Source organism: Ranitomeya imitator, chromosome 2 (assembly GCF_032444005.1).
Source record: "Ranitomeya imitator isolate aRanImi1 chromosome 2, aRanImi1.pri, whole genome shotgun sequence".
NCBI lineage: Eukaryota > Metazoa > Chordata > Amphibia > Anura > Dendrobatidae > Ranitomeya > Ranitomeya imitator.
In genome coordinates, this window is record NC_091283.1 from 827860326 (window position 1) to 828004504 (window position 144179).

The following is a 144179-nucleotide window of genomic DNA, read 5'->3' on the forward strand; positions in this document are numbered from 1 at the left end:
TCGGTTCATCGGTCCTTATAGGATCTTGGAAATTCTTAACCCTGTGTCGTTTCGTTTGGATCTCCCGGCATCGTTTGCTATTCATAATGTGTTCCATCGGTCGTTGTTGCGGAGGTATGAGGTACCTGTTGTTCCTTCGCTTGGGCCTCCTGCTCCGGTGCTGGTGGAGGGAGAATTGGAGTATGTTGTGGAGAAGATCTTGGATTCTCGTGTTTCCAGACGGAAACTCCAGTATTTGGTCAAGTGGAAGGGTTATGGTCAGGAGGATAATTCTTGGGTGGTTGCCTCTGATGTTCATGCTGATGATTTGGTCCGCGCTTTTCATAGGGCTCATCCTGGTCGCCCTGGTGGTTCTCGTGAGGGTTCGGTGACCCCTCCTCAAGGGGGGGTACTGTTGTGAGTTCTGTTTTTGGGCTCCCTCTGGTGGTTACTGATGGTACTGGGTGATTTGTGTTCTGCTGTCTCTGGTGTCCACCTGTTCTATTAGGATTTGGGAGTTTCCTATTTAACCGGGCTTTCTTGTCATTTCCCCGCCGGCTATCAAGGTTATCAGAGTGTTTTGTTACCTCAGCTTCTGGCTTCAGTAATCTTCAGGACAAGCTAAGTTTTTGATTTTTCTTGTTCCACGTTTTGCTTTATTTTTGTCTTGTCCAGCTTGCATGTAATTGTTTCTTTGCTGCTGGTTGCTCTAGTGGGCTGTAATTGCTCCTCATGTTCCATGAGTTGGAACATGAGTTCAAGTAATTACAGGATGGTTTTTTGAAGGGTTTTTTGCTGACTGCGCAGTTTACTTTTGTATCCTCTGCTATCTAGTTTTAGCGGGCCTCATTTTGCTGAATCTGTTTTCATACTGTGTATGTGCCTTCTTCTCATTTCACCGTCATTATATGTGGGGGGCTGCTATTTCTGTGGGGTATTTCTCTGGAGGCAAGAGAGGTCTGTGTTTCTTCTAATAGGGGAAGTTAGATCTTTGGCTGGTGCGAGACGTCTAGGATCAACGTAGGCACGTTCCCCGGCTATTGTTATTTGTGTGTTCAGGTTTAGGGTCGCGATCAGCTCAGGTTCCATCACCCTAGAGCTCGTTGGTGCTTGTCCTTTTGTGATTCTCTGCCATTGGAATCATGACACCGGAAGTTATGAAATAACAAAGTCAAAACGGGCAAAAAACAACGACCAACGAGCTTGTCTAGGATTCAACCGCTTGGCGGACTCGAGATAAGTCAAGTTCTTATGATCAGTCAAGACCACCACGCGATGCTTAGCTCCTTCAAGCCAATGACGCCACTCCTCGAATGCCCACTTCATGGCCAGCAACTCTCGATTGCCCACATCATAATTTCGCTCAGCAGGCGAAAACTTCCTGGAAAAGAAGGCACATGGTTTCATCACCGAGCAATCAGAACTTCTCTGCGACAAAACAGCCCCTGCTCCAATCTCAGAAGCATCAACCTCGACCTGGAACGGAAGCGAAACATCTGGCTGACACAACACAGGGGCAGAAGAAAAACGACGCTTCAACTCTTGAAAAGCTTCCACAGCAGCAGAAGACCAATTGACCACATCAGCACCTTTCTTGGTCAAATCGGTCAATGGTTTAGGAATACTAGAAAAATTGCAGATGAAGCGACGATAAAAATTAGCAAAGCCCAAGAACTTTTGAAGACTTTTCAGAGATGTCGGCTGAGTCCAATTATGGATGGCTTGGACCTTAACAGGGTCCATCTCGATAGTAGAAGGGGAAAAAATGAACCCCAAAAATGAAACCTTCTGAACACCAAAGAGACACTTTGATCCCTTTACAAACAAAGAATTAGCACGCAGGACCTGAAACACCGTTCTGACCTGCTTCACATGAGACTCCCAATCATCCGAGAAGATCAAAATGTCATCTAAGTACACAATCAGGAATTTATCCAGGTACTCTCGGAAGATGTCATGCATAAAGGACTGAAACACTGATGGAGCATTGGCAAGTCTGAATGGCATTACTAGATACTCAAAATGGCCCTCGGGCGTATTAAATGCAGTTTTCCACTCATCGCCTCGCTTAATACGCACAAGATTATACGCACCACGAAGATCTATCTTGGTGAACCAACTAGCCCCCTTAATCCGAGCAAACAAATCAGAAAACAATGTCAAGGGGTACTGAAATTTAACCGTGATCTTATTCAGAAGGCGGTAATCTATACAAGGTCTCAGTGAACCATCCTTCTTGGCTACAAAAAAGAACCCTGCTCCCAATGGCGACGATGACGGGCGAATATGCCCCTTCTCCAAATACTCCTTCACATAACTCCGCATAGCGGCGTGCTCAGGCACAGATAAATTAAACAGTCGACCTTTTGGGAATTTACTACCAGGAATCAAATCGATAGCACAATCACAATCCCTATGCGGAGGTAGGGTATCGGACTTGGGCTCATCAAATAGATCCCGGTAATCAGACAAAAACTCAGGAACCTCGGAAGGGGTGGATGACGAAATAGTCAGAAATGGGACATCACCATGTACCCCCTGACAACCCCAGCTGGACACAGACATGGATTTCCAATCTAATACTGGATTATGGACTTGTAGCCATGGCAACCCCAACACGACCACATCATGCAGATTATGCAACACCAGAAAGCGAATTACCTCCTGATGTGCAGGAGCCATGCACATGGTCAGCTGGGTCCAGTACTGAGGCTTATTCTTGGCCAAAGGCGTAGCATCAATTCCTCTCAATGGAATAGGACACTGCAAGGGCTCCAAGACAAAACCACAACGCCTAGCATACTCCAAGTCCATCAAATTTAAAGCAGCGCCTGAGTCCACAAATGCCATGACAGAATATGATGACAAAGAGCAGATCAAGGTAACGGACAGAAGAAATTTTGACTGAACCGTACCAATGGTGGCAGACCTAGCGAACCGCTTAGTGCGCTTAGGACAATCAGAGATAGTATGAGTGGAATCACCACAGTAGAAACACAGCCCATTCAGACGTCTGTGTTCTTGCCGTTCAACTCTGGTCAAAGTCCTATCACACTGCATAGGCTCAGGTCTAAGCTCAGGTACTACCGCCAAATGGTGCACAGATTTACGCTCGTGCAAGCGTCGACCGATCTGAATGGCCAAAGACATAGACTCATTCAGACCAGTAGGCATAGAAAATCCCGCCATGACATCCTTAAGGGCTTCAGAGAGACCTTTTCTGAAAATAGCTGCGAGCGCACCTTCATTCCACTGAGTGAGTACGGACCACTTTCTAAATTTCTGACAGTATACCTCTATTTCATCCTGAGGGTCGCCACGCAAAAAACAAATAACGATCCTAACTTGTTGACCTGGGTCACCAGAGGAACGAGGTTTCAAAGCCAGAAATAGTTTGCAATTATTTTTGAAACTCAGAAATTTGGTTCTATCTCCAAAAAACAAATCAGGAATAGGAATTCTCGGTTCTAACATAGAATTCTGAACCACAAAGTCTTGAATACTTTGTACTCTTGCTGTGAGCTGATCCACACATGATGACAGACCTTTAATGTCCATTGCTACACCTGTGTCCTGAACCACCCAAATGTCTAGGGGAAAAAAAAGGCAAAACACAGTGCAAAGGAAAAAAAATGGTCTCAGAACTTCTTTTTTCCCTCTATTGAGAATCATTAGTACTTTAGGCTTTCAGTACTGTTATGGCTGGTAGTTCAGTACCACAATGGATATAGAGGTCAGTGCACATACAGTGACCTGGCAATAACCCAAAAAATAAGAACGAGCTCTGAGACGTGGGAACTCTGTTGACCGCAATCCCTAATCCTCTCCAACACAACTAGAGGCAGCCGTGGATTGCGCCTAACGCTACCTATGCAACTCGGCACGGCCTGAGAAACTAGCTAGCCTGAAGATGGAAAATAAGCCTACCTTGCCTCAGAGAAATACCCCAAAGGAAAAGGCAGCCCCCACGTATAATGACTGTGAGTTAAGATGAAAAGACAAACGTAGAGATGAAATAGATTTAGCAAAGTGAGGCCCAACTTACTGAACAGAGCGAGGATAGAAAAGGCAACTTTGCGGTCAACACAAAACCCTACAAAATCCACGCAAAGGGGGCAAAAAGACCCTCCATACCGAACTAACGGCACGGAGGTACACCCTCTGCGTCCCAGAGCTTCCAGCTAGCAGAAAAAACAAATAGACAAGCTGGAATAGAAAAAACAGCAAACAAATAGCAAAGAGGAACTTAGCTATGCAGATAAGCAGGCCACAGGAACACTCCAGGAGGAAACAGGTCCAACACTAGAACATTGACTGGAAGCAAGGATCCAAGCACCAGGTGGAGTTAAATAGGGTAGCACCTAACGACTTCACCATATCACCTGAGGAAGGAAACTCAGAAGCCGCAGTACCACTTTTCTCCACCAACGGAAGATCACAGAGAGAATCAGCCGAAGTACCACTTGTGACCACAAGAGGGAGCTCTGCCACAGAATTCACAACAGATTATTATTAAACCTTTTCTCCTCTAGATGTAGATGATGCCTCCTTGTCCCCGTTGCTGGTCTAGGTGTATAAAGCTCATTAGAAAGATCTCTGTACTCTCCTCTCATATATAGATGGTTAACTACTTTCTTTAATATTTCAAGGCACCAAGAAAGTAATAGAGTTGGCTTATGGGAAGTCAAACAATAAAAGATGGGCCCTCAAAGCGTTTGTCCCAAGATCGCAACATTTTACTTATCCCCATCTTACTGAATATCCAAGCTATAGACGTAGCAATCGCAACTTGACCCCTGACTCATGGAAGGCATTGTTCTCAGCATAGTTAGGGTGTCTGGGGATGCCACTGCTGGGAACCCACCTATCCCACTGCTATGACACCAATGCACTAGAGAGACCCCTGCTTGAATTAAAGGGAATCTTATCACCAGGTTTTTGCTATGCAATTTGACATCAGCATGGTGCAGAGGCAGATATCCCGATTCCAGCTGTGTGTCATTTACTGTGCTGCTTGCTGTCATTTTCATACAATCACAGCCTCTTCTCCTGTAGATCTAGCAGATATTTTAATGCTGAGCTCTGTATAACCCCCCCAATCACTGATTGGCAGCTTTATGTGTGCAATGTGCATAGGCAGAAAGCTGCCAATCAGCAGCAGGGGTGGGGTTACACAGAGCAGTAGGACCAGGAGGCACGAGGCACCTAGTCCTGTAATGATAATCTATTGCTGATAAAACACTGATTTTATTGAAACAACAGCACACAATCTATTAAAGTTGCAATCTTAGGAAAACAATTGGAATACGTTGTGGTTCGCTCGATCTAAAGCCCCAGTACTAATAGGCTACTTTCACACTAGCGTCGGAATCTACCCGTCGCAATGCGTCGGGGAGAGATTCCGACGCTAGCGTTTAACGCATTGCACAATGGAGGCAGCGGATGCATTTCTCCGGCGCATCCACTGCCCCATTGTAAGGTCCGGGGAGGTGGGGGCGGAGTTCCGGCCGCGCATGCGCGGTCGGAAAAAGCGGTCCGTCAGGAGCAAAAAACGTTACATGTAGCGTGTTTTGCTCCCGACGGTCCGCAGAAGCACGACACATCCGTCGCACGACGGATGCGACGTGTGGCAATCCATCACAAATTCGTCGTCAATACAAGTCTATGGGGAAAAAACGCATCCTGCAAGCACTTTTGCAGGATGCGTTTTTTCTGCAAAACGACGCATTGTGATGGATTGCAGAAAACGCTAGTGTGAAAGTAGCCTAAGAAATGAAGCTAAAAACACTAGAGCCAGATGATCAGATTAAATCTTAGCAGCTTAAGAAAAGAAATGAGCACACACTCGAAAAAAAAAGTGCCGGTGACCTGACTCACTGCCCATAACCCGACATTAGTGACACATTTCCCGCTGACTTTACCCGACACCAGATTATTATTGATGGGCAAATAACAATCTCGATAATTCCAATCAGCCGACATTGTCAAAAAATGGACTTAAGGAATAAGAAGCGGGGGCAGGTAATTGGCTCACGCTGCTTTGTGCGTTTCCTTAGATTGTACTTGTTTTCAGATGTAGAGTAATCATTTATTAACCAAAATGAATTAAGTATGTATTAACCCCTTCCCTCAAGGGCATTTGTTTGTTTCTTTTGCTATTAACTTTTTTTTTTCCTCCCCTTCTTCCAAGAGTCTTAACTTCTTTTATCTTTACATCCCCATAGCCATATGAGGACTTTTTGATGACTAAGTCATCAGCACCTCGTGAATGCTACACAGGGGGGTGAGGAAAGCCGGTGCGAATGTGCACTGGCGGACGTTCCATATAGAAGCCGCTGCGTCCAATGGATATCCAGCCGGGATTGGCGCTTGCTCTGGTTGCTGCTCTTAGGCTACGTTCACATTTGCGTTGTTGGGCTCAGCGTCGGTGAAGCAACCAACAACGCATGTACACAACGCAGCATTTTGCGACGCATGCGTTGTCATAAGATCGTACAGAGCAGGAATTTCGGCGCAGGGAAAACGCTACAAGTAGCGTCCTCTGTGCCCTGTCTGTGCGTCAATATGACGGATGCGTCGTAAAACGCAATACAACACATACTGGCGCATGTCCATGCGCCCCCCATGTTAAAGATAGGGGCGCATGACGCATGCGTCGGTATGCGTCGACGACGCTGCGCCCATCAACGCAAATGTGAACGTAGCCTTAGAGACACATGTGTAATACAATGCTGCCCTCATTGTTACCGGATATGGAGAGTTTTAATTTTATATTTGTTGCGTAATATAATAGAAAAATAGTCTTAGAATAAGATAAATGTCTCGTGTTTTATAAGGTCAGGATGCTAGATTTTTGTTCTTTAGAGAAGCCACTTAATTTGGAAAAGGTCACAGATGGCTGACATGTCTTTGGTCCGGAAAATGTCACAAACACCATTTTCTCCAAGAGATGCACTGCTGCGACATTTCTAATGTGAATGGCAAATGTGGAATCAATATGTTACATAAAAATGATATATGTGATATACTGTATGTGCCATTAACTAGGCTGCATCACTGACAAAATGCTGATTGGATCCTTTATCATTTATCTATCTATTTATTACGTGAAAAAGTTAGGTGAAAAAGTGTTTGCCCCCTTCCTGATTTCCTACACTCTTGCATGTTTGTCACACTTAAATGTTTCTGATCACCAAATTTAAATATTAGACAAAGATAAAAACACAAATAAACACAAAATGCTGTTTTTAAATGAACGGAGAAAGAAATCCAAACCTACAGGGCCCTGTGTAAAAAAGTGATTGCCCCCCCTCCCAAAAAACATAAATTAACTGCGGTTTATCACATCTTTGGGAAGCTGAGTTCACATTCCCTAGCCACAGCCAGGCCTGATTACTGCCATAACTGTTCTCAATCAAGAAATCACTTGTATAGGACCTGCCTGACAAAGTGAAGCAGACCAAAAGATCCTAAAAAACTAGACATCATGCTGCAATCCAAAGAAATTATGGAACAAATGAGAAACAAAGTAATTGACATCTATCAGTCTGGAAAAAGGTTATAAAGGAATTTCTAAAACTTTGGGACTCTAGCAAACCACAATGAGAGCACAATGAGAGCCACTATCCACAAATGGCGAAAACATGGAACAGTAGTGAACCTTCCCAGGAGTGGCCGGCAGACAAAATTACTCCAAGAGCACAGCAACAAACTCATCCAAGAGGCCACAAAAGACCCCACAACAACATCCAAATAACTGCAGACCTCACTTGCCTCAGTTAAGGTCAGTGTTCATGACTCCACCATAAAAAAGAGATTGGTCAAAAATGGCCTGCATGGCAGAGTTCCAAGATGAAAACCACTGCTGAACAATAAGAACATAAAGGCTCATCTCAGTTTTACCAGAAACATCTTGATGATCCCCAAGACTTTTGGGAGAATACTCTGTGGCCTGACGAGACAAAAGTTGAACTTTTTGGAAGGTGAATGTCCCATAACATCTGTTGTAGAAGTAACATAGTATTTCAGAAAAGGAACATCATACCAACAGTAAATTATGGTGTGGTAGTGTGATGGTCTGGGGCTGTTTTACTGCTTCAGGACCTGGAAGATTTGAGTGGTAAATTAAACCTTGAGTTCTGCTGTCTGCCAAAAATCCTGAAAGAGAATGTCCGGCCATCTGTTCATGACCTCAAGCTGAAGAGCACTTGGGTTATGCAGCGGGACAATGATCCAAAACACACCAGCAAGTCCAGCTTTGAATGGCTTAAGAAACACAAAAAAAGACTTTGGAGTGGCCTAGTCAAAGTCCTGGCCTTAATCCAATTGAGATGCTGTGGCATGACCTTAAAAAGGTGGTTCATGCTCGGAAACCCTCCATTGTGGCTGAATTACAACAATTCTGCAAAGATGAGTGGCCAAAATACATCCAGAGCGTTGTAAAAGTCGCATTGCCAGTTATCGCAAATGCTTGATTGCAGTTGTTGCTGCTAAGGGTGGCCCAACCAGTTAGTAGTTTTAGGGGGCAATCATTTTTTCACACAGGGCCCTGTAGGTTTGGATTTTGCTTTGCCTTAATAATAAAGACCTTCATTTATAAACTGCATTTTGTGATTACTTGTGTTATCTTTGTATAATATTTACATTTGTTTGATGACCTGAAACATTTAAGTGCGACAAACATGCAAAACAAAAGGAAATCAGGAAGGGGGCGAACACTTTTTCACACAAATATATGCATTTATCCATCCATCTCTATCGATCTATATACAGCTCTGGCAAAAATTAAGAGACCACTGCAAAATGTTCAGTTTGTCTGATTTTTCTCTTTATAGGTATATTTTTGAGTAAAATGTAAATTGTTCTTTTAGCCTATAAACATGTTAGGGCATGTTAGGTTAGGCTATGGGTTGAACTAGATGGACTTATAGTCTTCCTTCAACCTTAATAACTATGTAACTATGTAACTTCTGACAATATGTCTCCGAATTTCCAAGCAATAAATTTTGTATTTTTTTTTACTGACAAAGAAAAATGGTCAAAATTAAAAAAAAAACAAAACCCAGTGCTTTCATACCTCAAATAATGAAAAGAAAAAAAGTTCATAATCATTTATAAACAACAATACTAATGTTTTAACTCAGGAAGAGTTCAGAAATCAATATTTTGTGGAATAACTGTGATTTTTAATCACAGCTTTCATGCGTCTTGGCAGCTTTCCACTAGTCTTTCACACTGCTTCTGGCGCACAAATGTAAGCCGTTCTTCTATATTTGATGGCTTGTGACTATCCATCATCCTCTTGATTACATTCCAGAGGTTTTCATTGGGGTTCAGGTCTGGAGATTGGACTGCCCATGACAGGGATTTGATGTGGTGGTCTCTTAATATTTGCCAGAGCTTTATCTACTCATCCATCTATTTCTATCTATAGAAAAAAAAAAATGACCAGCATCTCCTACGTGTGAACAGGTGCAAGCTGCGATAGCTGCATTATAAAGAAAAAGAAAACACAGCAGCACTCTATATGAGCCAAGATATATGCAAACACCGAAGACATTGAATCTAAACTATGTATTACTCAGTAAGATGTACTTACAAAAATGAAGGTTCTTAGTGCATAGATTGGCCAATTCATGTGCCCATCAACAACGGCAAGGTGTCCTCCCTCTGATGGGTCCTATTCTACTGTACATACCTCTTTTGAGCTATCAGCCTACAGTTAAATGGACAAACATATCGCTCTCTCTCTGCAGTGGTTATGTTAAGACTACACCGCTGCGGCCAATCACTGAGCTCAGTTGCTCATGTATGATTACCGCAATCCGGACCGAACTGTTTTACATATTTATATACATTTTGGACCATTGTTTTATATGTTTGTAGGGAGCTTGAGGCGTGGGCTTGTGTGTCTGTTATGTCCATACCCTGGTCTTACCAAGTACCTTGTCTTTTTTTTCAAGTCGGTCCGCACTGAATCCTGCCTGTAAAAGCATCCAAAAAACACTTAAAAGTAACGAACACATGCATTTTTATGTAACTACCTGCTGTGCATATGTTCAGGCTTTTGAGCATCTTTTAACCGCTGTAGGTTCCCGAAGATGCCAAGTTGATAAAAGGAGTGACCAGTCCATTCTTCAGGCATTACCGGTCCATTCTTCAGGCATTACCAATACATTCTTCAGGCATTACCGGTCCATTCTTCAGGCATTACCAATCCATTCTTCAGGCATTACGGGTCCATTCTTCAGGCATTACGGGTCCATTCTTCAGGCATCACCAGTCCATTCTTCAGGCATTACCAGTCCATTCTTCAGGCATTACCGGTCCATTCTTCAGGCATTACCGGTCCATTCTTCAGGCATTACAGGTCCATTCTTCAGGCATTACCGGTCCATTCTTCAGGCATTACAGGTCCATTCTTCAGGCATTACCGGTCCATTCTTCAGGCACTACCAATACATTCTGCAGGCATTACCGGTCCATTCTTCAGGCATTACCAATCCATTCTTCAAGCATTACCGGTCCATACTTCAGGCATTACCGGTACATTGTTCAGGCATTACCGGTCCATTCTTTGGGCATTACCAGTCTATTCTTTGGGCATTACCAGTCCATTCTTCAGGCATTACCAGTCCATTCTTCAGGCATTACCAGTCCATTCTTCAGACATTTTCTGCTCAGAAAACGCTCTATGCTTTACAATACAAGTCAATTGGAAATCTCAAAAGATGCTGCATGATGCCCGAGTGTTTTTTCAGCCTTTTGCCAGCATTTTCTGCTAGAAAACTCACCAGTGGTTTCTTCATTGTTAATTGGAGTTTAAAAAGTCCCAAAAATGCCAGTAAATAAAAAAAAGAAAACACTAAAATAAAAACCCACTGGTGATCAAAAAAGCACTCAGGAAGCAACCCAAAAAATGCTAGGAAGAATGCTTCACATAAAAAAAAATATGGCGATTTGTGAAGGGTCCTAATCTAGGAAAACTAGGCTGGTTAGCCCACCTGAAAGAGACATTGTGTGACGTTTTTCAATCTCTGGCGAACTTCGTGAGTTTTTCAAGTAAAAGACACTTTAGGAAACTATTTTTTTCTTTCTGAAAGCGTCTTTGAAAGCGTTTTTTTTTCCACCGGTCTTAAGCGTTGTTCCAATGGTTTTGGCCGTCAGTGGCTTTTTGATTGGTTTTCCCATGGATTTTGTGACGTCATTACCAATTTTGTTAGCAAAAACAATAATGAAACACTCTTCCAGATGTTCGGGCTTCTTTTGAGCCTTGCCTCTGACTTATCCTGTACAGTACACAGGGTTTTCTGAGCGGAAAATTGCAGGAAAATGATCAGGTCACTTCTTTTAGAAACCTTTGATTAACAGTGATTAACACACGTTCAAAAGCCTGAACATACGCACAAGCGTGCAGTTTTCACCTAGAAATGCATACATTTACTCTTTTGAATTCCTGACAGGTTTTTCAGATTTCCGCCTGAAAAAGTTATTGTGTGCACATAACGTAAAAGGAGTTTTTGGAGCAATTCCGCTCATTTCCAGGTGTAGCTCAGTAACTTAGTTTTGTCTGTAGAATGGAAGACTTATTAAGCTGGGAACAACTAAGGGAGAATGCTAAATATCTCAAAATAAGAAACCTAAATAACCTGCTGACCTCCGCTCAAATAAAAAAATACTTATTTTCTGCCTCTTCAACTGGAGCCTTATATCTATTTGTAACACTAATGCACAGTGCTCAATGATATCTTATGTCAAATACAACCTTTCACTATTGGTCACAAATGGAAACTTTGTATATAGTTTTGTGTCTGGATTACAGATACATTTTGTTCCGCAAGAGATGCAAAAACTCTCTTTTTGCTTTCCCTCGAAGCACCAAATGGTTAAGACATTATCACATCACAGGGTAATCAGCGGAGACAGAAACAGTAAGTGTTCATATGCTTTACATCACCTCCGCAGAGCTAATGAAGCATTATAAAGAGCATTTTAACATACATATAAGGAAGATCTCTGGAGATGCAGCCTTGAGATTGTTCATCAATTTTCGTTCTCAGGTCATCAGACAGTTCTCATCTCTTTCTGTTCTCCATTCTTAGTCTGACACACACAGACACACAATGCAAACATTGAGTCAACTTCTCCCCTTTTTATCTGGCTTCAGGTGTGGTGTTCATATTGCCCACACCTGTTACTTGCCACAAGTGAGTTTGAACGAGCATCACATTGATTGAAACAAAGTTGTTTACCCACAATTTTGGAAAGGTGCCAACAATTTTGTCCAGCCAATTTTTTGGCGTTTTGTGGGAAATTATGTGCAATTTGCCTTTTTTTCCCAGTTTTTTTTTGTGCTGTTCCAATACACACAAAGGAAATAAACATGTCTGCTTAGACTGGCTTTATACATCATTGAAGTGTGGTGTCATGAATCAGTAAGGGACTCATGGCAGCTCTGGGTCTGCGGAAATTTAAATGTTTTTTTCCTTTTGGTCCAGCAAGAGTCAATGCCAGTCTTTTGCTAGCAGTTTCTTTTAGGCTGGTCAGCTGATGTTGGTTGGTAACCACTCCCACCTCCTTTTAAATAGTCACATGACCCATCAGCTAGTTTTCTTCTATGCAGACCAGCTTGGTTTGTGGAGCTCGCCTATGACTGCGATATTGCTGCTGTGGGAGTCCTGTTTACCTGGTGCCATTTTCTCTGTGGAGCTTAGCAGAAGATTCTGAGCTGAGTAGTATCCTTTTTGTCTGTCCTTTATTTGTCTCTTTCCCTGTATATATCATCTGCAGTGGCGAGCATCCTTGCACTATCCAGGAATAGCAGAGGTGACAGGGACTAGGCAGATGACAGTGGCGGGGTGAAGGACCCGAATAGGGCGTTAGGGAAGCTTAGAGACAAGCACACCTTGGTGTCAGGAGGTGTCCCATCCCCCGCTTCCTACCGTTAGGACCTTTCTCTCCTTTTTCCATCCAGTCATATTTATATGCTGTGTCATCCACCAGAGTTACCCGTGTCTGAGTGTGACACATGGAGTATGCTCGGATTGCAGTGCTAGTTCTCTTCACCTTAGGTGACACATTAGTTGGGAAGAATATTGCAATTTGAGCACTATTTTTAATGGATGTGTAAAAGTAATATTACTACCAAATAAAAGTGAACAGAGTGCGAAGCCGGGCTGTGAAGTCGGAGTCCATTTTGGTGGAGATGGTATAAAATTGACATATTCCTAAAATATATAATACATTGGGTTCAGTGCAGGATGTGCTGTAAAGGTTTTCAGTAGAATATGGGAAAGTTAAGAAATGTTCTATAAATGTCTGTTCTGTTCCTGATCTAAGGATCTCGGCTTCTAGTTGAGATGAATCTGTGCTGCACTTTATGTACATGCTCAGTAGTGACCAGTGCTGTGGAGTCGGAGTAAGGGAAATTGAGGAGTCAGAGTCAGTGGTTTGGCTTACTGACTCCACAGCCCTGGTGCAATTTCACGTTTCAATGTATTTTTCCACCTGGATTTAGTAGATAATTGATGACTAATCATTCAGCCTAGATAGAAGTCATAGGACCCTTTCTGGAGATAGTGAAAGGTCCCACATCTATCAGACATTTATGGCATATTCAATGAAATTATATCAGACTGAGACTATATTCACACATCGCTTTTTTGCAGCGTCTTTTTTCTTCAGCCAAAACCTCCTCTCTTGGTTGTAAAAAAGCTACTTACAAAAATCAAGCTTTGCTGCGTTTTTGTTGCATTTCAGGTGAGGAATCTATGTGTCATTTGTCTACAGAACATGTTCAATAAAGCTAGTTACATTAATCAAAAAAGCAACAAAAATACAGGTTTGTGGCTTTTCCAGTGTTTTTGCTTTTTAGGGGTGAAAAAAATGCTGCAAAAACCGTAAAAGAATTGACATTCTGGGGTTGTCAAAAAAGCATCAGTTTTCCAATTCAGTCAGGAAAAAAAGTAATATTGTGCATGACATTTCTGAAATCTAGCTTTTGCTGGTACTAAAAATTGCAGTTTTTAATTTGCATAAAAAAGCATGATAAAAATCTGCTGCTTTGCAGCGTGGGAACGTGCCCCGCTGAATTTGGCAATCCAGTCTAGGAAAACTAGGCGACATGTCCTGTGGTCATCACTCAAATTTCTGAACCAAATTGGATTTTTTAATGCCTAATAGGATGGCCACTAAATAATACTACGTTGCCCATGCGGCTGCCATAGTAGACATGTCTGGCTGGTCATGGCTTCCCATGGCAAAATCAGTTGTTTGTCATGGATTTCAAGAGCTTGACCTTCGCCATCTGTGGTGCGGCAGCCCCCTTTAAAAATAACCATAACTAACTTAGGTCCCATTGATGATTTTGCTGCTTTTGTGTCGATTTTCCAAGGAGATTTGGATTCACATACTGTTCCATTAATGACCGCTTGCTTTTCTTCAGTAATGTCTGATTATGAGCGGTACATTCGAGCGTACGTCAATTTATCCAACTAATCAAGAATTTGCACTACAGAATAAATAAAGTCTTTCGGCGTAATCAGCCGCCATTCTTCCATAATGTCAGTGTAGAGCTTTACATGGAGCTGAAATGTATAATCATGTTTCATTCCGTCTAATTTTGCTTCTTTTTTTAATGATCCCTCTCAATTGTGTTGCCATTTAGCCTTGAAATCTCCGAACTTGTCCCAAGCTTTGGAAATGAACCGGTCGAATTCAGCCGCTTACAATGAATGCCTCAGCTATATCAACGTTGACAATGGATCTCTGTGGAATGAAAGTGATGGCTCCAACACCTCTCAGAGGTCTCTGCATCGACTCTTCATTGGTGCCCAAAAGCAGGAGCCCAATTATGTAGCCATTCCGGCTACTATATTTTACAATCTTCTCTTTCTTTTTGGTATCTTGGCCAATGGACTAAGTATCCTTACTTTAATGAGAAATGGTAGGATGAAGGTGAGCGCTGTCCGTTTCTATCTCTTGAGTTTGGCCTTGGCCGACATCTTACTTCTACTGACGATTCCAGTGACTTTGTACAGGTACTTCTGGCAATATTACCCATGGGCTCTATCCGACACAGTGTGTAAACTATATTTCATGATCAGACAGGTCTACTGTGCCATCACCAGTTGGACCATCATTGCCTTCACTTCCGAGAGATATTTTGCCATATGTCATCCCATGTGGTCAATCACCGGACTTCGAAAATCCCGCATGGCTTATTTATTGTCCTTCATTTGGATTCTGTCGTTCCTCAGCACTATACCTGTGGCTATTGTATATGGCGAGTCTGCAGCATGTATCCTGGACTATACCGCAACTTCTCAGGATAAAGTTGTTCTCGACTCCACAGTGTGTGAAATGCTGGAACCAAAGCCATACATCCTTTACAAAAGTATCATGCAAACCCGGAGCATTTTGTTCTTTGTGGTGCCCTTGGTGGCCATCATTATTTTTCATCTCTTAATCTTCCATCACTTCACTATAAACCACAGGCAGAGGGAAAAGATTGGCCTGACAAGAACACACTGGCAATTTTCTTCAAAGCATATGAACCAGCCTCATAGTCGCCCACTCTCAGAAAGGAAGGCGCGACAACTCATGGGTAGGTAACATGTATAAAGAAAAGTTGAATCCTCAGGGGTGTACATGCAGACCATGTGGCTCCTTTAGTGTTCTCAGAGCACTTCTTAGTTCGATCCTCTTTATAAAGGCTCATTCATACGTCGGTAGACCGATGGCCAGTCCGGGCATTGGGGTCCGAGATCACACCAAAATCCCCAGATATCTGAATGAGCCTTAACTGGGTGTTGAGATCCTGTGCAGGGCTCTGCTCTTTTTATTTGGTGATGGTTAAGAAATGGGTGCAAGGGCCATTGAAAAAGCGTGAAGGTGTAAAAAAATTGACAATGTCAAAAATGGGCACCATGATAAGGACAGTATTCAACAGTAATTTCCAGCGCCCGTTATTACACAATGGGGATTCCTATGTGTGTACAAGGATCTCTCTTAAATGGGTTTTCTGGGACTTTAACATTGATGGCCTATCCTTAGTATAGGTCATCAATGTCTGATTGTTGGGGGTGCAACAGCATGCAGCCCCGCCGATCAGCTGTTTCTGGTGTCGGACAGAACTGCCCACTTGTTGGGCTGCACCGCATAGCTATGTTCACTGTATGGTGGCCGCGGCCGGGTACTGCACATCTGCTGCCTATACAAATCAATAGGGGATGGATGTGCAGTACCCGACCGCAGCCACTATTCCGTCGATGGAGCTATGGAGCTCCGTAACTCCGCCAACTCCAAGAACAGCATATCGGCAGGGGAGACGGGTGTTGCATTCCCATAGGAGACCATCAATGTTAAAGCCCTGAACAACCCCTTTACCTCCGTCAATCGCACAGCATAAATCACACAATGCGTTAACGCTTCTTCACACATATATTCTTCTTATTCAAATGTGAGCCAAAAAACATGAATTTCTTCAATTAAGGCAAAACATAATACAATGCCATCAATGAAATATACGTGATAAAGAACTTTCTCAAACTTCACGATGCAGCATGATTCGCAATCTTAGCAGAGACCAAGCATGGAGTTGATTCAGCGTGCACAACCGCACCCCATTGTGACCAGCCTGATGAAGAGGTTTATCCTCAAAACGACACCATAGCGTGTGGTTGTGCATGGTGAGACAACTCCATGCCTGGTCTCTGCTAAGATCCTTGATCCAAGGATCCCTGACGTGGATTTTGATTGATCAGGGCTGGTGCGAGACATCTCTGTGTCACACCGTGATGATGCGAGCCTGACTAATGAAAAGCTACGCCAGTGATCCCGAAAGGTATGAGATTCATGAGCCTCCCATCAGGCGGCTAGAGACTACTGACCTGGCTGATGGACCAGGAATAGTTCCATTCATCTCTATTTTGGAGACCTTAAAACTGTGAAAAGTCCAGGACTGTCAAAATTCTCATGCTCTGGAACTTGCCATCCATTCTTACAGAGTGAGTAGTTCCCTGCTTATTAACATCCTGCCAGCACTTTAGGTGCTAGAACTTTCCCTGCTTTCTCAGAATGTATTGCACCTGCAATTGTTTATTAGTTTTCTTGCCCCAAAACATAAAAAACACCACTCTGTTATGCCTATATGCCCCCTTGGAAACCCCCCCCCCCCCCCCCATAAAACGTCCATATATCTGGAACAATATAGCAGTTTTAAAAAAGAAAACAACACTAAAAATAAACAAAAAACCACAAATGGATTACTCAGAGGAGCAGCAGGAAAAAAAGGAACAAAACTTTCCTTTAGAAACTTGCATGAAAACTTGTAATTGTGATGAAAGGTTGGACCCAAAAAATAAACTAAAAATCAACGTGTCATTAGATAATAAACTTTATAACCAATGTAACAAATAAATCCACTGTTTGCCACTTTCATGCAATTATGCATCCAATAATAATTTCTAGTAACAAATGCATGAGGAATCATCTCTAGCCGCTCAGACGTAGACCCGCAAGCCGGCTTGTGTCTCGGGGAATGTTCGCGACGTAGATACAAAACCTGTAGCCTCAAATATAGACAGAAAATTTGGGCCATTTGGGTCCAAAATTGATTCTTTTGAACCTGCGGCGCCACAATTTAGTAAGTTAGGAGGCAGAAATCCCTGGTGAGCACATTGCTTCCTCCGCCTCCGTTGTACAGGTATTAAAGAGACAATTAAAGGGAAATTGTGCTTTTAACGAAAATCTATAGAAAGGTATAGTTCTTATCTCCCACAAGATTATCATTTTTATGGTGCACATATCTTCTCAAATATTCTCATGCTTAGTGACTTGCCATTGGCTCTTTGTGGGTGGTACCTCTTCATTGGCATTCTGTCAGTACAATAAGTACAGGAACTTTTTTATTTCACTTCCCAGCATGCATTGCACCTGACATTGTCTAATGGCTTGCGAGGCTGTATCTAGTCCAAAAGTAACAGACAGCCTGTAAATAGCTATGCCCTTAAAGAATACCTTTCCTTTCACATAAAACCCATAGAGAAGCATGATCTTTCTGCCCTCATGGCCCACAATAAGTCCAGGAACTGTCCTGATTCTTGTTCCCTGTAACTTGTCATCCACTCTGCTTAATTTAGAGCATAGTTCTGCTTCTTCGGCGCTCTGTCAATAGTTGAAAAGCTGGAACTTTTACTTTTCCTTATTTATTTTGTAGCACATATATTACCTGCCATTGTCCAGTGGCTCAGGTGTCCTGCACTAAAAGCCGGCCTCTTTGTTAAAGGAGTTGTCTATCACTTAGATAACCCCTTATCAGTCACTATATTCCCCCATGTAAAATAAAAAAAGCCTTTACTCTATTCCTGATCTCCAAAGTTTCAGGTGACATTGTTATACGACCTGAGCCCTGGAGCCAATCACAGTCCACTTTACTCTCTGACATCCGGAGAAAGTCAGAACTGGGCAACCCCTTTAAATGGACAATCTCTTTAACCCCTTTCTGACCTCGGACAGGATAGTACGTCCGAGGTCAGAAGCCGCTCTTTGATGCGGGTTCCGGCGGTGAGCCGGAGCTCGTCACATGATAGGAGGTCGGCGATGCTTGTACATTGTAACCATAGGGGTCCTTGAGACCTCTATGGTTACTGATTGCCGGTAGCTGTGAGCGCCACCCTGTGGTCGGCGCTCACAGCACACCTGATTTTCTGCTACATAGCAGCGAACAGCAGATCGCTGCTATGTAGCAGAGCCGATCGTGCTGTGCCTGCTTCTAGCCTCCCATGGAGGCTATTGAAGCATGGCAAAAGTAAAAAATAAAGTTAAAAATAATGTGAAAAAAATAAAAAAAATATAAAAGTTTAAATCACCCCCCTTTCGCCCCAATCAAAATAAATCAATAAAAAAATCAAATCTACACATATTTGGTATCACCGCGTTCAGAATCGCCCGATCTATCAATTAAAAAAAGCATTAACCTGATCGCTAAACAGCGTAGCGAGAAAAAAATTCGAAACGCCAGAATTACGTTTTTTTGGTCGCCGCGACATTGCATTAAAATGCAATAACGGGCGATCAAAAGAACGTATCTGCATCAAAATGCTATCATTAAAAATGTCATCTCGGCACGCAAAAAATAAGCCCTCAACCGACCCCAGATCATGAAAAATGGAGACGCTGCGAGTATCGGAAAATGGCGCAATTGTTTTTTTTTTTTAGCAAAGTTTGGAATTTTTTTTTCACCACTTAGGTAAAAAATAACCTAGTCATGTTTGGTGTCTATGAACTCGTACTGACCTGGAGAATCATAATGGCAGGTCAGTTTTAGCATTTAGTGAACCTAGCAAAAAAGCCAAACAAAAAACAAGTGTGGGACTGCACTTTTTTTGCAATTTCACCACACTTGGAATTTTGTTTCCATTTTCTAGTACACGATATGCTAAAACCAATGATGTTGTTCAAAAGTACAACTCGTCCCGCAAAAAATAAGCCCTCACATGGCCAAATTGACGGAAAAATAAAAAAGTTATGGCTCTGGGAAGGAGGGGAGTGAAAAACGAACACGGAAAAACGAAAAATCCCAAGGTCATGAATGGGTTAAGACTCCGAGTTTGACAGACAGAGGAGAAGAGAGTCATAGACCTGTCCTCACAAAGACCCATCCCCATTCCTTGCAATCTATCTCAGACTCTCTGCTGATATAGAGGATTATACTTGACAACAGGCAGTGGATAGTAGTTGGACAAAAAAGAGGCATACAGTGGAAGGATTTTTCGAGGGAAAGATGTAAATTAGTTCTCATACTTTGTACTAATGAGGGCAAACTCCCCGAAACATTGTGTCTGCAAATTGAGATTCTTGCTTATTTATTGCAAAGCTCGTTAAAGAGTCAATATTGACTTCTAGGATTGCTGCTAGAGTTCAAGTCCTCCTCCTCCCTGAAGAGATACAGGAGCATGTATGGCTTATAAGCCTCCTCTCTCTGACATGGCAGGCTTGGCTTGTCACTTTCTGCAAGGAGAAACGTTATGGGAAAAACAAAATGTATATAAGAATTAAATTTATTTTCTAGATAAAGTGATTTGCAGATTATTTATCACGATATATCTATGAAATGACATCCAGTTGTCTGTTTAGAATTGAGAGCCCTCAGTGGTTGATACCTTTTAATGGCAAACTGAAAAGATGGTAACAAATTGCAAGCTTTCGAGACTACACAGGTCTCTTCATCAGGCAAAGACTAAAACAAATTCTGAAGAATCACATATTAATGCACAACATAGTGTAGAAAAAAAAAAAAGAGGGGAAAAAAACCATGGATAAGCCAGGTGACATGAAGCAGAATTACAATGGGTGATAAACAGTTACGTCTATAAATATTGGGCCAATTCTTAGATAAGGATTGTTTTATTGTCATGTGATTAGGGTCTCTGTTGTGGTGACCCCACATAAAACCTGTCCATTTATAATGACCACGGACAAGATAAAGATTCCCAACTCACATCAGGACTAGAAGATACCAGGTACTTTCAGCTGCGTCACTTCTAATGTGGTGTACCTAATTATTTGTACTAAATGTCCAACTGGGGGTCAGTATGTGGGGGAGACAGGGCAGAAACTTAGAACAAGGACGAACTCTCACCGCCATACAATAAGAGAAAAAAGAATGGATATACCTGTGGCAATACATTTCCGTCTCCCAAATCATAACATTATGGACATGAAAGTACTTGTACTAAAAGGTAACTTCAAATCGCAGAAAGATAGGAGAGTCTGGGAATATAAACTGATGACAACCTTTGACACTCTAACTGCAGGAATGAATGTGTCACACGGATTTATGTCTTTTTACATCAACTAAGGAACTTGCCGATCAGACCATGTGGGGTCACCACAACAGAGACCCTAATCACAGGACAATAAAACAATCCTTATCTAAGAATTGGCCCAATATTTATTGACGTAACTGTTTATCACCCATGGTAATTCTGCTTCATGTCACCTGGCTTATCCATGTTTTTTTCCCCTTTTTTTTTCTATACTATGTTGTGCATAAATATGTGATTCTTCAGAATTTGTTTTAAGGTACCTTCACACTGAACGATATCGCTAGCGATCCGTGACGTTGCAGCGTGCTGGCTAGCGATATCGTTCAGTTTGACACGCAGCAGCGATCAGGATCCTGCTGTGACATCGCTGGTCGGAGCTAGAAGGCCAGAACTTTATTTCGTTGCTGGACCTCCTGCAGACATCTTCACTGGTAACCAGGGTAAATATCGGGTTACTAAGCGCAGGGCCGCGCTTAGTAACCCGATGTTTACCCTGGTTTCCAGCGTAAAAGTAAAAAAAAAAAACACTACATACTTACCTTCCGCTGTCTGTCCCCCGGCGCTGTGCTTCTCTGCACTGTGAGCGCCGGCCAGCCGGAAAGCAGAGCACAGCGGTGACGCTCTGCTTTCCGGCCGCTGTGCTTACACAGTGCAGAGAAGCAGAACGCCGGGGACAGATGTTTACCCTGGTTACCAGGGGACCGGCATAGTTGATCGCTGGAGAGCTGTCTGTGTGACAGCTCTCCAGCGACCAAACAGCGACGCTGCAGCGATCGGGATCGTTGTCTGGATCGCTGCAGCGTCGCTCAGTGTGAAGGTACCTTCACACTAAACGACGCTGCAGCGATCCAGACAACGATCCGGATCGCTGCAGCGTCGCTGTTTGGTCGCTGGAGAGCTGTCACACAGACAGCTCTCCAGCGACCAACAATGCCGGTAACCAGGGTAAATATCGGGTTACTAAGCGCAGGGCCGCGCTTAGTAACCCGATGTTTACCCTGGTTACCAGCGTAAAAGTAAAAAAAACAAACGCTTCATACTTACCTTCGGCTGTCTATCCCCGGCGCTCTGCTTCTCTGTACTGGCTGTGAGCACAGTGGCCGGAAAGCAGAGCGGTGACGTCACCGCTCTGCTTTCCGGCCGCTGTGCTCACAGTGAGTGCAGGAAAGCACAGCGCCGAGGGACAGACAGCCGAAGGTAAGTATGAAGCGTTTGTTTTTTTTACTTTTAGGATGGTATCCAGGGTAAACATCGGGTTACTAAGCGCGGCCCTGCGCTTAGTAACCCGATGTTTACCCTGGTTACCAGCGAAGACATCGCTGAATCGGTGTCACACACGCCGATTCAGCAATGTCAGCGGGAGAGCCAGCGACCAAAGAAAGTGCTGGCCCTCTAGCCCCGACCAACGACATCACAGCAGGATTCTGATCGCTGCTGCGTGTCAAACTGAACGATATCGCTAGCCAGGATGCTGCAACGTCACGGATCGCTAGCGATATCGTTCAGTGTGAAGGTACCTTAAGTCTTTGCCTGATGAAGAGACGTATGTAGTCTTGAAAGCTTGCAATTTGTTACCATCTTTTCAGTTAGCCATTAAAAGGTATCAACCACTGAGGACTCTCAATTCTAAATATTTTTCTATCTACTGGCTAACACGGTACCAAGATATATTTCTTTCCTGTATCCAGTTGTCTGAAACTATTGCAACAAATTTAGAAAACTTTTCATTGATAGAACCCTGACACAAGCAGCTTCAATTTATTTCTAAAAATGTCAACTTTCCAAGCAAGAGATTTGTAGAACCTGAATATTCTGAATTGAATTCATCCTTTGCTGGCTCAAAACCTGGTGATACGTTATTTTGTTTAGTAAAACTACATCCGACTTAAATGGGTTTTTTCAATTTTATATGGAAGAGGTTACACTTTTACCCCAAAACAGCGCCACTCTTGTCTATTGGCAGTGTCTGGTATTGCATCTCAGCCTTACTTAAGTGAATGAGACACAGATAACCCATATATTCAATATACTGTACATATGATACAGCTGTTTAGAATATTTCTCTCTTTTTACAGGTGCAGTGGTGGCGGCTTTTTTCCTGTGCAATTTTCCGGACACGGCATCTTCCCTCATGCAGATCTATATAGATAACTGGAATACATATGTCCTCAAGGTGTACACCTTGCTGAAGACTTACCTCTCGCTGCCGCTTTGGTATCTCAACAGCGCTCTGGATCCGATCCTGTTTTGCATTTCATCGACATCTTTCCGCAGTGCGTGCAGGGAGACCTTAAAGTCACTTCTCCCATGGCTGGAGAAATCGGCGGATGGACCTCACCAGAACTTCCAAGCTTCTTCTGCCCGGTCTGGTGGCTCTTCCCTGGTGTCGGCACCCAGCACACGTTCAACGTGGACCCTAAATTCCAACGAAGGAGAACCGAAGGAATTTGTGGGACAGAGTCAAAGCAGTGACCCCAAACTTTTATTTTTCAGACACCTCGACGTGATGGAAACGGGAGACTTCTCGGTGCCTTAGGACTTCTAAATATCGAAAGGGGAAAATAAATGTGCAATTTGCATGATTGTCACATAATGAGCTGGAATGTAAGAAATTGTGGAAATGGCCTTCTTTTTTTATTTATACCTTTTTCCACAGTCTGGGTTTAATTACATAGTGGAAGAAAAGAAAGCTGGAGAAGAGAGATAATGGCCATATTTCCACCAGGATTATGTCAGACCGAATGACTGTCATTTTATTGAAATGGAATTTAAGGCTGCTCCGTGAATGCATTCTAATTGTGGACGAAACAAAGAACGTAATTAGTGCATCCAGCGTTGATTGCCTTTTTAGTTTTCCTCGACATATTAGTGGTTTCTCGTTGCCCGAAGTGACCTGGTCACACTCTTGTTGCTTATTGCCCATTCTGTGTTAGGAAATGTCATTTATAAGAGCTTCAATTGAAAGGGTCGGTCAATCTTACTATCTCGATGACTTGTCAATTAACATCCGATGGGTGGGGTGCAATCAGCTATTTTGTGAAAGCAGCCGGGCAGCAGCCTTTCCCTGGTGTTGCAGCTCATCTCCTATTGAAGTGAATGTACCAGAGATTGGCTACTACACAGTCAAGAGAGCTGTTTACATCCGTCCGCCACAGGAGCTGAAAACAGCTGCGGAAGGTATATTGACGATCAATTTAGGTGAAGTGTACCTCCCTGAGACTTGTGGGTTTGGCGGTCCGGTTCCTGCAAAAACTTGGGGATCAGTTCCTTTCTTTGATATTTAGTATGTCCTCCAATGAGCTGTCATAGAAAAACTAATACTACACTATCTGCTCTATGTGAGTCAAATTCGGCACTCCCCGAGTGTTTGTCACTTAAAGACTATGTTCACATGCAGCATTTTGTTTAATAATGCAAATTAAAAGCTGTGTTTTACAGTACAAGCAAAACTTATGAGACCTTCGAAACCCCATGCATACTCTTGCATTTTTTTCCTGACTGAATTTGAGAACTGCAGCGTTTTTTAAATCAAGCAAGTTAATTCTTTCAGCATTTCACCCATGGAAAGCAATGAGGAAGTTCCAAAATGCTACAAAAAAAGGCAACAAATTTTAGCAGTTAATTTTATTAAACTCTTCACCCTGGTTGATTTTCCGTTTTTGTTCCCCTTCTTCCCATAGCCATAACTTTTTGATTTTTTCGTCAGGATTGCCATGTGGGGGGCTTGTTATTTTGCGGGACGAGTTGCACTTTTGAATGACACCATTGATTTTAACATACAGGTCCTTCTCAAAAAATTAGCATATAGTGTTAAATTTCATTATTTACCATAATGTAATGATTACAATTAAACTTTCATATATTATAGATTCATTATCCACCAACTGAAATTTGTCAGGTCTTTTATTGTTTTAATACTGATGATTTTGGCATACAACTCCTGATAACCCAAAAAACCCGTCTCAATAAATTAGCATATTTCACCCATCCAATCAAATAAAAGTGTTTTTTAATAACAAACAAAAAAAACATCAAATAATAATGTTCAGTTATGCACTCAATACTTGGTCGGGAATCCTTTGGCAGAAATGACTGCTTCAATGCGGCGTGGCATGGAGGCAATCAGCCTGTGACACTGCTGAGATGTTATGGAGGCCCAGGATGCTTCAATAGCGGCCTTAAGCTCATCCAGAGTGTTGGGTCTTGCGTCTCTCAACTTTCTCTTCACAATATCCCACAGATTCTCTATGGGGTTCAGGTCAGGAGAGTTGGCAGGCCAATTGAGCACAGTAATACCATGGTCAGTAAACCATTTACCAGTGGTTTTGGCACTGTGAGCAGGTGCCAGGTCGTGCTGAAAAATGAAATCTTCATCTCCATAAAGCATTTCAGCCGATGGAAGCATGAAGTGCTCCAAAATCTCCTGATAGCTAGCTGCATTGACCCTGCCCTTGATGAAACACAGTGGACCAACACCAGCAGCTGACATGGCACCCCACACCATCACTGACTGTGGGTACTTGACACTGGACTTCAGGCATTTTGGCATTTCCTTCTCCCCAGTCTTCCTCCAGACTCTGGCACCTTGATTTCCGAATGACATGCAAAATTTGCTTTCATCAGAAAAAAGTACTTGGGACCACTTAGCAACAGTCCAGTGCTGCTTCTCTGTAGCCCAGGTCAGGCGCCTCTGCCGCTGTTTATGGTTCAAAAGTGGCTTTACCTGGGGAATGCGGCACCTGTAGCCCATTTCCTGCACACGCCTGTGCACGGTGGCTCTGGATGTTTCCACACCAGACTCAGTCCACTGCTTCCTCAGGTTCCCCAAGGTCTGGAATCGGTCCTTCTCCACAATCTTCCTCAGGGTCAGGTCTCCTCTTCTCGTTGTACAGCGTTTTCTGCCACATTGTTTCCTTCCAACAGACTTACCATTGAGGTGCCTTGATACAGCACTCTGGGAACAGCCTATTTGTTGAGAAATTTCTTTCTGGGTCTTACCCTCTTGCTTGAGGGTGTCAATGATGGCCTTCTTGACATCTGTCAGGTCGCTAGTCTTACCCATGATGGGGGTTTTGAGTAATGAACCAGGCAGGGAGTTTATAAAAGCCTCAGGTATCTTTTGCATGTGTTTAGAGTTAATTAGTTGATTCAGAAGATTAGGGTAATAGGTCGTTTAGAGAACTTTTTCTTGATATGCTAATTTATTGAGACAGGTTTTTTGGGTTATCAGGAGTTGTATGCCAAAATCATCAGTATTAAAACAATAAAAGACCTGACAAATTTCAGTTGGTGGATAATGAATCTATAATATATGAAAGTTTAATTGTAATCATTACATTATGGTAAATAATGAAATTTAACACTATATGCTAATTTTTTGAGAAGGACCTGTATAGCGTACTGGAAAAAGGGAACAAAAATTCCAAGTGTGGTGAAATTGCAAAAAAAAAGTGCAATTCCACAATTGTTTTTTTTTTTTTTTTTTACATTTACCATGTTCACTATATGATAAAACTGACCTGACAATATGAATCTCCAGGTCATTATGAGTACGCAGATACCAAACATGTGCAGATTCTTTTTTTTATTTAAAAAGTTAAAAACAAATCCAAAATTTGAAGAAAAAGTTTTTGCGTTTGTCACCATATTTCGAGACTCCTAGCGTCTCCATTTTTCGGGATCTAGGGCTGGGTGATGGCTTATTTTTTGAGCCCTGAGCTGACGTTTTTACTGATACAATTTTGGGTGTAGAGATACAATGTTTTGATCTCCTGTTATTGCATTTTATTGCAATGTTGTGGTGACAAAAAAAAAACCTAATACTGGTGTTTTGATTATTTTCGCGCTATGCCAGAGGCGTAGCTAGAGCTTTTGCCGCCCGGGGCTGTTCCCGAGTTAGGCGCCCCCCTCCCTCCCCCGGCTCAATACACACAAAGGTTACCAAAAATGGTTTTCCTGTTTTGTAGAACTTAAACTGGGCCTAATGGTGTCACCCCCACATGCCAAACCTGTGACTTAATACCACCACACCATGACCAGGCCACATAGTGACCGAATAATACTACATACAAGGGACAAATACCACAACACCATTTCCAGACCACATATTACCACCACATAGTGACTGAATACTACAATACTGATCAGTAATAAAAAAAAAAAAACACAATACTATCACCATAAGTGCCAGTATTCACAGGAGATCTGTACTTAGTATGCAGTGTCTGTGTAGAGGTAATACAGAGATCACTGGTGACATTATACACAGGACCTCTTTATAGTATACAGTGTATAGTGTCAGTGTATAGGTAACACTGACTCACCAGTGACGTCTCTAGGTGAAGTCCTTCATCTTTCATCCAGCACAGACCGCCATCATTCCTTCCAGCCAGGACTCGTTTCTGCAGGAAATAACACAGTTATCTCGAGCTCCGCTTGCAGAACACATTACTTAATTTTTCACAACTTCTACATTACATCACATGAAGAAAAAAAGGTGATATAGTGTCACTCTGCACAGTAACAGGACCGCCCCCCCATTTAAAACAGTATACTAAAAAAATAAAATAAATACATCACTGCAGTAATAATATCCCTTAATTAGCCCCTATGGTAACTCTATTCCCCAAACTGGCCCCGTTTATCTCATTCCTGGCTCCAGCCATATGTTCTCGCATCCTGCCCTCATGAGTATCAATTCTACACCATATGATCTGCCCATCCTGCCCCACCAGCCTCCATCGTATCCGTCCTGCCCCATGATCCAATCCTGCCCCGTGTCTCCAATCCTGCCCCGTGTCTCCAATCATGCCCCGTATCTACATTCTGCCCATGCCTCAAGTCCTGCCCCCAGTGTGTCCAGCAATCTGCCCCAGTGTGTCCAGCATATTACCCCCATGTTGTCCAGCAATCTGCCCCAGTGTGTCCAGCATATTACCCCCAGTGTCCAGCATTGCCCCAGTGTGTCCAGCATATTACCCCCAGTGTGTCCAGCAATCTGCCCCAGTATGTCCCGCACTGCCCCCAGTGTGTCCAGCAATCTGCCCCAGTGTCCAGCATTGCCCCAGTGTCCAGCAGTCTGCCCCAGTGTGTCCAGCATATTACCCCCAGTGTCCAGCATTGCCCCAGTGTGTCCAGCATATTACCCCCAGTGTGTCCAGCAATCTGCCCCAGTGTCCAGCATTGCCCCAGTGTGTCCAGAAGTCTGCTCCAGGGTCTCCAGCATTGCCTCAATGTGTCCAGAAATCTGCCCCAGGGTCTCCAGTATTGCCCCAGTGTGTCCAGCATTCTGCCCCATGGTCTCCAGTATTGCCCCAGTGTGTCCAGCAATCTGCCCCAGTGTGTCCAGCATATTACCCCCATGTTGTCCAGCAATCTGCCCCAGTGTGTCCAGCATATTACCCCCAGTGTCCAGCATTGCCCCAGTGTGTCCAGCATATTACCCCCAGTGTGTCCAGCAATCTGCCCCAGTATGTCCAGCACTGCCCCCAGTGTGTCCAGCAATCTGCCCCAGTGTCCAGCATTGCCCCAGTGTGTCCAGCAGTCTGCCCCAGTGTGTCCAGCATATTACCCCGTGTCCAGCATTGCCCCAGTGTGTCCAGCATATTACCCCCAGTGTGTCCAGCAATCTGCCCCAGTGTCCAGCATTGCCCCAGTGTGTCCAGAAGTCTGCTCCAGGGTCTCCAGCATTGCCTCAATGTGTCCAGAAATCTGCCCCAGGGTCTCCAGTATTGCCCCAGTGTGTCCAGCATTCTGCCCCATGGTCTCCTGTATTGCCTCAATGTGTCCAGAAATCTGCCCCAGGGTCTCCAGTATTGCCCCAGTGTGTCCAGCATTCTGCCCCATGGTCTCCTGTATTGCCTCAATGTGTCCAGAAATCTGCCCCAGGGTCTCCAGTATTGCCCCAGTGTGTCCAGCATTCTGCCCCATGGTCTCCAGTATTGCCCCAGTGTGTCCAGCATTCTGCCCCATGGTCTCCAGTATTGCCCCAGTGTGTCCAGAATTCTGCCCCATGGTCTCCAGTATTGCCCCAGTGTGTCCAGCAATCTGCCCCATGGTCTCCAGTATTGCCCCAGTGTGTCCAGCAATCTGCCCCATGGTCTCCAGTATTGCCCCAGTGTGTCCAGCAATCTGCCCCATGGTCTCCAGTATTGCCCCAGTGTGTCCAGCATTGCCCCCAGACAGAGTCAGACATAAAGAAAAAAAAAAAAAGTAAAATCCTCACCTCTCCCGTTCCTAGCGCAGGTCCGGTGCAGCCAGTCAGCGTCTCTCCGGCTCTGCGACGCTCAGGACAGAGAGGCTGAGCGGCGCGCACAGTAGTGACTTCATCGCGCCCTCTGCTCTGAGACGTCGCAGAGTCAGAGGACGCTGCAGCTGCCGGCGCCGCAGGAACCAGGAGAGGTGAGTATAGAGCGGGGGGCGGGGAGCGGGGGGCGGGGGCCCGAGGGTGGGGGGAGCCTGGTCGTGGCGGCCCGGAGATTTAAAGGAGCGTCTTTTTTTTTTTTTCTCTTTCTCCTCCTGCAGCGCTGGCCGCCCCCTGCATTGTGCCGCTCGGGGCGGACCGCCCCCCCCTTCCTACGCCACTGCGCTACGCTGTTTAGCAATCTGATTAAACTATTTAAAATTTTGATAGATCGCACATTTCTGAACCCAGCGATACCACATATGTGTATTTATTTAAGAATTTTATTTTCAATGGTGCAAAATGGGGGGGGGGGGGGGTGATTTGAACTTTTGTGTTGTTTTTTTACAAACCTTTATTTTATTTTATTTTTTTTTACATTTTACTGAATTTAATAGTCACCTTAGGAGACTTGAAACTCCGAAATCAGCCATCAAGTGCGGGGAAAAATGTGGACTCAGCGTGCGAGCCCTGCGTCAAAGGCAGGTACACGGCCCATAATGTAAATATATGTCATCAGTCGTGAAGGGTTAAACATGTACTGAAGACAAACGCTGCAAAAAAAAAAAAAATGCTGCAAAATCTGTTTTGAACAGAGGATGTTTAGTGCCAAGTGAGCAGGTATCGTCTGCAGAAAAAAAATGTGTGTGAACGTAGCCTTAGTGTAGATTTAACTTCAGGATTTCATAAGGATTCTAAGGACTCGATTTTGTAAAAAAAATATGTCCTGATATGGAAAACGGAAGTTTTTCTCATGACTGTATATATCAATAACATTGTATAAATTAATATAAACTATATATAATGAGCTGGACAATTCCTTAGGGACGGAGCCAATTTTGACCTTAATGACCGGGCCAAATTTCACAATTCTGACCACTGTCACTTTATTATGAGGTCATAGTTCTAGAACGCTTCAACGGATCCCGCTGATTCTGAGACTGTATTTTTCGTGACATATTGTACTTCATGTTAGTGGTAAAATTTCTTTGATATGACTTGCGTTTATGAAAAAAAATTTAATTTGGCGAAAATTTAGACATTTTTAAGCTTTTAAGGAGTCGTGTCACACAAAATAGTTAATAAATAACAGTACCCACATGTCAACTTTACATCGGCCCAATTTTGGAAACATAATGTTTCTTTTTTTTTTGTTAGGACGGTATAAGGGTTAAAATTTGACCAGCGATTTCTCATTTTTCCAACAAAATCATTTTTATAGGGACCCCCCTCATATTTGAAGTGAGTTTGGGGGGTCAATATGACAGAAAATACCCAAAAGTGACACTATTCCGAAAACTGCGTCCCTCATGGTGCTGAAAACCATATTCAAGAAGTTTATTAAACCTTCAGGTGCTTCACGAGAACTAATGCAATGTGGAAGGAAAAAAATGAACATTTTACTTTTTTCACAAAAATTTTTACTTTATATCCAAACTTTTTTTTTTATTTTCACAAGGGTAACAGGAGAAGAGGGATCACAAAATGTGAAGTGTGGCAACAACCAACGGTGCACATGCGGGTAGAGAGAATGTGGACAAATACTTCGCGGAATGTGAACACCAAGACGCCCTACACACCGTCAGCACAAAAAATTTGGAGTTTAAACTCACTAATCTTGCTGAACGTTGTCTGTTCTGGACTAGTAATTCCCCGAATTCCTTCATGGAATGTGGTAGAGTTAAGTACCACGAGGTCTTCGTGTTTACAAAGATCTTTCCAACTTTACAGACAACAACGAATTTTCTACAGAATGGGATAACATTTTGTTGCAAGGTTCCCGTGATTTACTCGGTTTGGTTCTGAAACAAAACGAAAAAGATTATGTGGAAACCGACAAAGATCTGGAGAAAGCAAAAAAAAAGAACTGCATTCTAGACTGGCTGATAATCAATGGGCAACCTTTAATAAAAAATTAGACAAGAAATTGGTTTTAACCCAATTAAACAAAGAAAACGAGATACATTTATAAGAGACAACGCTGATTTTGATTCCAACCTGATTTTTAACTGGAACAAGAACCAACCTAAACAGAAAAAGTCAGGGATGCCAGGCACAAAAGAAATTTCCACAATAAAAAACGAAAAAAAAAAAACGCCCACAAAAGGATTATTGGACAACAGACTCAGATTCCAGTGCGAACACAGTTGTACTCTTTGGAGGATAAACGGGAGAATGATGCAGGTCCGTCAGTTAACCCTTTAGGAGGAGAATCAGAAGGGGCGGTCGGAGGCGCAAGACAGCAACCGGACTGCAAAGGGAAACAAGTGTCATGGAGGCAATAATGGGGGAATCAGCCACGGACAATACCATTGTAAACCTCACAGACCACACACTAGATAAATATTGTAGCTCGCTCCTCTCTAAAGGTCTGGGGTTCTGTATTCCTAGCGAGTTCGATATTGTGGACTTCAAAATTGATTTATTCAAAGCAATTCATAAAATACATTTGCATAAGTCATTTCTTTCCTCCCATTCACATCCCTCACCTTCCCCGTCGGGAGAAATACCCTGTAAGATTGGATCTTTAGGTTTCATGGTTGAGGATGATAAGACCTTGAACTCAACCACAGGAGCGAGTGATGCCGCTCTCTTGTTGACTCTCAATGATGAAAATTACAATGCAAACTGCAAGACCTCTAATATTCACCTGAAACCTATTGTTGGTGGGTTGAAATCCAGATATATGCCACCCGCATCACCGGGAAATGTCATCGATATCTTTCATGATCAAGTAATTAAGGACATGGAAGAACTTGTATATCCAAAATCACCATCGAACCTTACAATGAGGGGAAAAAGGGTGTTAAAAATGATAAGAAGTTGGGATGATACGATAGTCAGACAAGCTGATAAAGGTGGAAATTTAGTACTACGCACAAGAGACTACTATCTAGAGAAGGCACATAGACAGCTTGCTGACACGGACACGTATACAATGCTTTCTTACGATCCCACAGACAAGTACCGTAAAGAATTACAGTCCTTCAAGAGACAATATGTAGATTTAGGCATTATCTGATACAAAAAGGCTAAAATAACTGTTTCCTGAAAACCCCCCAAAAACGCACTGGTACCTTATACCGAAACTCCACAAATCGAGAACAAATCCCCCTGGTCGCCCCATAGTTTCTGGGATAGGATCCCTTATAGAACCCATTTCCCAGTATATGGACTGGCTGCCTCGACCCTCTTCCTTGAGAGATTCTTATGGATAATCCGGGAGTTTGGCAAGAAGGCTTCTCACTAACTTCCATTGACGTGGAAAGCCTTTACACCAGAGTCCCCCAGGCACAGGGTGTAGAAGCGGTACGTTCTATGTTGTCAAGTACTGACAACACGGGGGCAATTTATTGATTTTGCTTGTGGAGCTCTAAATTTAGTTTTGAAACATAATGCCTTTTCGTTTTTAGACACTTGGTACCTCCAGAGAACAGGTACGGCCTTGGGCACGCCGGTTACATGCACATGTGCAAATCTGTTCCTTGTTGTGCTGGAGGAGGTTGTCATCTACACAGGGCGTAATCCTTTTTTGAAATATATCAGATTATATTTCCGCTATGTAGATGACATCCTAATAGTGTGGGCAGGCACTGAGGCTCAGGAATTTGTCCATTACCTGATTACCGAGAATACAATGAACATGTAGTTCACTTCCATCTTTGGTGGGTCGGATCTAGTCTTCCTGGATGTAAAGATTGGCATAGTTGATGGCAATATAAAAACAGAGGTTTACAATAAACCCACTGCCTCCATTCTTTCTTGAACTTTTCTAGTTCACATCCATCTCATACAAAAAAAGCTTCACCTTATAGTCTGAAAAAGACGGATAAATAGTGACCACACACTTTTTTTGGAGCAAGCCACTGACCTTAAAATGAAATTGACATCTAGACAGAGATGCAGATCTGGCAAAGGTAGCGTCCCGTAGACCTCTAAATGCCAATAAAAGAGGTACTAACCTGGAAGATTTTTGGGTACAAAATCGGCTAAAATCCACACCAAAAATTGGCTTGACAGTTACAAACCAAAAGGCCACTTTAAGCGTGGCCATTGCTCCTTCTGCCGCTTTCATCTCACTGATAAAATATTGAGAATTGGTCCCATTCCTCACTAAGGCTACGTTCACATTTGCATTGTTTGGCGCAGCGTCGTCGACGCAACGCACAACAAACGCATACACAACGCAGCGTTTTTTTGACGCATGCGTTGTCCTATACAATTGAAGATCCAAAATGCCCAAAAAAAATACATTTAGTCAAAAGACGCATGCGTCAAAAAACACGGCTCAACGCAGGCACCTGCGCCCTATGCGTTTTCATAGACACTAATGTGTTTTTCTGGCGCATTTATGACGCAGGTGCGTTGCATGCGTTTTTCTTCGGAAATGTGACGCATCAAAACTGCCACCTGTAGCGTCGTCCGCGTCCTGTCTGGTGCGCCAAAAAAACGCAAGCGTCATAAAACGCATGACAACGCATACAGCGCATGTCCATGCGCCCCCCATGTTAAAGATAGGGGCGCATGACGCATGCGTCGGTGTGCGTCGATGACGCTGCGCCCCACGGCGCAAATGTGAACGTAGCCTAAGTTCAGGATTTCATCTCGTGCAGGTCATGTTCTGTGGTATAGGTAATCTTTTCTCCCTGTAGTTTCTTTTATATTGGTAATACCATTCTCCCCCTTTTTGTCCATTTTCGGGAGCATTCCAGATCTATAATCACGGAAAAAGGTTCCAGGCGACTGATCGAACACATGCAGGAAAAACATGCAGGGAATCCAGACCTATTGACATGTGCAGGATTGGAACAAGTTCTTTTGCCTCCACAAGGAAGCGATCTCCGTAGGTTACTGCTGTAAAAGGAGTCCAGATGGAATCTGTGCACACGGGTGCAGGGTCCCTCTGGACTCAATGATAAGACTGACATTATGGTATTTTTGTAAAAGGACTATTGTATACATTCTTGTTTTATATTAGTCTGTGTGTTTTTGTATAATTTTATTTTTAATTTAGCTTTGTGGTTCATTTTCTGTTTGTTCTTCTGCTCTGTTGGAAGGAGTAACCTGTCGTTATAAACTCGTTTCTGTTAGAATCACCTGTGAGGTTTTCCTTTCACTACAATAGGATTCCTCGTCACTTCCTGCAAACATAGGACCCGTTGAAGCGCAGGGAGCGCAAAACGGCCGTCGTCCACAGAAGTTTTCCACTTCTCTCCGGCTGTAACAGTTTTAAATGGACTGAATAAAGGATTTGTTTAATTTTTTTTTTTAATTGTCTCTTTTTGGACACTCATAGACTTTCTATTCAGCTCATACACCGCTCTGTGCATGGACTCATAGACTTTCTATTCAGCTCATACACCGCTCTGTGCATGGACTCATAGACTTTCTATTCAGCTCATACACCGCTCTGTGCATGGACTTATAGACTTTCCATTCAGCTCATTCACCGCTCTGTGCATGGACTTATAGACTTTCTATTCAGCTCATACACCGCTCTGTGCATGGACTCATAGACTTTCTATTCAGCTCATACACCGCTCTGTGCATGGACTTATAGACTTTCTATTCAGCTCATACACCGCTCTGTGCATGGACTTATAGACTTTCCATTCAGCTCATACACCGCTCTGTGCATGGACTCATAGACTTTCTATTCAGCTCATACACCGCTCTGTGCATGGACTCATAGACTTTCTATTCAGCTCATACACCGCTCTGTGCATGGACTTATAGACTTTCTATTCAGCTCATACACCGCTCTGTGCATGGACTCATAGACTTTCTATTCAGCTCATACACCGCTCTGTGCATGGACTCATAGACTTTCTATTCAGCTCATTCACCGCTCTGTGCATGGACTCATAGACTTTCTATTCAGCTCATACACCGCTCTGTGCATGGACTTATAGACTTTCTATTCAGCTCATACACCGCTCTGTGCATGGACTTATAGACTTTCTATTCAGCTCATACACCGCTCTGTGCATGGACTCATAGACTTTCTATTCAGCTCATACACCGCTCTGTGCATGGACTCATAGACTTTCTATTCAGCTCATACACCGCTCTGTGCATGGACTTATAGACTTTCTATTCAGCTCATATACCGCTCTGTGCATGGACTCATAGACTTTCTATTCAGCTCATACACCGCTCTGTGCATGGACTCATAGACTGTCTATTCAGCTCATACACCGCTCTGTGCATGGACTCATAGACTTTCTATTCAGCTCATACACCGCTCTGTGCATGGACTCATAGACTTTCTATTCAGCTCATACACCGCTCTGTGCATGGACTTATAGACTTTCTATTCAGCTCATACACCGCTCTGTGCATGGACTCATAGACTTTCTATTCAGCTCATACACCGCTATGTGCATGGACTCATAGACTTTCTATTCAGCTCATACACCGCTCTGTGCATGGACTTATAGACTTTCTATTCAGCTCATACACCGCTCTGTGCATGGACTCATAGACTTTCTATTCAGCTCATACACCGCTCTGTGCATGGACTCATAGACTTTCTATTCAGCTCATACACCGCTCTGTGCATGGACTCATAGACTTTCTATTCAGCTCATACACCGCTCTGTGCATGGACTTATAGACTTTCCATTCAGCTCATACACCGCTCTGTGCATGGACTTATAGACTTTCTATTCAGCTCATACACCGCTCTGTGCATGGACTCATAGACTTTCTATTCAGCTCATACACCGCTCTGTGCATGGACTTATAGACTTTCTATTCAGCTCATACACCGCTCTGTGCATGGACTCATAGACTTTCTATTCAGCTCATACACCGCTCTGTGCATGGACTTATAGACTTTCTATTCAGCTCATACACCGCTCTGTGCATGGACTCATAGACTTTCTATTCAGCTCATACACCGCTCTGTGCATGGACTCATAGACTTTCTATTCAGCCTGTACACCGCTCTGTGCATGGACTCATAGACTTTCTATTCTGCCCATACATTGCTCTGTGCATGCTCTCATGCACAAGGTTAGTGCTTCTGCATGCTGAGCAGAATGTTACAAGGTAGATTTTTGAGCTATCAGTAGGAAGGGGGGTCTCAGGAACCGGAACCCACCCAAATCAGCAAATCAAGTAAAATAGGGTAATGATTTTGAAAATTGCATTTCGTACTATCACTCTACTGCAGGATAAAGAAGAGGTTACTCAGGAATTGAAAAGCGACTAGGAGCACTGGGACTACTGCAGCAGTGAAGGGACTATTTATCTGGGCAAAGTTTGGCTTAATTTAGGCACAGTGTGACACTCAGTATATATGTGCTATATAGCTCTATGTCAGTGGAGTATATGGATCTCAGTAAATAAGTATGGCACTATCTGGGAATGGTTTGGCACTAAGCTGGAAGTCTAAAGCACAAATGTCACTGGTTGCAAAGCCACAATAGTTGGCTACACTAAAGGTGTCACATAGGCCAAGTCTTAAGGAAGCCTCTATGGCACAGACGCTAAAGGAGGATTGAGATCATAGGCAGGTTGCATGAGATTAAAAAAAAAATGGTTGCATTTTTCCAAAAACGGTGCCCCTGTTGCTCACAGTCTGCATCTGGTAATGCAGTTATCGCCATTTTGCTGAATAAGGTTGATCTGCGCTGCCGCACTGCACTGACAAGAGTGGCGCTGTTTCTCATGGAGACCTTCTAATGTAGAGACCAATGGACTTACTTTAATGAATTCCAAGGGTTACAAATGTAAATATGATTTATATAAAAAGTCTGGATGTTTCCTACAAATGACTATTGTGATATGTTCTGTCTGACCTTTATATTTATAATGTGGTCTTCACGGCTGGCGATGAGCCCAGTATTATGAATTCAGCTCTGTAGTCCTATCATGTCATAGCATGCGAGTAATGGCAGCATGTATTGTTATGTGTGTAGAGTGGACATATCGGTATTTTCTGTGGATCAGAGCTATTTTAGTGAATGAAGGGGTCTGTGTGCGGAACAGACAGGACTTTAGTATTTCTCTGTTACTATTTTTATTGATATTTTTAAAGACTGATGATTGTATTTTTATATTTAATAAAAGAATAAAAACTAATATTTGTGCCTGTTCATTATGTGAAAAAAATGCAATTATACAGAATCTATAATGTGAAGCTTCTGGGCCCCAATGGTAAATCTGCAGTTGGGCCTCACTTTCTTATGTGACAGGGGGTCTTCTGAGCCACCTTAAATACATTGTACCACCGTTGCAAGCTATCGCCTATCTACAAGGGAGGAAATAACTACTGCTGGGACTCCCAATATTGGGACCTCCACTTATAGAAGGGGGCTCGGAAATGCCTGGTGAGGAAGGAGCACTGGCCGCGCATGCGCATCATCAGTCCAATCATTTCCTATGGGATGAAGATAGGTAGGTACTAGGCAGTCCTATGGACAATTGATGGCATGGTGGTGTGCAAGAGCAGCCACAACTCTAGTGGCTGGGCATACCTGAGCCCCATACTTAAGTTAGGACAAGCTGAAGGTATGCTCAGATTAGAGCTGCTCCACCTGACGCCCCGGCTGCCTACCTATGGATGTACTTCAAGGTCAAAGCGTGCCAGTGTTCTCAAAGGAGAGAAGGGAGTAAGCCGCTGCCACTAGACCCCCAACATGAACAACCATTTTTCCCTCTGACATACAGTACATTGGCCGGTCCCGCTAAAATTGGAGGGTTTGTCTGAAATTCATCTACTGTGTATGGCCACCAATGCTGCCGATAGTGAGTATTGGGGCATCTCCACTGTCCTTCAGATGATGTCGTGGGGCGAGAATAAGGATCTAGCATGTCAGATTTTGGACTGCTGATCCTTAGATGCCTATCATAAAGAGAACAACAGCGCTCAATAGAACAAGCGCTCTTGTGTACAGGATCCCATCGAGATAGTTGCCGACTGAACCATCGTTTGGCCAACAGCCGGGATTTTACATCAGACCACTACTATGTAGCTAGCCATGCACATGACACGGATAGGTTTTTAGTAGCTGCAGGAAAACAACGCCTGTTCTCTGGCGACTGGGCATCCCCCACCGCTTGCCAGAACCGCGGACGTGTGTGAGGAGTTGAATAAACAAAAAGTCCACCCTTTTCTGACAATCGGTGGGGTCCGAGTGGATAGTTTGTAACTTATGTAAATCAGAATACGCTTTTACACTTGATTTACATAAGGCCGGCGTCACATTTGCGAGTTTTACGGACGTAAGAGCGCAGAAACTACGTCCGTAAAACTCGCAAAACATACGGCACAATTATTCTCTATGCCCCTGCTCCTATCTGCCATATTAAACTGATCCGTATTATACGGCTTTCTACGGCCGTACAAAATCGCAGCATGCTGCGTTTGTCACCGTACTGCGCAAGAAATACGCCAATGAAAGTCTATGGAAGCGTGAAAAATACGGATTACACATGGACCAGCAGTGTGACTTGCGAGAAATACGCAGCGGTGTTAGAGAGAAAAGCCGGTAATTCACTGCGTTGTACAGTAAAATCACACTGACAGCTTACAGTAGAATAGGTAGAATTAATGTCTACACATAGAATAGGTATATATATATATATATATATATATGTCAGTAGACACATATATGTATATATATTAATATTTATTCCAGCGCTATACAGCTTGAAAGCCGGTAATTCAATTACCGACTTTTTCTTTCTCCTTCCTAAACCCGACATGATTTGAGACATGGTTTACATACAGTAAACCATGTCTTCTCTCCATTTTTTTTGCAGATTCCACACTACTAATGTCAGTAGTGTGTATCTGCAAAATTTGGCCGTTCTATCTACTAAATTAAAGGGTTAAATTGCGGAAAAAATTGGCGTGGGCTCCCGCGCAATTTTCTCCGCCAGAGTAGTAAAGCCAGTGACTGAGGGCAGATATTAATAGCCTGGAGAGGGTCCATGGTTATTGGCCCCCCCCTGGCTAAAAACATCTGCCCCCAGCCACCCCAGAACAGGCACATCTGGAAGATGCGCCTATTCTGGCACTTGGCCACTCTCTTCCCATTCCCGTGTAGCGGTGGGATATGGGGTAATGAAGGGTTAATGCCACCTTGCTATTGTAAGGTGACATTAAGCCTAATTAATAATGGAGAGGCGTCAATTATGACACCTATCCATTATTAATCCAATTGTAGTAAAGGGTTAAATAAAACACAAACACATTATTTAAAATTATTTTAATGAAATAAAAGCAATGGTTGTTGGAGTATTTTATTCTACGCCCAATCCAGTCACTGAAGACCCTCGTTCTGTAACAAAAAAACATAATAAACCAACAGTATCCTTACCCTCCGCAGATCTGTAACGTCCAACAATGTAAATCCATCTGAAGGGGTTAAAATAATTTGCATCCACGAGCTTTGCTAATGCAACGTTGCTCATGGCTGCAAAAACCCCGGAAAATGAAGGTAAAGTAGGTCAATGACCTATATTTACCTTCATTTGCGGTGAGGCGCCCTCTGCTGGATGTTTCTAGATCGTGGGAACTTTCCTAGAAAGCTCCCAGGCTCAAGTTCATAAGAGGCGCCCTCTGCTGGTTGTCCTCATATGAACTCGAGCCTGGGAGCTTTCTAGGAAAGTTCCCACGATCTAGAAACATCCAGCAGAGGGCGCCTCACCGCAAATGAAGGTAAATATAGGTCATTGACCTACTTTACCTTCATTTTCCTGGGTTTTTGCAGCCATGAGCATCATTGCATTAGCAAAGCTCGTGGATGCAAATTATTTTAACCCCTTCAGATGGATTTACATCGTTGGACGTTACAGATCTGCGGAGGGTAAGGATATTGTTGGTTTATTATGTTTTTTTTTGTTACAGAACGAGGGTCTTCAGTGACTGGATTGGGCGTAGAATAAAATACTCCAACAACCATTGTTTTTATTTCATTAAAATAATTTTAAATAATGTGTTTGTGTTTTATTTAACCCTTTACTACAATTGGATTAATAATGGATAGGTGTCATAATTGACGCCTCTCCATTATTAATTTGGCTTAATGTCACCTTACAATAGCAAGGTGGCATTAACCCTTCATTACCCCATATCCCACCGCTACACGGGAATGGGAAGAGAGTGGCCAAGTGCCAGAATAGGCGCATCTTCCAGATGTGCCTTTTCTGGGGTGGCTGGGGGCAGATGTTTTTAGCCGGGGGGGGCCAATAACCGTGGACCCTCTCCAGGCTATTAATATCTGCCCTCAGTCACTGGCTTTACTACTCTGGCAGAGAAAATTGCGCGCGGGAGCCCACGCCAATTTTTTCTGCAATTTAACCCTTTAATTTAGTAGATAGAACGGCCAAATTTTGCAGATACACACTACTGACATTAGTAGTGTGGAATCTGCAAAAAAAAAGGAGAGAAGACATGGTTTACTGTATGTAAACCATGTCTCAAATCATGTCGGGTTTAGGAAGGAGAAAGAAAAAGCCGGTAATTGAATTACCGGCTTTCAAGCTGTATAGCGCTGGAAGAAATATTAATATATATACATATATGTGTCTACTGACATATATATATATATATATATATATATATATAGACAGTATATATATATATATTTTTTTTTTTGGGACACATGGATCACTTCTATAGCGGTATGTTGGTTTGGTGTTGTGAATTCTGTGGCTGAGTTCACTTCTGTGGTCACAAGTGGTATTGCAGTCTCTGGGCTTCCTCCCTCAGGTGTTTTGGTGAGCTCGTTGGCTGCCTTGCTATTTAGCTCCACCTGAGTCTGTCTTCCTTGCTCCTTGTCAATGTTCCAGTGTTGGATCTGAGCTACTGCATCTTTCCTTGGGCCTGCTGCTCTGCTAGATAAGTGCTTCTAGTTTGTTTTTTGTTTTTTCTGTCCAGCTTGCTATTAACTTTTGCTGGAAGCTCTGAGAGGCAGAGGGGTGCACCGCCGTGCTGTTAGTTCGGCACGGTGGGTCTTTTTGCCCCTTTGCGTGGTTTTCGTTTTAGGGTTTTTTGTAGACTGCATAGTTCTCTTTGCTATCCTCGCTCTGTCTAGAATATCGGGCCTCACTTTGCTGAATCTATTTCATTCCTACGTTTGTCTTTTCATCTTGCTAACAGTCATTATATGTGGGGGGCTGCCTATTCCTTTGGGGTATTTCTCTGAGGTAAGTCAGGCTTGTATTTCTATCTTCAGGCTAGTCAGCTCCTCAGGCAGTGCCGAGTTGCATAGGTAGTGATAGGCGCAATCCACTGCTGCTTATAGTTGTGTGAGGATAGATCAGGTACTGCGGTCTACAGAGATTCCACGTCTCAGAGCTCGTCCTATTGTTTTTGGTTGTTGCCAGATCTCTGTATGTGCGCTGATTACTGCACGCTGTGTTGCCTGATTGCCAGCCATAACAGTACAAGGAGCCCGCCAATGATTCCCAATAGAGGGGAAAAAAGAAATCCTGACATCATTTTTTTTTCTTAGCTCTGTCTTCAGTCTTTTTTTTCCCCTAGACATTAGAGTGCTTCAGGACACAGCTGTGGACATGGATATTCAGGCTCTGTGCTCCTCAATGGATAATCTCGTTGTAAATGTACAAAAGATTCAAGATACTATTGATCAGAAATCGATGCTAGAACCAAGAATTCCGATTCCTGATTTGTTTTTTGGTGACAGAACTAAGTTCCTGAGCTTCAGAAATAATTGTAAGCTATTTTTGGCCTTGAAACCTCATTCTTCTGGTAATTCTATTCAACAGGTTTTGATTATTATTTCTTTTTTGCGCGGCGACCCACAGGACTGGGCGTTTTCTCTTGCACCAGGAGATTCTGCATTGAGTAATGTTGATGCATTTTTCCAGGCGCTGGGATTGCTTTACGATGAGCCTAATTCAGTGGATCAGGCTGAGAAAAATCTGCTGGCTTTATGCCGGGGTCAGGATGATGTAGAAGTATATTGTCAGAAATTTAGGAAGTGGTCAGTACTCACTCTGTGGAATGAATCTGCACTAGCGGCTTTGTTCAGAAAGGGTCTCTCTGAAGCTCTTAAGGATGTAATGGTGGGATTTCCTATGCCTGCTGGTTTGAATGAGTCTATGTCCTTGGCCATTCAGATCGGTCGTCGCTTGCGCGAGCGTAAATCTGTGCACCATCTGGCGGTATTGTCTGAGAGTAAACCTGAGCCTATGCAGTGCGACAGGACTATGACTAAAGTAGAACGGCAAGAACACAGACGTCTGAACAGACTGTGTTTCTATTGTGGTGATTCTACTCATGCTATTTCTAATTGTCCTAAACGCACTAGGCGGTTCGATAGCTCTGCCGTTATTGGTACTGTACAGTCCAAATTCCTTTTGTCCATTACCTTAATGTGCTCTTTGTCATCGTATTCTGTCATGGCGTTTGTGGATTCAGGCGCTGCCCTGAATCTGATGGATTTGGATTATGCTAAACGTTGTGGATTTTTCTTGGAGCCTTTGCGGTGTCCTATTCCGTTGAGAGGAATTGATGCTACACCTTTGGCCAAGAATAAGCCTCAGTACTGGGCCCAGCTGACCATGTGCATGGCTCCTGCACATCAGGAAGTTATTCGCTTTCTGGTACTGCATAATTTGCATGATGTGGTCGTGTTGGGGTTGCCATGGCTACAAACCCATAATCCAGTATTGGATTGGAACTCTATGTCGGTAACCAGCTGGGGTTGTCAGGGAGTACATGGTGATGTTCCATTTTTGTCTATTTCGTCATCCATTCCTTCTGACATCCCAGAGTTCTTGTCGGACTTTCAGGATGTATTTGAAGAGTCCAAGTCTGATGCCCTACCTCCGCATAGGAATTGTGATTGTGCTATCGATTTGATTCCTGGTAGTAAATTCCCTAAGGGTCGTTTATTTAATTTGTCCGTACCTGAACACACCGCTATGCGCAGTTATGTGAAGGAGTCCCTGGAGAAGGGACATATTCGCCCATCGTCGTCACCATTGGGAGCAGGGTTCTTTTTTGTAGCCAAGAAGGATGGTTCGCTAAGACCGTGTATTGATTACCGCCTTCTTAATAAGATCACTGTTAAGTTTCAGTATCCCTTGCCATTGATTTCTGACTTGTTTGCTCGGATTAAGGGGGCTAGTTGGTTTACTAAGATTGATCTTCGTGGTGCGTATAATCTGGTGAGAATCAGGCAGGGAGATGAATGGAAAACGGCATTTAATACGCCCGAGGGTCATTTTGAGTATCTGGTGATGCCGTTCGGACTTGCCAATGCTCCATCTGTTTTTCAGTCTTTTATGCATGACATTTTCCGTGAGTATCTGGATAAATTCTTGATTGTTTACTTGGATGACATTTTGATCTTCTCAGATGATTGGGAGTCTCATGTGAAGCAAGTCAGAATGGTTTTCCAGGTACTGCGTGCTAATTCCTTGTTCGTGAAGGGATCAAAGTGTCTCTTCGGTGTGCAGAAAGTTTCATTTTTGGGGTTCATCTTTTCCCCTTCTACTATCGAGATGGATCCGGTTAAGGTTCAGGCCATCCAGGACTGGACTCAGCCGACATCTCTAAAAAGTCTGCAGAAATTCCTGGGCTTTGCTAATTTTTATCGTCGCTTCATCTGTAATTTTTCTAGCATTGCCAGACCATTGACCGATTTGACCAAGAAGGGTGCTGATTTGGTTAATTGGTCTTCTGCTGCCGTGGAAGCTTTTCAGGAGTTGAAGCGTCGTTTTTGCTGTGCCCCTGTGTTGTGTCAACCTGATGTTTCTCTTCCGTTCCAGGTCGAGGTTGATGCTTCTGAGATTGGTGCAGGGGCGGTTTTGTCACAGAGAGGTTCTGGTTGCTCAGTGTTCAAACCATGTGCTTTCTTTTCCAGGAAATTTTCTGCTGCTGAGCGTAATTATGATGTGGGCAACCGAGAGTTGCTGGCCATGAAGTGGGCATTCGAGGAGTGGCGTCATTGGCTTGAGGGTGCTAAGCATCGCGTGGTGGTTTTGACTGATCATAAGAACCTTACTTATCTTGAGTCTGCCAAGCGCTTGAATCCTAGACAGGCCCGTTGGTCGTTATTTTTTGCTCGTTTTGATTTTGTGATTTCATACCTTCCGGGCTCTAAAAATGTGAAGGCGGATGCTCTGTCTAGGAGTTTTGTGCCCGACTCTCCGGGGTTATCTGAGCCGGCGAGTATCCTCAAGGAAGGAGTCATTGTGTCTGCCATCTCCCCTGATTTGCGGAGAGTGTTGCAGAAATTTCAGGCTAATAAACCTGATCGTTGTCCGGCCGAGAAACTGTTCGTCCCTGATAGGTGGACTAGTAAAGTTATCTCTGAACTTCATTGTTCGGTGCTGGCCGGTCATCCAGGAATCTTTGGTACCAGGGAGTTGGTTGCTAGATCCTTCTGGTGGCCATCTCTGTCACGGGATGTGCGTGCTTTTGTGCAGTCCTGTGGAATTTGTGCTAGGGCTAAGCCCTGCTGTTCACGTGCCAGTGGGTTGCTTTTGCCCTTGCCGGTCCCGAAGAGGCCTTGGACACATATTTCGATGGATTTCATTTCTGACCTTCCCGTTTCTCAAAAAATGTCGGTCATTTGGGTGGTCTGTGATCGCTTTTCTAAAATGGTCCATCTGGTGCCCTTGGTTAAATTGCCTTCCTCCTCTGATTTGGTGCCTTTGTTCTTCCAGCATGTGGTTCGTTTACATGGCATTCCTGAGAATATTGTTTCTGACAGAGGTTCCCAGTTTGTCTCGAGGTTCTGGCGAGCCTTTTGTGGTAGGATGGGCATTGACCTATCTTTCTCCTCGGCCTTCCATCCTCAGACTAATGGCCAGACCGAACGAACCAATCAGACCTTGGAAACATATCTGAGATGTTTTGTTTCCGCTGACCAGGATGATTGGGTGTCATTTTTGCCGTTGGCTGAGTTCGCCCTTAATAATCGGGCCAGCTCGGCTACCTTGGTCTCTCCATTTTTCTGCAATTCTGGGTTCCATCCTCGTTTCTCTTCAGGACAGGTTGAGTCTTCGGACTGTCCTGGTGTGGATTCTGTGGTGGACAGGTTGCAGCAGATCTGGACTCAGGTAGTGGACAATTTGACCTTGTCCCAGGAGAAGGCTCAGCTTTTCGCTAATCGCAGACGCCGTGTGGGACCCCGACTTCGTGTTGGGGATCTGGTTTGGTTATCTTCTCGTCATATTCCTATGAAGGTTTCCTCTCCTAAATTTAAACCTTGTTTTATTGGTCCGTATAGGATTTCTGAGATTCTCAATCCGGTGTCTTTTCGTCTGACCCTCCCAGACTCCTTTTCCATACATAATGTATTCCATAGGTCGTTGTTGAGGAGATACGTGGCACCTGTGGTTCCATCTGTGGAGCCTCCTGCCCCTGTTTTGGTGGAGGGGGAATTGGAGTATATTGTGGAGAAGATTTTGGATTCTCGTGTCTCTAGACGGAAACTCCAGTATCTGGTCAAATGGAAGGGTTATGCTCAGGAAGATAATTCCTGGGTTTTTGCCTCTGATGTCCATGCCCCAGATCTTGTTCGTGCCTTTCATGTGGCTCATCCTGGTCGGCCTGGGGGTTCTGGTGAGGGTTCGGTGACCCCTCCTCAAGGGGGGGGTACTGTTGTGAATTCTGTGGCTGAGTTCACTTCTGTGGTCACAAGTGGTATTGCAGTTTCTGGGCTTCCTCCCTCAGGTGTTTTGGTGAGCTCGTTGGCTGCCTTGCTATTTAGCTCCACCTGAGTCTGTCTTCCTTGCTCCTTGTCAATGTTCCAGTGTTGGATCTGAGCTACTGCATCTTTCCTTGGGCCTGCTGCTCTGCTAGATAAGTGCTTCTAGTTTGTTTTTTGTTTTTTCTGTCCAGCTTGCTATTAACTTTTGCTGGAAGCTCTGAGAGGCAGAGGGGTGCACCGCCATGCTGTTGGTTCGGCACGGTGAGTCTTTTTGCCCCTTTGCGTGGTTTTCGTTTTAGGGTTTTTTGTAGACTGCATAGTTCTCTTTGCTATCCTCGCTCTGTCTAGAATATCGGGCCTCACTTTGCTGAATCTATTTCATTCCTACGTTTGTCTTTTCATCTTGCTAACAGTCATTATATGTGGGGGGCTGCCTATTCCTTTGGGGTATTTCTCTGAGGTAAGTCAGGCTTGTATTTCTATCTTCAGGCTAGTCAGCTCCTCAGGCAGTGCCGAGTTGCATAGGTAGTGATAGGCGCAATCCACTGCTGCTTATAGTTGTGTGAGGATAGATCAGGTACTGCGGTCTACAGAGATTCCACGTCTCAGAGCTCGTCCTATTGTTTTTGGTTGTTGCCAGATCTCTGTATGTGCGCTGATTACTGCACGCTGTGTTGCCTGATTGCCAGCCATAACAGTTTGGCAAGCCTGCGAGAAAACCACGCAGTACGGATGCCATACGGATTACATACGGAGGATGCCATGCGCAAAAAACGCTGACACACCCTGCCTACGGAGGAGCTACGGACCACTATTTTCGGGACTTTTCAGCGTATTACGGCCGTAATATACGGACCGTATTGTTTTACGCTGTGTGTGACGCCGGCCTAAGTCTGAACAATTGCTGAAAATGTCTCCACAAGGTAAGAAAAGTAAGCAAAGCATCTAGGTGAGAGAACATATAAGACCCAAAAATGAAGGAGGCTGATAAACTTAAAGGGATTATCCACCTAGGAAAAGGTATTTTAAAACCACAATGTTATAAAATACCAATTGAAGTCCTTCTTACTCCATGTGTCCCCTGTCACTCCTATGGCGACTTTTTTTTTATCTCCCTGCCAGTCTCTACTTTGTGTAGACATGCAGTAGATATGTGACTGCTGTCGAGAATCAATTGCTGTGACCTGGCAAGTGATTGTCTGCAGCGCTTATATGTCTGGGTCAACAAGTCATTGTAGCATGGAGTGGAGTGTTGGTGGAGAATTAAAAAGCCGAAAATTCCAATTCTGCAGATCACTCGAAATTTTGTCAGAAAATTGGAATTGTATCAAATTGTTTCAATGTGGATTACGGTACGTTTATATAATTATCCTCCAGACCTTAGAGCATAATAAAAGTAAAATTAAGAAAATTCATACTCACTTTTCTATGGCCCTCACCTTGTTTGCACAGCTCCCCACTTGGTTGTTCCGGTCTTCAATCCCAGGCGGCAGGTATTTTTTATCTAGGGGTCTGCCGGGTTTTTAACGCCCTTCGGGCCCAGCGGTACAAGCGATGTAATGACCCCGCATCAAGCATAGACTGTTTAGATGATGGCCGTGGAGAGAGGAGTACTGGTTTTTTTTTAACCCCTTTCTGGTTCTTTTTGAACACAGCAAAATTGTGTCCAGCAGATGTTTGCTGCATCCGTGAGAATACAAAAAAGAAATGGATTCCAGTGAATCCATTTTTTTGTGAAACACAAGGAAGAATTTGATTTGCTCACCTCTACTAGGTGAGTTTGTCTTCGTTGATTATTTTGTATAATTCTAAGAGGTTTTCAGAATCATTTTCCTGCTGGACGATCCCGCAAATCTGTGCATGAATCATCCTCATGGTGGGTTGAGAAGCATTATAGGGGATTTGTGACGTTGTGTTCTGGTAATTACACTTTATTTCTTGCTTTTTAATCACTCTGACAAGCTAAACTTGATTTTAAGAACAGACAGAAATTATTGATTAGAAAGAGATGAGAAGTGAGGACACCTGTCTATGACAGCAGAATATACAGAGAAATCTGATCAGCAAGAAAATAAAGACATTTACAGGGAGAGTACAATTATATACCAGCCGCCAAAGAACCAACGGGTGAAGTGAAAGAGGGCGACAATGGCCCGTGTCATGGGTGAGATACAAGTATTTGATGTGTTGGAAGCCAGAAAAATGAGCAAGAGCAAAAGTGACTGACCACGACAAGTGGCAAATTGTGATGTCTAGAAGACCAGGTCAAAGAATAGCCAAAAGGGAAGATCTTGTGGGGTGTTCCCGGTAAACAACAGGTCTTGTGCGGTGTTCACGATGTATGTAAGGTCTTGTGGGATGTTCCCGGTATACAACAGGTCTTGTGGGCTGTTCCCGGTATACGGCAGGTCTTATGGGGTGTTCCTGATGTATGGCAGGTCTTGCGGGGTGTTCCCAGTATACTGTGGGTCATTCTCGGTATATGACAGGTCTTGTGGGGTGTTCCCTGTATACGGCAGGTCTTGTGGGTGTTCTCGGTATACAGCAGGTCTTGTGGGGTGTTCCCGGTATACAGCAGGTCTTGTGGGGTGTTCCCTGTATACGGCAGGTCTTGTGGGGTGTTCCCTGTATACAGCGGGTCTTGTGGGGTGTTCCCAGTATATGACAGGTCTAGTGGGGTGTTCCCTGTATACGGCAGGTCTTGTGGGGTGTTCCCTGTATACGGCAGGTCTTGTGGGGTGTTCCCTGTATACAGCGGGTCTTGTGGGGTGTTCCCAGTATATGACAGGTCTTGTGGGGTGTTCCCTGTATACAACAGGTCTTGTGGGCTGTTCCCGGTATACGGCAGGTCTTATGGGGTGTTCCTGATGTATGGCAGGTCTTGCGGGGTGTTCCCAGTATACTGTGGGTCATTCTCGGTATATGACAGGTCTTGTGGGGTGTTCCCTGTATACGGCAGGTCTTGTGGGTGTTCTCGGTATACAGCAGGTCTTGTGGGGTGTTCCCGGTATACAGCAGGTCTTGTGGGGTGTTCCCTGTATACGGCAGGTCTTGTGGGGTGTTCCCTGTATACAGCGGGTCTTGTGGGGTGTTCCCAGTATATGACAGGTCTAGTGGGGTGTTCCCTGTATACGGCAGGTCTTGTGGGGTGTTCCCTGTATACGGCAGGTCTTGTGGGGTGTTCCCTGTATACAGCGGGTCTTGTGGGGTGTTCCCAGTATATGACAGGTCTTGTGGGGTGTTCCCTGTATACAGCGGGTCTTGTGGGATGTTCCCAGTGTATGACAGGTCTTGTGGGGTGTTCCCGGGATACAGCAGGTCTTGTGGGGTGTTACCGGGATACGGCAGGTCTTGTGGGGTGTTCCCGGTATATGGTCAGTCTTGTGGAGTGATTCCGGTATATGGTCAGTCTTGTGGGGTGTTCCCGGGATACAGCAGGTGTTGTGGGGTGTTCCCGGTATATAGTCAGTCTTGTGGGGTGATTCCGGTATATGGTCAGTCCTGTGGGGTGATTCCGGTATATGGTCAGTCTTGTGTGGTGTTCCCGGTTTATGGTCAGTCTTGTGGGGTGTTCCCGGTATATGGTCAGTCTTGTGGGGTGATTCCGGTATATGGTCAGTCTTGTGGGGTGATTCCGGTATATGGTCAGTCTTGTGGGGTGTTCCCGGTATATGGTCAGTCTTGTGGGGTGATTCCGGTATATGGTCAGTCTTGTGGGGTGATTCCGGTATATGGTCAGTCTTGTGGGGTGTTCCCGGTATATGGTCAGTCTTGTGGGGTGTTCCCGGTTTATGGTCAGTCTTGTGGGGTGTTCCCGGTATATGGTCAGACTTGTGGGGTGTTTACGGTATATGGTCAGTCTTGTGGGGTGTTTCTGGTATATGGTCTGTCTTGTGGGGTGTTTCTGGTATATGGTCAGTCTTGTGGGGTGATTCCTGTATATGGTCAGTCTTGTGGGGTGTTCCGGGTATATGGTCAGTCTTGTGGGGTGATTCCGGTATATGGTCAGTCTTGTGGGGTGATTCCGGTATATGGTCAGTCTTGTGGGGTGTTCCGGGTATATGGTCAGTCTTGTGGGGTGATTCCTGTATATGGTCAGTCTTGTGGGGTGATTCCGGTATATGGTCAGTCTTGTGGGGTGTTCCCGGTATATGGTCAGTCTTGTGGGGTGTTCCCGGTATATGGTCAGTCTTGTGGGGTGTTTCTGGTATATGGTCAGTGTTGTGGGGTGATTCCTGTATATGGTCAGTCTTGTGGGGTGTTCCCGGTATATGGTCAGTGTTGTGGGGTGATTCCGGTATATGGTCAGTCTTGTGGGGTGTTCCCGGTATATGGTCAGTCTTGTGGGGTGTTCCCGGTATATGGTCAGTCTTGTGGGGTGTTCCCGGTATATGGTCAGTCTTGTGGGGTGTTCCCGGTATATGGTCAGTCTTGTGGGGTGTTCCCGGTATATGGTCAGTCTTGTGGGGTGATTCCGGTATATGGTCAGTCTTGTGGGATGTTCCCGGTATATGGTCAGTCTTGTGGGGTGTTCCCGTATATGGTCAGTCTTGTGGGGTGATTCCGGTATATGGTCAGTGTTGTGGGATGTTCCCGGTATATGGTCAGTCTTGTGGGATGTTCCCGGTATATGGTCAGTCTTGTGGGATGTTCCCGGTATATGGTCAGTCTTGTGGGATGTTCCCGGTATATGGTCAGTGTTGTGGGGTGTTCCCGGTATATGGTCAGTCTTGTGGGGTGATTCCGGTATATGGTCAGTCTTGTGGGGTGATTCCGGTATATGGTCAGTCTTGTGGGGTGATTCCGGTATATGGTCAGTCTTGTGGGGTGTTCCCGGTATATGGTCAGTCTTGTGGGGTGTTCCCGGTATATGGTCAGTCTTGTGGCATGTTCCCGGTATACGGCAGGTCTTGTAGGGTGATTCCGGTATATGGTCAGTCTTGTGGGGTGATTCCGGTATATGGTCAGTCTTGTGGGGTGATTCCGGTATATGGTCAGTCTTGTGGGGTGTTCCCGGTATATGGTCAGTCTTGTGGGGTGTTCCCGTATATGGTCAGTCTTGTGGGATGTTCCCGGTATATGGTCAGTCTTGTGGGGTGTTCCCGGTATATGGTCAGTCTTGTGGGGTGTTCCCGGTATATGGTCAGTCTTGTGCGGTGTTCCCGGTATATGGTCAGTCTTGTGGCATGTTCCCGGTATACGGCAGGTCTTGTGGGGTGATTCCGGTATATGGTCAGTCTTGTGGGGTGTTCCCGGTATATGGTCAGTCTTGTGGGGTGTTCCCGGTATATGGTCAGTCTTGTGGCATGTTCCCGGTATACGGCAGGTCTTGTAGGGTGATTCCGGTATATGGTCAGTCTTGTGGGGTGATTCCGGTATATGGTCAGTCTTGTGGGGTGTTCCCGGTATATGGTCAGTCTTGTGGGATGTTCCCGGTATATGGTCAGTCTTGTGGCATGTTCCCGGTATACAGCAGGTCTTGTGGGGTGATTCCGGTATATGGTCAGTCTTGTGGGGTGATTCCGGTATATGGTCAGTCTTGTAGGGTGATTCAGGTATATGGTCAGTCTTGTGGGGTGATTCCGGTATATGGTCAGTCTTGTGGGGTGATTCCGGTATATGGTCAGTCTTGTGGGGTGTTCCCGGTATATGGTCAGTCTTGTGGGGTGTTCCCGGTATATGGTCAGTCTTGTGGGATGTTCCCGGTATATGGTCAGTCTTGTGGCATGTTCCCGGTATACAGCAGGTCTTGTGGGGTGATTCCGGTATATGGTCAGTCTTGTGGGGTGATTCCGGTATATGGTCAGTCTTGTGGGGTGTTCCCGGTATATGGTCAGTCTTGTGGCATGTTCCCGGTATATGGTCAGTCTTGTGGCATGTTCCCGGTATACAGCAGGTCTTGTGGGGTGTTCCCGGTATATGGTCAGTCTTGTGGCATGTTCCCGGTATACGGCAGGTCTTGTGGGGTGATTCCGGTATATGGTCAGTCTTGGGGGGTGATTCCGGTATGTGGGCAATCTTGTGGGGTGTTCCCGGTATATGGTCAGTCTTGTGGCATGTTCCCGGTATACGGCAGGTCTTGTGGGGTGATTCCGGTATATGGTCAGTCTTGTGGGGTGTTCCCGGTATATGGTCAGTCTTGTGGGGTGTTCCCGGTATATGGTCAGTCTTGTGGGGTGTTCCCGGTATATGGTCAGTCTTGTGGGGGTGATCCCGGTATATGGTCAGTCTTGTGGGGTGTTCCCGGTATATGGTCAGTCTTGTGGGGGTGTTCCCGGTATATGGTCAGTCTTGTGGGGGTGATCCCGGTATATGATCAGTCTTGTGAGGTGTTCCGGGTATATGGTCAGTCTTGTGGGGGTGATCCCGGTATATGGTCAGTCTTGTGAGGTGTTCCGGGTATATGGTCAGTGTTGTGGGGTGTTCCGGGTATATGGTCAGTCTTGTGGGGGTGTTCCCGGTATATGGTCAGTCTTGTGGGGGTGATCCCGGTATATGATCAGTCTTGTGAGGTGTTCCGGGTATATGGTCAGTCTTGTGGGGGTGATCCCGGTATATGGTCAGTCTTGTGAGGTGTTCCGGGTATATGGTCAGTCTTGTGGGGGTGATCCCGGTATATGGTCAGTCTTGTGGGGGTGTTTCCGGTATATGGTCAGTCTTGTGGGGGTGATCCCGGTATATGGTCAGTCTTGTGGGGTGATTCCGGTATATGGTCAGTCTTGTGGGGTGATTCCGGTATGAGGCATCGCAGCTATAAATGAGGGTATACAGGGCACATAAAAATTATCATTATTACAGGCAGGAGATGTGTAGTAATGGACGTGTATACAGTGTACGGGGTTACTTCCCCCATATTACACAGAAAACGGGATATGCAGCAGTCTCCATGGTGTGTACACACGGCCGTGCAGCTTCCCTGCACCGGTCGGCGGTCACGGACTTTATTGCTTCCCTTCCCTCAGCCGCCGCTCTCCGACTGAGTCCGCACACACCGCAGCGGGCAGCTCAGCCTCTCGCGAGACTCCGTCAATCAATCCACCTCCGCTCTGAGGTGCTCCTACACAGCGCCTGCATGTCCCGCCCTCTAGCGCGAGAATATTCAAATTGACCAATCAGCAGTGAAGGGAAGAAGACGCTCAACCAATAGGGAAGTAAAGAGGCGTGTCCGAAAGGACGGCGGATGATTTGAAAACAAGATGGCAGCACACGAGGATGCGGGTGACAGAGAACCGGGAATAAGGCGGTGAGTGGCAGCATGCGTGCCGTGTGGTGATGAGATTTCCCGTCATGGAGTCATTTTATATGAAAAGTTACACAACCGGTCACTGTCGCCGTGCATAACGCGATGTGACACTGAAGAATAACGCCTATAGCAAACAACCAATCACAGCGCAGCTTTAATTTTTCTAAAGCAGAGTTGGAAATGAAAGCTGCTTTCTGATTGGTTGCGAATGGAAACAAGTGCAGTATTTTTCTTTATGGGATTTTTGTATTAATCTGTGAGGTGTCGTCCTGCGCGGTGATGTCACATGACTGCGCCATTCATTGCCTCAGACAGGACAGCGGGGGGTGCATAGGGGTCGCAGTCTGGATCATGTACCTGTTGTACTGCAGCTTGTTACCATGGCTACCGCATACCCTGTCATTCCGCCATGATTTCACAGAATGACAGGGTGGAAGAATAAAAATAAACAAAAACTGCACAAATCTGCTCCATCTGAATGACGCTGCAGCCGCAAGCATAGATTTTTACAATTCTTGCCCCCCTCCATTGATATATAGGGGTCCTCCTATGTCTGGTGTCTCATGTCCGCTCTTTATTTCCATTATTAGATCCCTTTGCAGAACATAAAATAGAACTAAAACACTCGCAGCGTCCTAAACTGTCCCCGGTTTGCAGCGTCCTAAACTGTCCCCGGTTTGCAGCGTCCTAAACTGTCCCCGGTTATCTGGTTATTGTGATGAATTAGAAATCCTGCGTCGCCTGACATCTTTCCCATCACAAAAAATGAATAGAAGTCAGAGCGGCCACTTTTTTTATTTTTTTTTTTTAAATACATTAAAGTCTATGGGATATTGCAAGTGGTTTGGGTATGAGGCTGATAACGTCACGGGTCCCCTCCAGTTTGTTTTAAACAAAACAAACAGCTTCACACACCCTCCCCGGGTCCAGCATGTAGTCTCTGCCAAGGGTAACTTCACACTAGGCTTATTTTTGTTTCTGCAGCAAAATCTGATCTCTTGGCAGGAAAGAAGTTGCAGAAAAAAGCAGGTTTTTGTGGCGTTCTAGATGCTTTGCTTTTTTTTTTTTTTGCAGCAGTTTTGCCATTTTAGACTTGTCTCATCTGCATGATGATAAAGTTTAGTATTAAGGGAAAAAAGTCCTATTCCAAAGAATGAGGTTTGGGCACTAAAAAAATGCTGCAAAAAATGATACCTGCGTTTTGGTGTGTGTTTTTTTTTTTTTTTCCCCTCACCATTTAAGTCAATGGGTAAAAAACGCTCCATGTCCGAAAAACCATGCAAAGCACAAAACGCTGATGACAAAAAAGTGCGTGTGTTAGATTTCTGAAATCTCATATGTTTTGCTGGAATTGTGTAAAAAAAAAAAAAAAAAAAAAAAAAAAAAAAAAAAAAAAAGCAGCTGAAAATTAGCATACAAAAGCACAGCAAAAAGACCTAGTGTGAACTTAGCATTGTTGTTGTCTGCATCATTGACCTCATGCTGGAAGAACTGCAGCCAGTAACTGAGCTAAGTGGCTATGCCCATGTTGACCGAATGAGCTGCTGGGCTCACAGATTGGCTTTAGACAAGAACACATCGGGAGCAGCATAGTTGCTAACTACCTGCCTGTTCTCCCCCGCGTAGATCTCTGCCAGCACAGATTGGTCACAGTCCGCTCCTACTGGAGATTCAGAAACTTCCGCTGCCCTCACGTCGACAGAGCTGCTGCTTCTCTTCCGGTTTGTTCTGTTGACAGATCATGACTGCCAATGTCATACTGACTGAAAACTGGCTCTCCTCTACCTAACTGCAGGGAGCCAGCTATCAATCGGTGTGACGTCAGCAGAGCAGCCCAGAAGAGGATGAAGAGATGTTATGTTGATGCGGAGCAGCTGAATCGCCGGCAGGAGTGGTCAGTGACCCGCTGCTTGATAACTGCTACATTTCAAAAACCTGACCTGCACATCCAAACATAGACTGAGTGTGAACAGGTGCTGAACCCAGAGTCGCCAACTCGTATATAGTTAAATAAATAGGGCAGCACACTGCAGCGCCAAAACATGCAAACTTGAAAAAACGAAATTTGAACTGCATTACTGCACTAGAAATATGAAAAATGAGAGCTTTTAGCGCACAAAAATGGCCAATTTTATGTGTACCTCGTAGCCACGTTAAGGCATCTCTCTTATACGAGGTTCTACGTTTGACCTACCTCACTGAGAATAAACGTCTCCATCTGAACGGGTACATGTGAAACCTCTTCTTGGACTCAAATTCTCTCTCTGTGGAGGGGTATTAGACCTACTATAATTAAAACACCTAATACCCCTCCACAGAGAGAGAGAATTTGAGTCCAAGAAGAGGTTTCACATGTACCCGTTCAGATGGAGACGTTTATTCTCAGTGAGGTAGGTCAAACGTAGGACCTCGTATAAGAGAGATGCCTTAACGTGGCTACGAGGTACACATAAAATTGGCCATTTTTGTGCGCTAAAAGCTCTCATTTTTCATATTTCTAGTGCAGTAATGCAGTTCAAATTTCGTTTTTTCAAGTTTGCATGTTTTGGCGCTGCAGTGTGCTGCCCTATTTATTTAATTTATTTAATGATAACTGCTACATGACCGGATTACACAGCTCTCCTATACTGCTTCCTATGCAATGTAGTGTGTGATACAATGTCCATCTGTCCCCCTAGGAACACGGTTTTTAAGTCACATCTAGATTTGAGCTTTAGCAGTTAGTAATGATTGCAGTAAATATACATATACCTGTACATGTGCTGTATTCACGATTTCCAGGCTGCAGAGCCTTTTAGGATACACTATACAGGTGACGGCACGCTGCTGCAATAACGCAGATCCGTACAGGATAAGTAATGTATGGCTCCACCAGCAGAATTGTGAGTGCAGCTCCGGAGTGGAATAGCAGGATAAGTAATGTAGCGTACAGTGGCATGTAAAAGTTTGGGCGCCCCTGGTGAAATTACTGTTATTGTGAGCAGTTAAGCAAGTGTAATATGAAATGATCTCTACAAAAACTAAAGTTACAGAACATATTTACTCTGTATAATTTATATATATATAATTTGTCTAAGGGGTACTTCCGTCTTTCTGTAGGCAACTTCCGTAACGGATATCCCGCGTCGCTGATTGGTCTCGTCAGCTGCCTGTCATGGCTGCCGCGACCAATCAGCGATGTCAAATAGCCCTTACACAGCCTGGAGAAGTGTTTGGGGTCATTGTCCTGTTGAAAAATGATGGTCCAACTAAGCGCAAATCAGATGGAATAGCATGCCGCTGCAAGATGCTGTGGTAGCCATGCTGGTTCAGTATGGTATGCCTTCAATTTTGAATAAATCCCCAACAGTGTCACCAGCAAAGCACCCCCACACATCACACCTCCTCCTCCATGCTTCACGGTGGGAACCAGGCATGTAGAGTCCATCCGTTCACCTTTTCTGCGTCGCACAAAGACACGGTGGTTGGAACCAAAGATCTAAAATTTGGACTCATCAGACCAAAGCACAGATTTCCACTGGTCTAATGTCCATTCCTTGTGTTCTTTAGCCCAAACAAGTCTCTTTTGCTTGTTGCCTGTCCTTAGCAGTGGTTTCCTAGCAGCTGTTTTACCATGAAGGCCTGCTGCACAAAATGTCTTCTTAAAGGGAACCTGTCACCCCGTTTTTTTCAGTAGGAGATAAAAATACCGTTAAATAGGGCCTGAACTGTGCTTTACAATAGGGTATTTTTTGTCCCCTGATTCCCTACCTATGCTGCCGAAATACCTTACAAAAGTGGCCTTTTTCGCCTGTCAATCAGGCTGGTCAGGTCAGATGGGTGTGGTCACAGCGCTGTTTCTCCCCCACATCTTGCTTATGTTCCCGTTGGTGGCGTAGTGCTTCTCGCATGCGCAAGTGCCGAATGCACTGCCCAGCTGTAGAAAAAGAGCGCGCTCGCCGCTATTCAGCGGTTTCTCGGTGGGCGCGGCCATCTTCCTGAGGCCGCGCGTGCGCAGATGTAGTCTCCTGCTTCCTGGGGCTTCAGGAAAATGGCCACGGGATGCCGCGCGTGCGCAGATGGAGATCGCGGCGGCCATTTTCCTGAAGCCAAGTTCGAATCTCTGAGGCTGGTAACTCAGATAAACTTATCCTCAGAAGCAGAGGTGACTCTTGGTCTTCCTTTCCTGGGGCGGTCCTCATGTGAGCCAGTTTCTTTGTAGCGCTTGATGGTTTTTGCCACTGCACTTGGGGACACTTTCAAAGTTTTCCCAATTTTTCGGACTGACTGACCTTAATTTCTTAAAGTAATGATATCCACTCGTTTTTCTTTACTTAGCTGCTTTTTTCTTGCCATAATACAAATACTAACAGTCTATTCAGTAGGACTATCAGCTGTGTATCCACCAGACTTCTGCTCAACACAACTGATGGTCCCAACCCCATTTATAAGGCAAGAAATCCCACTTATTAAACCTGACAGGGCACACCTGTGAAGTGAAAACCATTCCCAGTGACTACCTCTTGAAGCTCATCAAGAGAATGCCAAGAGTGGGCAAAAGCCGTCATCAAAGCAAAAGGTGGCTACTTTGAAGAACCTAGAATATAAGACATAATTTCAGTTGTTTCACACTTTTTTGTTAAGTATATAATTCCACATGTGTTAATTCATAGTTTTGTTGCCCTCAGTGTGAATGTACAATTTTCAGAGTCATGAAAATACAGAAAAATCTTTAAATGAGAAGGTGTGTCCAAAATTTTGGTCTGTACAGTGTGTGTATGTGTGTGTGTGTGTGTATATATATATATATATATATATATATATATATATATATATATATATATATATATATTCTCTTTCTAGCTAGCTATATCTAGCTCTGGGGTATAGTACAGGATGAAATTCGTGATTATTAGGAACACATTCTTCGCCTCTTATATGTTTGGTAAAACTGCTGCTATAGGACATTTTGATCCTCCTTGGTAAATGGTGAAGAAGCCCAATTATATGCTAAATGCTCCTCTATTTCCATAGCTATAGTACAACAGAAAATTATAATACTCTCCTCCTTAATTCCGTCCTAATATACTGCGCTCAGTACATGATGGATGTACAATGTGCTTTTGTGCAGAGCAGTATGCCAGGAATTTGTATGGGCTGCCTGGGCTCCCGTCTGTAGCGCACAGCCCCACTTACATCCATTTCCAGCCTTATTAATGCCGCTCCAGAAGGTTTCTGCAGTCTTGTAAGCTTCTTTTTTTTTTTTTTTCAATGTGTCTTTTCGTTAATTCCTAGACACTGGCGTATGCCGCCTGATCTAATCGCAGTGTTCGCTCTGTGCTAAATACGTGGCGTTTGCTTTCTGTGCACTTGCTGTGTTGTGATCTGTGTTTTTATATTCTTTGTAAAACACTTTAGAAATGACATGTAAAAGGTCAAGTTGTTTGTGTTGATCTTGTCTTGTGGCGTCTCCCCGTGTATTGTGCGGCGTAAACCCGGCGTAGCGCTTTATCATCCTCTTCAGTGGAGCGGTAGGAAGTCATGCCGCTTGTCACACAGGATCCGAGGCGTCTCGTATTGATGTCAGAACGTGCCTGTGATGGGGATTTAGAGACACTAATCACACGCTTTCATTTGTCATGTGTTTTTAGATTGTTGTTTTTCCTCTTCATTGCACCAAAATATAGAGTACAGCATCGCCCCAATGACTTACAGCATTATCGACTCGCTCAGTTTCAGGATATTTTTAAAGGTTTTTTTTTCCATGTTCTTTAATGGGTAAAATTGCTAAGTACTTGTACAAACATGCAAAGTTAAAGGTACGTTTTATTAAAAATCCTGAATGGAGTGATTTTGTTTTTGGGTCGTTGCCTGCAGTCTCGCGGTGGTGGCCCAAAATGCAGTGTTTACAAGCTCTTTCCAATAAAGATTGTAAGTGCTGCTGTGAAGCTGGACACAAGGAGTGGCGGGTGCACTTCTGCAGAAGGTGAGACGCTCCTTTTAAAGAGAATCTGTCATCACGATGTTATACCCCAAACTAACAGCTTGCATGTAAAGGTGCTTTAATGCTGATTAAATCCTTACCTTTCTTGTAGAAATCCATTTTGCCGTTCTATAGAAATCCATGGTTCAAATTGTATGCTAATGAGCTGCAAGTGCACTGGGTGTGGTCTGCACTTGCGCTTCCCCTGCCTTCTCTTCCTGTTGCCTGCCCCCTGCCTGCCTTCTATCTCTAACTGATGGGTGACTCGTGTTCCAGAGACCGGAATCAGGCAGTGGGTGGAGCATAGGGAGAGAAGGCAGGAGAGCTGCAAGTGCATGCTCCGCCCACTGCACTTGTAGCTCATTAGCATACCATTTCAACTGTGGATTTCTCTAAAGCAGCAAATTGGATTTCTATCAGAAAGGTAAGGGTTTACTCCGCATTAAAATACATATAAGCCGATAGTTTGGGGTATAACATCCTGATGACAGGTTCTCTTTCAGGACCAAGCTAAATTGTGGGTGGGGGATGGGAAGGAAGTTAAATTCAGGTTGATGTGACTTGTTGAGAATTTTTAGTTTGGGGTCAAATGCAGGAAAATTGGTATTATGAGTTGTACAGCTAATAGTTGCCATGATTTTCAAAGAGTATGTAATGTTTTTGGACCCATAGCAATAACAGAGCAGGTGCTCACCCTCCGGGTTATGCTCTCTGCCATTGCTCCGGTTTCTGTGCTTTGGCTGCAGCAGGGACATAACCACAGCAGCCAACACACACAGAGGCCAGAGCAGCGCTGAGAGCCAGATCCCGGGGGGCTCTGTTATTTTACACGTATCAAAGCATTTGGCAACTGCTACTGATAAAGTGGTAAACTGCTTTTAAAGGGAATCTTTTCACACCAAATCTAGTGTGTGCAAGAAAAAGTAGCAAATCTAGCATTCGTTCTCATCCAATTTATTATTTTTTTTTTTTTTTTCATCTGATTTCTGCTGTGGAGTTGTATTTCTCGGTGCCTCTGTTACGTTGCCGCTGCCTCTGTTTCTCTGCTCTGTGGCATCTGTCTCATAATGAACATGGCATACAGAAATGTTTAGTCCTATTGTGGGTAGAAGGTCGCTTTAACAAATATTTATCTGTCAGCAGGTTTAGCAATTAAATTGATTATATAAAAATTTTTATGTTTTTTTTTTTTTCCGTCCCTTTCAGTGAGGCGCTGTGCAACATAGTGATCTGTAATGATGCCTCCCTGCGGAGTCAGCCAGTTATCTACAACCCGGACTTCTTTGTGGAAAAGCTCCGACACGAGAATCCAGAAGTTTTCACCGAGCTGTTGGTCAGTAACATCACAAGGTTGATAGACCTGCCGGGGACGGAGTTCGCTGAGCTGATGGGAGAAGTGGATCCAAAACTCCCAGGACCGAACGGGGCAGCGGCTTCCTTCTTCAAGTCACTCAACTTCCTGAAGCGTAAAGGTCTGTACAAGTATATAGCCATGTTAATCAAATATATACGCAGTGGGGAAAATACCGTATTTTTCAGACTATAAGACGCACTTTCCCCCCCATAAAATTGTGAGGAAAATGGTGGTGGGGGGGGGGGGGGGTGTGTGCGTCTTAGAGTGCGAACACAGGCTTACCGGTTGGTTGCGGCAGTGGTGTGGCGGCAGCAATGCTAAGGCACGGTGGGCGGTACGGCGTGCACCTGAGCAGGGTCCCTTCCTCAGGTGTAATGACGCCGCGGCCCAGTGTCCACAGAGAGCAGAGCCGGGTGAATAACGGGTTTCTCGGTGGCGGCGGCGGCCATCTTCCTGAGGCCGCGCGTGCGTAGATTGAGTTTACTGCTTCCTGGGGCTTCAGGCTTCCTGGGGCTTCAGGAAAATGGCCGCCCGCGGGAGGCTGTGCGTGCGCAGATTGAGATCTCGGCGGCCATCATGTGTGCATCAAACCACAACAACGACGTCACATGCTGAGCATACAAATCATATGTGCCAGCCGGTCAGAGGTTTGCAGGGAGCTAAATAGCAGCCACCAGGCCATTGTCTTGCAAATCTTCGTGATGATCCCTACTTTTTAATTGCATTTTTGGGAAGTGTGGTGATCAAAATAAGTGTTTTTAATTATTTTTCTATTTGTTTACTGTACAGGTGGCTTAGTGGTTAGGGCTCTTGTTTTGCAGTGTTTGAAATCCTGAGTTCAAATCCCACCCAGGACAACATCTGCAAGGAGTTTGTATGTTCTTCCCGTGTTTGTGTGAATTTCCTCCAGGTTCTCGGATTTCCTTCTGCATTCCAAAGACATACTGATAGGGAATTAAATCTGTGAGCCCCAATGAGGACAGTGATGATGTATGTAAATTGTTGCAGAATATGATGGTGCTATACAAGCAAGTAATATAAATACCGGTGTATATTAGATCAGGCTTTTACTATTGCATTTAGGGGAAAGGAGGGTAAAACTAAAATATTAATATATTTTACTATTTTTGAACTTTATTTTTTTTATTTATAGAATCTATTGCAATCATTTGATCACTTATAATGCAATACTAAAGTTCTGCAGTGCATAGGAGAAATAATGATCTGCAGTGTCACTGTCATGAAGTCCAGTACAAGGAGGCTCCTGGCTGCTATCAACCTATTGGCACCACGCAATTGTTCATGAGCGCATGGTTATCACGACCATTTAAATGCCAATATCAGATTGACAATTTAGATGGCAGTGTCAAAGTGGTTGTCTGGTCCAAAATGATAGGTCTGCAGTCACTCTGTGTGTCGGCAGAGTGATGAATCCCCTAACAGCTGCGCTTAGTACAAGTGGAGCGAGGCTGTGCCCCGTCTAGTGACACGGCCGTCCAGTGCGTGCAGCCACGCTCAGTACAGGTGGAACTAGGGTGGATTTGATTTAAATCAGTGATTTAAATCAAAGTTTCTACCTAACTGAATTTGACTCCGCAGAGGTCCCAGCCTCTTCTTCACGGCAAAAATGTTACAACATGAACAGAGTTGAGAAAAAGACCTTAATCCTATTGTTCTACAAACCTATGAATACAGAATCAACCCCTTCAGTGCCAAGTCCAAGAAGTTAGACAATATGTTTCTGATTGTTTGGAGTGGAATAGATCTGCACAACACAAGAAGAATGTGAATCTAAGTGTGAGGAGGAGGAAGGGCAAGCAGACAAGAAAATGAAAGTGAAACTTTGAGCACAATACTGCAGCATAGCCACAGACAGACAAGTCTGGATCTGTTTGGGTGTACGATCTGAGGTTTATTACATTCTTTCCTTATAATGGCAGCAGGCCGTAAAAGAGACCCAGTTTGGAAATATTTTAATGAAGCTCCTTCGCCTATCGGTAAGGCAGGCATGCGTGCAAAATGCAAACGATGCAACAAAGAGATGCAAGGCCTGGTGGCGCGAATGAGGCAACATCATGAGAAGTGCGGTGATGAAGATGACTCAAGAGTCAAATTCAGTTTTGAGAACTGCGTAAGTAAAGCGAGCGTCTGTGATAATATAGGAGAGAAACTGCCCACTAATCCTACAGAAACCTCTGGAAGAGCATGGCATTGTGAATGTTACACATATACAGCCTTTATTCTACTGAGTTAAACAACTCTGCTTTATCTCATGTTGGAAGAACATTTGGATGGTAAAATATTTTCCTCAAAAAGCAGTTTAATGAAAAAAATCCGATTTAAATAAAAAAAAATCCCTTTTTTTTTTTTTTTTTTTTTTTTTTTTTTTTTAGATTTAAAAAAAAAAAAAAAACATTGATTTTTATCCACCCTGGGTGGAACTAGGCTGTGCCCACTGGTTGTTCTGCCCAGGTGTCCCAGCGCACAGTGTGTGTGTTGGAGGGATTTATAAGTCTGCAGTCGCATAGAGTGACTGCAGACTTTTTATTTTGGATCCGAGAACTTCTTTAAAGTACCCAGGGTGTATCGTGTGAATCGGGCAGCTAACACCTGTCATGTGTGGAGTGTCCAGCTCCTGGCCTTACTCAATGTACCCAGTGGAGGACAGAGATGTACATCCTTCATTAGGCCATATATATTTCATGAATTGCTGCCTTTACAGGGTTCTGCCAAATATCTGTGTACTGCAAAAAAAAAAAAAAAAGGCCCCGCACCCCTTTAGCATTAGAGGTTGTGCACCACTCAGAAAACCCCTCTTCTCAATCCCTATTTCCCTCCCAGTACAACAATAACACATACTCATCTCCAGTGTCGGTACTGGCTCTTTTGGGCTCATGTGACATTGGAGGCCAATCAGCGATGCTTTCACTCTCTCCTTCTTACGTTTTTGACTTTTACAGCAATAGCGGAGTTCGTGCATTCATTAATTAAAATAAAAATAATTAAAATAATTGTGCTGACAGTGTATGGGGCCTCCCTCGTTTCCTTCCCAAGCAAATATAGAGGAAAAGACAGATCGTGAAAATCTGTCTGCTCCTTTTTTCAGTGGATATAGGCCTCTCCCCTTTTCTATCAATATACATGTGCAAGTATCTAAAGTGTATGCCCAGCTTCACTCTGCGGACCGCTGATCCATGTTTTGTTATGGCGCCCCCTGCTGTTATTTTGATTCTCTCCACGTCCACCTTGTGCCCAGTGTCGGTGGTCACACATGCTCAGTATCGCCTGACCGGTCCTCTTGTACATCGGCGGTAAAGTGGCTCCTGCTATTGTGCGCTACGAGCCGCGGGGTATAATTATTTTTATTTTATTTTTTCCTGTCCTTTTATATTAAATGCGTCTCATATTTCGCTCCAGTTATTATAGAAACCCTAGAAGTATATAACAATCTGCTTACACTCAGGTTTCACTGCTGTGACAAAGAATGGCTTCTTATATTACAAAATGTTATATTAATTGGAGCTACATTAATACACCACACTCTCGAGTTAAAGGCACGCACATAAATTGCTCCCATGTAGGGAAATGCCTACTTCGCATCCGTGCAGGATTTAATCAAACACGACTTCCATTCACTGGAGATTCTGTTACAGCGTAGGATTGTCTCATCCGTAGAGTAAATGATGTAAAGGGCAAAATTAACATATCATTTTTCCACCATTACAATGTGTTCTGGCTCTCGTTCCTGCTGTCTACAACTCTGCATAGATTTCTTGTTTGTGATCTTAAAGATAGTCTGTCACCCCAAAAATCGTATATGAGCTAAGGCCACCGGCATCAGGAGCTTATCTACAGCATTCTGGAATGCTGTAGTAAGCCCCCGATGTATCCTGAAAGATGAGAAAAAGAGGTTAGAGTATACTCACCCAGGGGCGGTCCCGCTGCGGTCCGATCCGATGGGTGTCCGGGTCCGGCGTTGCCCATCTTCATGCGATGTCGTCTTCTTCTTGTCTTCCGGCTCCGGCGCAGGCGTACTTATCTGCCCTGTTGATGGCAGAGAAAAGTACTGCAGTGCATCGGCAAAGGTCAGAGAGGCTCGGCGCCTGCGCACTGCAGTACTTTGCCCTCAACAGGGCAGATAACGTACGCCTGCACAGGAGCCCAATGCCGGGGAGCGATCACAAGAAGATGGGAGGCGCCGGACCAGGACCTGCGACACCCATCGGACCGGACCGCCCCGCAGGTGAGTATAATAAAACTTATTTTTCTTATCTTTCAGGTCGGATCGGGGCTTATCTACAGCATTAGAGAATGATGTGTATAAGCCCTGAAAGGCGGTGGCCGTATCTTCTATAGGCGAAACCTGGTGATAGGTTCCCATTAAGTCTGGACTGAATGGCGGAGAGCTGCTGTATCCCTCACTGTCACAATGGTACTGGATTTAAGATGCACAACTTGTGTAAATTCTGGAAGCCTTATTTTTGGGGAGGTACGTTCTCTCCCTGTAAAGAATGCGGACACCTTTTGAGGACTTTTTTTTTTTTTTTTTTTTTTTTATTATTATTTTTTTTCCTGAAATGCATATATTATGGGCTAATAATAATAATTTTCATTACTGGGCTTAAATTAAAAAAAAAATAGTGCACTCAACCGGTAGCAATATAGAAAATAGCTTTATTGATAACACGAGAAAGTGCACATACATACGGTAATAAAAAACATTTAATAACACTTAAAACAAATACAAGGATTCAAAGTACCATTTTAGCAGCCAAAATATAGTCTATCAAGATAGAAATGCTACCTGATAATTCTTCACAATTAAATAACGTTAGAGAAAATTACCGATGAACACCCGAGCCTTACACTATGGCCGGTCCGAATAACTATAGCAATTGTTACCATCCACCTCTCGTGTCTCCCCTTTTCCCCATAGTTTGTAAGCTTGCGAGCAGGGCCCTCATTCCTCCTGGTATCTGTTTTGAACTGTATTTCTGTTATGCTGTAATGTCTATTGTCTGTACAAGTCCCCTCTATAATTTGTAAAGCGCTGCGGAATATGTTGGCGCTATATAAATAAAAATTATTATTATAATTACAAAAGAACAGCCCAAATAAAATAAAGGCTATATATAAATCAGTATCACAATCATAAATATAGTGATATTAGCTCACCCGGGTGTCTTTTGAGTAAAAAAGTGGAGACCACTTAAACCAAGAACCAAAACCAATCGCCAAACCAAAGGATGCACCAGGAAGACCAGACTGGATCAAGATATATTCTTTTATTATTTAATTATCAAGCAGCGATACAATATATAAAAAACTACCGTTAAAAAATATACGATAAAAATACAAAACAATCATACAAAAAAGTGTGCAGCACGGGACGGCATATAAAAATGAATATACGGATACCCAACCGCACAATAATAATAATTATTTATATATCCGTGCAAGGTAAGTATTACCCACAATCGGGGTATATTGGTTCCCTGAAAAATTGAGTGACACAATGTGGAAACAATAATAAAAAATAATAAAAACTCCAAAATTGATGTGCAATATATGCAAAAAAGTGCTGAAGTGTAAATTAATTCAAAGAACACAATTGTTTTAACCATCAGGGTTATTTCCAGACCCTGCACAGTGCTGATAGAGACAAAGTGCTAAGTGCTGAACTATAACAGATTTCAGGGAAAAATAGTGGACATTACCTTAATTAACAATTAAATAACGGATGTAGGCATACTATACCATAATTAAACCACCCATAAGCCATTGTTATATAGTTACTAGATGGTGGCCCGATTCTAACGCATCGGGTATTCTAGAATAGGTATGTAGTTTATGAAGTTTTCAGAATAATGCAATTTATACACAGGATTTGGCCGGCCGCGACCAATTAGCGAAGCGTGGTTCAAATTCTGCGCCAATTCGCGGGCGGACTGTCCCTGATTGTTCGCGGCCGGCCGCGAACAATCAGTGAAGCCAGGGCCGGCTCCAGATTTTTGAGGGCCCCGGGCGAAAGAGTCTCAGTGGGCCCCCCTCTTTAACACATACCACGATTCATGATGCACAGATACAGCAGAGAAATATAGCCCAGCCCACGTAGTATATAGCAATGTGGGCACCATATCTCTGTTTAAAAAAAAAAATAAAATAAAAGTTATATACTCCCCTTCCGTCGGCCCCCCGGATCCAGTCGAGACTTTTACCGATACTCCTTGCGACGCTCCAGTCCCAAGAATGCATTGCGGTCTCGCGAGATGACGTGCGGTTACCGCAGCTTCGCGTGGAGCGGGAAAGGCCTGGGCTGGATCCGGAAGGTGAGTATATAATAATAATTATTATTATTATTATTTTTTTTTTTTTTTTTTAATATTAGATTCCGAGCCAATCAGCGAAGCGGGATTTAAATCCCGCGGCAATGTCGCTGATTGTTTGCGACTGATCAGCGAAGCGGTGGGACCGGAGCATCGTGAGCTGTAGGGAAAAGCTGCTGCGGAGGCGACAGAAGGTGAGAATATCACGATTTTTTAAAAATTATTTTTAACATTATATCTTTTTTACTATTGATGCTTCATAGGCAGTATCAATAGTAAAAAGTTTATCACATAGGGTTAACGCTGCTATTAACGGACTGCTACAACGCTATGTGGGCGGCCCGGCGCTGACTGGGGGGGTAGTATAGAGGGGGCACTGACTGCAGGGGAGTAGGGAGCGGCTGGACTGTGCCCGTCGCTCCCAAGAGTGCATTGCGGTCTCGCGAGATGTTAACGTGTGGCCTGTGTGGCCTATTTATAATAAAAAAAAAAAAGGTTCCTCGCATCATGTTCTCATACACTTTATGCAGTATTAGCCCTCTGTGTCTGTACTGCTACATACTTAGGCAGTTAACTGGTTCATGCAGCTTTACATGAACACCTGAGCCTTACACTATAGCTGGTCCGAATAACTAAAGCAATTGTTATCATCCACCTCTCGTGTCTCCCCTTTTCCCCATAGTTTGTAAGCTTGCGAGCAGCAGGGCCCTCACTCCTCCTGGTATCTGTTTTGAACTGTATTTCTGTTATGCTGTAATGTCTATTGTCTGTACAAGTCCCCTCTATAATTTGTAAAGCGCTGCGGAATATGTTGGCGCTATATAAATAAAAATTATTATTATTATTATTAACGTAGCGGTCTCGCGAGACCGCAATGCATGGACCGGTCACCGGAGCATCGCGAGGATCGGGAAAGGCCTGGGCTGGATCCGGAAGGTGAGCATATAATTTTTTATTATTTTTAACATTAGATCTTTTTACTATTGATGCTGCATAGGCAGCATCAATAGTAAAAAGTTGGTTACACAGGGTTAATAGCAGCGTTAAGGGAGTGCGTCGGACCGCAGCATAACGCGGTCCGTTAACGCTGCCATTAACCCTGTGTGAGCGCTGACTGCGGGGAGTAAGGAGCGGCCATTTTGGTCGTGGCAAATCAGCGACTAGGGATTTCCGTTACAGACACAGACAGAAAGACGGAAGTGACCCTAGACAATTATATAGTAGATGAATATTATACAGGTGGGGATCTTTCATGCTGCCTTACATTGAAGATTGTGAGTTTATATTATCTTTTTATTCTTCTAACTATATCACCATAACCTCGGGTGACACTTGTTATATTGGCATTGCATGTATTCAGGATTGAGTCCATAATTATTTTGTACGTAGTCTATGATCCTGCTGATTTACACTATATTTAGTCTGCTTTACTCGTGTATAATCATAACTATATAATAACTGCTTATGGGTGGTTTAATTATAGAATAGTATGCCTTCATCCGTTATTTAATTATAAAGCATTATCAGGTAGCATTTCTATCTTGATAGACTATATGTTGGCTGCTATATGGTACTTTGAATCCTTGTATTCGTTTTAAGTGTTTTTAAATGTTCTTATTATGTATGTGCACTTTCTCTTATCAATAAAGCTATTTTCTATATTGCTATACCGGTTGAGTGCACTATTTTTGTACCTTTTTTTTTTTTTTTTTTCTTTCTTCCTTTTATACATTTACTGCTTTTGGGTACAACTGTACCACCCTGGTGATATTACATAAATTTAATTTAGCGGTGCCCGCTGCTATACTTTTCTGGACTTAAATAACAATGTCAGTGTTTAGCTTTTACAGGCTTTTTACCTGCACATCTTTGACTGTCTACAGAATGAGTTAAAGAGGACCTCTTCTTTTATTTATATATATATATACACACACACACATATTCATTCATTCATTCATTCATTCTTTTTTTTTTTCTTCTTTAGTTTTTACATTCTAAACTAGCCACATTATGATAGCGGCTGAAGAGGTTTTTAATTTTTCATCTCCTGTTCTACCCCCCCCTACATGAAGTTGGCTAATTATAAGCAGGAGCCATCATGCAGGGAAGAAATGAGCATGGCCTCCTCTCCTGACCAGGTGTAGAAATACAGCAGAGCTCAGCTATCATTACAAACACTTCCGGACATCATCTCACAGCAGTCGGTGTGGGGGGAGGGTGAGAGCTGATGGCAACATGAGATAAGATCTGAAAGTGTTTGGCTGCATAGTTATGCATCATTCCATTGTGTAGAATTATAACAAGCTGAGCTATGCATCATTACAAACACTTCCTGATTTCATCTCGCAGAGCTGTCAGATTTCACCCCCTCACACTGACTGCTGTGAGATGAGATCTGAAAGTGTTTGTAATGGTGCATAAGTCTGCTCTGTTCTATCTGTAGAAAGAGGAAGCAAGTGACTCAAAATGTGCGTTGGGGTAGTGAGATATTGTGGTGGACTTTGCTCTGGGTAATTACTTGTTCTGATATACGTTTCATTACTTTACATTGATACAAAGTTTCACCTATACGATTCACATTTGTGGGTGCTATTGTAAAGAGAATATGTTGTGTGGTTGTAGATTATCCTAGGAGCAACCACTTAGTAGCATGTGATTCATTATATACCTGATGCTTATAATAGTCATGATATTAGATTATAGATGTAAATAATAAGCTGATATAATTTACTAGATGGCCGGATTCTAACGAATCGGGTATTGTAGTATATTGCCCAGCCACGTAGTATATTGCCCAGAGCCACGTAGTATACAGCACAGACACGTAGTCAAGTAGTATATTGCCCAGCCACATAGTATGCACCATATCCCTGTTAAAAAAAAAAAAAAGAATTAAAATAAAAAATAGTTACATACTCACCTTCCGGATCGAAGCGGCCGGTTACCGATGCTCGTCGTGCACTCCGATCTGAAGAGTGCATTGCGGTCTCGTGAGATGATGTAGCGGTCTCGTGAGATGTCATCATCTCGTGAGACCACAATGCATGGAGCGGTCACCGGGGCGTCGTGAGGAGCATCAGTAACCGGTCGCTTCGATCTGGGGGCCAACCGAGGGTGAGTATGTAACAATTTTTTTTAATTATTTTTAACATTAGATATTTTTACTATTCATGCTGCATAGGCAGCATGAATAGTAAAAAGTTGGTCACACAGGGTTAATAGCCGTGTTAACCGAGTGCGTTGCACCGCGGTCAACGCTGCCATTAACCCTGTGTGACTGCTGACCGGAGGGGAGTATGCGGGAGACGGGCAGTGACTGCGGGGAGGAAGGAGCGGCCATTTTCTTCCTGTGCCCGTCGCTGACTGGTCGCGGTAAAACAGCCACGACCAATCAGCGACGTGGATTTCCATGACAGACAGAGGCCGCGACCAATGAATATCCGTGACAGACAGAAAGATGGAAGTGACCCTTAGACAATTATATAGTAGATAAGTGCTCTCTGATTTATGGGATGTGCACTCTGAATAACATTTGATATAGTTAATCCACGTGTAAGAAAAAGAAAAAATATATAATGGCCTTATGGAGTGAAAAAACAAATTTACGAACTCATGAGACAGGTAGATTGTCTTTTAAATACTCAATTTTACATATATACAGAAGTTATAAATTTATGTATTAAAAAAATAAGTTCTATGAAATTATAATGACATATAGGAGTTTATAAATGATGTACTGCGAAATGGCATTGCTCACCTGTCATTACTGTTTCACCAGTGATAAGTCTGAAAACCTCAATTTGTATTTTATAATCCATTGAAGTAAGTTTGCCAATTGTTTTTTGAGCTATTATGATTCCTTTTTCTCCTTTTTGTGGTTTTATGTGACAGCGTTTTTTCAGATCAGTGCACTCAATATGGAAGTCTGGCATTATTTAGAGACATTGGTGCCAATCCGCACATTCCTAAACCAAGAATCTGCAAAAACCCTAGTCCATGCCCTCATCATCTCCGGCCTTGACTACTGCAACCTCCTGCTCTGTGGCCTCCCCTCGAATACTCGCACCTCTCCAATCTATTCTAAACTCCGTTGCCCGACTAATCCACCTGTCCCCCCGCTATTCCCCGGCCTCTCCCCTCTGTCATTCCCTTCACTGGCTCCCCATTGCCCAGAGACTCCAGTACAAAACCCTAACCATGACGTACAAAGCCATCCACAACCTGTCTCCTCCATACATCTGTGACCTCGTCTCCCGATACTTACCTACACGCAACCTCCGATCCTCACAAGATCTCCTTCTCTACTCCCCTCTTATCTCCTCTTCCCACAATCGTATACAAGATTTCTCTCGCGTATCACCCCTACTCTGGAACCCTCTACCACAACACATCAGACTCTCGCCTACCATCGAAACCTTCAAAAAGAACCTGAAGACCCACCTCTTCCGACAAGCCTACAACCTGCAGTAACCACCGATCGACCAAACCGCTGCATGACCAGCTCTATCCTCACCTACTGCATCCTCACCCATCCCTTGTATTTTGTGAGCCCTCGCGGGCAGGGTCCTCTCTCCTCCTGTACCAGTTATGACTTGTATTGTTTAAGATTATTGTACTTGTTTTTATTATGTATACCCCTCCTCATTATGTATACCCCTCCTCATTATCATGGAACAAATGGCGCTATAATAATAATCCTAGACAAGCCCTTTTAATGCCTTCACGATATGCGCTGTACATGTACGGCGTATAGAAAATAGAGAGAAAGAACCGACCAAAATAGTCCCAGTATAAAAGATTGGTGATAACAAGAAATACTTTATTGAAATCGGGTAATAACAGGGGTGACAGAACAGTGATAAAAGCCATCTGTAAAAATGCATATAAAAAAAACAGGGAGGCGCACCTGAGATAGTAAGGCTTTTCTGGAAGCAGCCAGTAAGGCTGGCACAATAAAGTTATGGTCATCGTAGAGATAAGTGCAGCAAAGTGTATAACTAAATCAAAACAATATGTAAATTCTATAGAGATGAATATGGTGCAAGTGCCGTAAGTCAGTGTTTATTAAACAAACAACATAAAAGAGGTCCATATGTTATAGGTACATAGGTATTAAAATAAATATTTGTGAGACAGTGCTCATGTTGTAATGGACCTAATATAAGTCACCTAATAGTGAAAGCCATGGGGTAGTAAAATAATGTCAGCAGACTTACACCAGTAGAGGAGCGCCTTCATCCGAGTGGTGTCCACGCCGGCGTGCCTTTCGGCTTACACCTTCATCAGAGGCTGAGGCTTTTATCACTGTTCTGTCACCCCTGTTTATTACCTGATTTCAATAAAGTATTTCTCGTTATCACCATCCCATCTTTCGTACTGGGACTTTATTGGTTGTTTTTTTTTTTTTTCTTTATGTATTTTCACCGACTGTCCCCTTAACCTAATAACCATTCACAATATAGGTTATATTCAACACTGATGTATACCCTTTAATAGGCCTATTGTTTTTTTTCCCTTGTCTTATGCTCTCCTGTACGGCGTATGTCAGGTCTGAGCCCACATCTTTTCCGGTACATGTCGGCTGATTTCATCAGCTAACCTGTGCTTCTCAGCCGCGCGGGTGTAATCGCCATCCACCCACAGCTGTTACCATGTTAAATGCCATTGTCAGTCTGACAGAGGCATTTAACATGCTGACACCGGAAGCGCGTCACTAATCCAGTCTATCGGTGCCCGAATCACATGACCATGGGTCAACAATGGGTTGGCGTGACAGCGCGGGGTCTGCAGGAGAACCCGTGTGGTTGTCCTAGCCGGATAGCTATGAGGGCCCAGCGGTTGGCGCTCATGGCAAGTGATTGGGGGGGGCCAAGGAAAAATGAACTTTGCAAATTGGTAAATCTTACCCCTCAAATCTGTTCCTTTTGACATAAGGATTCACCGTGTAAAATATGTTGACATTAAATTTAGAATTACCACTCTCTCAAGGCATGTGAATTATTCTGTTTCTCACTTTCCCCAGTTTTGTACACACAATAACCACTCAGTTTGTCATATCTTTTAACTGGATATACTAAAATATAAAAACCTAAAAAGTTCTAATCACCCCTCTTTCGCCCCATTGAAAATTGAAGGGTTAAAAAAAAAAACAAACTCACATTTGGTATCGCCGCATGCAGAATCACCCGATCAATATATAAAAATGAGCAGATATAAGAAAGAAATGCGGCACTCACCATCTGTCTTCAGCTAAAAATTTCCTTTATTTAGCACTTAAGCCTTCACAAACATGATGCAGGAGTATACGGGGGAGTGACAGGGGAGGACGATGGCCGTTTCGCGCACAGGCACTTCTACGGGTCCATTGTAAAAGTAAAAAAAAAACACACCACATACTCACATTCTGATGCCTGTCACGTCCCCTGGCGTCCACAGGGTTAAAACTGCTTTCCGCAGGAGTGCTGCTAATGCACGTTCTGCTGCCGAGAAGCTTCCCTGCACTGACTGTCAGCAATGGTAACCAGGGTAAATATCAGGTTAGTAAGCGCGGCCCTGCACTTAGTAACCCGATGTTTACCCTGGTTACAGGTGAACACATCGCTAGATCGGCGTCACACACGCCGATCCAGCGATGACAGCGGGTGATCAGCGACCAAAAAAAGGTCCTGATCATTCCCCACGACCAACGATCTCCCAGCAGGGGCCTGATCGTTGGTCGCTTTCACACATAAAGATATCGTTAGCGGGATCGTTGCTACATCACAAAAAGCGTGACGTTGCATCGATATCGTTAACGAAATTGTTATGTGTGAAGGTACCTTAACTCGCCTTCTGATGATGGCTCCGTGCTCCCAGCTCCTCGATTGCACTTCCTGTTTCCCAGGTATCAGATCATGTGACCTGGGCATACAGTGATGACATCACTGTGCTGTGCCGATCACGTGATCAGATGTTGGCACACACTGGAAGAACCACGGGAGAATTGGGAGCACTGATGGGGGGGGGGGGGGGCATGTAGTGACTGGGGGGCTATGATGTTGTAGTCTGATTGCCGTATGTGGAGTCGGGAAGGAATGTTTTTCCCCAATGTGGAGCTTACTCTTTGCCACATGGTTTTTTTTTTTTTTGCCTTCCTCTGGATCAACATGTTAGGGCATGTTAGGTTAGGCGATGGGTTGAACTAGATGGACTTAGTCTTCCTTCAACCTTAATAACTATGTAACTATGTGTGTGCCTGCAGTGGGGCATATTCATGATGGGAGGGGGGGAGTGCAGGCACATGTAATATGCACTGCTCCCCTGTCAACCAACTCCGCAGGCTTCAGCACTTAGGTGATGGACAGCAGGTGCAGTGAATATTACATGAGGCTAATGAGCGGGAGCACAGGACCTCCTGCTATCTCTCCAGCCCCCTGACACCACTTCAGAGCTCCCCCCCCCCCCCCTCTACAGCACAGCGCACTGATTCGGATTATAAGATGCACCCCCCACTTTCTGGGGGAACAAAAGTGCGTCTTATAATCCGAAAAATACGGTATCTATTTTAGGAGTCGGATCATTTTATTCCGACTCCGCAGCCCAGCGCTGCAATCTGTGTCTGCCCCTATATTATGGCGCTCTCAGATGAGATGGCAAGACCTTCCGTCCATCAGGTTCAACCTTTCTCCAACTGTACATTTGGTCACTAATTTTATCTATAACCCACAATGTTACTGTATTGTTTTTTTTTTTTGTTTTTTTTGTTTTTTTTTTAAATATTTGTTTCTTCGTTTGTAAATTTGTAACAGATATTGTTTTGACGCATTTTTGCATTCACATCTTTAAAGTAGTAGCTGAAAACCAGCCCCCCCACTCCTTGTATCATACCTGCTGGATACTATAGAGTCTATCTAGTAATGTGCTCTCGCCCACTACTGCCTCATTATATCGGGGGGGGGGGGGCAGTAATAAATAGCTACATGTGTGACCCTCAGTGTGTATAATGGCCTGACCTGCCGACCCTTGTCCCTTCTAAGATGAGGTTTCCCTGACCCCCCTGCAGTTACAGTAATTCCTTTAGTAGATGGATCGTGTAAGAGTGTAAGAATGTTTCCAAAGAAAAGCTACTGTTCAGCTTAGGGCTGAGTAACTTTTTTTTTTTTTCCGCTACAGTAACAGTCTAACCTTACATATGCATGAGGTCGTAAGGATATCATGCGCGCAGAATATTAATTTAACACATGCCTGCACAGGAAAATGTGCGTCATGATTCATTTTCTACTCTGCACCCCCCTCGCCCCCCCCCCCCCATGTATATATTATATAAGTAAATGGTATTCACATTTACCTGTGCAGGCATGTGTTAAATTAAAAATATTTAATGACGCTCATGACATCCTTGCGACCTCGAGCTAACGGTGTGAGGCTACACTTTTAGGGTATGTGCACACGTTCAGGTTTTTTCCGCTATAAAAACGCCTACATATGCATCCTATCATTTAGAATGCATTCTGCAATTTTTGTGCACATGATGCATTTTTTTTTTCCGTGAAAAAAACGCATCGCGGTAAAAAAAAAAAGCAGCATGTTCATTAATTTTGCGGATTTTTTGCGTTTTTCCTGCTATTTAATGCATTGGGAAAAAACACATCAAAAACGCACGCGGATTTCTGGCAGAAATGACTGGTTTTTGTCAGGAAATTTCTGCAAGAAATCCTGACGTGTGCACATACCCTTACTGTAGCGGTATATAAGGTATATAAACTATATATGATTTATTTTATAGTACGAAGTGTTAACTTTTCTAAACACTTCGGGGCAGATTTCATCTACACTTGGGTTTTTGTAAGACAGTCCTGATGCAGAATCCACCGGAGTAAAGTGCACCAAATTAATTAACCCCTTCCCGTAAAATGACGTAACGGTAGGTCAGCATTGCAGATGATTTACTGTCAGTAGTGACAGGTGGTATGTGAGGAATCTGACAGTGAGATATAAGTTAATGATGAGTCCTTTTAATGCTCAAATCATCAACCATTAGAGGACAAATCACATTTTATTGGACAAACCTCCCAATGATAACCGGTTTCTTTTTCAAAACTGAAAAAAAAACCTCAATGTCCTGTTCCAAATTCTTCTGCACCACAGAGTTTCCAAACCTTTTTATAGGTTGTAAAGAACAACATTTGTTGAATTTGCAGCATTAAGAGATCACAATTATTGAAATAAAAACAGAATTGCAAATCGCGTTTAGACGGTGACACAAGGCTTGGGGTAGTTTCTGGATGGGTCCACCCGGTAGCTGACTTGTAACCTTTCCCTTTGCTCGGTGCAGAAGTGTGTTGGGTAAGAACGTTTCCATACAGGATGATGCCTCCTGTGCGCCTTATTTTCACCCACACAGGACAGAATAACCTAATGTGAAATGCCGCTTTTTCTAGTGTAATCCTTGGCTTGCTGTATACCTGTATTTGCGGCTGCTGCACATCAAAGGCGATGGCGGCTCTCGATCACCTTTCATGTTTAGAGTAAGTGCAGCCAAAAGTAATCCGCTTCTTTTTCTCCAGAGAAAGGCATAATTTTTGGAGCGCCATTGACAGAAGAAGGCATCGCACAAATTTATCAGCTTATAGAATATCTGCACAAAAGTAAGTGCCCTGTACTTTCTTTGTATCCGCAGACATTTTCAGTTTTTGTTGTTGTGTATATATATATATATATACACACACACACACACACACACACACACACACACACACACACACACACACACACACACACACACACGTTATACATATACAGTTAGGGCCAGAAATATTTGGACAGTGACACAAGTTTTGTTATTTTAGCTGTTTACAAAAACATGTTCAGAAATAAAATTGTATATGTAATATGGGCTGAAAGTGCACACTCCCAGCTGCAATATGATAGTTTCCACATCCAAATCGGAGAAAGGGTTTAGGAATCATAGCTCTGTAATGCATAGCGTCCTCTTTTTCAAGGGACCAAAAGTAATTGGACAATGGACTCTAAGGGCTGCAATTAACTCTGAAGGCGTCTCCCTCGTTAACCTGTAATCAATGAAGTAGTTAAAAGGTCAGGGGTGGATTCCAGGTGTGTGGTTTTTCATTTGGAAGCTGTTGCTGTGAGCAGACAACATGCGGTCAAAGGAACTCTCAATTGAGGTGAAGCAGAACATCCTGAGGCTGAAAAAAAAGAAAAAATCCATCAGAGAGATAGCAGACATGCTTGGAGTAGCAAAATCAACAGTTGGGTACATTCTGAGAAAGGAATTGACTGGTGAGCTTGGGAACTCAAAAAGGCCTGGGCGTCCACGGATGACAACAGTGGTGGATGATCGCCGCATACTTAATTTGGTGAAGAAGAACCCGTTCACAACATCAACTGAAGTCCAGAACACTCTCAGTGAAGTAGGTGTATCTGTCTCTAAGTCAACAGTAAAGAGAAGACTCCATGACAGTAAATACAAACGGTTCACATCTAGATGCAAACCATTCATCAATACCAAAAATAGACAGGCCAGAGTTAAATTTGCAGAAAAACACCTCAAGAAGCCAGCTCAGTTCTGGAAAAGTATTCTATGGACAGATGAGACAAAGATCAACCTGTACCAGAATGATGGGAAGAAAAAAGTTTGGAGAAGAAAGGGAACGGCACATGATCCAAGGCACACCACATCCTCTGTAAAACATGGTGGAGGCAACGTGATGGCATGGGCATGCATGGCTTTCAATGGCACTGGGTCACTTGTGTTTATTGATGACATAAGAGCAGACAAGAGTAGCCGGATGAATTCTGAAGTGGACCGGGATATACTTTCAGCCCAGATTCAGCCAAATGCTGCAAAGTTGATTGGACGGCGCTTCATAGTACAGATGGACAATGACCCCAAGCATACAGCCAAAGCTACCCAGGAGTTCATGAGTGCCAAAAAGTGGAACATTCTGCAATGGCCAAGTCAATCTCCAGATCTAAACCCAATTGAGCATGCATTTCACTTGCTCAAATCCAGACTTAAGACGGAAAGACCCACAAACAAGCAAGACCTGAAGGCTGCGGCTGTAAAGGCCTGGCAAAGCATTAAGAAGCAGGAAACCCAGCGTTTGGTGATGTCCATGGGTTCCAGACTTAAGGCAGTGATTGCCTCCAAAGGATTTGCAACAAAATATTGAAAATAAAAATATTTTGTTTGGGTTATGTTTTTGTCCAATTACTTTTGACCTCCTAAAATGTGGAGTGCTTGTAAAGAAAATGTAGGAATTGTACACATTTCTATCAGATATTTTTGTTCAACCCTTCAAATTAAACGTTACAATCTGCACTTGAATTCTGTTGTAGAGGTTTCATTTCAAATCCAATGTGGTGGCATGCAGAGCCCAACTCGCGAAAATTGTGTCACTGTCCAAATATTTCTGGCCCTAACTGTATATATTTTTTTTGTTGTTGTTGTCAACAATAACTCTGAGATACTATTTACTTTGCAAGGTGTAGCCGTGATCCTCGCTGTATAACATTGCTGGGGGTCCGCTATGTCCTGTCAATGCTTACTAACACTAATACCGATTCTGGACATCGTGACTCTGAAGAAAAACCCACGTAGTGACTGAGATGCGTCACTTTACTGGGGGCACACAAGGTCCCATCTGGTATCTACTATAAAATGGTTCTCTTGATGGTTTATATTCAGCACATGATTGGCTGCAGCGGTCACATGCTGTAGACCTGCCGTCACCACTTCAGCCATGTCCACCTAGAGAAAGCTAAAGAAAGTTGGGGATTATTGCTGTTTTTATTCTTTTGCAGCTTTCTACGTTATACACATTTATTTACTTTTTGTTTTCATGTATCATCGAAGATAAATTTGAATGTAATATTTTGGCCGGATGGTCCTTTTCTTTGAGTTTGTGTCACTTTTTTTCCCTTCCATTTACACACCTCCATAAGGCCGTGTTCGGATAGGGTTAAGCCGTAACCTAGTAATGAATATTTCGGCATAGTCTGACGCAAGTGATGTGCACATATCCTTAGGCTACGTGCCCACGATCAGCAATAGCAGCGATTTTTCTTCGCTGCCTCTAGCATTCTAATCGCAGCTAAATGTTCTTATTGAATGATGCGGATTTAATGTGCCTAATTGGCCGTGGGGGAAACTACGCAGCGGAGACTAGCGTCTCCACTGCCGAAATTAGCGTCCTGCGGCTTGTAATCCCGCACCGCGGGGGAGTTTTCGCAGGTATAAATAGAAGCACAGTGAGTGTGGGGTTTCTATAAATCCCATCACTAGGCTTGTAATGTAGAACGCAGCGTTTTGGACGCCGCGCAGATGGTATTCCTGATCCCTTCGGTGGACTCCTCATTACCTAAATTAGATGATTCTGAACCTAACCCTCCCTTCCACCTCACACAGGACAGATTCCCCTTTGAGAGGTTTGAAGCAAATGCAGCCGGCGAAATAAGTATTGAACACGTCACCAATTTTCTAAGTAAAAATATTTCTAAAGGTGCTATTGACATGAAATTCTCCCCAGATTTCTGTAGCAACCCATCCAATCCACACAGGCAAAGAAATCAAACCATCGATGTCCATAAACTAAGATATGTGTAATAATGAGAAATAACACAGAGAAAAAGTATTAAACATGTTGCTGAAATTTAATACTTCGTACAAAAGCTTTTGTTGGTGATGAAGCTTCAAGACGCCTACTTGGTGGAGAAACTAGTCGCAGGCATTGCTCAGGTGTAATTGTAGCCCATTCTTCCACACAAACACACTTCACGTCCTGAAGGTCCCGTGGGCTTCTTCTATGAACTCTGAGCTTTATTTCCTTGCATACATTATCTATTGGGTTCAGGTCCGTTGATCGGCTCGGCCATTCTAGCAGATTTTTCTTTATCTGAAACCAAAAGTTTCCTTGGCTGTGTGTTTGGGATCAATGTGTTGCTGAAATTTCCACCCTCATTTCATCTTCATCATCCTGGGAGATGGCAGAAGTTTTTTTATCGATAATGTCTCAGTACATTTGTCCTTTCATCCTTCCTTCAGTTATATAAAGTTTGCCAGCGCCGTATGCTGAAAAACTGCCTCACACCATGATGTTCCTACCTCCAAACTTCACTGATGGTGTGGTGTTTTGGGGGTGATATGCAGTGTCTTTTGGCCTCCAAACATGGTTTGCATTATGACATCTATAATAGAACGCTGGGAGCGTCACTCTGTCCGAAGCCTTTATAGACTGCGCAAGCGCCGGCGCAGTCTGGCCCCCACAGAGTGACGCTCCCAGGAGATCGCGGTATGCGTAAGCACTGAACGCATACCGCGATCTCCACCGGAGAGTCAGGGACCGTGGACGCGCCAGGAGGGAGGGTAAGTATAGTCACCTGTCTTCCGTTCCAGCGCTGCGTCCGGCTCCGGCTCCTCTGCTGTGACAGAGTCCAGTCACAGGCAGAGGAGCCGGAGTGTGTGTTCAAGAAAATGGCGCCGGAAAGCGCGGACTGCGCAGGTGCTGATTCCTGCTGCCGGAATCGGCGTCCGCGCTTTCTGGCGCCATTTTCTTGAAGACACACTCCAGCTCCACTGCAGGTGTGTGTTCAAGAAAATGGCGCCGGAGAGCGCGGACTGCGTAGGCGCCGATTCCTGCTGCCGGAATCGGCGCCTGCGCAGTCCGCGCTTTCCGGCGCCATTTTCTTGAACACACACCTGCAGTGGAGCCGGACGATAGGTGAGTATGGTATTTTTTGTTTTTTATATGGCAGCAGCATACGGGGGCATATAATACAATAGTGGCGCAGGATGGCAGCAGCGCATGACAGAACGGGCGCAGGATGGCAGCAGCGCATGACACAACGGGCGCAGGATGGCAGCAGCACATGACAGAACGGGCGCAGGATGGCAGCTGCGCATGACAGAATGGGGGCGCAGGATGGGAGCAGCACATGACAGAACGGGCGCAGGATGGGAGCAGCACATGACAGAACGGGCGCAGGATGGCAGCAGCACATGACAGAACGGGGGCGCAGGATGGGAGCAGCACATGACAGAACGGGCGCAGGATGGCAGCAGCACATGACAGAACGGGCGCAGGATGGCAGCAGCACATGATAGAGACCATATACCAATATAAATGCTCGCCACCCGGGCGTAGAACGGGTTCAATAGCTAGTACAATATATCTGTACATACTTTATGTTTTTTTTTTTTTTTTTTTTTAAAGGGAACCTGTCACCCCCAAAATCAAAGGTGAGCTAAGCCCACTGGCATCAGGGGCTTATCTACAGCATTCTGTAATGCATTCTGGAATGCTGTAAATAAGCCCCCGATGTATCCTGAAAGATGAGAAAAAGAGGTTAGATTATACTCACCCAGGGGCGGTCCTGGTTCTGTTCCGGTCCGATGGGTGTCGCGGTCCGGGGCCTCCCATCTTCATACAATGACATCCTCTTCTTGTCTTCATGCTGCGGGTCCGGCGCAGGCATACTTTGTCTGCCCTGTTGGGCAGAACAAAGTACTGCAATGTGCAGGTGCCGGGCCTCTCTCATCTTTCCTGGCGCTTTTTATTTTTTCCTTTCTTTCTACTCTGAAACGCTGTGGTGTTTCACAGGAAAAATGTAGTTTAATAGCCACTGAGACAGTGCTGCATGGGAGGCCGGTCGGGCAGGCGAGTCCCTGGTGGCTTCTTCCCGCCCGCTACCAGTGGCTGACTGACAGGTCTCTCCCTATAGGCACATGTAGGGATTAACCTGTCAATTCAGAGCAGTAGGTGGGAAAAAGCCCCCAGGAACCTGCCTATACGACTAGTTCCTGTGCGGCTCGTTCCCCAGCAGCTAATAAACTATTGTATTTTTTTTGTTCTCTGAAACACCTCAGCATTTTAGAGTTGAACATGCCTGGCTGATATCATGTAGTCACTGTCTGATACATGCTGCTCCTGGATCAGCTGTGACATCATCTATTGTGAATAGTGGATCCTGTTATACTACTACTGTATATGGAGTTATCAGTCACTGTACAGTCATGGCCAAAAGTTTTGAGAATGACACAAATTATATTTTCACATGATCTGCTGGCCTCTGGTTTTTATTAGTGTTTGTCTGATGTTTATATCACATACAGAAATATAATTGCAATCATATTATGAGTACCAATAGGTTATATTGACAGTTAGAATGAGTTAATGCAGCAAGTCAATATTTGCAGTGTTGACCCTTCTTCTTCAAGACCTCTGCAATTCACCCTGGCATGCTCTCAATCAACTTCTGGACCAAATCCTGACTAATAGCAGTCCATTCTTGCATAATCAATGCTTGCATTTTGCCAGAATTTGTTGGTTTTTGTTTGTCCACCCGTCTCTTGATGATTGACCACAAGTTCTCAATGGGATTAAGATCTGGGGAGTTTCCAGGCCATGGACCCAAAATCTGTTTTGTTCCATGAGCCATTTAGTTATCACCTTTGCTTTATGTCAAGGTGCTCCATCATGCTGGAAAAGGCATTGTTGGGCGCCAAACTGCTCTTGGACGGTTGGGAGAAGTTGCTCTTGGAGGACATTCTGGTACCATTCTTTATTCATGGCTGTTTTTAGGCAAGACTGTGAGTGAGCCGATTCCCTTGGCTGAGAAGCAACCCCACACATGAATGGTTTCATGATGCTTTACAGTTGGCATGAGACAAGACTGGTGGTACCGCTCACCTCTTCTTCTCCGAATAAGCTGTTTTCCAGATGTCCCAAACAATCGAAAAGGGGATTCATCAGAGAAAATGACTTTGCCCCAGTCCTCAGCAGTCCACTCCCTGTACCTTTTGCAGAATATCAGTCGGTCCCTGATGTTTTTTCTGGAGAGAAGTGGCTTCTTTGCTGCCCTCCTTGAAACCAGGCCTTGTTCAAAGAGTCTCCACCTCACAGTGCATGCAGAAGCACTCACACCAGCCTGCTGCCATTCCTGAGCAAGCTCGGCACTGCTGGTAGTCCGATCCCGCAGCTGAAACCGTTTTAAGATACGGTCCTGGCGCTTGCTGGTCTTTCTTGGGCGCCCTGGAGCCTTTTTGACAACAATGGAAGGTCTCTCCTTGAAGTTCTTGATGATGCAATAGATTGTTGACTGAGGTGCAATCTTTGTAGCTGCGATACTCTTCCCTGTTAGGCCATTTTTGTGCAGTGCAATGATGGCTGCACGTGTTTCTTTAGAGATAACCATGGTTAACTGAAGAGAAACAATGATACCAAGAACCAGCCTCCTTTTAAAGTGTCAAGTGATGTCATTCTTACTTTATCATGACTGATCGCCAGCCCTGTCCTCATCAACACCCACACCTGTGTTAATGGATCAATCACTAAAACCATGTTAGCTGCTCCTTTTAAGGCAGGACTGCAATGATGTTGAAATGTGTTTTGGGGGTTAAAGTTCATTTTCTGGGCAAATATTGACTTTGCAAGTACAGTAATTGCTGTTAAGCTGATCACTCTTTGACATTCAGGAGTATATGCAAATTGCCATTACAAAAATGAAGCAGTAAACTTTGGAAAAATTACTATTTGTCTCATTCTCAATAGTTTTGGCCATGACTGTACAGGAGGAGGAGGTGAGCTGTGACATCATCACCTATTGTGAATGGTGGATCCTGTGTTACCTACTGCATATAGAGGTGTGATCAGTCATTGTACAGGAGGAGGTGAGCTGTGACATCACCTATTGTGAATGGTGGATCCTGTGTTATATACTGCATATAGAGGTGTGTGTGTTATGAACTGGTGGTCTAGGAGCAGCATGAGACGGACTCTGGAGAAGGTGGTCCCTGTACTGACCGCAAACCCTGAACCTAGCAGCGCAACTAGAAGTAGCCGTGGGGGGTACCTAACACTCCCTAGACCCCTCGGCACAGCCTCAGAACTAACTTCCCCTAAAGACAGAAACAGGAAACCTATCTTGCCTCAGAGAAAATCCCCAAAGGATAGATCGCCCCCCGCAAATATTGACGGTGAGAGGAGAGGGAAATAACATACGCAGACATGAAATCAGAATTTAGCATAGGAGGCCATACTAGCTAAAAAAGAATAGAACAGAGTACAATGCGGTCAGTAAAAAACACTAGAAAATATCCACCACAGAAAATACAAGTCACCACATTTGACTAAAGACATGGAGGGTATATCTGCATCTCCAGAGACACAGCTTGGCTGCAAAAAAACCTTCACAGACAAAGCTGGAGAAGACAAAAACATGAATATGCACAGAACTATAAGGTCCACAGCAGGTGAACAGCAAAAACAAAAGCCAGGACTTATCTTTGTAGAAAAGCACAGCAAACTGGAGAGACCAGCAGGGAAGTGAATCCTCCAAAAACAATGGACAACTGGCAGGGACTAAAGAGTCCTGCAAGGCTATATACCCCAGTCAGTTTTGCAATTAGTACATACACCTGTCCAATCCTGCAGTCCAGGCACAACTGCATTACCCTCTACAACCACCGGAGGGAGCCCAAAAGCTGGATTCACAACAGTACCCCCCCCCTTTGAGGAGGGGTCACCGAACCCTCACCAGAGCCCCCAGGCCGATCAGGATGAGCCCGGTGAAAGGTACGAACCAAATCAGCGGCATGGACATCAGAGGCAGAAACCCAAGAATTATCCTCCTGGCCATAACCCTTCCATTTGACAAGGTACTGAAGCTTCCGCCTCGAAAAACGAGAATCCAAAATCTTCTCAACCACATATTCCAACTCCCCATCGACCAACACAGGGGCCAGAGGATCAACAGAGGGAACAACGGGCTCCACATATTTCCACAACAAAGATCTATGGAAGACATTATGAATAGCAAAAGAGGCCGGAAGCGCCAGGCGAAAGGACACTGGATTAATAATCTCAGAAATCCTATAAAGACCAATAAATCGAGGCTTAAACTTAGGGGAAGAAACCTTCATAGGAACATGACAGGAAGATAACCAAACCAGATCCCCAACCCGAAGCCGGGAACCAACACGCCAACGACGGTTAGCAAAACGTTGAGCCTCCTCCTGAGACAACACCAAATTGTCCACCACATGAGCCCAAATCTGCTGCAACCTGTCGACCACAGAATCCACACCAGGAAGGTCAGAAGGCTCAACCTGCCCAGAAGAAAAACGAGGATGAAAACCAAAATTACAAAAAAAAGGCAAAACCAAAGTAGCCGAACTAGCCCGATTATTAACGGCAAACTCTGCCAATGGCAGGAAAGCCACCCAATCATCCTGATCAGCAGACACAAAGCATCTCAAATAGGTCTCCAAGGTCTGATTAGTTCGCTCAGTCTGGCCATTTGTTTGAGGATGAAATGCAGAAGAAAAAGACAAATCGATGCCCAGCTTGGCACAAAAGGCCCGCCAAAACCTAGAAACAAACTGGGAACCTCTGTCGGACACAATATTCTCCGGAATACCATGCAAACGGACCACATGCTGAAAAAACAACGGAACCAAATCAGAAGAAGGCAATTTAGCCAAAGGCACCAAATGAACCATCTTAGAAAATCGGTCACAGACAACCCAGATAACCGACATTCTTTGGGAAACAGGAAGATCGGAAATAAAATCCATAGAAATGTGTCCAGGGCCTCTCGGGGACCGGTAATGGCAAAAGCAACCCACTAGCGCGGGAACAGCAAGGCTTAGCCCGCTGTTGTGAATTCTGTGGCCAAGCTCCCTCCTGTGGTCGAGAGTGGTACTTCGGCTGGTTCTGTCTATGAGCTTCCTTTGGTGGATGAGAGTGGTACTGCGGCTTCTGAGTTTCCTTCCTCAGGTGATGAGGTTAAGTCGTTAGGTGCTGCTCTATTTAACTCCACCTGGTGCTTTGATCCTGGCCTCCAGTCTATGTTCTAGTATTGGTCTTGCTTCCTCCTGGATCGTTCCTGTGGCCTGTCTATCCTGCATAAGCTAAGTTTTGCTTGTGTTATTTTTGTTTGCAATTTTTTCTGTCCAGCTTGCTATACTGGTTTTTCTTGCTTGCTGGAAGCTCTGAGACGCAGAGGGAGCGCCTCCGTACCGTTAGTCGGTGCGGAGGGTCTTTTTGCCCCTCTGCGTGGTTGTTTGTAGGTTTTTGTGTTGACCGCAAAGCTATCTTTCCTATCCTCCGCCTATTCAGTAAGTCGGGCCTCACTTTGCTAAATCTATTTCATCTGTTTGTATTTTCATCTTTACTCAGTCATTATATGTGGGGGGCTGCCTTTTCCTTTGGGGAAAGGTAGGCTTATTTTTCTATCTTCAGGGCTAGTTAGTTTCTCAGGCTGTGCCGAGTTGCATAGGGAGCGTTGGGCGCAATCCACGGCTACTTCTAGTGTGGTGTGATAGGATTAGGGATTGCGGTCAGCAGAGTTTCCACGTCTCAGAGCTCGTCCTATGTTTTTGGTAATTGTCAGGTCACTTTGTGTACTCTGAACTTCAATGTCCATTGTGGTTCTGAATTACCTGTTCATAACAGCCCGCGCACAAATCCCACAGGACTGCACAAAAGAACGCACATCCCGCGACAAAGAAGGCCACCAAAAGGACCTACCAACCAAATCTCTGGTACCAAAAATCCCAGGATGGCCAGCCAACACAGAACAATGAACCTCAGAAATCACTTTACTAGTCCATCTATCAGGAACAAACAGTTTCCCCACTGGACAGCGGTCAGGTTTATTAGCCTGAAATTCCTGAAGAACCCGTCGTAAATCAGGGGAGATGGCAGAAAGAATCACCCCTTCCTTCAGAATGCCGACCGGCTCAAGAACCCCAGGGGAATCAGGAAAAAAACTCCTAGAGAGGGCATCCACCTTAACATTCTTAGTATCAGGAATGTACGAGACCACAAAATCAAAATGGGAGAAAAACAGGGACCATCGAGCCTGTCTAGGATTCAGCCGTTTGGCAGACTCGAGGTAAATCAGATTCTTATGATCGGTCAGGACCACAATACGGTGCTTGGCCCCCTCAAGCCAGTGTCGCCACTCCTCTAATGCCCACTTCATAGCCAACAACTCCCGATTGCCGACATCATAATTGCGTTCCGCAGGCGAAAACTTCCGAGAAAAGAAGGCACACGGTTTCATCAAGGAACCATCAGAATTCCTCTGAGACAAAACGGCCCCTGCCCCAATCTCAGACGCGTCAACCTCAACCTGAAATGGAAGAGAAACATCTGGTTGACGCAACACAGGGGCAGAAGTAAATCGGAGTTTAAGCTCCTGAAAGGCAGAAACAGCCGCGGAGGACCAATTCGTCACATCAGCGCCTTTCTTTTTCAAATCAGTCAGAGGTTTAACCACACTGGAGAAGTTGGCAATGAAACAACGATAAAAAATTAGCAAAGCCCAAGAATTTCTGAAGGCTCTTCACAGATGTGGGCTGAATCCAATCATGAATGGCCTGAACCTTAACCGGATCCATTTCTATAGACGAGGGAGAAAAAATGAAACCCAAAAAAGAAACCTTCTGCACTCCAAAGAGGCACTTCGACCCCTTCACAAACAAAGCATTATTACGGAGGATCTGAAATACCATCCTGACCTGTTTCACATGAGACTCCCAATCATTGGAAAAAATCAAAATATCATCCAAACATACCACCATGAATTTATCAAGATAACTCCGAAAGATATCATGCATGAAGGATTGGAACACAGATGGGGCATTAGAGTCCGAATGGCATCACAAGGTATTCAAAATGGCCTTCGGGCGTATTAAATGCAGTTTTCCATTCGTCACCCTGCTTAATACGAATAAGATTATATGCCCCTCGAAGGTCAATCTTAGTAAACCAGCTAGCCCCCTTAATCCTAGCAAACAAATCAGTAAGCAAAGGGTATTGAAATTTGACCGTGTTCTTATTCAAGAGGCGATAATCCATACACGGTCTCAAGGAGCCATCCTTCTTGGCAACAAAAAAGAACCCCGCTCCCAACGGTGAAGAAGATGGCCAAATATGCCCCTTCTCCAAAGACTCCTTAATATAGCTCCGCATGGCGGCATGTTCTGGCACAGACAGATTGAAAAGTCGGCCCTTAGGGAACTTACAACCTGGAATCAAGTCAATAGCACAATCACAGTCCCTATGCGGTGGAAGGGAACTGGATTTGGGCTCATCGAATACATCCTGGAAGACTGACAAAAACTCAGGAATTTCAGAAGAGGGGGAAGAGGAAATTGACATCAAAGGAACATTATCATGAACACCCTGACAACCCCAACTAGTCACAGACATGGATTTCCAATCTAACACCGGATTATGTAGCTGTAACCATGGAAAACCCAGCACAATATCATCATGCAAATTATGCAACACCAGAAAACGACAATCTTCCTGATGGGCTGGCGCCATGCGCATGGTCAGCTGTGTCCAAAACTGAGGTTTATTTTTAGCCAAGGGCGTAGCATCAATGCCCCTCGAAGGAATAGGGTTCTGCAAAGGCTGCAAGGGGAAACCACAACGTCTGGCAAATTCTAAGTCCATTAAGTTCAGAGCGGTGCCTGAATCCACAAATGCCATGACAGAAAATAATGAGCAGATCAAGGTCACAGATAACAGAAATTTAGGTTGTATAGTACTGATGGCAACAGAACTAGCGATTCTCTTTGTACGCTTAGGGCAATCAGAAATAACATGAGCAGAATCGCCGCAGTAAAAACACAACCTATTCTGACGCCTGAATGTTTGACATTCAGCTCTAGACAAAATCCTATCACACTGCATAGGCTCAGGGCTCTGCTCAGAGGACAACGCCACAGTGTGCACAACGCCACAGGCGTGGGGAACCCCACCATAACATCTTTAACGGATTCAGAAAGATCCTTTCTGAAAATTGCCGCCAAGGCATCCTCATTCCTTTTAGTCAGTACAGACCATTTTCTAAATTTCTGGCAATACGATTCTGCCGCTTCTTGACCTTGACACAGGGCCAACAAGATTTTCTCAGCCCGATCCACAAAATTAGGCTCATCATACAACAATCCCAATGCTTGAAAGAAAGAATCAACATTAAGCAAAGCAGGATTGCCAGTTTCCAGGGAAAATGCCCAATCCTGTGGGTCACCACGCAGCAGAGATGATGATTTTAACCTGCTGAATAGGATCACCAGAGGACCGGGGTCTTAATGCAAAAAACAGTTTACAGTTATTTTTGAAACTCAAAAATTTGGATCTGTCACCAAAGAATAAATCAGGAGTGGGAATCTTAGGTTCTAAGGCCGGAGTCTGAACAATATAATCTGAAATACTCTGTACCCTAGCAGCAAGCTGATCCACCCGAGAAACTAACTCCTGAACATTCATGTTAATACTAGATTCTGTAGCCACCCAGAGGTTGAGGGAGGATAACACAAAACAGGCTAAGGAAAAAAAAAATGGCTCAAAAGCTTCCCTCCCTTCTTCTGAGATGCAATTAACTCATTGTCGGCCAGTTGTACTGTTATGAACTGGTGGCCTAGGAGCAGCATGAGACTGACTCTGGAGAAGGTGGTCCCTGTACTGACCGCAAACCCTGAACTAGCAGCGCAACTAGAAGTAGCCGTGGGGGGTACCTAACACTCCCTAGACCCCTCGGCACAGCCTCAGAACTCACTTCCCCTAAAGACAGAAACAGGAAACCTATCTTGCCTCAGAGAAAATCCCCAAAGGATAGATAGCCCCCCACAAATATTGACGGTGAGAGGAGAGGGAAATGACATACGCAGACATGAAATCAGAATTTAGCATAGGAGGCCATACTAGCTAAAAAGGAAGAATAGAACAGAGTACTATGCAGTCAGTAAAAAACACTAGAAAATATCCACCACAGAAAATACAAGTCACCACATTTGACTAAAGACATGGAGGGTATATCTGCATCTCCAGAGACACAGCTTGGCTGCAAAAAAACCTTCACAGACAAAGCTGGAGAAGACAAAAACATGAATATGCACAGAACTATAAGGTCCACAGCAGGTGAACAGCAAAAACAAAAGCCAGGACTTATCTTTGTAGAAAAGCACAGCAAACTGGAGAGACCAGCAGGGAAGTGAATCCTCCAAAAACAATGGACAACTGGCAGGGACTAAAGAGTCCTGCAAGGCTATATACCCCAGTCAGTTTTGCAATTAGTAGATACACCTGTCCAATCCTGCAGTCCAGGCACAACTGCATTACCCTCTACAACCACCGGAGGGAGCCCAAAAGCTGAATTCACAACAGGTGTGATCAGTCATTGTACAGGAGGATGAGGTGAGCTGTGACATCACCTATTGTGAATGGTGGATCCTGTGTTATCTACTGTATATAGAGGGGTTATTTTAATTCTATCTAATTTTGCTAAAAAAAAATCTTCTGTAGTAGACATGAAATGTGAGTAGTATTCAGCCTAGAAAGGTAGAAAGATATTTTTTTGAATAATAGTTAATTTCTTTCTGGCACACTCCCTCTTGCTTACTCTGGACCTGTTCTTTGCTCCCTATCTTGTCTCTTGACCTCTTTATCTCACTTTTCCACTACTGTAACAAATGGGACATGGAGGAGAAAACAAGGTCTCCCATCCTTATAACTTGCACTTCCCTTTGCATTAGTTACATTTTTGCATTCTCTTCTCTCCTATGATTCTAATGATTCAGACCATAAGGCCCGCAGTGCCACAGGGGCTTTGGGCCACATCCCGGCCGTCTGAGTGAAGCCTCGCTCCGCTTGTTGACTCCTTTTCCCAGTACAGCATTTTCTTTGAGCTTCTTCTCGTTAACCTCTGCCTCCTCAGATCTCCGCACTGAAGGGTTGTTTCGTATCCCTGGGAACAGCAATCGTCTGCAGATTCTTAAAGACTCTCTCAATAGTGGAGTTGACGTTGATGTGGATTCTGGAGCGTTTCACCCTAATGATGTCGCCACGTTATTAAAAATGTTCCTGGGTGAATTACCCGAACCCCTGCTGACACACCGGCATTACCACGCTCATCTCAAGATCGCAGGTAAGCTGAGCTGTCGGAACAGGACCTGCAAGTGTGGCGAGAACTGACAATGTGGGCTGGGATTTTTTTTTTTTTTTTTTTTTTTTTTAATTTTTTAGTAGAAAATTGCAATAAAATGTTTCACGTAATAAAAGGAGACGTCTGAGCAGAGAGAGCCATGGAGGGAGGCTCTTAACAAAGGAGAGCTGTCATCTATCCTCATCCGGCTGGTTTAGTAGTTACTTGTCTCGTATTCCCCATTACATATCCATTCCGGATCGTCTTTTCTTACAACAATGTCCTGCCATTCTTCTTATTCCTCCTGGAAATGTATGAATAAATTAGCTGCTGGGAATTACTACTTAAATTGTGAAAAAGGTTGTTTCCCTACGGTCTGGTACTGATCGCTCAGTGTTAGACTGCCTAGGGACACATGCCCAACTGGGAACACCCAGATGTCAGTCTATGCATATATTTCCTAGAGGAACAGTGGAGAGACGTTACCGCAGAGCTTTGTTAAAAAGGCGTTAGTATTGAGTTCATTGGAAATGTATTTAAAACAAACAAAACAGTAAAAAAGGTAATGAGTCTCGTTTGTGGAAAAAAAAATAATAATCCCAAAACCCTTTCATTAAAAACTGGGCTGTAATGATGTCCAAAAAGCACATCACATAGTTAGATCATACCTGCTCGTTTAGTTATAGGGCTGTGCTTCATTTTCTGTTTAGTCACAGGCTTCTCTGCCCATTCAATTTGATTGATTTTTCCCTTCTTGCACCGATGTCGTTGGAATCCCGCACTTTTTCTAATTGTACTGCCATCAATTTGAGCCTTTAACATGCCATCTGAGGCCTTTGGCGTCTGAGTTGTAGCTCTTGGGTTTGAGCTTGAAGTGAATTTGCTCGGACGTCCACTCTTGGGAAGATTGTGAACTTGAATGTTTTAATTTTTCTCACTGTAAAATGATGGACTCCAAATTGTTTGGAAATTGACCTATAATCCTTTACAGATTGATGAGCACAGAGCAATGCTTCTCTAAGGTCATTACTGATGTCTTTCCTCCTTCACATTGTGATTATCAGATGCCTGAATACTCCAGACCAGCAAACTACCAAAACTTCTGCTCTAGCGGCGGTCACGCTTGCTGCTGATCTATTAATGATGGGCATTTGATTAGCATCATATGGCTGCTACTTACTATTTCCTAGGGAAGCCATAAAAATATGCTTTGTGCTATTCATCTGACTTTGTACTTACCTAATCTTAAGACCTTTCTAATGACCAGAAATTATGTCCTGGTACATAAAAACCATAAAATTCAAAGAGGGCGCACATAGTTGTTCTCGTGACTGTAGCTACAGTTGTGCTGAAAAGTTTACATACCCCGGCAGAATTTGTTTTCTTGGCCTTTTTTCAGAGAATATGAATGATACCACCAAAGCTTTGTCTTCATTCATGGTTAGTGGTTGGGTGAAGCCATTTATTGTCAAAGTACTGTGGTTTCTCTCTTTAAATCATAATGACAACCCAAAAGTTCACATACCCTGGTGATTTTGGCCTGGTAACATGCGCAGAAGTTGACACAAATGGGTTTGAATGGCTACTAAAGGTAACATCCTCACCTGTGACCTGTTTGCTTGTAATCCTTGTGTACACATAAAAGCCGAGTGAGTTTCTGGGAACTAGACAGACTCTTGCATCTTTCATCCAGCCACTGACGTTTCTGGATTGAGAGTCATGGGGAAAGCAAAAGACTTGTCAACGGATCTATGGGAAAAGGTAGTTGAACTGTATAAAACAGGAAAGGGATACAAAAAGATATCCAAGGAATTGATAATGCCAGTCAGCAGAGTTCAAACTGTGATTAACAAATGGAAAATCAGGGGCTCTGTAAAAACAAAGCCAAGGTCAGGGAGACCAACAAAAATGTCGTCCACAACTGCCAGGAAAGTTGTTCGGGATGCAAAGAAAAACCCACAAATAACATCAGCTGGACTCTCTGAAAACTAGCGGTGTGGCTGTTTCAAGATGCACAATAAGGAGGCACTTGAAGAAAATGGGCTGCATGGTCGAGTGACAAGAAGGCCATTACTGCGCAAATGCCACAAAGTATCTCACCTGCAATAAGCAAAACAGCCCAGAGACCACCTCAGAAATTCTGCAACAACGTAATTTGGAATGATGAGACCAAATTTGAACTTTGTGGCCACAACCATAAACGTTACATTTGGAGAAAGGTCAACAAGGCCTATGATGAAAGGAACACCATTCCTACTGTAAAGCACAGCAGTGGATCGCTGGTATTTTGGGGATGTGTGAGCTACAAAGGCACAGGAAACTTGGTCAAAGTTGAAGGAAAGATGAATGGAGCACATTATCAGCAAATACTGAAGGCAAATTTGTACTTATCAGCCCGGAAGCTGCACATGGGACGTACTTGGACGTTCCTACAATACAACGATCCAAAACACAAGTCGACCTGTCATTGGCTACAGCAGAACAAAGTGAAGGTTCTGGAGTGGCCATCTAGGTCTCCTGACCTCAATATAATTGAGCCACTCTGGGGAGATCTCAAGCGCACAGTTCATGATAGACAGCCCGGGAATTTACAGGAACCTGGAGGCTTTCTGCCAAGAAGAGTGGACAGCTTCACCATCTGAGAAAATAAAGAACCTCATCCACAACTACCACAAAAAACTTCAAGCTGTCATTGATGTTAGAGGGGGCAATACACGGTATTAATAAATAAATAATAATAAATAAACGGTATTGGAATGGCGCTATAACAATTAATAATAATAATAATATTAAGAAATGGGGTATGTGAACATTTGATCATGGTCATTTGGATGTTTTGGATTCTCATTATGGTTTAACCCCTTAATGACAGCCAATACGTCTTTTAACTGACCTGAGATATAAGAGAATAGCCTCCCCATACAGATGACAATCCAGCATCTGTCGGCTGTACACTATAGCTGACAACTTGCTGTATCAGCCATGATCAGTATTTGCACCGTCCAAATCTGTTTAACCCCTTAGATGCTGCTGTCAATAGTGACTACATCATTATAAATGGTTAACAGAGTGTGGGGGCTTCTTCTTTATCCCAATTGGTGCCCTCAGATCATGATTTTGTTGTCCTGATGTTTGTGATGGCAATTCATGACCAAATAGCGGCCTTAGGCCATGTTCACACAGTGCGTTTTTTACTGCGGAACCGCAGCGGTTTTGCCGCTGCTGTTCCGCAGCTGTTTTCCATGCAGGGTACATAACAATGTAACCCTATGGAAAACAGTCACTGCTGTGCACATGATCCGGAATTTCGTTTAAAAAGCCGCGCAGAATAGCTGCGGCAAAAAAGAAGGAGCATGTCACTACTTTTTCCTGAACCGCAGCGGTTCTGCACCCATAGACCTCCATTGTGAGGTCAAAACCGCAGTAAAACCCGCAGATCAAAAATATATCTGCGGGTTTTACTGCGATTTGATGTGCAGAACCGCTGCAGCAGGAAGTGCGGGGGAGCGGGCGGAAGTGCGTGGGCGGAGTGTGGCTGCCCCCCCCATGCTCCGATGCCCCCCCCCCCCCCAGTGCTCCGATGCCCCCCCCGTGCCCTAATCTCCCCCCCTTATACTTACCCGGTGTCCGTCCGGCCGTCTTCTTCCTGGGCGCCGCCATCTTGCAAAATGGCGGGCGCATGCGCAGTGCGCCCGCCGAATCTGCCGGCCGGCAGATTCGCTCCAAAGTGCATTTTGATCACTGAGATAGGTTATATCTCAGTGATCAAAATAAAAAAATAGTAAATGACACCCCCCCACTTTGTCACCCCCATTGGTAGGGACAATAAAAAAATTAAGAATTTTTTTTTTTTCACTAAGGTTAGAATAGGGGTAGGGGTAGGGTTAGGGGTAGGGTTAGGGTTAGAAAACTGCATAAAAAAAAAAGGATCAAAAAACGCATCAAAAAACGCATCAAAAAAGGACCTGCGTTTTCTGCCAAGAGCTGCAGTTTTTTAAAAAAACAGTCCTGAAAAAAAAAAGGATGGAAATCCTGAACGTGTGAACATACCCTTAGAGTCTGTCGACTATAGTAATCTGTTTAGAAGTTAGCAACATTTAGGTGGTAAAAATACACATTTTGATTTCTGTCATACCACTTTGCATCAATTCCTGTAAAGCACCCGAAGGGTTAATAAACTACCTGACAGCAGTTTTCAATATGTTTAGGGGTGCTGTTTTTAAAATGGAATCACGTTTGGGGGTTTCCCAATATATGGGGCCCCTAAAGTTACTTCAAACATGGATAAGTCCCTAAAAAAATAAATGTGGTACATTTCTTTGAAAAAATGAAAAATATCTGCTACATTTTTAAACCTCCTAAAATGCTAACAAAATAAAATAACATTTTACAAATGGTGCTGATGTAAAGCAGACATATGGGAAATGTTATTTATTAATGGTTTGCTGTTGTATGACTATCTGGATTAAAGGGATAATCATTCAAATTTAGAAAATTGCTAATTTTTTAACATTTTTCTCAAATTTTTGATATTTTTTATAAATAAACACAAAAAATGTTGAACTAAATTTACCATTATCATAAAGTATAATGTGTCACGAAAAAACAATCTCAAAATCACTGGGATTTGTTGAAGCGTTGCAGAGTTATTACCACATAAAGTGACACTGGTCAGATTTCAAAAATTTGGCTCGGTCACTAAGGGGTTAAAAAGAGCAAACACGGTAGTTTGACAATAAATGGCTTCACCCAACCACTAACCATGAGTGGAGAAAACATTTTGGTGTTATCATTCATATTCTCTGAAAAAGGGCCAAGAAAGCAAAAATTCTTCTGGGGTATGTAACCCTTTAAGCACAACTGTATGTTTATGGCCCCCTTCAAACAGGGTATTCTGGTTGTGAAACTTTTTAAGAACTAACCAACGTTTTACTAAACTTTTCCCGGATTAATCAATCTTGATTTAAAAAAAAAAAAAAAAGTACTGGAATACCCCATAGGTTTTTGCACTTCATTAACCTTTTTCACTTGCTTCCCACTACTCATGTGCTGAATTCCAATGATTGTAGCTTTGTGACCTAAGTCAGTGTGGTTGACAGGCGCTATCACGTATGGGAGATGCTCTGCGACCTTGACTGCCTACAGTTTCCTGTCACTTAATAACTGGGCAGACCACGTCCCGTTGTGCGTGGGCTGGAGCCGGTGGACGGAATAGACTGAGGATTTCATCTTTAACTTGTTTGTTTTTCCTTCGCAGACCTAATGCTCTTTGATGACAAGGGTAACCGGACGGGGAAACCTGATAAGGAGCGGCAGATCGAGGTCCTGCAACTCTTGTTTTTGCTTCTCCCATCCCCCAACAGGAATCTACTTAAACTCCTATTGGATCTCCTGTACCAAACGGCCAAAAAACAGGACCACAACAAGATGTCTGCCCACAACCTGGCGCTGATGTTTGCACCACACATCTTATGGCCCAAGAATGTAAGTCCGAACTGGTAGGAGGATATTTCACCAATTCATCTCAATCAGGATGATCGAATAGTCATACTGACTTTTAGGGTGACGTTTGTAATTTGCGCCTCAAGAGGGTCCCCACATTGCAATAATTGGGCATGAGTTACTCAAATCGGCTTTGCCTAGTGCCTTCGTGGGGCACAGTGATATGCAACGCCTGGGTTTGCATCTGACTGGATGGTAATTGAGCTTTTTTCGTTAAAGGATATATCCGGGACCTAAAATGTGTCTAAGCACTAATAGGCAGGCAGCTGCCACATACCTGCCTGTTGTGCCCGGCGCACTTTTCCACTCATACTGGTGATTTAGCTGCCTCTGCTGACATCACCTCGACAGTCGCAGATTCTTCTCTGCTCTGTTGGCAGGGCGGGCCTTCCGACTTCATTATGATTGACAGCTGGATTCCCACTGCCTAACTGGGGGAGCCGACTGTCAATCAGAATGACGTCTGACATAAGGGCAGAAAATAAGCCACCGCTCTGTTGACGTGACAGCAGCATAGGCAGCTGAATCGCCGACAGGAGCGGCCTGTGACCTCTGTGCCAGGGAAAACCTGCACGGGCACAGCAGGTAGGTAGTAACTACCTGCTTGTTGGTGCTTAGGCACATTATTTGTTTTCCACAATATTCCGGATATCCCCTTTAGGACATGCGTCTTTGTGCTAAGCCACACCCATTTGTCACATGAGCCATGCAAATTTCTGTAAATCTTCAATGTCTCAATCAGAAAATGCACAACCTACGTTCTCTTCAGTGTAAGTTTTTGTAAGTCAGAATATTTTTATATTTTTCTGAATATTTTATCCTTTGTTTCCTATTTGTATCTTAGGTCACTGCAAATGACTTACAAGAACACATAATAAAGCTAACCAACGGAGTCACCTTCATGATTAAGCATTCGCAAAAGCTTTTTAAGGTAAGTGTGCGCTGTATACACCTTACCCAAAAGTAAGTAAGGGCGTCCTACTCTCCATCAGTACTGGCCTGTCCATAGATTCAATTTTTTTTTTTTGCTTCTGTGAAACAACTACTCTGCGCCCTGCATATTGGAATTAGTAAGTATGGCCTCTCCTCTGTGGTGTCTAAAAATGTCTTTAAGGCTATGTGCACACATTCAGGAATGTCTGCAGAATTTTCCTGAACAAAATCCGCGGTTTTTGCACATTTTTTTTTTTTTTTCTCTTGCGGATTTTTCGCTTTTTTTTTTTCCCAGAGCTTCCCAATGCAATAATATAGCGGCAAAATTAATGAACATGCTGTGTTTTTTACCGCAATGCGTTTTTTTCGCAGGGGGGAAAAAAGCAGCATGTGCACAAAAATTGCGGAATGCACTGAAATGATCGGATGCTTAATGTAAGCTTTTTTTTTTTTTTCACAGAAAACGGCCAAGAAAAAACGTGAAAAATCCTGAACATGTGCACATAGCCTAAGAAAGATTGTAAAAAAAACAAACATTATTATAAGTATGGTATTGTCATGTCTGATCTATCAAAGTGTATACTCCTGATAGGTGAACACCATAAAGAGAAGAAAAAATCCAAACACCAGAATTGCAGTTTTCAGCTCCCTTTAAAAAAAAAAATAAATAAAATAAAAAGGGAAATTCGTTAAGAAATCAAAATGTAGTATTTAGTCCAAATTGAAGCAATAAAAACGTGAGCTTGTTATTGAAACTGCAGTCCCTAAATGTGTCCATCAATGGATAAATATTTGAGCCGCAGATAATGGCAACACAAACCAAACTTATTTATTTGTTTACAAATTTATAATTCTATTATTATTATTTATTTATTTATTTTTAAACCACTGACGTTTGCTAACAGTGTAGTTTTACTGACCTGTGCAAACATGTTGCCAGCTCATTTTTTCCACACAATGAACACTGTAAAATTAAAGCCCAAAAAAAGTATGGCAGACTTTTTTTTTTTAAATTGCCATTTAACCGTAAACAAACGGTGAAATTCAGAACTCCAAACACGCGCCCGCCGTGATGGGTTTTTTTTTTTATTTTTTTTTTTTATAAAGTCGTGGCTCTTGGGAAAGGGGAAAAAATGTAAGCACTAAAAAAAAAAAAAAAAAAAAAAACCTCCAGAAAATCGTCAATTATAAAGGGGTCATGTAATGGGGCATTTTCCGATCATACAGTTGGACAGCGACCTGTCGGCCATTCTGGATCCTGGGGAAGCTTCATCACAGCCCTAATGCTTTGTTACATTTGCAGATTATACAGGTCTCCTAAATTTCCTCGGCAGCGATGTAATGAATAGCGACTAATTTTTGCGGGTTTTTTTTTTTTAACCTTTCCCTGTGTGGCCCATTTGCCATTCATCATTTCTGAATTGTGCGCACTTCTGTGACTCCCAGGTGGTCACTTTCCAGCCATGGTCTATTAATACATTAGTTATCTAGATGGATGTTTGCAGCTCTCGGGCACCGTGAAACATTTGCATCAGTGATCAGCGCTAGTCAGACGAGAAATAAGCGAAGGTTGCCCTTAATTATGTGTAGGTGGGAGCCCAATATACCAGGATCGACACTCGTCCGTCTGCAGCTCTCATAATTGGGCTGAATGATGGATGTTTAGCATGTCACCTATACAAACATGGGCCGGTGTTTGCTGTCGTTTTTTTTTTTTTTCCCATCAATTGAGACTTTTATTAATGTCCCAAATTTTAGTTTGTATCTCAAACTCCTTCCTCCCCAACCCCCACATCAATTGAGTACAGATATGTCAAACACTGTGTGGTCTTTAATAGGCCCCTGGGTGTCATGACATCCAATCGATCCCACTCAATGTCACGGTAAGACACCCCCTCTTTCACATTTTAGTGGCCAATACAGAGTACGGCATCCGTGTGGTTGTGCAGAGCAATTTACTGCTATGTAACAGTAACCATATCAGTTGCCCAAATTCAGTCTGGAGCAGTTTATTTATAATCCTAAAAGGAATGGGAAACCCTATGATCGGTGTTGCGTACAGTCGAGAGAAAATAAGTATTTGATGCACTATGCAAGTTTTCCCACCTGCAAAGAATGGAGAGGTCTGTAATTTTTATCGTAGGTACAGTTCACCTGTGAGAGACGGAATCTAACAATAAAGCCCCTCACAGGTGAACTGTACCTACGATTAAAATTACAGACCTCTCCATTCTTTGGAGGTGGGAAAACTTGCATAATTGGCAGTGTATCAAATACTTAATGTACAGTATCAAATACCCGTAATGTATCTCTAGAGCCAAACATGCAAATTGCCAAACAAACATTTGGCTTTTTTTCCGTGTACACCATCACTGCCCAAATCAATATTGTCCTCCCTGCAGTCACGCTGTGAAGAGGAAAGATGGCCGTGGGATTCCCTTTCTTGTGATCTATGGGGGACCTCTTGGGCTAGGTGGGCAAAGATTTAGCAGCATGGAGGGAGGGCACTGAGGAGATACTAATCATATTTTAGAAAACTTGATAATTTTGTTTATTTTTACGGTTTTACATTGCTTTAAAAAAAAAAAAAAAAAAAAATTTGAATGTACACCAGCAATTTGTATATCCTGGCATAACGAGACACTCTAGAAAAATGTTAATTAATATTACATGGAACCCAAATGAAGTCTCAGCTGCTGCTTCTTATTAGTCATTAACGGAAGTGTAATATTTGCATATCCATTAACCCCCCTCACTTGATTTATGTGACAGACGGACTGATTCAATAAGTTTCCATGCCAACATGCGCCATCGCACCAATATGGAAAACGTACGTGGACGCCGATCCAATTAATTAGTTGTAATCCGTTATGGTAAAAATGTGTCACTGAAACCTGTGAGTCCCGTGCGGCAGCAGATTATACTAATTACTAAACCACGGGGTAAATAGCGAGTGATTGGGAATCGCAGGGCATATATCAGTCAGGAGGCGGCGGTAATAGACTGTCGTGCGCGGCTCGGAGTATGGTATATGACACTAGACCGGCTTATAGCAGAAGGCCAATATACAGGTCGGCGGATAATCACCACCGCTACCAATTACATAGGTCTGGCATTATATCGGGGTGTTTTGTTGTTGTTTTTTTTCTTCCCTATTTGCACTTCTTTATAGCACCTGAAAACTTAAATTGCAGTAAAAAAAGAAATGATTGAAAAAAAGAACAAAATATATATATATATATATATATATATATATATATATATATATATATATATATATATATATATATATATATATATATATATATATATATTTTCTTACCATTTTTAAAAATATAATTTATTTTTTTTTCACTACCGATATGTGGCCTTGTTGTCTCTCCTTACGTCTGTTTTGTAAAGGCTTGAATTCCCCCTGAAATGACTGCGTTGTAGCATTTGTTGTGCTGTCCCTCTATTACCCCCCTGGGAACGTGTAATACACAGCCAGCTAGTGTCATTTCTCAGGTTAATAAGGTTTATTGATCTGCGTTGGGTTACACTCGTCTGTCAGTGTTCCACGTCACACAGGCCTTGGATTAGGGATCTCCATTCCGCTATTCTTCTATTGTACCTCCTGGAAATGTATAAATAAACCAGAGCCCATAGCCATCCATGAAGCTGTAGAGTATAGGTCCGGTGTCCACTGCCGGCCCGGAGGTCAGACACGCGAATTCATCCTTGGTGTGTAAGGAAGCCGTGCATTCACAATAACAGCTATCCCCTTTATTCATACATTTCCGGGAGATAGAACGTCACATTCTGCTGATCCTTAATCCAATGCTGCTTTATCCCCCCCAGGGATTGGGGTATTTCAAAGGGAAAAAAAAACTCCAAGTAAATGTGGCGCTAAGCACCTACGGATTTTTTGAATGCATCCAGTTCAAGTGAAAAATGTTAAAAAATTCATTTATTTTCTCAAAATAAAAAAATAAAATATATTTGTAAAAAAATTTTTAAAAAACAGTACAACGCGTTTCGGCTGCTATTTTCACAGTGCAGCCTTCATCAGGTAGCAAAAAAACAAAAAGAACAAACAATACAATAAGCACTATAAAATGATGTTACAACCACCAAGTTCTCTTATTTATGAGGGTTCCTAGAAGGGATTAGCAGGGTGGGACCGGGGATCAGGTTCTCCTTTCCTGATGTCTAACTACATGGTAGCCTCTAAAGAGACACATTTTTCTTGTATATATATATATAAGCAGTTTAGTACTTCTATTCTATCCAAAATGAGCTTTTAAATACATGGTGTTACACTGTTACGAACAAACACAACATTAAAAATATAGGTATATACACAATCATAAATATGATTCATTCCAATACCTCATCAATACCATTACTATCAATTCATCCCATAAAATACATTTAAAAAAAAAAAAAAGAGAGAAAAAAAAAAAGGGAAATTTTTTTGTTGTTGTTGTATTGACCCACGTGCGAACGACTGGGCTATTTATGACAAACCCTTACACATTCTCTACTACATCATTAAGTCCATTTGGATAAAGGCTTTGTAACCTTGTTTATAAAACCATGATATTCCTTATTAAAATTGTAAGATCATTAACCTTGGAGCAAGGAGTATTCAATCTAATACCACTGGGGAAACAATTAAGATTAAGCAGAGACTCACATGTAGAACGGATTTTGTCATCTACGTAGTGACTTGCAAATGCGGGCTCCAATACGTGGGACGAACTTCCCAGGAATTAAGTGCCCGGATGAATAATCACCGCTATAATGCAAAGAACGGGCAGATTAAACATAGCCTGTCCCGTCACCTCCTGCTGAAGCACAATAAATGCTTCTGCATTACGGTCACACCGCTGGAGCATATACCAAAAGGGGCTAATAACAGGAACAAATTATTAAACCGCAAGGAGTCATATTGGATATATAGGTTACAAAGCCTTTATCCAAATGGACTTAATGATGTAGTAGAGAATGTGTAAGGGTTTGTCATAAATAGCCCAGTCGTTCGCGCATGGGTCAATACAACAACAACAAAAACATCTCCCCCTTTTTTTTTTTTCTTCTCTTTTTTTTCTCTTGTATTTTATGGGATGAATTGATAGTAATGGTATTGATGAGGTATTGGAATGAATCATATTTATGATTGTGTATATACCTATATTTTTAATGTTGTGTTTGTTCATAACAGTGTAACACCATGTATTTAAAAGCTCATTTTGGATAGAATAGAAGTACTAAACTGTGTGTGTATATATATATATATATATATATATATATATATATATATATATATATATATATATATATATATATATATATATATATATATATATATATATATATATATATATATATATATATATATATATATATATATATATATATATATAAAAATGTGTCTCTTTAGAGGCTACCATGTAGTTAGTCATCAGGAAAGGAGAACCTGATCCCCGGTCCCACCCTGCTAATCCCTTCTAGGAACCCTCATAAATAAGAGAACTTGGTGGTTGTAACATCATTTTATAGTGCTTATTGTATTGTTTGTTCTTTTTGTTTTTTTGCTACCTGATGAAGGCTGCACTGTGAAAATAGCAGCCGAAACGCGTTGTACTGTTTTTTAAATTTTTTTTACAAATTATATTTTATTTTTTTATTTTGAGAAAATAAATGAATTTTTTAACATTTTTCACTTGAACTGGATGCATTCAAAAAAATCCGTAGGTGCTTAGCGCCACATTTACTTGGAGTTTTATTTTCCCTTTGAAATCGCCGCCTATGTGGATCTGAAGCAGGATCAACACATAGTTCTCCAAAGTGAGCTGCACACCTTATTGGATTATATATACAACATACGAAGAAGAGTTGCCTAAAGAATTGATTCCTTGAGAATCTCAACGTGCATTTCTTACCGATAGAAGGTGAGCATAACTACAAATAAAAGAAATGTTTTTAACTTGTTGGTAAAAACGTATTACGCTCAGAGGAAGCGCCGCACTTGTCTCTTTTTTTTTTTTTTTTCCCCTCTTTCCCTAAACCAGGGTATTTCTAAAGATAGGGATTGGGGTATGTCATACACGGGAGAAGTGGGAGGTGGCCCTTTAATAATGGTCCTGGGTTGTCGGCTCCTCGCCTTTATAGATGATTATCGCAGATACTGTAGCCGCTAATACAGCGGAGCGCTAATTGTATATTAGCAGGTCATAATGCAGCCGCTGTCGTCCCACTCCTATTTTATATGTGAATACATTTGCCTAATGCAGGCTAATTACATATGTGCAGAAATGAAAATGGATTGCAATGAAATGTTTCACCATCTGTGCTGAAGATGTTTCTCAACGCGTTTTTTTTCTTTTTCTTTTTTTTCCCCTTGCTTTCTTATAGGCACCTGCTTATATACGGGAGTATGCCCGGCTGCACTTCAGCGGAAGCAAAACCCCTGCCTCCAAGGTAATAATGTAACTCACATAGTGGTTAATACACAAGGCGTTGGTCAGGGACTATCGCTGGACTAGAAATCTAAAGCGGGTCTCGCCAGTCTTCACAACACAAACTGCATACATTCCTAAATGGACCGGACGTTTCCTCAGTGTCCCTCCTCCCTGCTGAGGTCTCACACTGCTCAGTACAAGGTGCAGCAGTCAGACTGATTAGCCCTGGACTCATGAGCTCTCCCTCGTTAGCTGGCCTCCTAAAATGCTTATTTTAATACCAAGATTCTAATAGCATTTGAACTTGGAATTTCACAGTAAGTACATCGGTCACATCAAGTCTAAGCGCACAACACTGTATAGCCCAGTTTAAAATGCTTTTTTTTTTTGGGGGGGGGGGGAGGGCGGCAGACCCCTTTCATTATCCTATGTTTGCTCTCGTGTGTAATATATGCTTATGCTGAGAATTGGCTGAGTGTGTGCGACATATACAAGCATCAATCAGGCAAATCAGCAGCTGGATCCAGCCCAAGACATCCATATGTCGCATCTTCAGCACCTATATAATATTCTCTCAAGGCTGATTAGGTTCAGGAACAAAGTGAGAAAATGAAAATCTCACAGCAGGGACGGCCATAATTAATATTCGTGCACACAGCAGGACGTAGCGTTCAGGGCTGAGACTGGAATCTCGATTCTGGACTCCTATTCTCCTGTGGCCGGAGCAGCCATGAATGAATACAATTGGCATAACCCTTTAAGTTGTGTCTGCCTGCAGCTGCCACTAGGGGCAGCGTGCTGCGTTATTGTAGACACTAAATGCAGTGTGCTCCCCCTAGTGGTAGCCCGAAATCCCTTGCACAGACAAACTGAGCTCCTATGGTGCAAAAAGGGTCTATTAATGTATTTACTTATTTTTAAAGTATTTTCCACCAATCTGGAGATGTTAAGGAAAGTTCACTCCCCCCCCCCCCCCCCCCGTCTTGTTCCTGTAGGATGACTTGGAGCTTTTATCCTCTCAAACCCACAACGAATTTAAGTTTCTAAAAAGCCAGAAAAGAAGTCTGCTAGGATCGTCACCCTCATCCTCCACATCTCAACAGGAGCTGACGCAGCGCCGCACCGAGGAAGCATTAAGAGAGTTGTTTCAACATGTCCACCATATGCCGGATTCTGCCAAGAAGAAGAAACTCATCCGACAGGTATGGCCGTGTGTAGTCATTCTGCGACATCCCTGATATATTAGTATGTGATCCGTGACAGCAGCCACCAGCCGTCACTCACCGCATAGCCTACCGAGATGCAGCACAACAGCCCTCTTGTGCCCACGGCTGAAATGGCTGCAGTGCCACCTTGCTACTCACGGATGGCTGCAGCGCCCTCTTGTGCCCACGGCTGAAATGGCTGCAGTGCCACCTTGCTGCCCACAGATGGCTGCAGTGCCCTCTTGTGCCCACGGCTGAAATGGCTGCAGTGCCACCTTGCTGCCCACAGATGGCTGCAGCGCCCTCTTGTGCCCACGGCTGAAATGGCTGCAGTGCCACCTTGCTGCCCACAGATGGCTGCAGCGCCCTCTTGTGCCCACGGCTGAAATGGCTGCAGTGCCTCCTTGCTACCCACAGATGGCTGCAGCGCCCTCTTGTGCCCACGGCTGAAATGGCTGCAGTGCCACCTTGCTGCCCACAGATGGCTGCAGCGCCCTCTTGTGCCCACGGCTGAAATGGCTGCAGTGCCACCTTGCTGCCCACAGATGGCTGCAGCGCCCTCTTGTGCCCACGGCTGAAATGGCTGCAGTGCCACCTTGCTACTCACAGATGGCTGCAGCGCCCTCTTGTGCCCACGGCTGAAATGGCTGCAGTGCCACCTTGCTGGCCACAGATGGCTGCAGCGCCCTCTTGTGCCCACGGCTGAAATGGCTGCAGTGCCACGTTGCTACCCACGGATGGCTGCAGCACCCTCTTGTGCCCACGGCTGAAATGGCTGCAGTGCCTCCTTGCTACCCACAAATGGCTGCAGTGCCCTCTTGTGTCCACGGCTGAAATGGCTGCAGTGCCACCTTGCTGCCCACAGATGGCTGCAGCGCCCTCTTGTGCCCACGGCTGAAATGGCTGCAGTGCCATCTTGCTGCCCACAGATGGCTGCAGTGCCCTCTTGTGCCCACGGCTGCAATGGATGCAGTAATTCCTAACGCCTTAACTATCAAGTTGGCGGCTGTTACCCATGTGATCGCCACCACCGCTGCCTCTTCTCTTGCGCAGGCGCTGAAGCTGTACCCCTCCATCTGCACATGTCCTGAACAGTTTGAACACCTTCGCAGAGGATGAAGCAGCCGTGGTGGTGGTCACATCAGTGAAGCGTGCGACTGCTGCCATCTTAATAGCTCTCCAGGTGGCATCTGCCATGCCCAGTAATTACGTACCATACCCACAGACAGCAAGGAATGAGTCCTATTGCTTTCAATGCCCGTACATGCCTACTTACCGCACCTCACAAATTACATAAGACCGCAGCGAAACCCTTGGTTATCCACTATATCAGGCAAACTACAGGACTAGGTCAGGACGCAGGGCAAAGGACGACCGGATAATTCCCTAAGGAATGCCTTAGCTGAGGTTGGCACTCTAAAGCATGACGCTCACCGTCATCTAACCCTAGAGAAGAGGAACATGGGGAGCCTTAAATGTAGCTACATGCATAGATCTAGGGGGATGTTTTGCTTGAATTGTGACAATTTTTATTGGGGGAATTTCTTTTGTAGACTTTAAAATTGTTACAGATCAAGATGAGCAGAATGGAAATGTCTGTCTTCAGTTATATGGCGCCCCCTGCTGGATATATACACTGTAGGCTCTTGCCGTATATGCGCAGTACTGTAATAAGCCCCACGGCATGAACTGCAGCAATAAGTCGGCCTTCAGGTTTTGGCTTCTTCATAACATTCCAAATTTCACTTCTTTCTTTTTTTTTTTTTTTTCTCCCCCCTCTTCCTTTGCCTACTTACTGGTATGACGGCTTGTTGTTTTCTGTGGGACGAGTTGTAATTTTGAATACCACTATTCACTTTACCATACAATGGACTGGAAAGTGAAGTAAAAAAAAAAAATAGCAAATTTTTGCTGAAATGGTAGAAAAAAAGTCTGCCGTTGCATTAGCTTGGTGTTTTGTGCTGTAAAAATGACCCAGTAAGTTGATTCTCCATGTCGGGCTTCTATTATTTTGTTATATATAGTGTTTGTTGAAAAATATATAGTTAAGTTGATGATAATACAATTATATATTTTATTAGATCCTTATTAGTTTTAATTTTTTTTTTTCTGCACATTTTTATTTGCCTTGATCACTTGTACAATACACTACAATACTTTCTCCACCTCCTCGGGATCTGATCTGTGACTGTCAGCGTCTAGATCTTTCACCAGCAGCAACTTCTTATTTAACCCCTTGAAGTTTGCCGCCTTTACATCATCTACATTGCTCTGATAGTCGCTCACTCATAAACCCTAAACTAACATTATTTTACTTCTAAATTGAACGCAGCAATTACTTTTTTTTTTTCTTGTGTTTTACATGCAGGGATTCTCCTTTTTGGTAAAATATTTAGAATTGAGTCCTCCTTTTTGGTAATAAATCCTGCAGACACATGCCGATGAAATACTTTCGCCAAAATCTCCTGCGCGTTTATACGTTTAGTAACCAGTGTTACTTTTCTAACATGAATGTTCTACTGTAGTTCAACAAGCATAACCAAGGAACGCCTGACCAGAGCAGCGGAAAGAAGCATGTCCGCTCCCGGTCCTTCAGCGGGATGATTAAGGTAACTTATTAGAGAGGAGTTTATATCTCCCTGCGGTTATTGCACAGAGTGGGGGAGAAGCAAAGTTACTGGCTCGTGCCCGGTTGCATGTCGCTGGGCCCCTGGCTCGTGCCCGGTTGCATGTCGCTGGGCCCCTGGCTCGTGCCCGGTTGCATGTCGCTGGGCCCCTGGCTCGTGCCCGGTTGCATGTCGCTGGGCCCCTGGCTCGTGCCCGGTTGCATGTCGCTGGGCCCCTGGCTCGTGCCCGGTTGCATGTCGCTGGGCCCCTGGCTCGTGCCCGGTTGCATGTCGCTGGGCCCCTGGCTCGTGCCCGGTTGCATGTCGCTGGGCCCCTGGCTCGTGCCCGGTTGCATGTCGCTGGGCCCCTGGCTCGTACCCGGTTGCATGTCGCTGGGCCCCTGGCTCGTGCCCGGTTGCATGTCGCTGGGCCCCGCTCTGAAGACTGTTTAGTTACAGCTCCCCCTAATGTCAGATTAAATGTAGTACATTGTGCATCCAATTATAGCAAGAAAATACAGCGAGAGGGTTAACAATGTGCCAAACTTTAGTAACTTTTATTTTGAGGTGCAATTATTAATAAAATCTCGTAGATTCCAATAGTCCTGTCTGAGCTAATAAAGAAAATCAAACACAATGGGCCCTGTTTACCAATGTGGATATGCAAAAAAAAAGTCTGACTTAGAAATAACCCTGCAAATGTATCTGCTTATTGACACTCGCAAGTTAAATTGCATAAATCTGACTTCATAGTATTTTAATATTACAATCTTATCTTTTTTTTTAATCACATTTTAGCGTAAAGTCTTGGGCGGACAGGTGGTATCTGAGAAGAAGCGGACAACGCCAATGACGACGCCACTGACAACGCAAGGATTAAAGCATGTAAAGGAGAATAGTTCATATGTAAGCAACAAAAATAATAATCCTCTTTACATATGCAGATAATTTAGCGGACGTTACTCCTAAGTACGTTGGCCTTCGGTTCAAGGGTGGTCTGTTTCAGACGAGAAGTCTGAAGTCACTATATGCTGAATCATGACTGCGTGCAATGCACACGCCGACATGGTTGTCTAAAGACGCATGGCCAGGTGCAGATGCAGTATACATGCTTGACGGGCACAAGGGGGCATTCTTTGCGTCTGGAGGAGAGAAGGTTTTTCCACCAACATAGAAGAGGATTCTTTACTGTTAGGGCAGTGAGAATCTGGAATTGCTTGCCTGAGGAGGTGGTGATGGCGAACTCAGTCGAGGGGTTCAAGAGAGGCCTGGATGTCTTCCTGGAGCAGAACAATATTGTATCATACAATTATTAGGTTCTGTAGAAGGACGTAGATCTGGGGATTTATTATGATGGAATATAGGCTGAACTGGATGGACAAATGTCTTTTTTTCGGCCTTACTAACTATGTTACTATGATTAAACGATTTTCCTTTTCTCCAGATGCCACAGGACTCTCCTGCCGTTTACTTTACAAAAGCCAAATTAAAGCTGTCTGAGGCATCACATAGCAATAAACAGGTGTGTAATGGGTCTTGGTTTCCCTTTACAGTAAGTTCGATGAAGGCTCGATCGCTCTGTTTTCCTAGGTTCCTATAGTTACTATGGCCCTGAGCCCCAATGTGCTACATCCAAGGGTTCTTGAGGAACTTGGGTTACTTATTGCTGTTCCCCCTATATATAATCTATAGACTGTCCTGTTTGGAGGGATGGGCACAAAGGTAATGTGATGCTCATTTTAATTAAATGGGCGTTTCCATCCCCAACATCCTATGCCAATATTAACTAGGTGCGACAATAATGTTGGCAAATACCTCCTATTAGAAATGTAGTATAGTTCTTCTGATTTGCTATGTCATAGTAGCTTTGGTATCCATGGTTATGACCATGTTAGTTGTTAGTGGTTGTAACCATGGATACCTAAGCTACTGCAATACCCTGGACATGGGGGGAAAATCAGAAGAACTATGCTACATTATTTAAGAATACAATTAACCATTTATTATATCTTCCTACGTTCTTTCTTTACAGGCATCTACAAAGTTAAAACCGCCCCATCTCCGGCATACTCAAGAAACTGCCATTTAAAGAATCTGACGACTTCTTATTTTAGAAATATTAACTTTTTTTCTTTTTTATCAACCTGTGGACAACTGTTACAAAGCTGTGACATAACTATTGAGCAGACCCATCTCTTTTATATGTGGCATTTTATTGTTACGGTCTGTGGCTTTTTTATTTTTGTTTTTAAATTTTTTTTATTAATGCAGAAAGGTCTTTAACGAGCAAGCTGCTCTTTGCATACGAAGACTTTTGTGATCCGCGTGTATTGTGGTTATTTATACAATGTCCCCGGTGTAAACTGTTAGGAAGGGTCGTTCTTCTGTTACTGTTCACTACATGTATACATATATCGTCTGGTTACATGAGATTAGAAAAGCACGACTGCCATCTCCCTGAAACCGCACCTCTCTGCTCCCTCGGCTGGCTCTGATACTGCAGCTCGGCTCTTTTTTTTTTTTTTTTTTTTTTTTCCCCGGTGCTGTTATGCCAGATTCAGCCCATACACAAGGGTGGCGCTCTTTCCGAAACACAGCAACCATGTTGTTTCCAACAGTCTCCGACTCCCAAGATTTGCAGATTCTCTACATAGTGTGTATAGATGATGACAATGCTGCTTCCCTTTTTTTTATTTATTTATTTTTTATTTTATTGTATTTTTCAGTTTTTGTAAAGCCGCAGGAAGTGCATACATTGCCGATCATTGCTTTTTAAATAACGTAAAGAGCGAAGGTTTCCTTCATCTGGACGGTAGGGATGTATATAATGACTTGTCAGTGAGGAGGTGACAGGATGGCATCAGATGGCGAACGCCAAATAATGGGAGATTATACGGACACTGTGTGAACCCCGATATGTATGGAGAATGGAAGGTCGGCATTATTGGAGGCAATTTTAAGTGTTTTTTTTTTTTTTTTTTTAAGTTTGTTTTTTAAAGATATATTTTCTTTTTATTAATTGGTCTTAAACATGAAGCCGGAAAGCATAACCAGTGGACTCATAATTGGGTCACAACTGCATTAAAGTAATGTAATTTTTAGATCCAGCTAATTCTTGCTGCCAGGATCCAATAAACGCCCCCTTAAATCTACGGTCCCAGTTTGCCCTAGCAGTGTCTGTATCCGTATTTTGCTACGTGCTTTGTACACAGAATTATGACTAAGGGGATATGTATATATAAAAAATATACATAATTGTGTAATATGTATTATAATCTCTATATCTATCTCCCATTAAAATATATACGGTATTTATTTTAGCGGAGTACATTCATAAACAAAAATATATATTTATTTTTTTCAATATACATATCCCCTTAGTCAAAATGATGTGCACAATGCATGTAGTAAAATACTAATAATACTCAAGTTTGGGCCGGCTCACACTGCGTCCTCTATATGGACCACAAGTCAATGCAAAAGGTTCTCATTGGATGTAGTGCTTGTTTAAAGGGGTCGTTCCACAAATCTTTGACCCCCATCTGTCAGGTTATTGGGGGGTCTTCTCTCCTCATGTTACATGGGGCGGTGGGTGGTCACACGTGTACGTTACTATTCCATGGATCGGTGCAGCGCATCTTATAGACTTCGAGCACAAGATGTAGTGTTAGTGCGTGACCCCTGCGCCGTTCTGCTGACGGTGGGATCCCCAGCATATTGTCTGTCCACCGGCCCCTTATTCGGCTTTTTATGCTGCATTTGTGTTAGAAAAATGGACCAATATAAATGTAATAACAATAACTTAACCCAAAAGTGGATATTCGCTTTTCACACCCGGTTCCTGATTCTCCTTTTGCACGAGAAGTGATCCCGGGTTTTTCGCTAAAAATAAGTTTGCCAAAAAAATCTGCAAAGCTTTCTCCCAAAAGTGCGATTGTATATATGTATGACTGTAGTGTTCTCCGTCAGGGACGCTCCCCGACTTACAAGTGTCTAACGATTTACAGTAAGTAGTTATTGAACATGTTTTATATCTTAAATTTAATATTTTTACGTTCTTTATCTTAAGCTTAAGTAGCGCGTTTACACGGAAATAATACATTTCTTAGCCCACTCAAACTCCTAATAAACAGTCATCCGCTTGAATCCCATCTCAATACTTTATACTTTAGAGACTAGGGCGACCTGCGGTACTCGGTCACGCTGCATTTGGGCAACTTGTCCGCGGCTTGCAGTCACATGACTATTTAGCGTTGCCAGATCGGTCCCATGCAACTTGCACAGAAGCCACCAAAAGGGAGTCCCTGTGACCTTCATGTGGCCCTGACATAAAGCGGGAACAAGTGGGAACGCTGCTGAGGGCCCCGGATTACATTTGTTCCATATGTCTGATATATATTTAATATATACAAGTGTGCGGTTATGAGACCAACCTGTACCCAAAACGTCGTCTAATATAAAGGTGGACGGGTGCTCTCCTCTCTGCGCCACTAATGTAGACGAGGCCCTATAAGAACACAACCCTTAGATCAGTATTTGATCTACTGTTCCCTAAAATCCCTCCCAATTTAATATTTTTTTAAATACTTAAAAGCAGATTATATGAGAATATCCACCAGCTCTGCTCTGCACATGAGGCTATGTCTTCATGTCATGTGCTCGGCCGTCTGAATCCACGTTTTTGTCTGTGACTTTGCACCGGACAATGTCGGCTCGTTGCTGAACAAGCGGCTATTTGTGGTCAGCGGTGATTGAATGGCTCTCCATAAATACCAGAGAAGCTTTGTCCGCTCCATGTAAATATCGGCCATGTTTGCCTTCCTATACAAGGCAGAACATCTTTCTTTAAGGTTTGCTCTTCCCAAGGGATTTTATTTATTTTAGTGTTTTGGGGTTTTTTTGCCGCTGGACACAAGTCTGGGAATCTGCCTGTGCGGTGTTCTCATCTGTAGCTTCGTGCAGTCCTGGGCTTTATTTTATATACTTGGCTCACCATATTAGTATATAGACTAGCAACTCCCCAGATTGTGTAAAACCAGCACTTCCACCATGAAAGTCATTTTCTGTCTTTAGAAGCCGCCGTGCTCTCCTGATGAGTGACAGTTCCAATTCCTGGTTGACGTGCGCTTTCTGGCGCTGCAATATGAGCCGGCTTTGCCTCTGCAGCATCGGTAGAACCACAGCGGCAGTGAATCCGGCCAGACCTGGAGCTAATGGCGCGATCCGGTCCACTATTGCTCAGCGCCTGCAATGTCTGTAGCAAAGAGCTTGTAAATGCTGCACTCTTTGCCAACTAGTAGCATTAATAATTCCAAGTATTTTTAATAAGAGGTAACTTGGAAAGCTTCTATTTTTTTTTTTTTTTTTAACAAGCATTTTGCAATTTTACCCACTAGCTGGAAAGCCTCAAGTTGGAGGTCACCAGTATTGGCAGACTACTGCAGGGTCAGATTGGGTAATATTTATAAAATTCCCTTTTGAGCTCTAATCTATAACCTTTTGTCCTTTTTTTTTTTTTTTTTTTTGTGTCTTTGTTCTCTTGAACCTTTTACATAATTGGAGGTTTGGTGTACGACCCAACATATTCCTATATTGTGTAAAGATATGAAGGCAGTGTCTGTCTTCAGCCATTGATTTATTAGGAACCTAATAGTCTTTTACCTCTCCCATTTCTATATATTTTGATATGATCGGTGATAACCCGCTGATCGCTAGAGGTTGTCACCGGGTCCCACTTCTAGATGGCCGGGGGCTAAACTCCGCTGCCTCCAGCAGTCAGATGGTCGACATCTGCTCCAAAAATACAAGAATATGCACAATATATGTAGAAGGGCAAGTCGGCGCAAAAGGGTATCTATATAATAGAGGGAGAGAGGGGTCTCCGCAAACCCCCTCGCTGCCCCCAACTCCATGGGAACTTGCTAATGACCCATGTGAAGGTGTCAGTGGGCTCGTATGGCGGTATAGATGGCGGCTTATTCTAGCTCTTTGCCATTAATGAATATTGAGACAACGCTTTTAAAGAAAAAAAAAAGTTGGCGTAGAAATGTCTCCTGCGGTAAAACCATATACTGTGTAATATCCGTCCCATATAACCCACGATCCAATGCGAAATGCATTTCCACAGTCTCCTCTTACTACGGTAGTGTACAGATACATTACAGGTTTTCCACTGACGCTTGTAATAACCTATTGTTAAAAAAAAAAAAAGGAAAAAGAAGTGACATGTTGAAATGAAAAAAATAAAAATGTGAATTTCCACGCTTTAATTTTACAATTTCCATTTTATTGTACAGCTATATTTCAGAAGTAATGTTGGTTTGTGTGCAGCTACCCCTCCTTCACTCCAAGTCTAAAACCGTATGTATGTTCTTGGTAAATAATCTACTGACCTGGCACCAAATCCTGTGATCTAAGGGGCGATGCCACTTGTGCAGCCATAATTTTACTGCGCTCCAATGTGATTTTACTCGAGTGCAAGCACCGTGCTCCCTAGTATTTTCTCCGTAGAAACCCTTTCCATTACCACTAACCTCTTTCTTGGGCTCCTTTCACACGGCGGTTTTGTCCACGTTCGTTGATCTCGTCAAAACGGGATTCGAATGTATGCACCGACGGGGCCTTAGACTATAATGGTGCCGACAGCCAACGTGCGCTCCGACGTGCGTCGCCGACTGGTGGAGGACGCTCAGACATAGTAGACTACAACTGGACGTCCGCCTCCAGTAAGCCATGATGGGACCAACGAACGTGGACAAAATGCTGCGTGAAAAGCCCACCCCACCTCGTGTATAAACCTGTCGAATGTGATGGTTACGCAGCTATACGGTGCTGTATACAGCCGTTTTATTTCTGTACTTGTGTGTATTAATATTTATGTCAGTCTTGTTTTTTGTATTTTAATATAAAGGTTTACAAATAAATATTTTTTTTTCCCCGTATATTTGTGTTTGTGTGATTTGTTATAAAATGTTGTCTCTTTCCCACGTGCAGGTGGATGTACCTGTCAACAGCGTCTCTGCGCTAGAAGAATAGACTTCGCTCATCCCTCTGGTTTTAAAGGGGGTATCCACTCTTTGACAACTTAATAGTTGACCTAGGGAGGTGTGGGGGGGGGGGGGGGGACACCTCCTGGATGAGCCCTGCTTCTCTGTGCTCAATGCTGCGCCCCTCCCCCCCTCCGTTTTCCTAGCATCAACATCTGGCAAGGGCGCTGCAGCCAATCGGCAGGACGCAGCGCTGCATACAGGGGGAATATTGATCATATATAATTTGTGTGTGTATACAGTGGGGGAAAATAAGTATTTGATACACTGCCGATTTCTCCCCCTTCTCTAGTATTTCTGCTGCAGACCCTGTTTCCGCTTAGATCTACTGTCTATGAAGAGCACTGATGTAAAAGGCATCAGGTCTGCTGTGAGCCAGCGCGTTTGCATAGGTATAGGTACACGATACCACTGCTCTGGAAATATCAATGCTTTCTTCAAGCAGATGCAAGTCTGAGTAAAGTTTATCAGCATTTGCCGTAATTTATGGGTTTTTACTGCTTATTTCTTATGACTGCACTCCCAAGCATCATCACTGTAACTGCAGGTCTGTGTCCATATGTTACAGCATGCACCGCGTGAAGGGTTAACGTCCGCCCTACACAGGCCGGGTACAGAGAAGATGGTCCTGGGAAACCATCAATTCTTCAGGGATAAAGAGCAGAACGCGGAACCAGCAGCTATACTCGGTCCATATGATACCACCTGTAACATTGTTTCCCTCCTCCAGATACATTTGTTTGGTCACATGTGCAACTCCCAATCACTAAAAGTAAGCTCGCTCCCATCAGGAAAGGTGCGCCTCAGAAATAACATGATTGACACAGTGACACTTAAAAAGCTGTCCATTCTGTCACCCTCCGCAATGCAGCTGGGAGCCTGCACACCTACAGTGGGTACGGAAAGTTTTCAGACCCCTTTTAAATTTGTCACTCTTTGTTTCATTGCAGCCATTTGGTAAACTCAAACGAGTTCATTTTTCTTTTCTCATTAAGAAAGTCTTAATTTTGTTTTTCTTAAGCCATTCAGATGTGGACTTACTGTTGTGTTTGGATCATAGTCCTGCACCAGAACCCACGTGCGCTTCAGCTTAAAGGGAACCTGTCACCTGAATTTGGCGGGACTGGTTTTGGGTCATTTGAGCGGAGTTTTTGGGTGTTTGATTCACCCTTTCCTTACCCGCTGGCTGCAATATTGGATTGAAATTAATTCTCTGTCCTATGTAGTACATGCCTGCGCAAGGCAAGATTGCCTTGCGCAGGTGTGTACTACGGAAGACAGAGAATGAACTTCAATCCAATATTGCGGCCAGCATGCAGCCAGCGGGTAAGGAAAGGGTGAATCAAACACCCGAAAACTCCGCCCATATGACCCAAAACCAGTCCCGCCAAATTCAGGTGACAGGTTCCCTTTAAGGTCACAAACAGATGGCCGGACGTTTTCCTCCAGGATTTTTTGGTAGACAACACCCCCATAGCCATCGATAAAGTATAATGCACCCTCATAGTTATCATGTACAAGTACGGCCACTGAGTATTTATTGATTTAAAAAAAAAAAAAAAATCACCTTCCCTTTGCTCCCCTGCCACGTGCTCTTGTGAAGTGGGAGCGCGTCATCACTGCCATACACCCCATCACGTGCACACCGATGTTAGCTGCTGTCATCTCGATGATGGGCAGCGTGTATTGTCACGCACGTACCCGATGAGTCTATGCGTCACAATACACTTCAACTGGATGTGCGACCGCGCTCGTTACGCCCGTTTGCTCAGCTCCATTTATTACACTTTAAAGTGCAGTTATACGGCCGTATAAATCAGACTGGTCGGCCTCTCTCCCAACCCGAGTGCAATACCTGCATAGAAATACATGAACCTGTCATGCTTGGGTCAGGAGAGCTGCCAGCCAGTGCACTGTGTTCCCATCTTATACGGCCGTCTGAGCGCACTCTTAGGTGAGAGACAGACTTTCGTATAACTTGTGCAATTGATCTGATCACACTGCACCTCTCCAGACCTGAGCATGAGGGCGGGATGTATTTCTATGCAGCTGTTAAGCTCGGGAGAGCCGCCAGCCAGTCTGTGCACCGTGTTCCCATCTCAGTCTGACTTATACGGCCGTCTGAGCGCACTCTTAGGTGAGAGACAGACTTCTGTATAACTTGTGCGATTGATCTGATCACACTGCACCTTTCCTGACCTGTTCATGACAGCGATATGTATGTCTATGCAGCTGTCAAGCTCAGGAGAGCCGCCAGCCAGTCTGTGCACCGTGTTCCCATCTCAGTCTGACTTATACGGCCGTCTGAGTGCACTCTTAGGTGAGAGACAGACTTCCGTATAACTTGTGCGATTGATCTGATCACACTGCACCTTTCCTGACCTGTTCATGACAGCGATATGTATGTCTATGCAGCTGTCAAGCTCAGGAGAGCCGACAGCCAGTACCAGGTTTACGAGAACCTCGCATGAGTTATACGGCACTCTGTCTCTGCCATTATACTCAGTTGCTTGCACCTTTTCCCCACCATTTAGGTTTATTTGCAAAATGCAAAACAAAATGTATCCGGAGTTGCAGCTCCTCAATGGTCCTCTGCGCTTATTATTCATTCACGGTGTTATAAAATTTGGGTAAAAAATATTTCAACATTTATCAAAGCCGCGACATAACTGTTCAGATTGCTAGGAGTTTCTAAAATATTTTTCTCCCAGACACCTGCTCATGGCTGGACACACACAGCCGGGTTAAGACTCTCTCAAGAGTTGAGTGTGGTCCAGAAACCTGAATGGGTCTGGTGCGATCAGTCAGTAGAGGTTACTGACAGCCGGCAAATACTCGCTAACCCATGGTGACATGGGAACAATTTACATTGATTGATGCAGAGACGGCAGTAAATGTTTGGTCGGTTGCTACGTGGCGTCTGGACTGATTGCACTTTTGTTAGTATCTCGGGGCCTCTAGATTTCCTCTCTGACACCTGTCGCACCAAAGGCCAAAATGTCCAGTCGAAAAAATACATTCTTATAGATGATCTTCAAAGAGTAGCAGAACTTCTAAAACTTTTTAAAACAAAAACCAAGTTTTGTTCTGTTGGAATCCAATAGCTGACACCCCCATAATCACTAACAAAGTGCTCACACTCATGCACAGAATCAGTCATGGAGGAAACGAGGACTCTGCTTTATGCTTCCGCCCCTCCATTGTAATGATGGTGGGCGACCTCCAACAATAAAAACATAATGACTTGTCTCTTAAAATATTACAAAAACATTTTTAAAGACACATCTGTTATTGGCAGTCCAACATTTCACCTAAAATTAAATCATTGTCAAACTTTTTCTACTGGGTCCCGATAGTCAAAACTTCATAAGCTTGGACCTGTCTCTATTTCCACCTTCTGGAGAAGGACTATATTGCAGGGAGTGAAACCAAAAAAGGAAAAATGCAACATACTGTGAAGCCGATCGGTAGCAGAAATCCATCTCAATTGCTAAAACAATTTTTATTCATTTTTGTTTTGCGGTATTTGTTGCTGTTTTTGATGCTAAATTCTTTAAAATTGCATGAATTTTTCGTAAAGTCAAAATTAGTTTTTATTTTTGTCATTAAACTTTTTTTTATAAGCTGTAGAGCAAAAAGTCAAATTTCTTGCAAAATAGTGCAAAAAAATATTTGGCAAACATTAAAAATCACTATAAAGATGGTGGGTGTGGAGTAAATTTGTGTCAAACTTTTCCAATTGGCTAACAAAAAAAAAAATCTGTGTAATGCTTAATTTGCTCAGTTGGGAAGGTGAACACTTTTTGGGTTACTTTGCAGTTTCCATTTAAGTCCTTGGGATCCAAAACCGCAGTGATCACCTTTATTACTAAGGTCAGGGTTGGCAAAGACCCACCAGTAACATTGATTCTTGGAGCTGACTGTTTAGCTACATGCAAAAATATCTTCCTCACCCTAGTTCATAAGTTTATTTTTGCTTCTATATAGTATTAGTTTGGCTAGATTGTTTAATGTACAAACGTTTTCTGCAAATTGTGAATCAAATGTAATGGCACTACTCATTAGCAGTCCTTCACAGGGGCGTCCTACCAGAGGATTCTCCTGTGGGCCAGTCCGGGCCTGACTAAGGTTTACATTCCCGTAAAGTAAGTGTATTCACGGTGTCATACACATCATGTAGCTCTAAAAAGAAACAAACAAAAAGCCAGATTTCTCCTTCGCCACATTGGGGGGCACAGCACATGGTCCTGTGTCCCCCAATGAGTGGCTCGGAGAAAAAGATTTTACGGTGAGTACACAAAAATCCCTATTTCTCCATTTTTGCCTCCCAAAAACAGGAATGAAAAAAAAAATATATGTCAAAAAGTCCTAGAAATGGAACCGATGAAAGCTACAAGACAAAGCACAAAAAAATGAGTTCCGTAAAGTTGCTGCAAAAATGAAAAAGATAAAGGAACATGACAATAGAAAAGTTTATTTCGTGCAAAAAATAACAAAAGTATGAGATGAAAAAAAACCCGAAAAAGTCTCTGAATCTTTAATGTGGGGTAAATTGGGTAATATAAAAAAGTTGGCACAAAATTAGCCTTGTCATGCACCTGTATTTAATAAAGAAAAATGTCCCATCTCCGTCCTAATGAGACAGATCCAGCATTTGGCGGTGTGTCCGGAACTCCATGGGAAGTGATGGCAAAAGTTTAATAAAGTCCTCAAACTTCCTCCCGTGCAGACCGTTCTTCCTCTCCTGCAATCATTTTCCACTGAAGAGAAATTTGTCGTCTGATTATCCCGCCATCCCCCTCCCCCAGTCACATCAAACAGACTCGAGCCCTGTTGTTATGTGCTCAGTGTCCGTGAAGTGCCCATCGGACTTTTATTTTCCGCCCTTGGTTCCTGCTGTTTTGCTAAGAAATGTTACCAGCGTTGGAATTTCACATTCGGCTTCCCATGAGTTTGGCCTGATTGAACGTCTGATTTCTCTTTTGCTCCAATCCTACATGCTGAGATGCAAAATCTCCTCGTGCTCCTTAATTTTCCACTCAAGAACTACTCAGTTTTGTATTTAATTTTTTTTTTTCTCCTAAAAGGATTTTTTTTTTCTCAGTTAAATAGATTTTTTGTTGCAAAATATAAGAAACAGATAAACCATGTTGTAATGAGCGGATTCAAAACCATTAAAGTTAATAAGTCTGAGCGTCTCTCAAAAGTTACCAACGTTCAGTATAAGATTCTTACTGTAGTTCTCCAGAAGCGTGAAAGCAGAAAAAAGGTTAAAAGGGGAAGAAAAGGTGCTGGAGCGAAAATCTATGGTGCAACATCAGCTACGTTGTGCGTTAAGCCGGGGGCACAGGTTGTGCTTTCTTTACAGTTAGTCCACAGGAACCATGTTTGAAAAGTGTCTCTTCCCATCTGTGGCCAGGAGCGCGTCCACCCTCACTGTCATGTAGAAAGCTCCCACCCATTAACAAAAAACACCTGCAAAGGCTTCCTAAATGTTTATAAAGGTCCCTTAGTCTGTTTCAGTAGCTCCACAATCATGGGGAAGACTGCTGACTTGACAGATGTCCAGAAGGCGTCACTGACACACTCCACAAGGAGGGTAAGCCACAACAGGTCATTGATAAAGAAGCCGGCTGTTCACAGTTCTGGATCCAAGCCTATCAATGGGAAGTTGAGTTGAAGGAAAAAGTTTGGTAGAAAAAGGTGCACAAGCAACCGGGATAACCACAGCCTTGAAAGGATTAAGAAAAGGCCATTCAAAAATGTGGGTGAGATTGACAAGGAGTGGACTGCTGCTGGAGTCATTGCTTCAAGAGCCACCACACACAGACGTGTCCAGGACATGGGCTACAAGTGTCGCATTCCTTGTGTCAGTCACTCATGACCAATAGACAATGCCAGAAGCGTCTTACCTGGGCCAAGGAGAACAAGAACTGGACTGTTGCTCAGTGGTCCAAGGTGTTGTTTTCAGATTAAAGTAAATTTTGCATTTCATTTGGAAATCAAGGTCCCAGAGTCTGGAGGAAGAGTGGAGAGGCCACAATCCAAGCTGCTGGAGGTCTAGTGTGAGGTTCCCACAATTAGTGATGGTTTGGGGAGCCATGTCATCTGCTGGTGTAGGTCCACTGGGTTTTATCAAGATCAAAGTCAACTCAGCCGTCTACCAGGAAATGTTAGAACACTTCATGCTTCCCTCTGCCGACAAGCTTTTTGGAGATGGAAATGTCATTCTCCAGCAGGACTTGGCCCCTGTCCACACGGCCAAAAGTACCAATACCTGGTTTACACACAACAGTATCACTGGGCTTGATTGGCAGCAAAGTCACCTGACCATAACTCCATAAAGAATCTATAGAGTATTGTCAAGAGGAAGATGAGAGACACCAGACCCAACAACGCAGACGAGCTGAAGGCTGCTATCAAAGCAACCTGGGCTTCCATAACCCCTCAGCAGTGTCACAGGCTGATCGCTTCCATGCCACGCCGCATTGATGCAGTAATTGATGCAAAAGGAGCCACGACCAAGTATTGAGTGCATTTGCTGAACATACATTTCAGTAGGCAAACATTTCCGATTTTAAAATCATTTTTCAAGCTGGCGTTATAAAGTATTCTAATTTACTGAGATAATGACTTTTGGGTTTTCTTTGGCTGTATATCTACAAAAAAACAAACAAAAGATAGTCAGCTCACCTGAATATCGGCTATTCCACATCTGTTCCTGCACGGAAAAGTTGAGCACTCAGTCCACAGAAAAATCGATGAATCCAGCAGGAATGTAATAAAATCAGTGAATTTATTTCTTCATTTTTTTTTTTTTAAAAAGGAAAAAGTTATATCCTATGGTACACCACTTGTAAATAAGTTATGTGCATAATGCTGTAAGAAATTATAACTTATTTACAAGTGGTGTACCATACGATATAACTTTTTCCTTTTTTTAAAAAAATGAAGAAATAAATTCACTGATTTTGTTACATTCCTGCTGGATTCATCGATTTTTCATTGGCTGTAAGCCATAATCATCAACATTAACAGAAATATACACGTGGAATAGATCACTCTGTGTGTAATGACTCTATATAATATGAGTTTCACTTTTTGTATTGAAGAACTGAAATAAATTAACTTTTTGATGATATTCTAATTTTGAGAAGCACCTGTAGTTATTCTTCGGGTGTCTTCATTTGGAAACCACATACTCCTTATAGTTGAAAGTATGGGGGAAAATGGTGTCGTCTGAGCAAAGTGTGAGCTCCACTTGGGGTTTTTACCTTCTAACATGTCATGTTGTAAGTAAAATTATGAAATTATGCCACAAATGTCTGAATCAACTAATTTATATTCACATTTCTTCAATGATTTATTCCAAAATGTTTTAAACAGGTGCAGAAAATGCGTACAAAATCCATATTACCAACGCGTTTCTGGCATCAACTGCCCTTACTCATGGTGTATCATGTATTTTAGCAGGGCTCATATTGCGCCATTGTGGAGAGGCAGCGACTCGCGCATGGTTGTCTTCATTCACATCTATGGCACTTCCAAAGAAAAATTATCAAACATAACAATTGTGAGATTATCACATTAGCTCACTACTTCTTATGGGAAAATAAAGATTGTGATACAAAAATAAAATTTTACACTTGGCATAGTCAGCAGAATCGATCCATTCATCAAGAAAATTTGATAGATGCGGGGAAGGATCCAGCAAATACAAAGCTGGCGATGAACACATACAAGAAGCCGGTGAGTGGTGCAAAATAGCTAGATGAACCCGTCCATTGTGGGCGTACCAGAAGAGAAATCACACAAAAATCTAACCAGCCCAGGAAGAGGCTTTTCCGGAGAGGCCAGCCCATGGTCAGCAGTGCCTGGCACCAATGATCACAACGAAAGAAAAAAACGACGCCCGTTACAGGAAGTCAATGGAGAACGGGCAGAGACTGACGGAAAGTAGGCAGGTGAGTCAGAAGTAGCTCTTCCCAGGGAGAGGTGGAGACTTACCGACCCCAGAAGTCAGGAGAGGCAACGCCATTTGTGGGCGAGAAGGCGATGAAGGCACAGCGAGATGAGGAGATAGCAGAAACGCGCTAGACTGCCGAGGCGGTGACCAGAGAAATATCAGGTCCAGAGAAAGCTGGTGCACAAGCGAAGTTCACAGGAGGTTGTGGCCCGGAACCAGCCAACTTCATGGAGCCACCAAAGCTAGACAGTGGCCTTCACCGCCAGGGTTCCTGAGGACCAAGGACGGAAGAGCCAGGATCTGTTATCTGGTGAGCGACCTGAAGGGGCTGGGTTGGTCACAAACGAAGAGATGAGCTAGGGCTGGGGACCTTCTCGTCGGTCTGCTAGCCTCAAGGTACCGTGACCTGGCTTCCCAGGGAGTAATCGTCACCTATGATCCACAGAGCAGGCAGGGGTTTATAGAAGAATTCAACACTGCCATAATGTCCTCTTTGACCAGAAAGTGTTCAAGACTGAGCAACTGCCCTGAAGACTGCAGGAACTGGGGCTGGTACTAAGTCACCTCCTAAAGATGGAGGGCCAGCAGAGGCGGCGTGCCGTATGCCTGATCCGGGAAGGTAGACAGCAGAATGAGCCTTTCTACAGAATGAAAGAATCTGCGAGGGAGTCATTGGGGCTGTTCGAGTTGGGACCACCACCTGCAGGGCATCGGACAGTCCCTGGGGGTCCTCACCGCCCACACGAGAGCAGGCAACAGTACAGGTGCTGCAAGGAGCTGTGGCCCATTTCTACATTTGGGGGATTCCAGCAAGAAGCCAGATCACTTGCGGCTCAGAACTGTGATCCAGGAAGCAGGTGCAGGCAGTACCCAAAGTCCACCGAGGAGGGAGAAGTCAATGCGGACACCTGAGGAGGAAAAAGGATTCCGCTTTGTAAGGCTTAGCCGTTCTTGTTGCATAGCAGAGCCACTAGAGGAATTGTTCTGTGTTCCAGAGGGCAGGAAGCCCAAAAGTGTGTCAGAATGCCTTGGATGTTAGCCAGGATGGCCAAAGAGTTTTGTGTTCCCCCCCCTCCCACTGTTTTACGCATGTTGCGTACCCCCCTGCAGGTTTGCGGGACTTAACCGCTAAGTGTCTCAAAACGCTTCTGCCTTTTGGACTGTGTAACTTAATGGGACTGTTGTTCACAGAAGGGGGGAGGAAACGGACTACCCGAAGATTCAAGACGGTGCTGTAGAACTATTGGAGCTGCTGATGTGTTGGCTCATAGGTCTTTCGGACTGGGGTGCCAAGGGCCCAAAAGTAATATTGACTTGGGGGGGGGGGCATTTTTCACCTGCATGCAAATATTACACTACCCCCATTCACAAATGTACCTATATTGCTATACAATAATAAACTGGGTAGTTTAGTTAATGAATGATGAGATGCTGCTTTTTTCTGTATTGAGTGAATGAAGTGAATTATGCCAAGTACTGCCCATACAGTGGGGTTTGGAGCCTAGATCTGCACAAGGGCCCACCAGGGGATTCCACTGTTCCTCTATTGGCCAGTCCGAGCCTGGGTCTGTGATTAAAAGGAACTTAGACACGCGGTGTCAGGGTCTCCAAACTGGCGAGACCAGGGTCATGAGGACCCGTGAATGAACTGAACAATGCCCTCCGACTGTAGGGCAACTTTTAATGCTTGGACCTAAGGGCCATTGTTTTTCTGGAACATGGACTCGGATGGACATTGATTTGCGTTTCTTACCAAGAGAACCGTCTACTTAAAGTTTTCTGCAGGAGAAGGACATTGTATGCGCCCAAGGACTGTGGGGCAGTTGGTATGTTGGCCTATGGGCCCAGGAACATGTGCTCTTTGATTCTGGGGTCAATGCAATCACTGGCAACGGATACTCTATACCCCAGGAAAGAGGAGACTAATAGTTTAAATGTTTTCTGTAATTGTTATATTCTGTGTGTTGTCTTCCAGGTCCTAGAATGGTCGATGACAACCATGTTTAAAGAGGGGAGGAATGTAGGGATGTGAACTGTCTTACCCTGTTCCAGCCCCTCCAGACAACAAACATGCTATGTAAATCCCATTGTGTGGTTTTATATGTTAAAGTAATGTGCGTGTAATGTGATCTAATGTAGGGCATTATGGTGATGTACAGTATATAAGGTGCTAATGCATAATGTGAAGATAGCATAGGATGAGTTAGAACAGTATAAGAAATAGAATAAGGATAATAGGTTTAGCATATAAGATAGGAAATGGTTAAGTATATAACTAGCCAAGTGGGTGGGCACTATTGTCAAAAACGGGGGGGCACTTCCTGGTTAGAGGGGAGTTCAGTGTCAGTTAGTGAAGTGTATAGTGGAGTTCAAGTTTGGGTGGGTTACTAGGGGCAGCATGGGCCAAACATTCGAGGCTGTGGGAGTCCAAATGGAATTCCCTGATGGACATTCTAATGCGTCTGGAGCCTAGGGCTCGGGCCAGGTACCACAGAGCGAGACTGGCCTTCTTACATCAGGAGATCGGTGGATGTGCATTTACGTGGGGGGGGGGGGGGCAGGTGGCTGGTGCCGGGTACACTGCCAGAGTGGGCACCAAATCTCTGAAGCTGATGGAGACAGCGGGCTTGGGGGTAGTCCAGAATGAATGAGTGGCAGAACAGAAGAGGAGTTGTACTAAGCAGGAAGAAAGTGAGAACTGCTGTGCCCTATCCCCCTGTACCCACCTGATGAACTTGGACTGCTTAGTAAAAGTTTGTCTGTTAAAAAGAACTTGGTGGCAGAAGCCAGGAGCCTGTGGCCTATAAGTGAGTGTGATGCACTCCACACCCTACAGCACACTGGGACTGGGACACCCCTTGCCTGTAAAGTGTCAGAGCGCAAACGGACAGCAGTTCAGTGGCGACTATGGCTCTCTGCCACTTTACAACCTATAGTGCCAACATCGTGCTCATGGGCAACGTGGGCTGCGTGGTGCTGCGTGGGCAACATGGTGGCGCAGTGGTTAGCACAGCAGCCTTGCAGCGCTGGAGTCCTGGGTTCAAACCCCACCAAGGACAACATCTGCAAAGAGTTTGTATGTTCTCTCCATGTTTGCGTGGGTTTCCTCCGGGTACTCCGGTTTCCTCCCACATTCCAAAGATATACTGATAGGGAATTTAGATTGTGAGCCCCATCGGGGACAGCGATGATAATGTGTGTAAAGCGCTGCGGAATATGTTAGCGCTATATAAAAAATAAAGATTATTATGAAGAGGAACTGCCCTCTGAAATGGGCAGAGTGGATGGTCAAGTTACAAAGATCCTGGACAACTTCTAGACATATTAGACTTCTTATGGGTGATGAGGCCAGCATTATTCTTTTTTGGGCATTAACATTTTACCAGATGATCAATAAAACAAAACCCCCCAGAGCTTTTTAAAAGTCTTTTATTGTTCCATCCTTTGTTCATTCTTCTCGGGAGCCGATATCCACTAGATGTCTCCCTAGGTCTCTTTTCCGCAAATGAAAGGCATTTCCATGGCAGCTGAGACTGCGGGAGACAATCCAATTGTGAACAGCTTGTATTTGAGTAGCTTTTTTTTTTTATTATTATTATTTATTTATTTTTAAACGATCCCACCATTTTTTAAGCTCACGCTATCCACCACGTTGTCATAGTGACAGCTTTTTTTTTTTCTTTCACAAGAATACCTAAATATTAGCTCTTTGCTTTCAAATGCGGTCCCCAGATGTGACACGGAAACACCGACGACTCGGCCGGAGAATGACAATCATGATTGAAAAGGGAATTGGAGGCTGTAAGGTTTTAACCTCTCATGCAAATACCTAGCTGCTATTTCTCCTCATTTGTATTCATTAACATCTGCTTAAGGGTTTGGGAAAAGCAGAGAGGAAAATAAAATAAAATAGCGAGAAAACGAGAAGGCGAGAGCTCATGTTATCTGCCGGTCTGCAAACTGTTTCAGATGTACAATATTAATATTTGCCAAAAATGAGGCACGTTCTGCTGGGGACGGAGGGGACGCTTTCTTTTGTTTTACATGATTTGTGCCTTTTGATATCATTGTTGCAAGTTTTTCATTCAAAATATTTACAAAAGTTTTTTTTTTTTAAGGAATTTCACAAGCAAAATAAAGTCAAACTCAGAAAATTGTTTCCACAGCAAAAAGTATCGACATTAGTAACTTAAACAAAATCTATCAGCCTTGGCCCCGATTCATAAAGACCAACGTGTTGGATCCAGATGCACCGGATTCATTAAAGAGGTTATCTAATACTCAAACAAACCCTTCTGAATCAATATGTTTCTGGCAAAAAGTAAAATAATAGCTCCTATACTCACCTCCGGCGCCATCCCAGCAGTGTTGGTGCTGGCTCTCCCAGGGCTCTCATGACATTGTGTCATGCAATCCCTGCAGCCAATAAGCGCTGGGTTGACGCTTCTCTTCTGTGGATGCAATTGACACCCGGAGGACGTGAGAGAGCACCCACTTGTCTGTAGAAAGGGAAAGAAAGTGAAGCCAACGCTGATTGGCTGAAAGGATCGTGTGACATAACAATGTGCAGCAATCACCGGGACAGCCATTGCCAACACTCCTGGAATGGTGCCATCACCAAAGGTGAATATACACATTATTACTTTACTGCGGGGAAACATAGGGATTCTGAAGGGGTTGTCCGCATAGTGGACAACCCCTTTAAGAGAATACCACCGCTTAATAAAATCTGGTGTATCAAAAAACTGTCAGGCGCCTCAACACAAATTGTACGAGTAATTTACACCATTGTATTAGAAGACCTGCCATTGTCTTGCCCCATCCTGCCCCAGATGTGCCCATTTTGGTGGAGTTGGCCGAATCTGGTGTAAAACGCCCAAACTCTTCTCTGCTGTCCAGAAAATATAGCAGAGTATAGTAGTGTAGCAGAGTGGCCTCCGAGAGGGGACTGTGTGCACGAGTGCTCTGGACATCGGACACTGAACCCATGCCCAACCATCCTCTGCAGACAGCGCTCGCTCCTAGCAAGCCAGTGCTGAGTATCAAGACAGAAGGTGGCATCCATATGCAAATGCCAGTGGGAAGAACGATGCACTGAGCCAATTAGCCACATCCTCTGTGCACCTGACTTTTACTATCGCCTCCTCCGATAACAAGAAAATCCACCTACAGTCCATACAGGCATAGCAACAGAGAGACAATTTTATAAGTGAGGAACGGTTTTATAGGGCTATGTACCCTACAAAACAATATGCGTAGAATGTATATGGATCCACCTGACAAATTAGGCAGCACCAGCAAATCCTCCCAAATTTTCCGCAATGGCTGGTGCTGGGGGAGATGTTTTGGATAGTTGGATTTCAAATGCCAGATCATTTTGTCCTTTCCTCTCCCCACTGGGAACACGTTACCTTGGCCAAATAATAAAGGGGGTCAAGCGATCTAATGCGTATGTCCAGTGGAACGCCCGCCAGGGCTGTGGGGTACTCGGTACCGGGTCCGGTACTTAAAGGGAACCTGTCACCCCGTTTTTTCAGTACGAGATAAGAATACTGTTAAATAGGGCCTGAGCTGTGCGTTACAATAGTGTATGTAGTGTACCCTGATTCCCCACCTATGCTGCCGAAATAACTTACCAAAGTCGCCGTTTTCGCCTGTCAATCAGGCTGGTCAGGTCAGATGGGCGTGGTGACATCGCTGTTTCTTCCCCCAGATCTTGCATATATTTCCGTTGGTGGCGTAGTGGTTTGCGCATGCCCATCTTCTGAATCCACTGGGCAGGAGAAGAAAAAACGCGCGATCTGCGCTATTTCCCTGGTGATCTGTGGGGGCGGCCATCTTCCTGAGGCCGCGCATGCGCATATGGAGTCCTCTGCTGCCCGGGGCTTCAGGAAAATGGCCGCAGGATGCCGCGCGTGCGCAGATGGAGATCGCGGTGGCCATTTTCCTGAAGTTGAGATGCGAACTCGGCTTCAGGAAAATGGCCGCCGCGATCTCCATCTGGCTGTGGTGGACGCCTGGTTACCCTGCATCTGATCTGGTAAATATGTACATAATGTAACATTGTTTTACATACTCGCTACTTTATTAGTTTCATAGGACCTTTGTCGGCCTTTACTCTGATCCACTTATATGCTTTGGTTTAACTTGTCCATGCATATGGTCTACTAGACACAAGGTCTTATTCTGTTTTACTTATTTGTAGCCTTGTTACTATTGTTTGTATGTGTAGCAGGTCGGCTGTGGATGATACATATATATATATATATACTTCTTCCAGGCGTTTTCCACCTTTCTTTCTCCTGTTCATGTGACCCTCACCTGCATTGTATTTTAGCACTAAGTTCTCTGTTTTTATTTGTTTCAAATAAAGTTATACCTTTTATGATATCTTTTTTTGGGTGCTGCCATTATTTGTAGGTGTTTATTATTAATATTATGGCCTTTAGCTAGGACATGTATATAGGTGTCTTATTGCTTTTGGCACAAGGTTAGAGGAAGCTGGGTTTTTATAATTATGTGTTACATAGAGAAAGGAGAGCAGAAATTGCTTATGTATGTGTGCACTAGAGATGTCATAGCAGTTAGTCTCCACCCACTAGCCTAGAGACAACTAAAAATTAGAGCGGAAAGAGCCTGTAGAGGAGAAAACTGGCTGGTGAAAAAAGCTGGATACAAGTCACATAATGGCCAGAAATAATGTTATCCCTCATGTACAAACATATGTCTGCTTATCCTGAGACAACAGGAACGCATTAAAATCCAAAAAAGCTCCTTTAACATCATTCATATCAATGGGGAAAGTTAATCATCGCTAAGGTTCAAGTGTAGTTGCCGTTGTAGATTTCCTTCTTTCCCATCCAGTCTATCGGGGGCGCAGGTTTACAATGTATTTTATAACACTTAATTCAACAACTTTGTGAGTTTTTATCTCTCCTGGTTAATCTCTATCTTGATCCAAAACCTGCAAATTCGTAAAACCAAAAGTGCATTTTTGTGTCACCTCGTAAAATCGAAAGCTCAAGGCAGATGTCCGAGGCGTGCCGGGAGCAGGATCACACTTATTCTGCTTCACAATCAAATCTAATGGTTGATGCGATTCACGCAGATTCTTTCCGAGAACAAGGACTTTGAAATCTCATTCTCCTCCGCGTCTCAAGGCTGCATATGTGGCCGAGCTCGGCCACTTCATAGCTGATTAGGTGCAACTCCTGTAAGGAGCCGAAATCCAAGATACCTAGAGAATGAGAGAAACGGAACGGCACATCCCACCTGTTAGAAATCCTTTCTTCTGACTCTGATTTTGGCCCCCAGGTCTGAAAAAAAACTCTCTCTGTGCACCCGAAGTTGAAAAATAGTGGAGTGATTACTTGTACGTAGAGATGATCGAATACATTTGAGTGGAATTGAATTTGACAGAAATCCACATTTGCCAAAAATGCAGTAATTTGCTTTCGCCGGTGATTCAGAATAATGGAGGCAGCTGGCAACAATTTTTTTGAACTGTAAAGGCCCATCAAAAGTTTTTGAAAAATAAAAAAAATCCTTATGCTTCCATTACTGCTCACCTCTCTAGTCCGTCCCACTGCTCCGCACCATCATCCGTCCGGTCCCTGCCGCTCGTGCTGAAACCCCACGCGTGATCTGACAATATCCATCTATGTATTTGGGAACATACGGTAGTAATAACCATTTTAAGTATTTTTTTTCCTGTTTTCTACACCATTGTCTTACAGTTATAGTAGAAAACTAAGTATGATACACACATTTTTGTAAAAAAAAAAGTTTTCATTCAAAATCTTTCGCCTGGACGTGGAAATCAATTGTTTCTTCTTATTTTTCAGGCTTGAGCCTCAAGTCTGCAGTCACATGGTGACTGCAGACTTGTGAAACCTCACAGCGTGCACAGTGCACACTGTCAGGATTCTGCGCTACCGGCGTCGGGTGCATGACCGCAAGTATGGACTTTGTCATGTGCCGACTAGACATTCTCAGCCTCGCTCAATACAAGTAAATTAACCAAGGCCAGACACGTTTTGTTGGAATGTGGCCGAAAGTATGCAAATTGTATAATTGCAGTCATAGGAACACCTGCTCTCAGCGCCGATGTAAAACCCCAGGTTCCTGGTTGTTACAGTGGCATTGCTTTCCTCACGGGGAGAGTGATGCCATGCTTGGAAGCGAGGAAGGATTCCTCTAACAGGTATCACAAACATGCAACATGTTCTTACTCCAGGCCAGAAGGGGGAGCTCTGATCTAGTTTGTGGGTGGCCTCCCTATAAATATTCTGGCTGGAGGGAAAGTAGTTAGTCTGTCAGAGGGACAGAGCAGAGTGGAAGCAGACAGTGGGAGTCTGAGAGAAGAAAGAGATGGTCATACAGCCACATGAGGTTCTGCAGCTCCTGGAAGGAAGGAAAGAAAAGCAGAACAGTTTGTAGAGATAGAGAAGGAGGAACAGAAGCAAAGGAGAGTGAGGAGCTGGAGAGAAGCTGCGGCTGAGCTTCCTCCACGCTGAAGCGCAGATACCGGTAGCTGGAAGACCGAGGTTGTGGGGGTAACTTCTTGCCCGATTGTTATGAAAGGTAATTCAGTACCACAATGGACATAGAGGTCAGCGCACATACAGTGACCTGGCAATAACCCAAAAAACAAGAACGAGCTCTGAGACGTGGGAACTCTGCTGACCGCAATCCCTAATCCTCTCCAACCACACTAAAGGCAGCCGTGGATTGCGCCTAACGCTGCCTATGCAACTCGGCACGGCCTGAGAAACTAGCTAGCCTGAAGATAGAAAATAAGCCTACCTTGCCTCGGAGAAATACCCCAAAGGAAAAGGCAGCCCCCACATATAATGACTGTAAGTTAAGATGAAAAGACAAACGTAGAGATGAAATAGATTTAGCAAAGTGAGGCCCAACTTTCTGAACAGAGCGAGGATAGGAAAGGTAACTTTGCGGTCAACACAAAACCCTACAAAAACCACGCAAAGGGGGCAAAAAGACCCTCCGTACCGAACTAACGGCACGGAGGTACACCCTCTGCGTCCCAGAGCTTCCAGCAAGCAGAAAAAAACAAATAGACAAGCTGGACAGAAAAAAACAGCAAACAAATAGCAAAGAGGAACTTAGCTATGCAGAGCAGCAGGCCACAGGAACGATCCAGGAGGAAACAGGTCCAATACTAGAACATAGACTGGAAGCCAGGATCAAAGCACTAGGTGGAGTTAAATAGAGAAGCACCTAACGACTTCACCATATCACCTGAGGAAGGAAACTCAGAAGCCGCAGTACCACTTTCCTCCACCAACGGAAGCTCACAGAGAGAACCAGCCGAAGTACCACTTGTGACCACAGGAGGGAGCTCTGCCACAGAATTCACAACACCCCATGGCAGAAACAGGCGGACAGCTAGATTTCAAGTCACCTGTCCATGATTAACACCCGAAGACACAGTAACAGATAGAGCCCGGAGTCATCTTGAGAGACCCTGTAAAAAGGCTCGAGTTACTTATCATATGGGTTAGTGTCCTACCTAAAGGGGGACAGAGAGAAAGTGAAGACCTTGTGAGAAACCTAAGGCAGCAAGGAACTACAACACAGCGCTAGAAGGAAGGCTTCCAACCTACCCGGCTAGGGGGATCCCTGAGTCGCTTCCAAGCCAGCCGGACCACTACCAGCACCTGTGATCTGGTACCCTGGACTGTAGCTGAATTACACCAGTAAAGAGGTAAAGAGACTGCAACCCTGTGTCCTCTATTTCTTTCTACACCATACACCATCTGTCCCTACTACACGGGGAGCCCTGGGGACCCAGCTTCACCTGTGGGAAGCCATACCATCATTGCTGCAGTACCATCACTCCCCAGAGGACCCCTTTAAGCAGCATCGGTCACCTCTGACTGAATACCACAGGTGGCGTCACGAACAAACTTTATTCAACATTCCCTTTAAAGACCATCCCCTTTCATTTGGACGCCCAGGGCCACGGACCGGGTCACTGCCACCGTGACACATCCCTTTCAGTACCGGCCCGGTACCGAGTACTCCTAGGCCGTGGCGGGCGTTCCACCGACACCGGACAATACTGACAGTGCGCACTGTGCATGCTGTGAGGATTCACGAAAAAAAGTCACCAAATTTTTGCGCAACTTCGAGTTCTGCAAAATTTCTGCACTTTTACAACCAGAATTCTGGCACATACTGCTATTGATGAATCATGGCGCACAGTCTGTTCCCAAGTTTGGAGGACAGGACAATGTATCAAGAGGATCAAAATAGATCTAAGGAGAATGAAGGTTGGGGAAATTGGAAAACTTCGATTACATCAGTCTGTGCTTTTACTCGGATAAGTGGCAGGAAGTCTGACATTTCCATTTGGAAACATTTAGTGATGTTTGGGTGTACACAACTTAGAGGAAAGTTTGTCGTTTAGTCTCTGAACCGAATTCTGGAAAATTACTCTTCTTTCTCTAGGTCAAAATGTTGTCCCCCAAAGACTCAGCTTAGGGACCCCAAACCTGGAGACCAGAAGAATGTGGGGAGCATTTGTTCCCCTATTTAACAGATGCCCATAGATGCAACAACCTTTTCATCAGGGTTACATTAAATCATTATAGACTGGATTTTCTTTGCATAAAATGAAGGCAGATATTTCAATATAGCCGCCATCAGGGGCCCAAACTGACCTAAGGGACCCCCTAAATATCTCTTAGTCATTGCAAAGTTTAACAGCCTTCCTTGGTTGTCCCCAAATGTATTCAATAGGTTAAAAATGGAATTGTTGTTCACTTCTGAAGACATTTTTTTTTTTTACTTAAATGTTTGTATTTTGGGCAAAAAATATTTTTTGCAATTGGGGTTCATTAAAAATGTTGCACCGTTTGTCTTATGTTTTCCTGCACATGTGGTCTGTGGTCATAAATCAGTCAAGAGGAGCTAAAAAAAAAAAACGCTAGATAAAAGAGTTACAAGATAAAAGAGTTGCCATTGGATCATCAGAACGAGCTCACTGATAGATTCTCAGTTCACCCATTCTGCATCCAGTAGTGGAAAGTACAACAGAGAAGATAACAGTGCAACATTTTTAATGAAAGCCAATTGCAAAAAAAATTTCAGCTTTTCTTTTTTTTTTTTTTTCAGCAACATAAACCTGCTCTCTTGGCACAAAAATCGCTGCATTCAAAAACACAGTTTTTCAGCAGTTTTGCTGAATTTTTTTAGGTGCATTTTTTAAAGCAAACTACCTCTGCGACTTGTCTACAATACATGTTTAATAAAGTTCGTTTTATTCACCAAAAACACCGTAAAATCACCGCATAATTGCATTTTTGCCCTCTCGTTAATTTCTATAGGTGAAAAAAAAAACCGCTGAAGATGGCTGTAGCTTTCCAATTCAGTTCGGAAGCAAAATCCGAGAGTGCAAGAGAAGTCTGAAATCTTAGAACTTTTACTGGTACTGTCAAAAAGCAACTTTTAATTTGATGTAAAAAAAAAAAAAAAACCAAGCAAAAACGCAACCTGTTAACATGGCCATAGAATGGCCGTATAGATGTAAAATAAAAAAAAAATGAATATTTTATGAGTCCTGCAGCAAAAGTTTCATTTTACATTAGTCAGGGAAACTTTAAAACCTAATTATAAAACTGACATGGATTTTCACAGTTAGTACCCCAGCTTCATCAGGTCTAAAAGAATCTATGCAATGATGGATGCATGCAGTTTGTGTTGTGACATATGGCGAGTCTGTGGAGTGTGATTACGCCCCGAGTTGTGGATGAAGGGGCAAAAATTCCCCAAAATCCTGCAGAAATCTTCCCCAGAAGAGCGCGAGTCGTTATATCTGCAGAGGAGCGACTCCATATTAATGTCTATGGATGTAGGATGGGGGGGGGTCAGAGAAGCTCCTGCAGGTGGTTTATGGGGGGGGGGGGGGCACATACTTTTTTCCATATAATGTATCTAGAATCTTTATTTTATAATATGACATTTAAAAAAAAAATATTTCAAGTGCGCTAATTATGAAGAATTGAAGAATAAAGCCAATTATTGGGAAAGTAATGACGATCCGCCCAGGACGGGGCGAGGAATCGGCCGTTAGTGAGAACGATGTGATAATATGTGATCGTTATTTGCAGAGGTAATACGAGTAATTTGTTATTATTATATCATGGTTAATGTATAATTAGTCTGCCACCTTTCTACAAACCATTCATATTTTATTTCTAAGTACGTCTTCAAGCCCGAAAGATATACTTAATTAAAAGAGAGGGGAAAAAAAAAGAAAAAAACTTGGGCAATCGATCAATGCTCGGAGTGTAGATTAGAATAATGTATTGTATGGCGGCCGTTCATTTCGGAGCGTTAATTAATGACTCGCACCGGGGGGTGGGGAATGCGGTTTGGCACTGGATACGTGGAGAGAACCTTAAAGATATTGGGGCGTGTAGTGATGAATGTGGATAATGATTTCCTCCTCCTTCTGTATTTTTTGGGGGATTTTTTTTTTTTTTTTTTTTCATTTTTAAAATTTGCAAACAGGAGATGAACGAGTGAAACGTCACTCATCACCCCCAGACGCTGGGGTCAGCACTACTGGTTATTTTGCAAGAAGGCAATGATTCCCAGTAGTCTGTGTAGTGGATTTCCGCAATATGATCGAGTGTTTGCAGTTACAGACCCCGAGCTACAATATAACCCCGTAACTTGTATCACTTTACCATCGCGCTCAGCGTCGTGCCGAGACCTCAGGGACGCACTGAGCGCTGCTAAGACTAAAGGGTTAGGAGAAGTTTGATGAAGTAGCTACAAAAACGGAGGGAGTCAAAAATTTATTTTTGCTTTAAAGAGGACCTGGCTCTTTACACAATTGTGCCATTTTTTTTTTCCACTGGTATAAATGCCGCTGTTCTCCTGAATCCGGTGTTGTTTTCCTTTTGTTCCTGCCCCTCTCCGTTCCTGAGATATGGCCTCCTCTTCATTGCATATAAATCGAGTCTTGTTAGTCAACAGGGTGTGGTCCTCAAAAAAACGCTCACCGAGAAGAGTTGATGGCCACACCCACTTGTAACAAGACTAGAGGGTCAATATCTCCGGAATGGAGAGGCGCAGGAACAAAAGAAAGACAACGCCGGATTCGTGAGAACAGCGGCATTTACACCTGCTAAAAAAGAAATCAATTACATATTTAAAGGAAGCAATGAGTCAAGGATGAATGATACTTGGAGATAAAAAGTGTATTCACATTTTTTTTTAGAATTCATGTCATTATTGAAACATTTGCTCCAGGCCAGAAGATATTTTGTACCTCCATCAATTGGTAGCCAGCAGACTCATGAATTGGCTCTTAACAGTTCAGTGCATCTGCTGCATGCAGAATAGATATTTCTCTTTACAGTTTGTAAACACTGGTCAGAAAAGCATGGCGAGAAATAGATGATTTTAATTGGATAAAGGTAAAGTCGGCTGGGTCACTTAGCCAAAAGCTATCACCCCTGACCCCTCTATACACATGGACATTGAGCTCCGCTGAGCTTACAACTCTTCTCAGTAGAAAAAGAGGAGTAAGCCACTGCCATACATCTCTAGCAGCGGCTTTTCTCCCTAAGAATGAAGATGAGTGAAACTGTTTGATACAAATCAAATTAGTGTAATTTTTTTTAAAATTTGCCGGACTCGGCGATTGGATTTGTGCGAATCGACCATAAAAATGCCATTTAATAACACTTCTAAATAGTAGATAACACAGGGTCCACCATTCACAATAGGCAATGTCACAGCTCACCTCCTCCTCCTGTACAATGACTGATAACACCTCTATATACAGTAGATAACAGGATCCACCATACACAATAGGTGATGTCACAGCTCACCACCTCCTCCTGTACAATGACTGATAACACCTCTGTATACAGTAGATAACACAGGATCCACCAGTCACAATAGGTGATATCAGAGCTCACCTCCTCCTGTACAATGACTGATAACACCTCTATATACAGTAGATAACACAGGATCCACCATTCACAATAGGTGATGTCACAGCTCACCTCCTCCTCCTGTACAATGACTGATAACACCTCTGTATACAGTAGATAACACAGGATCCACCATTCACAATAGGTGATGTCACAGCTCACCTCCTCCTCCTGTACAATGACTGATAACACCTCTGTATACAGTAGATAACACAGGATCCACCATTCACAATAGGTGATGTCACAGCTCACCTCCTCCTGTACAATGACTGATAACACCTCTATATACAGTAGATAACACAGGATCCACCATTCACAATAGGTGATGTCACAGCTCACCTCCTCCTCCTGTACAATGACTGATAACACTTCTATATACAGTAGATAACACAGGATCCACCATTCACAATAGGTGATGTCACAGCTCACCTTCTCCTCCTGTACAATGACTGATAACACTTCTATATACAGTAGATAACACAGGATCCACCATTCACAATAGGTGATGTCACAGCTCACCTCCTCCTCCTGTACAATGACTGATAACCCCTCTATATACAGTAGATAACACAGGATCCACCATTCACAATAGGTGATGTCACAGCTCACCTCCTCCCCCTCACTTTCAGATAACCCTTCTATACAAACCAATATGCTCTGAGTCAGTCTATTGCTGCTAATGTCCATATGAAGTACAGGAAGAAGGAGTCTGATATTAGACTTACAGTAGTTCATGAATAACAACCAATAAATGTGATGTTGTAAGTGATGTACAGTAAATGTATCAGCTTCCAGACACTTTATCTCTGCTGTATTCTGCAATGTAAAAGACGACGTCTACAAGTGATGCGGATAAGTTCACCGGCGCCCAAGGAATAAGCATTTGCAAATAACTCTTCTATGATAACACCTTAAATAATTAATGGCTCTATGTTTTCCTCTCAAATGCTAAAAATACATCTGTATTTATAGAATGAGGCATTAGGAGTTCACCGGATTTTAAAGGACACGTTGTATTTGTCAATTACACAGCAATGGGAAAAGAGGAATAAATGAGCTGGATGTTCTCCGCAGCGTTTGGATGAGATTTCAGAAATATCCACAATGTTGCGTCCATAACACATAATGGACTTTCGTCCCGGATAGAAAATCCACTGCGTATCTGACCGATGTGGACAAACCCTCTGGCCAAGATCCCATGGAGCACTAACACAGTATTTTTAAGAGCAGAAAATCATCAGTTGACGCACAGTAAATGTAATTTTGTGAAAACTTGTGTACACTTTGTATAGAAAGAAATCCTCCTCTTCATCCTCCTCCTCCCATCAAAGTTTTCATTCTCTAAATATACTGCAAAGATGATATTATACAGATAAATAAAAACACTGGACAAAGCAAGAGTGTCCTCCCCCTTCCAGATTTCCTATTCTTTTGCATGTTTGTCACACTTAAATGTTTCCGATCACCAAAAAAAATGTAAACATTAGACAAAGATAACACAAGTAATCACAAAATGCAGTTTGTAAATGAAGGTCATTATTATTGAGAGAAAAAGAAATCCAAACCTACAGGGCCCTGTGTGACAAAGTGATTGCCCCCTAAACCTAATAACTGGTTGGGCCGCCCTTAGCACCAACAACTGCAATCAAGTGTTTGTGATAACTGGCAATGAGTCCTTTACAGCTCTCTGGAGGGATTTTTGCCACTAATCATTGCAGAATTGTTGTAATTCAGCCACATTGGAGGGTTTCCGAGCATAAACCTCCTTTTTAACGTCATGCCACAGCATCTTAATCAGATTAAGGTCAGGACTTTGACTAGGCCACTCCAAAGTCTTAATTTTATTTCCTTAAGCCATTCAGAGGTGGGTTTGCTGGTGAGTTTTGGATCATTGTCCCGCTGCATAACCCAATTATAGTATAATGAACTCCACATATGCCTATATACAGTATTATGTACTGCCCATAGGCAGACTATATAGTATAATACATTCTCCATAGGCCTCTATATAGTATAATGCATTCTCCATAGGCCTCTGTATAGTATAATGCATTCTCCATAGGCCTCTATATAGTATCATGCATCCCCCATAGTTCTCTTTATAGTATAATACACTCCCCATAGGCCTCCATATAGTATAATGCTCTCCCCATAGGCAGATTCTATATCCTATAATGCACTCCCCATGGGGAGACTCTATATAGTATAATGCACCCCCATAGGCTGACTTTATATAGTATAATGCAATCCCCACAGTCCTCTATATAGCATAATACACTCCCAATAGGTTTCCATATAGCATAGTGCACCCCCATAGGCAGAATCTATACAGTATAATGCAGTCCCCATAGGCAGACCCTATATAGTATAGTGCACTCCCTATAGACCTCTATATAGTATAATGCACCGCTATAGGGAGACTCTATATAGTATAATGCACTCTTCATTAGCAGACTCTATATAGTATAATGCACTCCCTATTGGCTACTATAGTATAATGCACTCCTCATAGACCTCCATACAGTATAATGCACTCCCCCATAGACCTCTATATATTATAATGGACTCCCCATAGACCTATATATAGTATAATGGACTCCGCATAGACCTCTATATAGCATAATGTACTCCCCATAGGCCTCCATACAGTGTAATGGACTCCCCATAAAAATAAATAAATACAACACTCAATTCTCATCCTCGTTACGCCCGCACATCTCAGGACAGCGGGTGCTAAGTAATGACATCATCGTGCCCGCTGTCAGTGACAACAGATGCAGTGGGGGAATGATGGGAGAGGGAGCATAACGCTCCTTCCCTCATCATTGCTTTCAACTTTATCAGCATCCAGCTGATACAGTTGAACTAGCGATGATGGATGGGGTCCCCTGCTCTGCTGCACATTTAACAGTTGTGAAGCTCTGGGTGGGCCCTCAGAGGGTGGGGCCCGAGGTGACCGCCCCCCTCTACCTCCCAGTAGCTATGGTACTGCAGTACATATTAAGAGGCATGTGCATTAATAAAATATGTAAAAGAGGAGTTAATGAAGTTTGATTTCCCATATAGGGTAAATGATAATTGCCACAAAGTTACTTTCTACCATTTATTATTTACCTCCTGTGGGAAATCAAACTATTTATTAAGCTACACTCATACTCAATTAAAGATGCCAAAACTTACACTCATTGACTTCATTAATTCCTCTTTTGCATATTTTATTAGTGCCTCTTAATATGTACTGATATTATTCTGTTTTTCACCTGGATGTGTGAGGTCTGTTTGTCATTTCTTTTTACATTTTTAGCTGTTCATGATGATGATGAATCAATAAAAATGTACGATTTTAAAATGTAGCTGCAGTCGCTTCCTTTTTCTTTTGAGCTCCTATATATTGGAAGTGCTGCTTTAAATAGACCGTTATCTTTTTGGGGTTTCTTAAATGAATTAACAGCAGTGATGGGAGCAAGCTCCGGTTACTGCTGTTAAGGTACCGTCACATTTAGTGACGCTGCAGCGATCTAGACAACGATCCCGATCGCTGCAGCGTCGCTGTGTGGTCGCTGGAGAGCTGTCACACAGACCGCTCTCCAGCAACCAACTATGCGAAGTCCCCGGGTAACCAGGGTAAACACCGGGTTACTAAGTGCAGGGCCGCGCTTAGTAACCCAATGTTTACCCTGGTTACCAGCGTAAACGTAAAAAAAACCAAAACACTACATACTTACATTCCGGTGTCTGTCCCCCGGCGTTCTGCTTCTCTGCACTGTGTAAGCGCCGGCCAGAAAGCACAGCGGTGACGTCACCGCTGTAATCTGCTTTACGGCCGGCCGGCGCTAGTGCAGAGAAGCAGAGCGCCGGAGGACAGACACTGGAATGTGAGTATGTAGTGTTTTTTTTTTTTTTACGTTTACGCTGGTAACCAGGGTAAACATCGGGTTACTAAGCGCGGCCGTGCGCTTAGTAACCCGATGTTTACCCTGGTTACCAGTGAAGACATCGCTGAATCGGTGTCACACACGCCGATTCAGCGATGTCTGCGGGAGAGCCAGCGACCAAATAAAGTTCTGGACTTTCTGCTCCAACCAGCGATGTCACAGCAGGATCCAGATCGCTGCTACCTGTCAAACTCAACGATATCGCTATCCAGGACGCTGCAACGTCACGGATCGCTAGCGATATCATTGTGAAGTTGGCCAGTGTGAAGGTACCTTTAGAGTCAGGTGGAGGCTGTACACCACAGCTGGCACCTGCCTTCTTTGATGTGAGCTTACTCCATACCCCTGCCCCAGACGTGTGACATTGCATGTTGGGAAGGCTTTAAAGCCACCTACCTAATATTGTGTAGGTTCCTTCTCATGCCGCATAACACCTCTGATACAACGAGACATGGATTCCACAAGACCAACCCAAGGTGTCCAGTGGGATTTGGCACCAAGATGTTATCAGCAGATCTTACAGAATGTCTGTAAAATGTAGGATGGAGTCTTCCTTTATCAGACATGCATAAATGAGTCTTGTGCGTCCATGACCCTGCCACCGGTGATCCTTCCGTGGTCCACTTTGGTAGATGCTAATCACGAGTCCTTCTCTGTACTAACACATTCCAAATTTGCATTTTTTGGGCTTCCATGTGCCAGCATCAGAATTTTACTCTCTGGACTCAGGAAAGTTGTGAGATTGGCGTAAACTTTTGATGAATTACCCCCATTGAGTTTCACATTGAAACATCTCTACAGCATAAACATCAGGAACACCATGTAGCTATACAACTATATTTACTAGAATCCGTAGAACTCCTTCAACTTAGAGAACCCACAAGGCCCACTACTCGTCCGTGATGAAGTGAGGAACCAAAAAACGGTTCTTGTGCTGGCAGCCCCCATATAGAGCTCAGATTTACTGCTCTCCTAATGACTGTGAACAGAAACGCGAGGATACCCCAAAGAGCTGAACAGGTGTCCCGCTCGCTGCGCTACAGGCGTACATCGAGTTTCTCCACCATTTGTGGATCTGATCTCATATGTGGACTTGGCAGAGGGACAAAAAACACAGAAAAATACTAAGAGAGGGAGACGCAGATGGAACGAAACAATGTGGCCGAGGCCGCTGTGTAAATACAGAGGAAGTGTCAGTGACACATTGTATCCCAGCATCAGAATCCTGCCTTATACCATAGCTGAGGATACATTCTGACCACGTGAACAAATACTTTTATATGTTTGAATATAAGCAATGATAACACATTTATTGCTCTGCTTATACAATCCTGCATCCATCACATGCTGTACATACTAATGTTGGAACAGTATGGAAATGGGAAACATACTGACTCCATCCAATGATGCTACAGGTAAAGAAGAGCTCCATGGATCACAGTGCACATAGCAATATACAAAGGGGTTCTCAGCAACTGCAGCTCGGCTCCCATTGAAGTGCATGTGATCGCAGATGCAGGACCCAGGGGTTTTATGCAAAGAAGAAGTGTCTTCAGTGCTGCTTTTAGTTTGGATCCTTTTTCCTTTCCCCCAATAAAACATAAAGGTAAATAATCTTTAAATAGTCAGATAACTAATAATCTATAGGGAGAAAAGTATCTGCCCCCTGGACGTTTCTTCTCTTGAAGTTTTTCTGGCCTCCCATTCTACATCCATAGATAACAATATGGAGTCGGCCCCTTCGCATTCTCAGGAAATTCACCAAACCCAGACTCCTCTATCAGAAGTGGATCGCCCCCAGACACAGGGCCACAGGTTACTCGGTACCGGTCCTCTCTGTCTCAGTTCTGGGGTTGTCATGGTGGCTGGACCCTGCTAAGGGGCGTCCAATAAAGGTGGTACAGTCTGTCAATGGTTCGTGACGCCACCTGTGGAGTTCAGTCAGGGTGACCGACGCTGCTGTGGGGTCCGCTGGGGTGATGGAATGGCAGCTGGATGGTGTACCTTCCCACAGGTGAAGTATGTTCCCAGGGCTTCCCAGTAAGGTGGATGGTGATCGTGTGAGGTGCAGTCAATAACGAGGACACAGGGTTGCAGTCTCTTTACCTCTTTACTGAAGACTTCAGGATCCTCAATCCAGAGCACGCTTAACAGGGCTCTCAGAGACCGGCCGGTCCGATGGGCACATCCAGAGTTTTCCTCGCAGGTGGAAATCGTTGCCTACCAATAGCGCCTGTGTGTTGTAGTCCTACCCTGCTGAGCATTCGGAATAGTCCTCACAACTTCTGTTCTCGTTCGTTCGTTCTTTCTAATTCTCTCTCGCTTGTTCCAGATGTTGCTAGTTTCTCGTACCCCAGTATGTTTTGGCTAGGACGCACCCGTATGACGGGAAGGCTCGGAGCTCTTCCGGGACCCTAGAGACGCCCCTCTCCACGCGTTGCCCCCTATGTCTTCGTAGGAAATTTAAGGTAGACAGCCAACCTATAATTAACTGTCCTGCGGAGTTTGAAGTAAGGCCTAGAGTCAGTTACTCCCGCGGTGTTCCGGCCACCGGCTATGCGCCTCAGTAAGATGTTGCCTTCCTCTCTCGGCACGACTCTTACTGGTTCTCCTTTGTGCTTGATCTCGTTTACACTGTTCCACAATATCCTTCCCTTCTTGTCTCTTTCTTAGGATACCGCCGCGGGGTGTGCAGGCGCGGTTCCGTAATGTTGTATTCTGTTCGCTAGGCACCTGCCAGGTTCCCACGCCTGACAGGGACCCCCCTGTGTCTTCTCCCTGCAACACCTCCTGCCACGGGATGTTGCCTGAATCCAACCCAGTCAGCTTCTGACTAACTTCCTCCCCAGCCCCTAGTTTTACCAGTGTGAGGAGTGGCCCAATAAATAAAGCCTTTTTCTCCCCCTAGTGGCCGGAGTGTGAAGTGTAATGTGTTCTGGTGATACCTGGTCAGGAGAATTCCTTCAGTGCCATCAGACGTACCGCCACTCCCCTTAGTGGCAGAGCGCCATACTGCAACGACCAGATCTCTGGGGCGCTGCACGTGCACTGGGGGGAATCAGAAGTCTGCAGTCACACAAAGTGACTGCAGACTTATCAATTTAGACAGAGCAACCCCTTTAATAAAATTTCTGGAAGCGTGTGCAATACATTTTCCCTGTGTCAGATCTAATTATTACACATAATTTAACTTATGGACATCGATGGTGATTTCTTTGCATGTGTGTGTGGATTGGATGGGTTGTTGCCAGAATTTCATGTCAATAGCACGTGTTCAATACTTGTTTCACTCGCTGTATGTATATATTGTTGCATAGCTGGGAAGGACAGGATTAAATCTCAGGTCTGCATGGTCTTGATTAGATACACCGGTAAGATTTTGCTAAGAAATGGAAAGTAGCTTTATGGATTGTCAGTCTGCTGGATGTTGAGCAGAGTTGGGTGTGTTACTGGTGAGTGACCAGCCAAAATGTGCGCTGTAGCTGAGACAGAGAGATATGCCAGGTGTGGTCTCTGTAGTGAACAATCCCTTTAAGGAGTTTTATCAAAGCTGCAGCAAGCAGCCCAATAAGTAACACATTGCTGGAATCAGGCTCTCTTCCCCTTCATCAGGCTGCTCTCATATTGCATCAGCAAAAATCTGCTGACAGATTCCCTTTAAAGCGCATCTGATATTATCACTTACAGACTCCTGGACACTGTCCAGATTGCGACCAGACACCAGATGGGACACTTGTTCTGTTGCCGGATCCTTTTACACTTTACTTTTATTTCCCAAATTATATGAATTAATTCCGGACATGTGAACAGTCCGCTTCTGGGAGAAGAAAAACCTGATAATAAACCGAGCGTCGCGCTGATGGGATTTCTAGCCATTATATGGAAATGGTGATT

General features: G+C 43.7%; 2 protein-coding genes across 2 annotated transcripts; both read left to right on the forward strand.

Moving 5' to 3' along the window:
- The first annotated feature begins 14650 nt into the window (after positions 1-14650).
- LOC138667819 (neurotensin receptor type 1-like) lies at positions 14651-24252 on the forward strand. The gene is made up of 2 exons (XM_069755907.1): positions 14651-15583; positions 22883-24252. Exons 1-2 carry the CDS (start codon positions 14680-14682, stop codon positions 23341-23343), a joined length of 1365 nt encoding a protein of 454 aa, XP_069612008.1. The 5' UTR covers positions 14651-14679; the 3' UTR covers positions 23344-24252.
- A 28753-nt stretch (positions 24253-53005) lies between these two features.
- Positions 53006-113446, forward strand: ARHGAP19 (Rho GTPase activating protein 19). The gene is made up of 12 exons (XM_069754044.1): positions 53006-53094; positions 60263-60528; positions 76282-76362; positions 90467-90676; positions 95931-96157; positions 97020-97106; positions 103508-103573; positions 104550-104756; positions 107285-107368; positions 108164-108271; positions 108810-108887; positions 109398-113446. The coding sequence occupies exons 1-12, from the start codon at positions 53048-53050 to the stop codon at positions 109452-109454; spliced, it is 1518 nt and encodes a 505-aa protein (XP_069610145.1). The 5' UTR covers positions 53006-53047; the 3' UTR covers positions 109455-113446.
- Positions 113447-144179: the final 30733 nt, after the last annotated feature.

Coding starts and splice junctions, on each gene's coding strand:
- LOC138667819 (XM_069755907.1), top strand. CDS start 14,680: ATGAACCGGTCGAATTCAGCCGCTTACAATGAATGCCTCAGCTATATC. Junction 15,584..22,882: donor GAAGGCGCGACAACTCATGG/GTAGGTAACATG, acceptor CTCTTTTTACAG/GTGCAGTGGTGGCGGCTTTT.
- ARHGAP19 (XM_069754044.1), top strand. CDS start 53,048: ATGGCAGCACACGAGGATGCGGGTGACAGAGAACCGGGAATAAGGCG. Junction 97,107..103,507: donor ATTCGCAAAAGCTTTTTAAG/GTAAGTGTGCGC, acceptor GCTTTCTTATAG/GCACCTGCTTATATACGGGA. Junction 107,369..108,163: donor CCTTCAGCGGGATGATTAAG/GTAACTTATTAG, acceptor ATCACATTTTAG/CGTAAAGTCTTGGGCGGACA.